Source organism: Hippopotamus amphibius, chromosome 12 (assembly GCF_030028045.1).
Source record: "Hippopotamus amphibius kiboko isolate mHipAmp2 chromosome 12, mHipAmp2.hap2, whole genome shotgun sequence".
Taxonomy (NCBI): Eukaryota; Metazoa; Chordata; class Mammalia; order Artiodactyla; family Hippopotamidae; genus Hippopotamus; species Hippopotamus amphibius.
In genome coordinates, this window is record NC_080197.1 from 97,800,933 (window position 1) to 97,915,007 (window position 114,075).

Below are 114,075 nucleotides of genomic sequence, written 5' to 3' on the forward strand. Positions count from 1 at the left end.
ATATTTGGAAGTTACTAAGACAGTGGATATTAAAAGAAAATAAGAAAAAAAAATTCTTTTGGTAAGTATGTAAGGTGATGAATTTTAACTAGACTTACTGTGCTTATTATTTCACAATGTATACCAACACTGAATTATTATGTTGTACACCTGAAACTAGTTTAATGTTAAATGTCGATTATACTTTATTTTTTAAAAATTTCCTTGGTCATACGTGGAAGATGCTAGGGAAACAACTAATTATTTTCAGAATTAGTAAATAAAGGAAAAGAATCAAAACCAAACAAACAAAAGCTCTGATAGTACATGTATCAAGACTTTCTGAGGGAAATAGTAAAGCACAAGAAAAGACTTATTCATAGGAGAACCATTTTGCATGTAGTAAAGGTAAGAGAATTTGGAGCCCTGAAGACATTACTTACAAGTTAGAAACCTATGATTATCTGTCAGTATAAATGAGGATATATAGAAATAACTCTCACCCAGCTATTGATCTGAACCCAGAATAATGCAGTCCCTGGTCTTCAGCCTTAACATTTCCCAAGAGAAATACTGAGCGAACATGGAAGGATCAATATACTAACAGGAATGAAGAATAAAAGGGAAAATTAGCCAGTTGCAGTTTGGTGATTTTTCATCTCCATCAACTCTGACATTACACATGAATTGAGAGACTGCATATAAATTGAGTGGCTTCCATTCAGTTTTTGCTCTCAACAGCCCAGTTACACCAGTTGTAGCCGCATAATTATTACTACTGTCCCTCTCTGCTTCTTAAGTATCTTGGTTTGAATAAATTACATAGTAATACCATCTTTGCTTTAGTTACTGATACAAATGCTGTCTTCATGAAGCCAAGATATTCAGGGAAACGTGCATCCACGGTCAGAGTGCAGTGAGCCAGGCCTGGGACGCTGGAGCCGCTCTGTGAGGTTACTCAGTATCCAGACAACAGAGGACATATACTTCACCTCTCTGTGCCTCAGCTTTCCCATTTTTAAAATGGACACAATATACTTCCTGACCGATGTCCAAAGGATTATATAGATTATATACGTAATATATGAGGGTGAGTCAAAAATTATCCGCACTCCAGGTATATTAAAACTTCTGGAAATTCTACAGCCTGAGTGCGGATAATTTTTGACTCACCCTCATACGTAGACCAGTGCCTGAAGCATAGCAAGAGATTTATAAGTATGAGGGTGAGTCAAATATTTCTGCACTCTGGCTGTAATATTCATTTTAATTAACTTTTAGAAAAGACAAATACATCAATTTTTGACATAATCTCCTTGCTTTTCAATACACTTTGTCCATCTATGAAGAAACTTTCGTATTCCCCCATTAAAAAATGTTTTAGGCTGAGCTGCGAGCCACGAATGCACTGCTGTCTTCACTTCTTCATCAGATGTGAATCTGGCTCTTTCTTGATGGCTAACACTTGTGCGACTTGTAACTTCCTTGAGCTTCTCTATCCATTCATACACACTTTTTCGCAACAAAACACTCTCTCCCTACTGCACGCAAAGTCTTTGATAAATAATGGCACCAGGTACACCCTCAGACCACAAAAAACAAACCACTGCACGCTGTTCTTCTTTCGTGCAAATCAAGAAGCATCCATTTTTGCTTGCACCGCAGTTACAAATGAACTGATGTGACAAGTTCACACCTGCACAGCAGTGACTGAGGAGAGAGTAGCCTTGACCAGAAAGTGCTAAGACAGTGTGGCCAACAGAGGTTTTAATAATAACCGGAGTGCAGATAATTTTGGACTCACCCACATATATGTTTATTTGGTACAGTGTTTAGCATAGTCCTGATTATTTCTTAAACACATGCTTAGTTGCATATATTTCTCATCAATAAATTTTATTATGATGATTATATTGAATTGAATTGATAGTAGGACTTAGATTGAATTAAATCATAGGGAGATTCATAGTGGAGTGCTTTATAAAGACTGGTGAGGTTCAAAATCAGACAGTAAGTGACTGAGAAATAAATGCAAAATGTTAAAATAGAGAGAAAAAAAGTGCACTTGAAAGAAATAAGAATGGAAAAGAGAGACTTTCATAGTGAGATATTTGGCAACTTCTGTCATGACGTTTTCTCCACTATACAGTGTATATCTGAGTGGTTAAATGAAAGCATCAAAGTATAGCTTTTCTGTCCTGCAGCAGTTCATCCATTATACTCAACACTGCCTCACGATGTGATGGACCAATGCAACAAAATAATCAGACTGTACTTCTCAGTGTTATCCAAGGAGTAGATACAAGATACAGGGAGTGAAGCTTAGACTACAAATGCAAAATTACAAATTTGGATGTTTTAGAGTCAAAACATATTTTGTCCATAGAATGAATAATAAATCATCAGAAAGCAAAAAAAAATTACATTTTAGAGATAACTGAAATGTCTTATTTGGGTCCTGGTCTAAAATCTTATTTTAGGATTTTAACAATTCCCAAACTCTAAAGCAAAGAAATGAAACTAAAGTTAATATTTTTTTTTAAATTTAGCTTGTGAGCTGATGGAAAACATCTGGCAATATAAAAACTAGCTATAATATATGCAATGAAAAATAAATGTAATTTAAAATGAACAATCCACAGTAAGATTAAAAATGTTTAATTCATTGTAAATTAATTTTTGGAGTTACTGAAGGAAAAATTAGACTGCAATTCAACAACTAAAATTTACAAAATAATTTCACTTGGTCACTATGTATAAATAGATTGGGGAGATCAGCTCACTGTAAAATAGGGGAAATGTATCCCTCGGATCTACAAGTAAAACCCACGGATGTTGGATGAGTCAAATACGCAAGAGTGTGTTCATCACTGGCTGATTTCGTCATTGAACTCTGAAGTTCAAATCTCTCTGCCATCTACATGTAGGGTTGACTAAATCCAGGAGTCAATAATGAGAAACCACACCACAGTGACAGCATTCATGCTTCTGGGACTGACAGGAGATCCTCAGCTGCAGGTTTTGCTTTTCATTTTTCTGTTTTCCACCTACATTTTGAGTACAACTGGAAACCTGACCATCATCACCCTCACCTTGGTGGATCCCCACCTTAACACTCCCATGTATTTTTTCCTCCAAAATTTCTCTTTCTTAGAACTCTTATTTACAACCGCCTGTATTCCAAGATTCCTATACAATATATCAACTGGAGACAAAACAATTACCTATAATGAGTGTTTCATTCAACTATTTTTCATAGATGTCTTTGGGGTATCTGAATTTTTCCTCTTGGCGACCATGTCATATGACCGCTATGTGGCCATCTGCAAACCCCTACACTACATGACCACCATGAGCAACAAACTGTGCAAAACACTGGTTCTCTGCTGCTGGGTGGCAGCACTGATGCTTATCCTCCCACCACTCAGCTTAGGTTTTCATCTGGAATTCTGTGATTCTAACGTCATCGATCACTTTGCCTGTGATGCATCTCCTCTCCTGAAGATCTCATGCTCAGACACGTGGTTAATTGAGCAGATGGTGATAGCCTGTGCTGTGCTGACCTTCATCATGACCCTTGTATGTGTAGTTCTCTCCTACTTATACATCGTAAGGACAATTCTAAAATTCCCTTCTGTTCAACAAAGAAAAAAAGCTTTTTCTACCTGTTCTTCCCACATGATTGTAGTTTCCATCACTTACGGTAGCTGCATCTTCATCTACATCAAACCATCTGTAAAAGAAGAGGTGAATATTAATAAAGGTGTGTCCGTGCTTATGTCTTCCATATCACCAATTCTGAATCCTTTTATATATACTCTGAGGAATAAGCAAGTTAAACAAGCCTTTAATGACTCACTCAAAAAACTTGTGTTTCTCTTAAGAAAGTAAACTGTACCTGTTGATAAATCAACCCAAAGATGCACATCTATCTTATTTTTCTCATAAAGCTGATAACTAATATTGTAATTTCTTAGCTTATAGACCAATCAGGTCCACTTCAGAGACATTTAATTATTAATTTTCCCTTCAATTTATATACTGCGGAACTAATTATTGAACATTGCTTTATGAGGAACAAAATATAATATTTTAATTCTTTAACTGGAACCTCATGATTAACTCATTCCTTTTACTTCTTTTGAATGATTTTCTCAGTTATTTTATAATATTGGTGTAGAGAAGTCATTCTTTTTTTAATTATAATTGACATGATGTTATATTATGTTCAACTGTACAACAGTGATTTGATATTTTTATGCATGGTGAAATGATCACCACAATAAGTCTAGCTACCATCCATCTGTTGATCCTCCAGATGTCAGTATATTAACAAGGGACGATTATGAGCCATGTTAAACCAATACAGTTGACAACTTAGATGAAGCAGAAAAGTTATTTGAAAGATAAAAATTACAAACCTGACACAAAAGAAATAGAAAATCTGCAGACCTTTCTTTCTCTTTTAGAAAGTGAATTAATACCTAAAAATCTTTTCACAAAGAAAACTCAGTGGTGAATACTATCAAAGGGAGAAAGAATCCAGTCTATGCAAATTCGTTCAGAACACAGAAAGAAATAATACTTTCTCACTCATTTTATGAAATCCATATAAAGCTGATACTACTACCAGGCAGATAAATTTCAGGAATAAAAGTGTAGATGAATGCCCCTCATGATCACAGATGCAAACATCCTGAACAATTTACTATCAAAGCACAATGATAATGGCCAAATAAAAATGGTCAAGAAACTTTAGTAGACACTTCATAAAGGAAATAACATGAATAACCACTAGGCGCATCGAAGGAAGCTCAATATCATTAGTCATTAGGAAATTCAAATTATAATTAAAATGAGTCACACACCCACTAGGATGGCTACAATTAGAATATAGGCGGACAGTACAAGTCACAACAGGAACATAGAGCAGCTGCAACTATCACAGTGCTGGTGGCACGTGGAGGTGATACAACCACTTAGGAAAACATTTTAGCAAGTTCATATAAAGTTAAACCCAGTTATCATATGTCTTAGCAATTGCTTTCCTAGTTATTCACCTGAGAAAAATGAAAATAGACATCCTCCAAAATGATATACATGAGTGTTTGTTGCAGCTTGATTCATATAGTTCAAAACTGTAAACATCCCAAATGTTCATCCAAAAATGCAGAAACATATTTTGGTATATTCAGACAGTGGAAAACCACTCAACTGCCAAAGGAATGCACTGCTAGAACAAATAAAGTGGAAAATTTCAAAAATATTACGCTGAGTGAAAGATGTCATCCATGCTATATTCCATAAATGTGACATTCTGGAACAGGAAAAACAAATCTGTAGTGCCAGAAAGCAGGTCAGTGATTGGATGAGACCAAAGTGCAGTGTCCTGTCTGAAAGCAACACGAAGGAATGTTTTGGGATGACAGAAATGTTATACATCTTGTGAGGTGGTGATTACTTGAATGGATGTATTTTTCAAAGTTTCTCAAACTCTACACTTAAAACGGATGCATTTGATTCTATATAAATTATATCTTAATAATATTGATTTAAAAAGCAAAGAAAATGAGTAAAATATCAACATGTACTTATAACGAAATATCTAAATGGCAATTAAACATATGAAAATGAGATATGACCACAGACACACATAAGGTACCCATACAGAGGCCAAATGAGATGTGGAGAAACTGGAATTCTTACACACTGTTCACAGGAGTGCAACTGGTACACAAACTTGGTAAAATATATTGCATGACTAGCAAATAAAATCTTAGGTATATTATCTCTAGAAATGAATGCAGATGTAAATGAAAATTATAACAAGACATTCTTCTCAGTGCAATTGCAAATAAGCAAGAGCTGGCAACTTCAGTGTACATTAACAGCAGCACAAAAATTTTGTCGTAATTATACACTGAGATGTTACACAGCATTGACAAAGAACAAACTATTGCTATATGCCACAACTTTCTGGATGTCACAAACACAAAAAATAATGCACCAAAGAAGACAGATACAACTACATAGAGTATTCATCCTTTTAGATGAAGTTCAGAAGCAAGCCAAAGTGATATATGATAACAGAACTTAGAATATCGGCTACTTTTGGCTGAATCTTGACTGATAGAGGGTAGAAGAGATTGCTAGTGGTTATAAGGTTGTATATATAAGGTTGTATACATAAGGTTGTATAAAGATTAGTTAACCAGTAAACTTCATTTTGTGTCGTCACTGTAATGTTATATACCAATATATTATTAACAGTGAAACAGAAATTTCCAGAAAAATAAAAAATAAGTGAATTCATCACCAGTATACCTACCCTGAAAGAGAAAATAATAAAATGCTATTTACAACTGAGGAAAATAATGATGTGTATTCTTAAAGATGCCATAGTAATAAAGAATACAAGATAAGAAAATAAATAGGAAAGTTAAACACACATTGGCTGCAATAAAAAAAAATACCTTGCAGGCTTTAAATATATAGCTATTTTTAAAACAACAAATATTTCTGGAAAATTCATATTTCCTAGCATAACTGCTAATAAGATTGATGGGGTTTTATTTTTTTTAGTAAACTTCCTGTATGCTAGAATAAAGAATAAAAAGAGTGGTATAATAAATTCATTGTTTCATTATCACTTCGGAATCTTTAAAAGTGGGCAAGTTAGACTCACATCTTTTAAGTCCTTGAAGGAATTAATCCAGTTTAGAAGATATCAATTCAGACTTTACCTTTTGAAGAAAAAAAATCCAAGTTCTAGCCAAACATCAACTACCCTCTACTTAAAAATAAAGGTGATGGATGTGCCGTTACCTTGACTGTGGTGATGGTTTCAGAGATGTATGCATAAGGAAAAACTCATCAGATTGTATACACTGAATATGCACATTTCTTGTGTATCAAATATACCTCCCAATAAAGCTGCTAAAAAAAAAGAATAAGCAGAATTAAACTTGGGGGATGAAGAATTTGTAAACTGCTTTATACTTTATTAAAATCACCAGGGCTAGAGAATTTCATTTCACATACTAACATTCTACAATTACTTTGTAAGTATTCCTCATCTGTGTATTGTAAGATCTATATATTGTAAGAATTTTTAACCATCTAAATTTGGGTTATCTCTTAGTTATGGAGTTTTATTACTAGAGTGTCTATACAGTCATTTGATCTTAGATGACCTGTGTTAGATGACATATCTAAGTACTTGGTACTGGAAAAATCTTAGGAGGTCAATTTTAAATTATAGGTTCAGAATGGCCTCGCTAATTTATTTAGTACCCTGATTTGGAGTAAATTCTAAGATGTTCACCATAGGTGCAGAAAACTATTCAAAAGAACTGACAATGGAAAATAAAACTGGAAAGGTGAGAGTTGTTCTGTCTTCAAGAGAACTGATCTTCTCTCTTGAGGGGTATAACCATATGTTTTGTTAACCATAGGCTCACTATTAAGCCAGTTTGGTTAAGAGAAAAAATTAGGAATGTGGTAGATATTAGGAAGAAATATATAGTCCCTACTCTTCATAGTCTCTCCAAGTAGAGGTTCATTCGAACACATGTAAAATATGTTGTTTAATTTAAACAATGAAACCAGTAAGATGGTAAGTCTGTTGTTTCAGAGGAGAAATCAAGGAATAAGCGTATAATCAAAAGACTGCTGTTCAGTTACTGAACAGTATCTAATAGATATTGAGCTGGTCAATACCCTATAGTGCCACTAAATTGTAATCTTGAGAGTATCTTCTCTACTGAACAGGAATCTAGCTGAGGTGTCAGTTCAGTGTCTGAACCTTAAGCAAGGAGTAAATAGCAAAGTCAAATACCTTTGTATTTTCCTGTATAATTAAATAATTTTTAGGCAAAAATATTTACAATGAGATTGTAGGAACTTCCCTGGCAGTCCAGTGGTTAAGAATTAGTGCTTCCACTGCAGGGGGCACCAGTTCCATCCCTGGTTGGGAACATGCCTCCTGCTGTGGCCAAAAAAAATAGATTGTAAAGACAGGCAGGCACTCTCCTGCTTTATTTCTAAGATTTGGACTTTTTTTTCAATAATTTATTTGTGCCATCCCCTGACTTCTCTCCTACCTATCCTTCCCCTGATAGGTGGATTTTGATCAAGGATGTGCTATAGCAGATTCTCTTATTCCCTTTCCTCTTTCACACTGTCCTTTCTACACACAGACTTCAGACTCTTGGAAGTCACTTAGCAAAAGGCTCTGTCCCAGGTGGTGGAGTAGATCTGGATTTCTAGCACTGTCCAGACAGCACTGTCATATCTAGCACTGTAGATATGACTAACTCAAGATTTTCTTATTGGGATATTCAAAGCCATGTTTCCATCCCTCCATAATAAAACCGGTATTTTAATCTCCATTTCCTTGCCTACTTCCTCTCTCTAGTTGACTCAGAACTCAAGCAAGGATGAAGGGTGGAATTTCTTCAGATCCCCAAATCCCAACAGTGTCAAAGAGAAAGCCAAGCACTTTGTGTTATGTAAGTGGTATTACACATTGGAAGCAAAATGTGACAATAAAATTCAAAATTCTTAAATGTAACTGGCTTTGCCTCAGGAATTCATCTTCTGATTGTATACACTAAGGAAATAAGGGATGTTTATATAAAATATTTAACATGTAATTTTATAATAGTTAAATATGAGAAACTTTACTGAATAATGCTTTATCCATAAAAAGTGTACAATGCAGAAAAATTAAGGTGCAAATATATATATTTTACTACATAAATATTTAAAGTCATTGACTTAGAAACTGAATGTATGTGCACAAATTTCATATATATATAATATACACATATAAATATTTCCCCATTGAAAACATAGACAAAAAGCAACTTTGTTGTGTTTTGTAACACTGTGTTATCTATGTGTTGAAGAGTATCCAGAAATATCTTTTTATCAGAAAGTTGCTGTTTTGCTCTTGAAAAGTGTCTAATAAGATTGTTGCATCCTATTGTCCCCAAGGACCTGACTCCCACTGCTGCCTCTGCTACGGATTTTGCAAAAATTCAGTGCATTTTAGATGCATTAGTCGTGTCTGAGCATTCATCCCGAAGGACTGTATTTATGCACACAGGGGGCTCCTGCACATCCAACACGAGCCTGAGATAATGCACATTCATCTGACTTCCCGGTGTGAAAATCTGTCTTTGCCGACAGAAATCAGAAATTATCATTTTCAAAATCTTCTACGAATCACCTTATTAAATGTCTTATTTCAGACATTTAAAATAATGATTTTTATTTCAGCTTTGAGACATAAGACATTGTTTCCTAGGTTTAAATTGGAATGGAATGTTTAATGAGAGTCTGTTGGCAGCTCAGAGAGCACTACCCACTGCAAAAAACTGCCTGCGAATGTATAGGTCTTCATGAGAGGGGCCTTTGTGTACAGATCTGAGTCCACGTATACTTTCAGTTTCATCTGGGGGACTGTGAGGATTACACAGTCAACTAAAGCCATGATTACCTCCCATGAGAGTAAGTATGTTCTTCTTTGGTAATTTCAGTTTTTTTCTTCATTCAACATGCTAGTTTCTTGGTCGCTGCAAAATATCAGCTTTCTCTGTTTAAAACTCAGATATGGCAGTAAGTTAATTTGGATATCTTCAAAAAGAAAATAGTTACCTCTAATGTTTTTTAGCATGAGAAGAATTAAATTTGAAGGAACTGGACTCACTGGAAATATTTATTACATGCATCATCAGCGATGGGTCAGTTATCTGTTCACAATTTTTATCCTTAGTATCTACAGCAGAACCGGCCTTATCATAGGTCCCCAATAAACATGTTTTGAATGAATTCATGAGTTCTCATAAGAACAGGAGGGCCAAACGGAAGTGACCTACCCTACAACATCACTCTTGTGAATCAATACATGTATATACCAATATGTAACTATAATATACTGAGAGTGCCAAATTCCCAGCAGTGTTGCCGTTAGGGATCGGATTAGAGGGAGCTAATTATAAAAGCAAATATTCCTTGAAATATATTGAATAGAAAATACAGCTGAATGAACGTGGATTCCCAGAACATTCACTTAACATCCTGGCTCACAGGAGATGAGCACTGGTGATTAGAAAGGGAGGAGAGTTTGGGGGTTGGGAACAATGCTCTGAGTTTGATGCCACAGTGAAGCACTGAGAGCTTTAGAATGTTCTCAGTTTGGTTCAGAGGGTCAATTCCTTTATGATACTGTCTCAAAGGGCCCCTGGTTACCAGCGAATTATTTCTTCCCTTGATCCTAGATTAGTGCCCCTTTTCTATAGAGATGCCTGTTAACCGTAGGCAATTTCCTAGCTATTGTGCTCTGATGCCATTATTTGTAACTGTCTTCATAGAAATAACATGCCTGATGCACCAGACCTGAGGAGAACACATCAGTAGGTTTCTTGTGGGATAGATGGCAAAAAATAAGTGAGATGCTTCATATAACTAATTAATCTTTCCATGGAAAATCCTTTTATTCCTCACAATGGAGGAAAAACAAATGATATAAACGCTTCATTTACAAAAGGAAACAGCTGCCCAAAGAATGACTCACGGTAGCTGAGAAAGAAGTGAGGAATACCTACTGCCTCGTGTCCAAAACTGCAGGTCGCTGGACTCTGCCCACAGTGCTTCTGTACAGAACACTGGACAGGTTATCAGAGGCACCAAACTCCACCCGCTTTACAAAGAACCCAGGAAAGAAACACAGTATCTCTTGTGATTAACGCCCTCATACATGAGCACAAGTATCAGAGCACGCTTCGGAGCAAAAAGAGGAGGAGGAAGAGGAAGAAAATGAAGAGAGAAGGAAGTAGGGGCAGCCGGCTCTAACTCACCACCTACCGGGCCTCTGCGCAGATTATCTCCATCAATACTCACAGTAATTCTGTGAACTAGATATTACGGGGGAAACTGAGGTTAAAAAAAAGGGGGAAATGAGAACACGGGGTCTTACTCCAGAGACTGTAGAAAGCCCAGGAAGTATACTTCCTCCTCCTACACATCAGCCCAGAGCAGAGCAGTAGTCAGTCATTCCTGCTTAACAGTAAAGGCCGTCTCAAAAGATCAGTTCAATTTTACCATTAGGCTCCTATAAAAATTTTAACAAGCTTCTTAGGTGTCATTCTAAAAACCTGCTAAATCATTTTAAGTTAAATACTTTATATTTGATGTTTAAGGCAAATATAATACTCATGTGTTTATTCAAGTATTTATTACCTGAAAACACTCCAGTAATCTAAATGCTTGCATATTTGAAATTCAAAATCCATGTATATGTTCCTTATCCTCCTCTTCTCTATCCTTACCTAAAGCCTAAATGAATTAACTTCCATGTAACTGAGAGATGGAGCAAGAGTTTTAAGGAAATACCTAGTAAGGAATAATGTTCAATTAATAACCTTTCAAACCATTTTTTCCACAACACACAGGGGAGAATTAATCATAGCTGGGCTTGAGAAAAACGATTCTCATTGTGTTGGTTTTAAAATATTGAACAGGGGAAGCGATGATATACGTTAAGCATATGTTAATATACTCTCACAGTATTTCAGCTATGAGGTAAAGATGCCATGGGTAAAATTGGTGTTGTGAGAAAGTACAGGGAACAAATTAAGAAGATAACAGAAATGGCAAGACCTAGTGATAAACTGAAAATGGGAGTAAAGAAAAAGGAAGAATTCAGAATGTCTTTATATGACTTAGGATTGACAGGGAAGGAAACAGAATAATGAGTGGCATGTTTAAAATCTTGTAATGGGCACATCTAGGGGACGCTCAAAAGGGAATAACAAGGAAACGTAATAAGAATGCTTAGTAGTAAATAGTGATGAGTGCTCACCATGTTCCAGATGCAGCTGTAGACACTGTATGTATCATGTACACTTACCAGCACAACCCTAAGAGGTACATAGTATTTTTAATCTCAATTTGCACTTGAGAAAAACCACGAGATAAAGAAGTGAAGCAAATTGGCTGAGGAAAAGTCTAACTTCAAACCCTTTAAATCTGATCTCCAGGTCCAAAATAAGTTGAATGTTGAAGTCAGAACACTGTACATTTGTGAATCATCTGTCTAAGTGAAGTCACCTTATTTCTGAGGATCTCCTAGAGAAAGAGCAGAGTGAAAGAAAGGATTGCCTGCAAAGAGATTGGAGGTCAATGAATAAACAGAAGTCACAGAAAAAGAAAAGGCACCATGATGGAGAATGCAAAAGAACAAAGTGGTAAGAAGAAACTGAGGAAAATGTGAGATAGTGGAAATTAAGCTGTCATGACTTTCATAAAGTAGCAGCTCTCTCTCTAACAGGTAGCAGAGAGTTTGGGTTCAATAAAGACTGAACTGTGTTTCAAGAATGAAACAAGAGATAGACTTGTATCCTTGTCTGGAGTAGTTTAATTAGTTCCAAAATCAGGTGAATTTATGTATAAATGGATAAAAGGACAAAAGAGACAATTATCATGTAGATGTAATGTAGGGGAAAATGTAGAAGTATCATTAAGAAATGGCCAAGTCTTGTTAAACCTGATATTGCTAAATGTCATCTATAATAATGTATGAGTGTATTTCAAGCTGAAACAAGGCTGACCAAAAACATTTTAAAAATCAGGGATATGGTTCTTCAGGTCTATAAACATACTCCTAACATTCCCTTACTTCTCTGTAATAAACTTTGAAGCAGACACATTACTACAAAATACTTACAGGGAGTGGACATATGTCCCTGTCAAATGTGTTTAGAAAGAAATAAAGGAATTCAGGTTAGAATTTTAATATCAAAAAACTGCTGTTAATGAGAACCATTTGATGGGAAAAGACAAGGAAAGCTCTCAAGATCTAGAGAATATGAAACCGTGGAAGCTAGTTAGAAGACATAACAGTTTTTACTGTCAAAGGAATCGAAAACAAAGTAATCCCCCAATGATATGATACTGGAATTCAGCTTGTAAGCTGGGGAGAAATTCTTTGTAGAACAAGGATCTCCTAGAAAGCATAAAAATATATAACATATTGTATTGTAACAGTAGGAAGAAAATAAAACCAAGGATAAACATTATATACATACACTAGAAATATGAGGAAAACCTCGAAGTGTTTGGACTGTAATACATTTCAATAAATTTTTAAGAAAATACATCAAGTAAAAATGTGTTAAACGTGCTTCCGAGAAGCTGGACTAGATAAGCTGAAACAGGACAAACTATGTGATAAGTATTCACTGCCAGTTTAGCAACTAACACACATGTAAACTTTAATGCTACGATTTTCGTAACAAAGACTATTGTCAGGGATTTTTTTTTTTTTTTGGTGGGGGGATACTTCTCTGCTAGAAGCATGTCTGAGTTAGGAATTTGGGGAGAGGCAGACTGTTACTCCAAAGCAGCTTATTGAAAGAGACATTTTTTTCCACCAATATTTATAAGATGATATGTTGAACTGACATCAATTACAGCTAAGCTGCAGGTTCATTAGAAGCAGCAGAATGAAATAAAGTGATTTATAAATGAATCCTTTGTGTGACACAAAGAGATGATGAAACACTGCCACGTGCTATGTGCTTGCTTCTCCACTAACCAACTGTATAGGAGTCACTCTCAGATTTACTCTCTTGAGGTTAGAAACCAGCCAGGACTCTGGAGTGCCTCATGCAAAGTCTTCCTTATTGTCTCAAGCAGATCAGGCAAGAGTCGACAATCAAGGATGAAAAACCAAACTGCAGTAACAACCTTCATCTTGCTGGGGCTAACGGATGACATTCCACTGAAAATTTTGCTTTTCATTTTTCTATTTCTGTCCTACATGGTGAGTGTATCTGGAAACCTAAGCATCATCACCCTCACTGGGACTGATTCTCACCCTAGAACTCCTATGTATCTTTTCCTCCAAAGTTTCTCCTTAGAAATTTCATTCACAACTGCTTGTCTTCCCAGATGCTTGTATAGCATGTCACCTGAGGCCAAGTCCATCACGTACAGTGCTTGTGCCAGTCAGCTGTTGTTTACAGACCTCTTTGCAGGGACAGAATGTTTCCCCCCGGCCACCACGGCCTAGGACCGCTACGTGGCCATCAGCAAACCCCTGCAACACACGACCATCATGTGCACTAGAGTCTGCAACACCTTCATCCCCCTCTGCTGGGGAGCAACCCGAATCATCATACTCCCACCCCTTAGCCTGGGCTCGGGGCTGGAACTCTGTGATTCGAATGTCATGGGTCACTTTTGCGGCGATGCTTCTCCTATCCTGAAGCTCTGCTGCTCAGACACGTGGTTGACAGAACAGATGGTTATCGTGTGTGCTGTGCTGACCTTCATCAACACCCTCATGTGTGTGGTCCTTTCCTCCATTTATATCCTCAGGACTGTTCTACGGTTCCCCTCTGCCCAGCAGAGGAAGAAGGCCTTCTCCACTGGTCCTTCCCACATGATTCTTGTTTCCATCACTTATGGCAGCTGCACCTTCATTTATGTCACCCCTTCAGCCAACGACGAGGTAGCCATTAATAAAGGGATTTCACTCCTTATTACTTCTGTCTCACCCATGTTGAACCCCTTTATTCACACACTGAGGAACAAGCAAGTGAAGCGAGCTTTCTTAACTCAATTAAAAAACACATTCCTCTCAAAGATGTAAAGGAAAAACGAGTCATTGAATCCAATTTAAAGGAAGGATGAATAGGCACAAAACCTGAAGCTTCTGATACTATATATCTCTATATAATTTATGTCATATTGACATTCTTGCTTTCTGTTTAAACTTGCTTACTGTGAACCCTGACTATTCCATCCTTTACTCTTCATTAAAACTAAGCTCTGAGGGCGTTTACTCTCACTATCGGGCAGAAATTGCTGTTTGCCAAACACGTCAGCTGTTATCCCTGGAAACACAGTAAACCACATTTTGTGCCATATTTCTATACTGTTAGGTGTGACTATGTAGCCCATATTATAGCTAACAGAATGGGTGTGGAAGTGATGTGCACCATTTCTAAGCCTGGCGTATAGAAACGCCCCATATGTGATCCACGCCTCCCCTTTTTCCTCACGCATCTGCCAGATGCTCATGTGTAAAATGACTGTGTAACCTTCACACTGATGATGAATAAGTCTGGTTTTCCATGTCAGCTACAGTCTTCACCCAAAGGATGGGCAGTCACCTGGAGCTTGGTGATGCTTCTCCTCTCGCCCACGTGCAGAGAGTGGTCACCAGATGTGACAGGTGAAGGATCACAGAACTATTCCTGCCCCGTAGTAAGGGGGCCACATTCACAGTTAGCTCTAGTTTGTCTGTGAGGGTGAAAGTATGATCCACCTAAACTATCCTTACAAGTACATGCTGTTAAATTTAATGGTATGGATAATTTAATTTAAATTTTAAATTAAATTTTAAAATTAATTTTAATTTAATTTAATTTAATTTAATTTATGGCTTAATGATTGGCTTCTTCCTCCTCAGACACACATACATTCAAATTTGGCCCAGCACAACCATATGAGGAAAAATAGTATTAAGAATACTGTATACAAAATAGCAAAGTTGCAACACTACCCATCCTATTTTTTATCTTCTGGTTCCATAAAAATTTCTTGAGAAGTACCTGTATTACCTCCTCTCATTTCAGTGTGAGGAGGCAATTATTTAATTAACATTCTAGCCTTTCAATGTTTGTCGATCACTTATGTTTAATAACCAGGGTTTACATTGTCCTTTCCCATTTTCAATGCATCCACTGTAGTGCAGACATTACAGAATATAACATGTCTATGCAGCACACTGCTTTCCTTGACCCGTTGTGCACATTGGTAATCACAGTACATTGAATTATGCTACTTTATCAGAAGAAATATATTGAAGATAACGCCAAGGGTTTGTGCAAATAGACATTAGTCCCTCAGCCAATCTCTTTTAGATTCCATAAGCATAACTGAGGGACTAAACTTATCCCCCTGGACAAAAATTTGCAGTCACAATCTTCCCAGCCTAGGATAAATTCAATAAATCTGAATGAGCATATTACGACGTGCATGTGGAACCAAACTGACTCTCTCATACCCTACAATTGATGTTTCACTATTAATTCTTTAACAAATCCTAATAACTCATCTGTTTTCATATTATTCTCCAAAAGCTCTCTGAACAACTTACTGATTTATTCGATTACCATTTCTGACCCCATCTTTTTACATATTACCTTTGACTAAACTCTCTTTCAGATAACTTTGAATTAACCTTTTTTCTCCATCACAGGTATTTTTTATCCCATGTGGTAACTGAGATAGTTGTTCAAGTACAGCCTCCTGAATATTCATTTAATTTTCTGAGGAAAAAATTGACAAACAATGCCCAAGACTGGGAACCTCAACTGACTCACAAGTGGGAGGGTAATCACAACGGCACGTGTTCTCCCCCAGGAACTAGGGGTCTGAACCCCACAACAAGGTCCTCAGTCTGGGGATCCTGCACCAGGAAGAGGAGCTCCCACAGTATCTGGCTTTGAAGGCCAGCAGGGCTTGTGTATGGCACAGCTGGAGGGCTGTAGGAAACAGAGACTCTGCTCTTAAAGGACACATGCAAATCTCACACACTCGGAGTCCCAGGGCACAGGCAGTAATAATTCGAAAGGACCCTGGGTCAGCCCCACTTGCTCCGATCTTGAGAGCTTCCAGAGAAGGAGAAGGAAGGCAACGGGGACTGCCCTGGGGACACACACACTGGCAGCAGATATTTTTGAAAGCTTGTTCTACCACGAGGACACGAGTGCTGGCGAACGCCAAACTGAAATTCTTCCTTTAGCCTATTAGTGCAGAGGGCTTACCCATCCATCAGCAGGTCCCCACCAGTTCTGGGACTTGCCAGGCTGAATAGCCAGATGCAAGAAGACACAACTGTGCCCTCCAGCAGTCCAGTACCAGCCCCAGGAATGCCTGGGCCCTATGGCCAGCCACCGTGTGACTCAACCACACCCACCAGTGGCCTGCTACCAGCTTCATGCCTCCAAGGCCCCTGCAGCCAGCTGATGCAGGACAAAATCCTGCCCCCCTGCAAGCTGGTACCAGTCCTAGTACCCACCAGGTCTGCAGCTAGATGCACCAGCCCCGGCCCCACAAAAGAGCAGGGCAACAAACACTGCATGAGGCAGGGCCTGGGAGGAAGCTTGGCTGGGGGTCTGCCCTGTCTACAAGCATGGCCACAGTGGTTGGTTCCCCCACAACAGAAGGGCCCAAACCACCCACCTAGGGGCACCCCTAGAGCATACTGCTCTGGTGACCAGAGGAGAGTGAGCTGCTGGACCTCATAGGACATTTCCGATATAAGGGTACTTCTCCAGGATCTAGAAACATAACCAACCTACCAAATACAAAGAAATAAACACAGAGAATTAAGAAAAATGAGGAGACAGAGGAATGTGTTCCAGAGAAAGGAACAAGACAAAACCCCAGAAAGAAACAAGCAGAGTGGAGACAAGCAATCTACCAGATAAAGAATTCAAGGTAATGATCGCAAAGATGCTCAACAAACTCAGGAAAAGAATGGATGATATCAGTGAGTAGTTTAACAGAGTTCAAAAATATAAAGAAGAACCAAACAAAGCTGAGTAATACAATAAATGAAATCTTAAAATACACGAGAGGTAATCAACAACACATGAGAAGATACAAAGGAACAAATCAGTGAACTGGAAGACAGAGTACAGGAAATAACCCATGATGAAAAGAAAAAAGAAAGAGTAATAATTTTTTTAAAAAAGGCCAGTGTCAGAGATTTCTGCCACAACATCATGAGTACTAACATTTGTATTATGGGGTCCAAAAGGAGAAGAGAAAGAGAAAGGGGCAGAAAGCTTATTTGCAGAAATAACAGCTGAAAAATCCCCTAACCTGGGAAAGGAAACAGACATCAAAGTCCAGGAAGTACAGGGAGTCTCAAACAGGATCAATCTGAGAGGTCCACACCAAGACACATTGTAATTAAAGTGGCAAAATTAAAGGTTAAAAAGAAATTCTTAAAAGGAATAAGAGAAAAGCAACTGCTTACAAACCAGGGAATCCCATAAGACCATAGCTGACTTTTAAGCACAAACTTTGCAGGCTACAGGGAATGGCATGATATATTCAAAACGGTGAAAGGAAAAAGCCTAAACAAAAATATTCTATGCAGAGATGAGATCAAGATGGCAAAGGAGGAGGACATGGAACTCATCTCCCCCACCAGACACATCAAAAATACATCTGCATGAGGAATGATTCTCACTGAGAGTTAACTGAAGACTGGCAGGAGTCATGTACAACCAACACTGCAAGTAAGATCCACAGGGAATAAGGTAGGAAGGGAAGAGAAGCAATCCCAAAAGTATTGGGAACAGAGCAGCTCAGGCCCAACCCTCAGGCCTTCTGCTCCAGCAACGTGGGATCGGACCCAATTCCCAATAGGCAGTGATGGCCCCTGAGAAGAAGAGAAGCCCTACCTCACACCTGGCTCTGGCCCTAGGCCCTCTTTCTCCAGCCCTACCCCCTACGAAATTAAGATGAGCTCATTAGGATGGGCTCTGTTCCAACATCACAGATGTTCTTATAAAACAGGTTTATTTGGATACAGAGATAGATGCAAATAATGAAAAGATTATATGAAGATGGATACCGGGAGGAAGAAGCAGCCCAGGTGACAATGGAGGCAGAAATTGGAGTTCTGAAATTGCAGTGTCAGAACACCAAGGATACTGACTGCACCAGACACTCGGAGAAAGGCATGGAAGAGATTCTTCCTTACCTTCCTCTTCCTCAGAAGGAACCAACTTACCAACATCTTGATTTTGGAATTCTAGCATCCAGAACAATGTTATTTCTGTTGTTTTACTCCACTATATGTTACATTGCTATGGAAGTCCTAGCAAAGTAGTAGAGCACCTAACAAATGAACTTCAAAATACATGTAGCAAAAACTGACATGACAAATGAAAAATGGACAAATCTACAATTACAGCTGAAAACTTAAATACTCCTTACTCAGTAATATATAGAAATACTAGACAGAAAACCACCAAGATTATAAAAGATACCAATAACCCATCAACCAACTGGGACTAATTGTCATTTCGAGAATACTCTATACAATAACTGAATACGTCAAAAAGTATCTGGGCAAGTCTGAGACAGATGCAGGAATTCATGAGACAGTAAAAAATAGAATACCTTAATTACATTTATAATCATGCACACATTTCAGGATGAACCCAGAACCAGATACCCATGATTCAAACAACAGCAAAAAGAAAAATAGTTTTAGCAAAGGCTTAACATTTTAAAGTGAGAGCTCAGCCAACACTACAGAAGACAAGATTGAGCTTGTAATTTGAGTCTCACAGGATTTACTGCCAGCTTCAAAAACATCACTCACATTTTCCAGGTGAATATAACAGAACCCAGAGTTTAAGCATTGGAACAGTCACAGTGTGAGGATACAATCCAAAATCACTGGATATACAAAGAATGGGTAAACTGGGACCCATTCCAAAAGACAATCATCTATTGGAATGCCAATCCGTAGGTGCCAAGTCCAAGATGACTCAGATATTGGTAGAATTTAGGATTTTAAATCAATCTACACGACTATGCAGATAACGGAAAGTTAAGGAAGATAATCAAAAGTGAAGATTTCTTTGAAGAGAAAGGGAAAACACATAGTATTAAAAAGAAAATGTTAGAAATGAAAAACACAATATGTTTCTGAAAAAAGTCACAATATGGGCTTAATTACTTGATAGAGATTGCAGAAGAAAAAGGTAATGATTTTGAAATTAGAACAGCAGCAATGGTGTAATCCTTATAAAAGAGAAATGGAGTTTGGAGAAAAGATGGCGGCGAAGTAGAGAGACGTGGAGTGTATCCCTCTCCACAGATGCATTGGGAATGCACGGAAGGACGCAGTCATTCCCACAGAGAACCAGCTGAACACCAGCAGAAGGCCTCGGATACCAGAAAGCACTGCGGGGAGCCCGACATAGCCGGTAGTGAGGCATCTACGAGGGCTCAGAGAGGGTGAAGCGGCGGAGCTGTGGCAGACGGGAGGGAGTGAGAAACATACGGAGGGTCCACAGCGCAGCTCAGCGTTCCCGGACCGAGACATCGATCCGCGGCTGAACAGAGGGTCCAGGAGTGGGAGCGTGGGAACCGGAGAGCAGGTTCAGGGTGAGAAACATTGTTGCCAGTAGGGTGACGGACCGAGAGGACAGGAGGGAGGAGGTCCGCGGAGAGGAATGCCCGTCCCTGAGAGCTGCCCGGCCATGATGGCGGCTGGAGGCTGCAGGCTCCCGGGCAGGGGGGAGGAGCCGCGCGCGTAGCCTCTCCCTCTCTTTCAGCGCCTCTGCAACAGGCAGCGGAGAGACGCCCTGCAGGCCACCTAAGGTGCTCAGGGATAACAAGCACCCTCAGGCGCTCGGGCAGGGCTCGATTAAAACTCCTTGCAACGCCAGCAGCAGGGAGGCTGCCAAGAGAAAAAAAAAAAAAACAACAGCATCAAAAAGAAAAAACCCCGAGAGAGGCCCAACTCTAAGACTTTCTGTTTACGCCTGAGCCACCAGTGCCCTCTGCAACAGGCACCTCCAAGCCTGACTGAAACAACAGTGCACCACTGCTCACTCACTCCCAGGAGAAGGAGCCACTATTGTACCCTCTCCCTCCCCACACACCGACGCTTACAGACGAACAATAAAGGAACCTCTGCTGGTCACAGAATAATGCAAAAAAAACCCAAGGCAAGGAGAAGGACACTTACAGCTGAGACGCTAAGGAAACAGAAATAGTAGTATCAATACCTATTGAACTGGTCCATTCTGGGATCAGTTCTGGATTTTTTTTTTTTTCTTTCTTTCTCTCTCTCTTTTTTTTTTTTTGATTTATTAAATACGATCTTAGCCCTAAGGGATCTACAAGTTTTACAACATAATTTTTTAATGATATTTTTTATTCTTTTTTTTTTTTTTTTTTGCCTTTTTATATACTTCTATATCTAGCTAAGTTTTTGGTAGTACGGACAAAATATCTCTCATACTTTCCTTTCATCCCTATCTTTTATACATTTCTATTCCTTTCTTTTTATTTGCATATTTCCAACCACATTATGCTCTTCTGTTCCCCTTTCTTCCAGCCTTTTTAAGTTTATTTTATCTTAACATACTTATAAGCAACACTATCGGTCTGCTCAGACTCCTTGCTCTATTCTCTAGATGACGCACTGCCTTGGTATTTAATATTAGGCTTTTGTCTTTATCTTAGTTCTTAGTACAGTTGTCTAATTACATTCTGAGAATCTCCATTCTCTCTGGCGGTACTCCAGCTCTTTTCTATGTTTGATCCTAGCTTACAAAATCTCCCTGGATTGATGTTTGTATGTGTAGGGTGTTATTTGTTGTTTGTTTGCTTTTGCTTTTGTCTCTGATTTGTTCTGTTTCAGTTGTCAATTTCTGTTGGGTTTCTCTTTGAATATCTGATAGCAGAATGGGGTTCTGTCAGGTCTTTCTAGAGCCTTATGTCCTAATGGATTCAGTAATTGTGTGTCCTATACATGTGTGTGTTTCCTAGACTTAATATTCGTTTAATCCAATACTTGGACATTAGTCTGAGGCTTGGACAGTCTTCTATAAACACCTCTATCACCAGGACAAGCAACCCCAAAAGTTTGGACAACCATGAGGAAACAAAGAAACACCATGCAGGCAAAGGAGCAGGAAAAAACCCACAAGACCAAATAAATGAGGAGGAAATAGGAAAAATGCCTGAAAAAGAATTTAGAGTAATGATAGTAAAAATGATACAAAATCTCGATAACAAAAAAAAGTACAAGAAACAGTTCATAAGAACTCAGAAAAACAAACAGCAATGGATAACAAAATAACTGAAATTAAAAATACTCTAGATGCTATAACCAGCAGAATGACTGAGGCAGAAGAACGAATAAGTGAGTTGGAAGATAGAATGGGGGAAATAACTGCCACAGAGCAGGAAAAAGAAAAAATAATAAAAAGATTAGAAGACAGTCTCAGAGACCTCAGTGATAACCTTAAACGTACCAACATTCGAATTATAGGCATCCCAGAAGAAGAAGAAAACAAGAAAGGGTCTGAGAAAATATTTGAAGAGGTTATAGTGGAAAACTTCCCCAACATGGGAAAGGAAATCATTAACCAAGTCCAAGAAGCACAGAGAGTCCCATACAGAATAAACACTAGGAGAAATACACCAAGACACATATTAATCAAACTAATGACAATTAAACACAAAGAAAAAATATTAAAAGCAGCAAGAGAAAAGCAACAAACAACATATAAGGGAAAACCCATCAGGATAACAGCTGACCTTTCTACAGAAACTCTGCAGGCCAGAAGGGAATGGCAGGATATACTGAAAGTCCTGAAAGAGAGAAACCTACAGCCAAGAATACTCTACCCAGCAAGAATCTCATGCAGATTTGAGGGAGAAATCAAAAGCTTTCCAGACAAGCAAAAGTTAAGAGAATTCAGCACCACCAAACCAGCCTTACAACAAGTGCTAAAGGAACTTCTCTACGTAGGAAACACAAGAAAAGGAAAACACCTACAAATACAAACCCAAAACATTTAAGAAAATGGTCATTGGAACACACATGTCAATAATCACTTTAAATGTAAATGGATTAAATGCTCCAACCAAAAGACACAGACTGGCTGAATGGATACAAAAACAAGACCCTTCTATATGCTGCCTACAAGAAACCCACTTCAGACCAAGGGATACATAGAGACTGAAAGGAAAGGGATGGAAAAAGATATTCCATGCAAATGGAAGTCAAAAGAAAGCTGGAGTAGCAATACTCATATCAGACAAATTAGACTTGAAAGTAAAGACTATTAAAAGAGACAAGCAAGGACACTACATAATGATCAAGGGATCCATTCAAGAAGAACATATCACAATGGTAAATATCTATGCCCCCAATATAGGAGCACCTCAATACATAAGGCAAATGCTCACAGCCCTAAAAGGGGACATCGACAGTAACACAATAATAGTGGGAGACTTGAACACCCCACTTACATCAATGGACAGATCATCCAAACAGAAAATAAATAAAGACACACAAGCTTTAAATGACACATTAGACCATCTCGACTTAATTGATATTTATAGGACATTCCATCCAAAAATGACAGACTACACTTTCTTCTCAAGTGCACACGGAACATTTTCCAGGATAGATCACATCTTGGCTCACAAATCAAACCTCAGCAAATTCAAGAAAATTGAAATCATATCAAGCATCTTCTCAGACCACAACGCCATGAGACTAGATATCAATTACAGGAAAAAAACTGCAAAAAATACAAACACATGGAGGCTAAACAATTCACTCTTAAACAACCAAGGAATCACTAAAGAAATCAAAGAGGAAATCAAAAAATATTTAGAAACAAGTGACAACGAAAACACAACAACCCAAAACCTATGGGATGCAGCAAAAGCAGTTCTAAGAGGGAAGTTTATAGCAATACAGTCCTACCTTAAGAAACAAGAAAATGATCGAATAAACAACCTAACCTTACACCTCAAACAACTAGAGAAAGAAGAACAAAGAAACCCCAAAGTGAGCAGAAGGAAAGAAATCATAAAGATCAGAGCAGAAATAAATGAAAAAGAAAGGAAAGAAACCATCAGGAAAATAAATAAAACTAAAAGCTGGTTCTTTGAGAAGATTAACAAAATTGATAAACCATTAGCCAGACTCATCAAGAAAAAAAGGGAGAAGATGCAAATCAAAAGAATTAGAAATGAACAAGGAGAAGTAACAACGGACACCTCAGAAATACAAAACATCATGAGAGACTACTACAAGCAACTATATGCCAATCAATTGGATAACCTAGAAGAAATGGATACATTCTTAGAAAAATACAATCTTCCAAGACTGAACCAGGAAGAAATAGAAACCATGAACAGAGCAATCACAAGTACGGAAATTGAGGCAGTGATCAAAAATCTCCCAACACACAAAAGCCCAGGACCAGATGGGTTCACGGGCGAATTCTATCAAACATTTCGAGAAGAGTTAACACCTATCCTTCTCAAACTCTTCCAAAATATTGCAGAAGGCGGAGCACTCCCAAACTCATTCTACGAGGCTACCATCACCCTGATACCAAAACCAGGCAAAGATGTCACAAAAAAAGAAAACTACAGACCAATATCACTGATGAATATAGATGCAAAAATCCTCAACAAAATACTAGCTAACAGACTCCAACAGCACATTAAAAAAAACATACACCATGATCAAGTGGGGTTTATCCCTGGGATGCAAGGATTCTTCAATATACGCAAATCAATCAATGTGATACATCATATCAACAAATTGAAGGATAAAAACCATATGATCATTTCAATAGATGCAGAAAAAGCTTTTGACAAAGTTCAACATCCATTTATGATAAAAGCTCTCCAGAAAATGGGCATAGAAGGAAATTACCTCAACATAATAAAAGCCATATATGAAAAACCAAAAGCCAACATCATTCTCAATGGGGAAAAACTGGAAGAATTCCCTCTAAGAACAGGAACAAGACAAGGGTGTCCACTCTCACCACTATTATTCAACATAGTTTTGGAAGTTTTAGCCACAGCAATCAGAGAAGAAAAAGAAATCAAAGGAATCCAAATTGGAAAAGAAGAAGTCAAATTGTCACTCTTTGCAGATGACATGATATTATATATAGAAAACCCTAAAGACTCTACCAGAAAACAGCTAGCACTAATGGATGAGTTTAGTAAAGTAGCAGGATACAAAATTAATGCACAGAGATCTCTTGCATTCCTATACATGAACAACGGAAGAGCAGAAAGAGAAATTAAGGAAACTCTCCCATTCACCATTGCAACAAAAAGAATAAAATACCTAGGAATAAACCTGCCTAAGGAGGCAAAAGATCTGTATGCAGAAAACTTTAAGACATTGATGAAAGAAATCAAAGACGACACAAACAGATGGAGGGACATACAATGTTCCTGGATTGGAAGAATCAACATCGTGAAAATGTCTGTACTACCCAAAGCAATTTACAGATTCAATGCAATCCCCATCAAATTACCAATGGCATTTTTCACAGAACTAGAGCAAGAAATCTTACGATTTGTATGGAAACGCAAAAGACCCCGAATAGCCAAAGCAATCTTGAGAAGGAAAAATGGAGTTGGTGGAATCAGGCTTCCTGACTTCAAACTATACTACAAGGCCATAGTGATCAAGACAGTATGGTACTGGCACAAAAATAGAAAGGACGATCAATGGAATAGAATAGAGAACTCAGAAATAAGCCCAAACACATATGGGCACCTTATCTTTGACAAAGGAGGCACGAGTATACAATGGAAAAAAGACAGCCTCTTCAATAAGTGGTGCTGGGAAAATTGGACAGCAACATGTAAAAGAATGAAATGAGAACACTTCCTAACACCATACACAAAAATAAACTCCAAATGGATTAAAGACCTACATGTAAGGCCAGACACTATCAAACTCCTAGAGGAAAACATAGGCAGAACACTCTATGACATCCATCAAAGCAACATCCTTTTTGACCCACCTCCTAGAATCATGGAAATAAAATCAAGAATAAATGAATGGGACCTCATGAGACTTAAAAGCTTTTGCACAGCAAAAGAAACCATAAACAAGACTAAAAGGCAGCCCTCAGAATGGGAAAAAATAATTGCCTATGAAACAACGGACAAAGGATTAACCTCCAAAATATACAAGCAGCTCATGAAGCTTAATACCAAAAAAGCAAATAACCCAATCCACAAATGGGCAGAAGACCTAAATAGACATTTCTCCAAAGAAGACATACAGATGGCCAACAAACACATGAAAAGATGCTCAACATCACTCATCATCAGAGAAATGCAAGTCAAAGCCACAATGAGGTATCACCTCATACCAATCAGAATGGCCATCATCACAAAGTCTGGAAACCACAAATGTTGGAGAGGGTGTGGAGAAAAGGGAACTCTCCTGCACTGTTGGTGGGACTGTAAGTTGGTACAGCCACTATGGAAAACAATTTGGAGGTTCCTTAAAAAACTACAAATAGAACTACCATATGATCCAGTAATCCCACTCCTGGGCATATACCCAAAGAAAACCATAATCCCAAAAGAAACTTGTAGCATAATGTTTATTGCAGCACTCTTTACAATAGCCAGGACATGGAAGCAACCTAAATGCCCATCAACAAATGAATGGATACAGAAGATGTGGCATATATATACAATGGAATATTACTCAGCTATAAAAAGGGATGAGATGGAGCTATATGTAATGAGGTGGATAGGACTACAATCTGTCATACAGAGTGAAGTAAGTCAGAAAGAGGACAAATATTGTATGCCAACTCACATATACGGAATCTAAAAATGGTACTGATGAACTCAGTGACAAGAACAAGGATGCAGATACAGAGAATGGACTGGAGGACTCGAGGTATGGGAGGGGGCAGGGGGTGAAGGGGAAACTGAGACGAAGCGAGAGAGTAGCACAGACATATATATACTACCAACTGTAAAATAGTCAGTGGGAAGTTGTATAACAAAGGGAGTCCAACTCGAGGATGGAAGATGCCTTAGAGGACTGGGGCAGGGAGGGTGGGGGGGACTCGAGGGGGGGAGTCAAGGAAGGGAGGGAATATGGGGATATGTGTATAAAAACAGATGATTGAACCTGGTGTACCCCCAAAAAAATAAAAAAATAAATAAATAAAATAAAATAAAATAAAATAAAATAAAATACATGTAAACATAAATGCAAAACTATATACTAAAATTTTCAATGTAATAGAATAAGATTATAATTAAATACAGAAATAAAAAGGCCCATGAAAAACAACCTCAATGTCCATGACAAATGAATGGATAAAGAAGATGTGGTCCATATATACAATGGAATATTACTCAGCCATAAAAAACAATGAAATAGTGCCATTTCAGCAACATGTATAGACCTAGAGATTATCCCACTAAGTGAAGTAAGTCAGAAAGAGAATGGAAAATACCATATGATATCACTTAGATGTGAAATCTAAAATATGACACAAATGAACTTATCGACAGAACAGAAACACTCCAACATAGAGAACAGGCTTGTGGTTGCCAAGGGGGACAGAGGTGGGGGATGGATGGAGTTGGAGTCTGGAGTTAGCAGATGCAAATAAAATGGATAAACAATAAGGTTCTACTATATACTACAGGGAAATATATTCAATATCCTGTGATAAACCATAATGGAAAAAATATACAAATGAATGTATGTGTATGTATAATTGAAGCACTTTGCTATGCACCAGAAATTAACATAACATTGTAAATCAACTATACTTCACTTTTAAAAAACCCATGAGATATAAAAACAAAAGAATTATACTGATCTGGAGGGTATTTCTGAAAAATATTAACAGTAAGCTATCACTTTGCCTTTTCTTTCTATAAAAGAGTTTTTCTCTATTACTATCTGAATAGTTATGCTGACACTAACCATTAAATATAAATTTTAGAGAAGTAATAAATTGGAAAAATGGTCTTTATCATCTTACAAATACCTAACATAACATTGAAATAAAAGAAAAACAGGAGATTGCCTTTTGCACTCTAATCTGATACTTATTATTGCATACCTGGCCTGTTTCTGATGCAAATGTTATTTACAGGTGCCTCTCTATGGACATTTTCCCCAGTCCTGTGTTCCCCGCTCGATCACCAAAGACTATTACACAAGAGATTCATTAGTAATGTTGAAGACAGGACCATTAAGTACATGTTTCTTTGTTTCCCTTAATTGAAAATTGGGTTATTTTTTAAAAGGGAAATTCTGTCCCGTTTAGAAATATGTCCTTCTGCCAGAAATATCAGAATATCAACTTTCCCAACAACAGAGAGAGATCCCTACTTAGCCATTTAAACTACTGTTAGCTCTGTATTTCCAGAGCAAACATTTGCTGGGCTCAGGGAGACAGGCTTTCTTGTTGAAGAAATCTTTGTCTTGTGGGGATGATGGAAGACTTAGTGAAAACTCCCAAACTGCAGAGCCCTCTGTAAGTATGAGTCTGTGTTCCTAAGAATGGGCAGAGTCCACCCACCTCTCTCCATCTTGAGACATTCCTGGATGACTTTTTTCATCCTTTGCAACTTTGGGGTTCAGTGAACATCTGTGGTTATGACAATCAGAGTATTTGTTTTTATCATTTTCTTTCTGTTTTCTGAACTCTAGAATGGTGTTTCCTCTGAGGAAAGTATCCATACCAAAATAACTGATGTGATTTGTCATTTTAATGTTTTATGAAGGGTTTCAACAACCACTTATGAAGTGTGGCTTCTCAATAGGAGTGGCAAGTATCAGACAGGCATTGATAAACTGTTTTCATGTATCAATACATGAAGTTCATGTACATGAAGTGGAATTTTAGAGGGACACTCCTATGTACTCTCTGCCATAAGCTCACCCTCATTTTACATAAACTGTGTATAAAATGTGAATTCTATCTCCACTGAGGGACTTACGTGCTTGTGTTTTATCAGGCAGTGACCCCATCCTCTAATAGTCTTTCACATTTTAATGGAAAGTTAATTTTTTAACATCTGTATCAATGTCGATGTCAATTAATTTCATGACAGGGTTATTAAGAAGGTAGAATATGAATTACTGAAGAAAATACTGGCATTTTTGGAAGCAAAGATTAGTCTCTTTCCTCAGTACACACAGGCTGACTGAGGTGCTTGGGGGTGACTCAGATATCTCAGCTGTGGTGAGGAGAACTGCGGGGAGGTATGGGGGCTGCAGATACCATTCATTTCTGTCCCACCACTGGAAATGCTGTGTTCACCCTTTATGACCTTTAACCTGGTGTTGAGGTGGGGAGGCTACCTTTTAGGTAAAACATTCCCTATTCTTCCCTGATTCTGCGTGTCTGTAAACTCTAGGCTAAACTGTGGGACTAGGCACAAAGTGGGAGCTGACATCCGCCTTTCCTAATAATTAGGAAGGGAATTTTGTAAAGCAACCAAAGAAACTCCAAGTACCCATTTAATTGCAGCCTCTAAGGCAAATGTCTTTTGGTTCAACAATGCAGGAAAATGACAAGGTATCCCGACAATGACTGAAGGATAGGAAATATTTGAGTTAGCTGCTATGTAAGTAATGAGGGATACCATCAAGCAAAATTTTTAAATGACTTTTTTTTTTAAATCTAGGACTAAATATGGCACATAGCCTTTTTTTGTACTTCCAGGAAGCAGAGAATCATTTTTATATTTTAAAGAGCTCATTTTTAAAATGAAGGAGAATGGACAACAGAGATTATATATGGCATCTACATTGTGTGTGCATTTTTTATATCACTTTTACTTCAGCTAAAACACAGAAGAATCTAATTGACCCTTTGTAGAAAAACATTGGGGACCCCCATGTGGGGTTATATACTTCTATTAAAGAATGTACCGTAAAAGAGAATGGAAATTTCACTCAACGATAAACAGATTACTTGTTCCAAGTCAGAAGAGTACATATAAAATTTATGAATTTTACAAGAAACATATTTATTGAGCTCTTGATAAACTTTGAATAGGGCTAGCTGCTGTAGAATCTCAATGAACCATACGTAGCTCAATTTCAATAAAATTATATTCACATATTTAGTGGTAACAGAGATATAAGCATAGTGGTCTAGAGGGTCAAAAAAGAGAAGATAACTTACACCATGAAATTTCAAGAAAGTTTTTCTCAGGAAGTGACACTAAGCCAAAACTTGAAAAACCTATCACTATTAGTATCAGTCTAGTGAAGGGAAGGACAGAGGTGGGAAGATGGTAACCAACGGAGTTGTACCAGGAAACAGCCTCCCCTCAAACCTGTAGTGATGTCGCTTTGGTTTCTGGAAAGTCAGTGCCCCCCTTTGGTGGAGACACTCTGAAGAGCTGTTTCACAGGTAACACTGCTTTCTAAGTCTGCACATTCTCATCACCTGAGGGTCCTATCAGTGGATCAAAATCTCCAAGCACGTTGTTGCTATAATTTTCAGCTTTTAGGTATAGACAGAATCCATGCAATTCAGGTAATGCTGATTAATATTAATCCATAATTTTAACTGTATACGTTAATTTCAAATGATATCCTACATACTTATAGATAGAATAAAATGGACATCTCCACAAAGATTCGGCTGAAGAAGCACAAACGACTGGAGAAGAGGATACATTATACCAGACAAATAATCCATGGGAAGACGTGCCCCAACATAGTGTCTGGCAGATGGAAAGTGCTCAGCAATCGCTGTTCGCTCTTTTGGTTTTCTTTCTTTGTCATTTCTATCGGGTAAATTTTTAATTATGAAATAACTTTGTACTCAGAGAAGAGTTGAAAAAATAGTGCAGACAGTTCCCACATCTTCTTCCCCCGGCCCTCCCTAATTACAGCACCCTGCATAATCACAGCGGGATTATTAACACTAAGGAATTAACACTGTATACAAACACTAACACCTAAAATACAGATTCAAGGACGGGTCTGGGTCAAGGCCAGGCCAGAGCAGGCGGCAAGGAAGCCACCGCGGCCGCCTCAGCAGGTCCCGAGGGCTCTCTGGCGCCCCCTGCCGGCTGGGCGGCGGCGGGGCCGCACTCTGGCTCTTGTCTGGGGATCCTGGAGTCCGCGGACTGAGCATGCGCACTGTGCCCCATGCCCTTGCTGAGGTAGGTTTGTGAGTCCCCAGAGGCTCTGGGAGGCGAGCGTTTGAGCATCTGGCTTGCAGGGTCTCAGAAGAGTGCAGGATTATTCGGGAAAAAAATTAAATACGATCAAAATAAATTAATTAAATTACACACAAATTTTATTCGGATTTTCCCAGTTTTCCCACTAATGTCATTTTCCTTTTGCAGGATCCAATTCAGGTTACTATTTGACAAGGAATTGTCATGTGTTCTTGGTCTCCTCCAAGCTGTGTCTCAGCCTGTCTCCCCTTGTCCTTGGTGACCTTAGAAGTATAAACAAATGAGATTAAATTCTTTAGGGTTTTGTTTGTTTTTTTCTTTTGTCTTTGTTTTGCTTGTAATCTTTTTAACCCAGGACTGCAGCAGGTAACTTGTTTATGTAGTACTTATCAAACACTGTGTTCTATCAGAGTGAAAATGGAGGGAAAGTCAGGTATTGATGTAGAAACTTCAAGATAAATAGAAAATCTAGAAAGCAATGGCTGTTATTTGGATGGCAATTCTGATCCCAAAAGGAAAATAAAATGAAATAGCTTCTTTGGTCATTGCAGTAAAAGCAAACATTCAACTGCACACATGACCTGTAGGCTCTCTATAAAATGTCAAACTCAGCCATTTATTTGCATTTAACAGGAACCCACACTTCAAGCAGCTTGTGAGTTCCTTCAAACCTGTGGTAGTGAAGAATTATCCGGAGCAAAAGGACATTATAATATCCACATGATCGTATCACACAGATGATCCTTTCTACTTCTATAGCTAAAAAAAATCAGAGAATAAAGGACAGAGTTTAGATTAATTGAAAAATAGAGATGTGAGAGCAGGCAAGGGGATATAAAAACATGGACGGTAGTACAAACTTATTTCAGAATCACATGATCTTGAGGAGACCTACAATGCACATCAAAAGAGCTGAGAATTCCAGAGGTTTGACAGGTCATTATCAAGTCAAAGACGGAAGTGACCATTTTATTGATTGGATTATTTACCCAGTAGCCATGGCCTCAATTTCATACAAGTTTTCTCCATTCAGTGTCACTTGAGTTTGTGAGGAATTTGAGAAGTACAAGTCACTGATGAGAAACCGTACATCATTACCTACATTCATACTCCTGGGACTGACAGATGATCCTCAAATGCAGGTTCTGATTTTTGTATTTCTGTTTGTCTCCTACACATTGAGTGTAGCTGGGAACCTGACCATCATTATACTCACTTTAGTAGATTTTCGCCTTAAGACTGCCATGTACTTTTTCCTCAAAAACTTCTCCTTTTTAGAAACCTTATTCACCACGGTCTGCATTCCCAGATTCTTATACAGCTTATCCACTGGGGACAAGACTATTTCCTACAATGCTTGTGTTAGTCAACTATTTTTTGTCTTCCTTTTTGGAACAACAGAATTTTTTCTCCTGGCCATCATGTCCTATGACCGCTACGTGGCCATCTGCAAACCCTTACATTATGCAACCATCATGAGCAGCAGAGTGTGTGGATGGCTTGTTCTCTGCTGTTGGATAGCAGGTTGGCTGGTCATATTTCCACCACTTTGCCTGGGCTTAAACCTGGAATTCTGCGACTATAGTATCATTGACCATTTTTTCTGTGATGCTTCTCCTGTGCTGAAGATCTCTTGTTCAGACACATGGTTCATAGAACAGATGGTGGTTGCCCTTGCTGTGCTGACCGAGGTCGGGACATTTCTGTGTGTAGTTATGTCCTATACGTACATCATCAAGACCATCATAAAGTTCCCTTCGGCCCAGCAAAAGATGAAGGCCTTTTCTACCTGCTCTTCTCACATGATTGTGGTTTCGATCAGCTATGGCAGTTGTATCTTTGTCTACGTCAAACCTTCAGCAAAGGATGAAGTGACAATTAATAAGTGTGTGTCAGTGCTTACTACGTCAGTTGCCCCCATGTTAAACCCATTTATTTATACCCTGAGGAACAAGCAAGTGAAGCAAGCTTTTACAGACTTAATCAAAAGAATTCCATTGATATCAAAGAAGAAAAGGCACGTTGACACTCACCATAAAATATAAATTTAAAAAGAGCAATAGACCTAAAGGTCACCATCTTCATTTTTTAACTCTTGTACCCTGGTGTATTGTTTATTCGTATTAACATGCTTACACCGCTGTTATTATTGAATTTCAAACCCAAAATCATCTTTTTAAGGCTCATTGAAATAAACAAGTTGAGTCATTTCAACTCTTGTTGACAATAAACTTTGTCCAAGATCACATCTCATATCAAGAGAACATGAAATTAGATTTCTGGGAAAAGAGCCTTACCTAAACTCTAACCTGGCTCCGGTCATCTTGATTGTTGAATTTCAATTCAATAGATTTCACTCTTAAGCCTGTTCCACCAGATTCACACAGCCTTTATTGGCAACCTCTGTACCTAATATCTCCAAAGGACAATTCCATAAACATGGAACTACTGTTATTCCTACGTTGCAATTAATGCCACTAACTCACTCATATGAGCAATCCAAATTCTTTAAGTTAAAAAGTAGAGCGAAGGGGGGGCGTGGCGCCCAGGGTTCGCGGGTGCTTGGAACGATCTTCAGCTGGCACAATTACAGGCCTCAAAACAGCAAAGGATGAACCGAGTTCTTGGAAAGGTGCTGTGTTTGCGGAATGACACCACTTTTAAGCAAGCCTTTTCCCTCTTGAGGTTCAGAACTTCAGGAGAGAATCCCATCTGTTCTGCAGGTGGCATTCTGCTGAGCACCAGTCGGCACTACAGGTCACAGCCCACACATGGCATTGGAAGATACAAGCGCCTAGTTAAAGCACAAGAGCCCAAGAAGAAGAGGGGAAAAGTGGAAATCACACCCATTAATTTGGGGACAGATTATGAATATGGAGTTTTAAACATTCACCTAACTGCATATGACATGGTCCTGGCAGAGAGTTATGCCCAATATGTTCACAACCTCTGTAACCATCTCTCCATTAAAGTCGAGGAAAGTTATGCGATGCCTACCAAAACCATGGAGGTGTTGCAGCTGCAGGACCAAGGCAGCAAAATGTTCCTGGACTCAGTTCTTACCACCCATGAGCGAGTGGTTCAGATCAGTGGTTTGAGTGCTACATTTGCACAGATTTTCTTGGAAATAATCCAAAGCAATCTTCCTGAAGGAGTCAACTTGTCAGTGAGGGAGCACACTGAAGAAGATTTCAAGGGAAGGTTCAAAGGTCGGCCAGAACTGGAAGAACTGTTAGCCAAGTTGAACTAGCTCATTGCAGACCCTTTCATGCCAGCACTGGTGATATTGAGTGGCAAGGGGAAGAGCTTCCTGGGTGGCCAAAGTTAAGCAAGAGACCCTGAGCCTCAATATCATTAGTACCCATCTCCACAGCCAGGAGTGCCTCCTCTCCTCTGTGGAGGAGTGCTTGCCAATGGTCACCACTTTCCTTTGAACCAGCCCTAGGTATCCTTCATCTAATAAAAATCTGCTGGTGATGGATGTGTGTGTATGTGAGAAGTCAGTCCATCCTGTGGAGTATCTTTAACTAAGGGATTCCATTTCTTTTTGCCTGGCGCTTTAGCACACAAGCAATGTTCCCTTTCAGTATTTCTCCAATTAGAGTGAACTCATCCTTTAAATCAACCTGGCATGGAGTCCCTTTAGTGAAGCAGACAATCATAACATAAGTAAACTCTCTGTGGATAGGAGGCATAGGGAGGGAGATTTTGTATATGAAAAAACCCTTCAGATAGGATCAGGGTCTGTCCATAAGTGAAAAAAAATTACCTTGTGGGGTAGTAAGTGACCTGTCATAAGTATGCAGATAGATGTTACATAACTGCAAATTAGGGTTGCCTAGAATGAGTTTAAGCGAAGAATTAAAGGCTGATCTTGGGCACGTGTCAGAAAACTACTACTTCTGAGCCAAATTCCATCAACTGCCTTTATTTGCTTTTTTAAAAATAATTTATTGAGGTGAAATTCACATGTCACAAAACTAACCATTTTAAAGTCAATAATTCAGTGGTATTTAATAGATTTGCAGCATTGTGCAACCTCTATACAGTTCTAAAACCCCATTGCCTGTTTTTGTAAATAAAGGTTTATTGGAAAAGAGCCCCGCTCATTTATTTAAAAAAAAAAAAATTCTTTAAGTTAAATTATTCTGCCAGCCTCCCATGACTTTTTTACACAATTTTTTATTGTGGCATATATAAATATATATATATGTATATCATAAAATTTGCCAGTTAACCTTTTTTAAATGTGCGGTTAATTGCATTATTTACAATCATAATATTATGCAACCATCACCAGTATTTTCAAAACTTTTTCATCACGCAGCAGAATATCCTATAAACATTAAGGAATAATCCCCACAAATATTATATATAATATATACACCACAAATAGCATAGATTATATACTAAATAATATTATACCATATTATATTATGTATCCATATATCCCACAGATATTTGCCTCATATACTTTTTGAAAGTTTCTTAATGATTGTTGCTGAGATGCATCTTGAAGTCATAAGAAGAGCCACAAGGGCTGGTCTGGCCATAGCACTGGCTGGTGGGGAAATGTCCATGGGACTCACCACAAGCAGTTCGGGCCCAGATGAGTCCCCCAGGCATCTCTAGTCAACAGCATCATCGCTGATAGGCTGAGGTCTACACGAAACTGAGATTTTTAGTCGTTGGTTTAATTTCTTTACTTGCTATAGGTCTGTTTTTTTTCTTCTGAGACAGTCTATGTAATATACATCTTTCAAGGAATTTCTCCATTTCCTCAAAGGTATCTAATTTGTTATTCACAGTATTCTCTTATAGCCCTTTTTATTTAAAAACATAGGGTTATAAAAAAGGACAGTAGCAATTCCCCCCACTGTCATTTGTGATTATAGTTATTTGCATTTTTTTCTTTGTCAATCTAGCTAAATGTTATCAGTCTTGTTGATATTCTTAAAGATTGAACTTTTGTTTTTATTCATTTCTCTACCTTTTTTATTCTCTATTTCATTTCTCTCTGTTCCAATCTTTATTGTTTTCCTATGCTCTCTATTATCTTCCTTCTGCTTGCTTTAGATTTAGTTTCCTTTTTCTAGTTCCTCAAGTTGTAAGGTTAGGCTCTTGATTTAAGATCTTTCTTCTTTATCAATGTATGTATTTACAGACCTAAATTTTCCTTGGAGCACTGCCTTTTTTGCCTCCTAGTAGTTTTGGTAGTTATGTTTTGGTTTATATTCATCTCTAAGTATTCTCTAATTTCCCTTGTGATTTTTTCTGTGACCCATTGGTTGTCTATTTTCTATTGTTTAAAATATTCACTTATTTGTGGATTTTTCGTTTCCCTTCCGTTATGAATTTCTAGCTTCATTCCATCACAGTCAGAGAAGATACTTTGTATGTTGTGACCTAAATTTATTGAAACTTGTTTTATGACCTCAGATGGAAGTGGAAAGGTTAATACCATTGTGAGTAGAGAGGCCACTACCACTGGGGCTGGAGATGCCACTGACACTGGGGGTGGGGAGGCTACTTCTGCTGGCTGAGATTCTGCAGTTAATTTTCAGCAATTTAGGAGGCAAGGATCTCCTTCAGAGCAAAATAAAACCTCTTAGGCCATACATGCAGTACTTGAGCTGGGAATTTGAATCCCCTAACTCATCCTTTCCTTCACTACTTTTCCAATGACTTTAGGAACAACCACCCAAAGTCATTATATCACTTAGTTTTCAAAAAATGTTCAAATTATCAAACACAGAGTCACTTATCTTCTTCTTTCTTATAAGTGGTTTATTAGGAGTAGCCAATGTAGATGTATTACATATCTCTACGAAGAGTTTATGCCGTAGACTATCAAGGCTCTCTTTATTATGGGAAATAGAGCTATTAGCATCTTTAAATCTAATCAGTTTAATTCCAGAAACCCCAGAACCAATTCACCAAACTCATCCTTAAATTTCTGTTTCTCTAGAATCATTCTTGGTAACAAAATTTGTATTAATCAGATCCAAAAAACTGTATATGACCATAACAAGTAGGAAATATAATACAGATGACATAGATATAGATATAGGTATAGATATAGGATGAGATTTATTATAGGAATTGAAACATGATTATGGAGTCTGAGAAGTCCAACAACTGGCCATCTGCAAAATGAACCAGGGAATTTTATGGTATAAGTTCCAGTTCAAGTTTGAAGGTTGTAAAACCTGGGGGCCAATCTTGTAAATCCTGCTCCAAGACCGAAGCCCCAAGAACCAAGAGTGCTAATGCCAAAGGTAGAATAAGATGATACCCCATCTGAAGCCAAGATCAAATTCAGCTTTCCTCTGCCTCTTTGTTCTATTCAGGCCTTCAGTAAATTGAAGGATGCCCAACCGACTTGTTGAAGGGGATCTTCTTTAGCCAGTCTACCAATCCAAATGCTAATCTCTTCCAGAAACACCCTCACAGACACACTCAGAAATAATATTTTACCAGCTCTATGGGCAGCCATTAGCCCAGTCAAGATGACACATGAAATGAACCATCACAGATTCTTTTTATGTTTGTTATAATATATTTGGTAGACATACCTTAAAATTACTAATATCTGTCTTACTTCCTTAGTCTTTCATGCAGTGCAAGTTTCCTAAGTTTTATAATTCATAGGCACAACTCCCAAGTAAGCATTAAACTGCACCCTGTTTTATTAATATGGTTGACTATTTATTAATTTAATATTTTATTTAATAGTCAAAATAAATACTAATTTATTAATAAATTGAGTCTTGAGAAACTGCTCACCTTGTGTTGGACTTTGTGTATTGAGACAATCTGTCCCTAGATTTACTGGCTGGCTGATGCCACAGCATACAATAAAATGAGTAATTTTTCAACAATTTCTTCAAGGATTTGCTGAATAAAATGTATTCTAATGTGGTGAATTTGATGGAATTTTATACCATTACACTGAATTTAAAGTCATGTTATTTTTTTTAATTTTTAAATTTTTATTTTACTTTATTTTTTGGCTTCATGGCTTGTGGGATCTTATTTCCCCAACCAGGGATTGAACCTGGGCCTCCACAGTGAAAGCGCCGAATCCTAAACGCTAGACCAACAGGGAACTCCCTAAAGTCAAGTTTTTAATAATAAAATTAATGTAATGGTTGGTCTTGTTCTTTCCCTTACAGATATTAAATAAACTCAGGGTTTTGTTTTGTATTTTTTTTTTTTTTTTGGTTTACTGACACTTCACCTTTCATTAAAATATGGTATATAAGTCCGTTTTACTGTATATAATTAGTGTCTTCTGATCATTCATCACAAGAACAAGTTTTATTTTGGGTTGTTAAATTCTCCTCCCAATAGGATCCCTTGTATGTATAAGCAGTTAAATGATTTTAAAAATTCCTTTTTAAAATATAAAATTAGCAGTGACATAGCTCCTTGCTTGGAGGATGTGCTAACTCTTCATGTGAGATATTCTTGAATTTTTTGCAATCCCATTACCAATTTTAACAAATGTTAAAAAAAAAAAATGTGTTACACTAGTATCATTTGTATCATTTCAACATAGATGGGAAAGTATTAGGGAGTTAATCTGGGGGAGATACAAATCAAATATATTGTAGTTTTCACTATCCAAGCTCTTAAGTGTTGTTCAAGTTTAAATAACATGAGAGGATGAGAATAAAGAGGTAGGAAATGAACAGACTCAGAGTGCACAACCTTATTTCTGCAATTGAATCACACCTTGAGTAATATTTTGTTTTCAATTTGTCACTGAAAAAGCTTTTCTAGACTGTGAGTACCTTCATAATGCATTAATCTAGCAGTCTAGACTAGCACTCTAGACTAGCACTTTTTTCTGCATTCTGGAAGAAAATACAGGAACTTCAATACCGTACATGAGATAAGTGCTTTAGAGTTTGAGACTTTAAAATATGTAAATTAGGTGAATTACTATGGAAATCAAAGGCAGATTTACCAATAATTTGGTTTATTTCCTTTTTAATTAGTCATTTAAAATAATTTTATAGCATAGAATTCTGTAATGTAAGGGCACAGAGTTTATTAAATACACCTTAGTTGCTGCCCCACTTTTCTGGTTAATTATGTAGGTTGAGTATGGAAATTGGTAATTTGAGAAAAAAAGGCTGTGAGAGCTGGTCACTAGAAAGGGAGACATCTTTACTCTAAGTCTATCATTTTCTTACACTATGTTCAAGAACTTTTTTTTTTTTTTTTTTTGGCCAGGTGATAGCATCCTAGAAAGATATCTTTCTATTAATTAATAAGGAAAAAAAATAGGAGCTACATAGATGCTGATTGCATAAGAGTAGATGTGAAAAAAATACATTTTTGTCACTTTGGAGTTAATAAATAACAAAGCCAATTTAGACACAAAGAATATCTAAGTTGCAATGAATCTTTCTAATTTGATTCTGAAATCACTGTGAAGCTCACACAATCTTCCAGACCAGTTCAGATTCTTTAAGGCAACTAAGGAAATTATAAAAAGAAGAAATAAATTATTTAAGGGGACAGTCATAAATTTTATGTTGGAAACAGAAAAAAACAATAACACAAAAAGGTGTTTTGGTATAGAGTAGATTTTTAAGACAGCTGAAAAAATATTTAGAAAGTCATCAATGGCAGTACAAGATTTCACAGACCAACATAAATACAAAGAAGAGAAAAAGAGCTTGGATTTTTTTCCTAACAAAACACTCTTCAAGAAAGAATCTTGATATAGGTCTTAAGAACAAAGCACCTTAGTTCTAAAATCTCTTTTGGAGATTGAAACCTACTCTTTCCTCTACGGTTGTAATAGCTTGCATGCTTCTGTACTCACAGAAAGATTTCACCCTCATATTTATATACTAAAATTTACTTTCTTCTTAATAAATATTAATTATTAATTCAATTGTAAATTCTTGGATAAATAGACATGTAAATTTTGTAGAGGAAATTTTAGCTTTATGTATAAGCTTGGACATAATGGTGTCTGAAATCTTTTACCTATAAGATACTATGATTAGGTTCTACCATTTGTAGCTCTGGTTTTCAATTTCCAAATGGACTACTGTATCATCATGAATTCTGAATGTTGTTTTTATCATTGCCATTCTTGAAGCAGATATCTATACATCTATTTACTTATGTACATAAACATAGGTAATTCTTGATTCTTAAACATTTTGTGTTCATGTGCCTTTTTTCAAAAAAAAAAACAAAGATAATCTATAAGGAGAAGTAAGGGGTGAATTGATCAGGATGGATACTAAATATAAGAAGGAATATCGATCAAGAGGAGGAAAAAAAAGGGGTAAAAACAAGAAAGTAAGTTTATGGACCATCCTTCAACATTGCCCTAATTCTTTGAGCGGAACATAATTTTTCTGACTAAGTCATTAAAGGCTTGTTTCACTTGTTTATTTCCCAGGGTATAGACAAATGGATTTAGCATAGGGGGGATGGAATTAGTTAGTATGGTCACACCTTATTAATGGCTATTTCATCTTTTGCTGAAGATTTGATATAGACAAACATACAACCGCCGTATGTAATGGAAACCACAATAAGAACAGGTGGAAAATGCCTTTCTCCTTTGCTGGGCAAAGGGGAATCTTAGAATTGTTTGGGTAATGCCTACATAGGACCAAACCACAAACATAAGAGTCATCCTGAGGATAAATGGAGAACAGATGATAACCATCTTCTCTACGAACCACGTATCTGAGCATGTGATCTTCAGGATAGGATTAGCATCACAGAGAAAGTGGTCAAGAACATTAGAGTCACAGAATTCCAGGCCCAGTCCCAAGCTAAGCGCTGGGAACATGATTGACAAGGTGGTCATCCAACAGCAGAAGATGAGTCTTCTGCAGACCCTGAGGTTCATGATGGTCATGTAATGCAGGGGGTTGCAAATGGCTACATAGCGATCATAGGACATGGTGGCCAAGAGAAAAAATTTTGTTACTCCAAAGGGGTCTGTAAAAAATAGTTGGCATACACAAGCATTATAGGTAATGATCCTGTCACCTGTTGATATACTGTACACGAATCTAGGAATGCAGGCAGAAGTGAAGGAGATTTCTAAGAAGGAAAAATTTTGGAGAAAAAAGTACATCTCAGTTTTAAGGTGGGAATCTACTAAAATGAGGATGATGATGGTCAGGTTTCCAGTTACACTCAACATGTAGATGAGAAGTAGAAATATAAAAATCAGAATCTGCAGCTGTGGGTCATCTGTCAGTCCCAGGAGAATGACTGTGGTTATTGCTGTTTGGTTTCTCATTCCTGGCCCCTGACTTCCTCCCAATCTGTGTGGAAAACTCATAGAGAAGAAACTCAGAAGGGGGAAAGAATATTCTTTCAGATGGATTTCTGGTTAGAAAAGCCAAGCAAAATGTGTTTCTCACTGTATGTTGTGCTCATAATGTTTGAAAACCAAGGTTTCAAACTAAATAACATATTAAAAGAGCAAGAATAGTTTTAAAATATTCACCAAGTGAAATACATTGCTCCATAAGAGCAGTTTTTTAATATTAAAATTCTAAACTGACGTTGCCTTATTGCTTTTTAAACGCATTTGACAGTGGCATATTTTCACTCCTTGCATGTGAATATTTTACTTCGATATCTTTCTTTCAAATTTTGCTAATGAGAAACAAAGGAATGTTAGAAGAATGTTTATAGAACCAAAGAGCTCCATCCTTGAATTTTTTGGTTTTGGTCAGCCTTATTTCAGCTTGAAATACACTCGTTATTTTATTATAACTGACTATGGCATTTAGCCACATCAGGTTTGACGAAGCTAAGCCATTTTTCAAACATTATCCCACTTTTCACTTTCTTTTAAATTCCATCTGCTTGATAATTGCCTCCACTTTCCTATTCCCCACTGATTATTCAACTCATCTGATGTTGCACCATTTAAACTATTCTGGGCAAGGTCACCACTGCCTCCTACTTGCTTCACTCATAAAGCACAATTCCATCTTCCTTTAATTAAAGCTTAATTCCTACGGTCCCACACAAGCCTAAATATCTTCCTATCCTTTTGTTTATTCTTCTCATTTTCTCTCATAACTTCTTTTCCTCTTATCATCCCAATGATTGTCAGTGCACCTAAAATCTTCCAGGCAAGGCTTTCTTTCACTCTGTTCTCTCTCTTTCTAGGATATTCTCATAAATAATATGACTTCAAATAGACCAATTATTCCCACATTTATATACATAAGGCAAATGCATTTACAATTTTCTGACTTCAACACTCAGCTTACATGGGGACATCTAGGTCAGACTTAGAGGGTACAAATTCAGATTTACCATTTTCTACCGGAGTGTTCTTGGGCAATTTGCTTGAACTCTCTATCTGCTTTTATCATGTCTAAAATTCAGGCAAAGAAAAGTATGTACATCTTAGGATGATACTGGTTAATTTAGATAATTGAGGTTAAATATCTACAACTTTATCTATAGCAGAGTAAACAATCATTATTATATTCTGTATTGAATATTCTTATTTTGTTATCTAATTATTTCTTCTTGAGGATAATCTAGATATGCATATTTCAACATTTTAAATGTAAAACTGACTATTTTGACTCCTTCCCTGTCAATCCTAAGTTTCTTAGAGTGGTATTCTATATTTTTTTTCTCTATCATTTTAGTTTATCACCCTTTCTTGTCATATCTGTATCCTTAATATCTTATTCATTTATCCCTTTTCCTCTCTCACTCACAACACTAACTTACTTAGGATGTCTTTATTTCATTAATGAAATATTGCAAAAGCATATTGACATACTCAACATGTATCTTTTGTTGCCCTCATCAAGTCTTTTAGAATCAATGCAATCAAAATTATTTTCAGAAAGCCCAGATATGATTAATATATCCCAATGTTTTGTTTCAGGACAAAAGTATTCATAAATGACCTTCTTTCCAACCTAGATCTTTCCTTGAACGTGTACCATCTCTCATTTAGACAGAGTTAAATTCAGCTTTAAGCAAGAGCTGTGAGGAAAGAACACAATCTTGGGCTTTGTATTTCAAGTGCATGAAGCCATAAGATTAATGAAATATTTTCAAGCAATATACATTTTATTCAGAGGGCAAACTGATGATTCAGAGCAAATGTTCTCATCCTCAGAGATATTATGAAATCTCTTCAGCAGAGAATGAGAGTTAGAGAATAATTTAGAGAGTTTAGTGGCTCTAAATGAGGCTGGGGGTGATGTGCCAACTCCAGTGATATGACATCGAAAGAAGGAAAGAAAGAAAATTGAAATAGATTTCTGGGTTCCTGTCCATTATAGATATCTAAGTAGAATGTCAATAGGAAATAATTATCTGCTTCTTAAACATAGACAAAAAGGTTTGGAAAACCTTAGAGCATTTTCCTGTTCTCAAGATTGATATAGAATTAGAAGAACGATTTGTTCATGCCTCGCAGTGACATGAAAGCAAAGAAGAATCTCAGATACCTCACAATTTTTCATCGTATGCCACAGGAGTATAAAAGTGCCTTGAAACTTACACAGAGAAAAACTGAACCAGAATAGAAAAACGGAGGAGGGGGAACAAGAGATGTCACAGAGTAATGCATACAAATAGGTGATTGAGAACCAGAAGAAATGATGGATGTCTCAGTAAATGCCGGCTCTCTACGGATGCAGGCATCCCTCTTATCTCCCATTGCACTGGAACTTTAAGTGCAATAGAATTAACATGAATTTGGATAGAGGGCAGAAACACAGATATACTGAGATAATTCACTATTAGGAATTATGGGATCACATAGGAAAGAAACAGAAATTAAGTTTAATTTTTAAATGCTTATTTCCCTTACCAAGAGTTTATAAATTGAGTTTTTGTAGCTCACACATTAACTTTAATCCTATCAATTAGCTCCTTTTGCCCTCATCATAAAATTTAAGCATATGAGAACCTTTCCAATATTTCCAGTAGCAAATCATACACTTTTACCTAAGATCTTGCCCTGTCCTCCTAATATAAGGATTCTGGCTGCTAACAAGAGATAATACATCCTAGTGGTAAATCGTTCAGTCTACAGAGTCAGGCTGCTGCTTTAGGTCTCCTGCTTCACGTTTTTCATCTGACTTATCAACTTCCAGGTTTTCACAAAATGCCATGCTTTAAATTCCCCATGGAAATTCTCGTCTGATGGTCCTTCTGTCCTTAATGATCCCTCTAGTTGCACTCTCTTTAATCTCCCCTTTCTCTTTTCTGATTTTTTGTTTGGGAATCATTTCTGACAGGAATCCATGTCTAATGCTTCAAGATGGGGTTAGCCTTTCCTCTAACTATTCCCACTCTGGCCCATGATTATCCTGTTGTAATTTTTATGACTAGATTTCCAGCCATGTTGGTAAATTTTGGACATTTTGTCCTCAACAGCATCTTATTTCCAAGAGCATAGTCAATGTTCCTCAAAAGTTCACAGAAATAATGAAAGAGTGAATTTCATATTTGCCTTATAGACGAGGAACAAGTTATATTTTTAACACTTTTATCTATTTACAGTATTTTTGTACAACATAACTTTAATAAATAAATAGTAAACTATCTTAAATGGCATTTTGGAAGAAGTTTCTTTTTTTTCCTTTCTATTATAGTTAATCAGAAAAATGTACCAATGTTAAACTACCTAAATGTTATGGAATCATGACCCCATATCTCTGTATTGTTTCCTGTGGACTAATGTCTACTAAAAAGTATACTTTCTGTGTTTTTACAGTTTCTACAATCAGACTGCCTGGGGGCTTATTCTACCTTGTCCATTTTAGTCTCAGTTTCTTTAATAACATCTAGTTCATGGAATTACTTTGAGCACTAATTCTGTGATCCACACAGAGTTTTTGGCAGACAGCAAGTTAAAGCCTCGACATCTAATACTTTCTCTTTCATATATTCCTCTTTCTGCTCATATGCTTTTATTAGACCCCAGAATTAGTGTAAAAACTTATGCTAATGTATCTGGGTACTAAGCAATGGCCACTGCGGCAAGTGGATTTTCTTTCCTACATTCTCCATGAAGCAGTTAAATTTTGGTGTCTCCAAGGATCTGCAATGTCCTGTGAACAAGTAAGTAAATCCAGAGTTCAGGGACATTGCAATTCTGCATATGAGGCACTGGGTGTTCCACAGTTAATTTCTTCATTAATAACATGGGAAGGTATTGCCATTGGTAAATAAAAAGCCCATGTCTCTGACTTTCCTCCCTGTTGAGGTAGAAAAGGATTTCCCACAGAGAAAATCATTAGTTACATGAATGGTTTTCACTTACCTGCTATTAATTACGCCAACCAAAAAACTAAATGTGTGTCTCCCTGGTGTTTTGTTAATTTAGGTCATTTTTTTGCCATCAAGACAGTCACAACTGACAGCATTGATATTCGATAGATAGTAAAATACCTACGGTTTATAGGTGCCATCACAAGAAAGGAGCACTAATCCAAGCTCAGGAGAAATAATTATCTGGTATTCAGGCACTCTTTAGATAGATTTCCATAGAAAGTAACACTTCTGAAACAAAATCTAGAAAATTCTTAAGCCCTTGGGATTTCACTGTGGCATCCTAACTCAAAGCAGCATCCAGGTTCTAAAACTCCTCTCCCATTCTAATCGTCACTCATCACATCCACAGTTATCTTCTGTGATATCCAGATATTAATGAATGTTTATGAAGTTTTTTAATTTAGGTATATTTCCTATTTAATGTAGTTCCGTGAATATTTGCATTTCTTAGCTCAGCAATCACTAATGACAACACTGCAAATAATCTGGTATTCTAACAAAGGATAATATAGTTATATCATGGTATAAATAAGTATTGATTAGTGAGAGTGACACTATAGAGCACATTACTTCTGACTGTCACTCCAATTTCTATATTCCAGTGAGTAACACATTAATTTATTCAAGATTATATGATTAGTACTAATCTACTACCAAAGATGAAAAGAGTAAACAGGAACAGGCTCATGTCTCGACTGACGCATGTAATAAATATTTCCAGTGATGGTACTGATGAACCCAGTGACAGGGCAAGAATAAAGATGTAGATGCAGAGAACGGACTTGAGGACACGGATGGGGGGCAAAGGGGAAGCTGGGACGAAGTGAGAGAGTAGCATTGACATATATATACTACCAAATGTAAAATAGTGGGAAGCTGCTGCATAACACAGGGAGAACAACTCAAGGATGGGTGATGACTTAGAAGAGTGGGATAGGGAGGGTGGGAGGGAGTCACGGGAGGGAGGGGATATGGGGATATATGTATAAATACAGCTGATTCACTTGTTGTACAGCAAAAACTGGCACAACAGTGTAAAGCAATTACATGCCAATAAAAAGCTTAAATAAATAAATATATCCAATGAGTCTAATCCCTTCACATTTCACTTTTCTAGAACAAATAACATCGACATGACTCTTTTCTTTTCTTGAGATATCCACATTGATTATTGCCTTCTTATCTTTAAACATAAATCTGATATTTTACGCAGATGAAGTAAATAGAACAGTGAATGAAGAAAGAAACTGAAATTACCAAAAAACCCAAAACATACTTACTCTTATAGAAGACAATCATAGCTTCAGTTGAATATGAAATTCTGACAGTCCCAAGATAAACTGAACATATAATTGAAGTCAGTATATTCATAAACGCCTCTCTCATGGAACCATATGTGGTCTCACAACATTTTGGAGAACAAATGAGCTACCAGAATTTTCAACAGCTTTTCCCTACATAGACGCTCTTCGGAGATCCTAATCCACTTTAAATCTAGAAAAAAATTTCTTATATTTCAGTCCTGAAATAAAAACATTTATTTTAAATTTCTGAGAAATGTCAGGTGATTTTTAGAAGACTTTGAAATAGAGAATTTCTGATTTTTCTGGGCATAGATAGATTTTTACACGATAAAATTAAGTAACCGTTTTATTCTCCCAGTCTCTTATGGATGTGCAGAAGTCCTCTGTGTGAATAAATAAAGGGCCCTTTGTGACCAAAGTTCAAACATGACTAATGAATCTAATGTGAACTGAATCTTGGCAAAACCTAACAGAGGCGTCAGTGGGAAACACATCCTTGGAGAAAATAAGATGCAACAACCTTACTGGACATATTCCAAGAGCATAACAATTGCCTGATGAAAAGACATAACTCTGGCTACTCTTCCACTCTTAGATAACAGAGTACAAACAAAAGATAAAAATTGTTTCCAGTGAGAAAAATATATAAATATACATGAAAGTAATATACATACTCAGTTACCAGTCCAAAATGTGAATATTTTTCACGTTAACAAATATAGATTTGCATCATAATTTTTTTCTACTATTCTATGCTATAGGGAAAAGATAGGGAGTAAAGAGGCTAGAAGTATTGCACAAATGAAATATTGAGAAAAACATTTTCAAATCTTGGAATTAAAGCAGAGCTGCATGCCCTCACAATGTCATTGTTTAACAAATTCACCAAAGAAGTATTTAATTACACAGGAAAATACACTTGCATTTGACTTTGTTTTTCAAAATTTGCTTAGTGTCCACATCAGATTACATGTTAACTTGTAGATTTTTGTTCCAAGAAAAGATGGTACAAAGATTACACTGTTATAGCTCTATATGATTTAACCAGTTCAGTATTCATTAGAAAACTTATTCCAGGAGTCTTTGGAGTAAAAAGTCTTTATCCTATGATAAAGATTCTTTGAAACAGCTTTACCATTCTACTGGTTCCATTGTTCAGTTGCCTATAATCTTTTGCTTGTGTTCATTTAGTAACTGTATAAGAGTCATGCTTCTTAACTTTTTGAAAAGTACACGTTAATAGGCTGCACCTCTGCATGCATAGAGCATCCAGAGTAGACAATATCTATTTTTTTTATAATAGTTACCAGATACTTTCACTTAACTAAATGGGGTTAAGCATTAAACCTATGGCCAACAATGGGTGTGGCTATCACATTCAAGGCAGAATATGTTTCCTCTAAGAGAGAACTGCTTTCACCTTCCCAATTTTATTTTATGAGTAGCATACCGTTTGAATATCTTCCTGGGACCTATATTGAGCATTTTAGAATTTACTTCAAATCAGAATATTTGCCTGGACTTATGTCTGAGATTCTGTGACTATAATGTCATTGACCATTTTGTCTGTGATGCTCTCCTGTGCTGAAGAGCCCTTGTTCAGACACACAGTTTATAGAACCGATGGTTATTGCCTTTGCTGTATTGACCGACATTGTGACACTTCTGCGCATAGCATCCTATTTGTACACCATCAAGACCATCATAAAGTTCCCTTCTGTCCAGCAAAATATGAAGGCCTTTGCTACCTGCTCTTCTCATATAATGTGGTTTCTACACCTACAGTTGTACCTTCATCTGTATCAAAGATTCAGCAAAGGATAAAGTGGCAATTAATAAGTATACGTCACTGTGTACTACTTCTGTTGCCCCCATGTTATTTATACCCTGAGGGACAAGCAAGTGAAACATGCTTTTATAGACATCATCAAAAGAATTTCACTGATCTCAAAGAAGTAAAGGAATGTTGAAACCAAGAATTCAGCCTATCAGGATAAAGCAGGAGAACTTAAGTGTTTCATCTTACATTCTTCATTCTTTTATCTCTTCCTTGTTCCCAGTGTATTCTTGCTATAATACCTATCACATTCTTATTAATGAATCAAGAATCCAAAATTACCATTCACTTCTTTTTTCTCATTGCAAATAAACATTCTCCAAAGTGACATTTCTCCAAAGTGAGGCCCTGCCTAAACTCAGACCAGTCTCAGAGGAGTGTAAAAAGTATTATACATTAAGCAAAAACAAACAAAAACTTGAATTATTGAATTAACATGAAAATGTGATAACCACATAGCTGCTTGCAATTGAAATATCCAGATGACAATGGGGGAAAAAAGGATACATATTAGTATTATTCTTAATCAGAAGCAAGATAATTCTTAAAAGTTAAGAAAACCATGCAGATGCAGAGAATGAACTGGAGGACGCGGGGTTGGGGGGGCGGGGGGCGAAGGGGAAGCTGGGACGAAGTGAGAGAGTAGCATAGACATGTATATACTACCAACCGTAAAATAGATAGTTAGTGGGAAGTTGCTGTATAACAAAGGGAGATCAACTCGATGATGGGTGATTCCTTAGAGGGCCAGGACGGGGAGAGTGGTGGGGAGTCGCAGGAGGGAGGGAATATGGGGATATGTGTATAAACACAGCTGATTCACTTTGGTGTAACTCATAAGCTGGTACAAGAGTGTAAAGCAATTATATTCCAATAAAGAGCTTAAAAAAATTAAGAAAACCAGGATAACTTGGTGCAAAAATAAGTATATATTAACACTGCAAAGGAAAACATAAAAGTTTCGAAAACTGGCGACAACTACCTTGGAAAAGTAAACTTTAAAGTCCCCAAATTCATAATTTAGATTCATTAGATTCCCTCCTAAGTGAAAGAGCACAATCTCTACATGAATTGATAACCTAGATGTCAGTGATCTAATAAACTCTGTTGAGACAATAAAGCCATCTTTAGGATGGCAAATCAGGTCAAGTATGAAATATATAATAAAATTTAAGTCCTTAATGTAGCTAAATTAAGCCAACAGGAGTGAGAAAATCTCAGCTAAATGAAAATAATAGACAACACATCAACAAAATTAAACCAGCAAAATATATAGAAGCTTCTGGTTATAGAAGAGGAACCCATTAGCAAACTGCAAAGATTTTCATGAAAAAAAAAAATAGCTTGAAGATTAAAGAATAAAACATGTAACCTTCACAGATATTTCTGAAAGAAAACATTTTTTTAATATTTGGTTATTTTTTTCTTTACCATCTTTCACATATCTCCCCCTAGACCTCAGTGGTGCAGACTGGAATATTTTTGATTTTTATATCTTTCATTTTGAGACCTAAACTCATGGTGTCACCTCTTACAAAGCTTCTCTTCCTTGCATGCCCCTCCAGACCACTTATGTACTCTAGTGCTGTGTCTGGAACCCCTCATATATGCCCCCGTCACATTCCGCAGTTAGCTATTATGAAATAACAAATCTCCCCCAAAATCAGTGGCTAAAAACACAGGTTTCTGGGTAAGCTGAGTGTCTCATCTGATCTGGGGAGAGAGCCACTGATCTTGCTTGGGGCTGTTCATAGGATTGTCATTATGCATGACTGGGTCTTGCTGTCAAATTTAGTAGTTTAAAGACTAAGATAACTGAGCTCTCTTCCAGATGGTGCTTTATCCTCTAGACAATGTTTATTCACAAGGTCAGATCAGGAGGCTCCAAGGAAGAGAATGGAAGCATGCAAGGTCACTTTCTTCTTACTATATAGACTGCATTATAACCGTATACCCCTGAGTCTCACTCCATGTTTGGTTTGAGTGCTTGCAGTTCACAAACTGTCTTTATGGTATATGCACAATAAACTTTCACTAATTACCACTTCAGTGGTTCATAGGTTTTATTCTGTTATTTCTGAACTTTTGACAATCTTGACTTCTAAGTCACCCAGCTTTATTTCACCCAAAATTATGCAGTTAACCAAATGTTGCAAATTTACAAAATAAAAAAGTCTCCCTACTGGGATGATGGGGCATAAAATTATTGTATTTGGATACCTTGACTCTTCTCTTAACACTTAACACTGAAGGCAATCTTAAAATCTAAATGCAATCAACTAGTAATATGCAAACAAAGTAAAATTCAAATCTCTGTCCTCCTACATTTCTAACTCTGCCTGTTCTCCTTGAGAAGCATCTCACTCAAATGCATTTAAGGTTGCCTCCTCAGCTTCTGCATAGTATTTAGAATTCATTGCAACACAAGATTTTATTTCCTTGGGTCTTTCCCTATTCTTTCAGCCTTGTTTTTATTTTTCTAATTTGTACATACTTGATAGACCCAAGGGCTGAGGAGACAAATATCTCAGCACCCTATAACCTGCTGCCTCCCACAAAAAGATTATGAGATCTTACATGATAGCTCAGCAACATCTTCAATGGATCCAGTCTCCTCCTAACCTCATCTTCTGCCTGCCTTCACAAGAGATTCAGGCTTCCTGTGTGTGATGTGGTTGCAGAACATTCAACTACATGTCAAATACAAGATAAAAGAAGTAGGAAAGTCAAGTTCCCTCATTTAATTAAAAGTCTATCAATTGTGTCTAAAAAGGTACTCCCTCACTTCGCCAGTGATTTTTGCCTTTGAGATGGAACTGTGAAACATAGTCACCTCTATCCATGTAAGAGTATATAGCAAGCTTACTAAAGGGTCTGATTCCACTTTTTGATGTTTGACTGTTGAAAGCTTGAATTGCACTTCTCTATCCTCTACTTCTTCCCATATCTGGGTAAACTGACAAGAAAGCTCAGGTGCTCCCTTCTTTGACACTGGCAGGAAGGCTGAAGGTAACTTCACCCATCTCTACCTTTCCACAACTATAAAAACCTCAAGTCAGTCTTCTTTCCCCGCTCTTTCAAGCTATTTTCAGAGCAACTTGGAAAACCTTCTCTGGTCTCCCCAGAGAACTTTACTATGTGAATAATAAACTTTACACACCCTCTTCCTGTGTGCATGGTGTCATCCATCTCCACATCCAAACCAGATTTTGAGTAGAGGTCCATCCTGTCTCTGTGAGGGGTGGAAGATGGAGACAAAACTACCACTTGGCTAGATGCTATGGGAAATTCAAAATGATTGTTCCATGGTTCCTGTCTCCAAGAAATTGTCAAGTCATATTTCAAGGTGTAGTAACTTCAATAGAGGTTCAGAGATACAAACATTTTATGGCCATAGGCTCAGCAGTAATTCTTTATTATGTCTGTAACTAACTTTTTGGCCCCAGCTGAGGGTCACTCATGTCTAATTTAAAAGGTGAGCTTCCTGAAAAACCAGTCTCTCACCTATTTCTCTCTACGACCCTCAAAGTTCCCAGACACTTTATAAAGATGAATGAAACTTTCAGCTATATGCCAAAAGAGGCCCCCTTATATTAGGCCCTCAGAAAGTCACATCCTTGTTATTATAGTCAAGTTGCCAAGAAGCAGGTTTTCAGTATCTCACTGAAAAATCCCATATTTGGCAATGTAGGAAACGAGGGTGATTCCTTTTGGTATCCTTAGCTAAATTATTTGTGGCTTATTCTGAGCTCATTTGTCTTTTCTCAGGCATGCCATGCTGATCTTGGAAGGCTATTTCAGTATGGGGACATCCTCAGGAGATTTCAAATAATAACAGGTTGTAGGGAACTGACCGTCTTGCACAATTGAGTCAGCATTGTGAATGCTAGCTGTCTACACTGTAGGCTAATAGAGGGCTTTAAAATGTGTAACCAGCAGCCTCATTAATCTTTCTCTGTACTCTTAACTGCATGTTAGAAAATCAGGAAACATCCCAGAGCAGGGTTCTCTCCCTCTCACAAACACAATTGTTTTATGAAAATAGAGAAGAAAGCTGAGCCTAATTTTGTTTTCTTTGGGGTCTCTTTACTAAATCACTGGCTTTTTGCCTCCTGAAATTAGTTTATGGCTAAATACTCTCCTGTCCTCCAGTAGATCTTCATTTTGAAGTTACCGAATGTCAGAACTGAATGGCTCTTTAGTTCTGACCTAACTCTCCTTGCTCATAGTCGAAATACGAGTAGGAGAGAGGGAAAAAAACTTGCCAAATGATATGTTGATTAGAGCAGAAGGAAAGCTGGGATGTTCCAACCCTGCCTGCTCTGATGTGTATGACTTGGGTCTCCAAAACAGAATAAGCTACTTACAGATAGGGACCAAAAATGTATATCTGTATTAGTTTCTTTTTTTTAATATAAATTTATTTATTTATTTATTTTATTGGCTGTGTTGGATTTTCGTTGCTGCACACGGGCTTTCTCTAGTTGAGGTGAGTGGGGACTGCTCTTCGTTCTGGTGCATGGGCTTCTCATTGCGGTGGCCTCTCTTGTTGCAGAGCACAGGCTCTAGGCGCATGGGCTTCAGTAGTTGTGGCACATGAGCTCAATAGTTGTGGCTCACGGGCTCTAGAGCGCAGGCTCAATTGTTGTGGCGCACGGGCTTAGTTGCTCCACAGCATGTGGTATCTTCCTGGGGCAGGGATCAAACCCGTGTCCCCTGCATTGGCAGGTGGATTCTTACCCACTGCGCCACCTAGGAAGTCCAGTATTGGTTTCTTAAGGCTGCCATAACAAAGTACTAAAAATTGGGTAGCTTAAAACAACAGACATTCAGTGTTTCACAATTCTGGAAGCCAAAAGCCTGAAATCAAGGTCTCAGTGGAGCCATGCTCTCTCTGACAGCTCTAGGGAAAAACCCTGAACCCTCCTTGCCTCTTTTATTTTCTGGTATTTGCCAGTAATCCTTGGCATTCCCTGGCTCATGGATGCATCCCTCTAATCATTGCCTGTCATCATATGCACATCTCCTCCCTGTCTGCCATTACTCCATCTCCCCTCTATGCCTGCCAGTGTGTATGTCCAAATTTCCCCTTCTTATAAGGGCACCAATTATTCTGAATTAGAGCTCATCATAATATTCAACATATCATTTTAGGGAACCACAATTCAATTCCTAACAGTGTACCCAAAGGCCTCTCAAAATTCATGTCTTTCCCTTAGTGACAAGGCCTGGGAAAGATGTAGAGAGGCCTGAGTAGACCTCTCTAAATGGGCAAAACATTCAGTTGCTTTTGTGAAAATTGTCAAGATGAATCTAAAATTTATATGGAAATTGTGGATGCCAGGAATGCATAGGACGATTTTGAAGAAGACTAGCAAAGCTAGGAGAATTACCAAGTAAATTATCAAGATTTAGTATGAAAGCACGGTAATAAAGTAACATTGGCATGAAAATGAACAAACAGATTAGTAGAGGAAGAGCCTAGAAATAGTTCCATGCACGTATGGTAAAATGATGTATGACAAAGCAATACAGTAGAGCAATATTTTCAAAAAAGCTGAGGTATCAGAAGCATTGTTTTTGATTTTTAACCTGGTTATTTTGGTTATTTAATCCTGGTAAACTTGTGGGAATCCATCTGTGTGTGATATGTAAACTTTTAAATATGTATATTATAATTCACTACAAATGTTTAAATTAAAATAATGTATAACAAAAAACATACACTAAGATCATACTTAGTGAAAAGAAACTCAATGCTTTCTACCTAAGATAAAAAATAAGAAAAATATAGCCATAGAAAAATTTCATAAAAACCAAAATTAAAGACCTAGAGATTGTTTTTTAAAAACTGGAACTATCTTTACTGGCAAATAACAAGAAAGCTACTAGAAATAAGGATAGCAAGGGCACAACAAAAAGGGTCAATAAACAAAATCAACTGTATTTCTACATACTGGCAACAGGCAATCTGAAAGTACATTTTTAAGAATTCAAAATAGTGTAAAATGTCTTAGAGATGAATTTAGCAAAAGATGTCTAAGACTGGTGCATTGAAAATACAAAACACTGTTGAGAGAAGGCAAACCTAAGTACGTGGAGATATAGAGCATATCCTTGGACTGAAAGACTGTATGTTTATCTACAGACCCATGCAGCCTCATTCAGACTCCAAGCAGGATATTTGTAGAAATTGATGAGGTGATACTAAAATTCATATGGAAATTCAAAAGACCTAGTATAGTCAAAAGAGTTTTAAACACGATTAACATGTTTGGAGGATTTATACTACCCGACTTTGCAAAAGCTACAGCAATTTCATAGAAAGTGGACCTTCCAGAATAGCTGTATGAGGAAATCAGAAAAACTCTCATAGAAAAGGCAACAATAAAACCGGACAAAAATTGGCATACTTTTGACTAGCTGATGCTTTGCCACATGGATGTCTCTGCAGCATTCATTATAATGAAAACACCACACACGAAGATAATTTGAAAATTTTACTCACACGAGGGACTCTTGGGGAGAGCAGGAATGAAATAAGCAGGTCCAGGAATTGTCCTGGACTTCACTTAACATGTAACAGCACCACATCTACCCAGAACAGGAACTTGCAGCCTAGTTCCCTTTTCAGTGAATTTCATCTTTAATGATAGTTTTCCCCTGTCCTCTAATTTCAATTATTTCTAATGAGAAATCTCAGATCATTACTTTTTCATTTTATTGAAGTATAGTTGATTTACAATGTTGTGTTAATTTCTGCTATACAGCAAAGCGCTTCATATATATGTATGTGTGTATATACATTCTTTTTCATATTCATTTCCAGTATGGTTTATCACAGGATACTGAATATAGTTCCCTGTGCTAAACAGTAGGACCTTGTTGTTTATCCATCCTCTGTATAATAGTTTGCATCTGCTAACCCCAAACTCCCAATCCTTCCCCTCCTACCTACCCTCCCCTTGGCAACTACAAGTCTATTCTCTATGTCTGTGAGTCTGTTTCTTTTTCATAGACATGTTCATTTCTGTCTTATTTTAGATTCCACATATAAGTGATATCACATGGTATTTGTCTTTTTCTGACTTACTTCACTTAGTATGATAATCTCTAGTTGCATCCATGTTGCTGCAAATGGCATTATTTCATTCTTCTTTATGGCTGAGTAATATTCCATTGTATATACGTACCACATCTTCTTTATCCATTCATGGGTCAATTGGACATTTAGGTTGTTTCCATGTTTTGGCTATTGTGAATAGTTCTTCTGTGAACCTAGGGGCTCATGTGTCTTTTCAAATTAGGCTTTTGTCTGGATATATGCCCAGGAGTGTGATTGCTGGATCATATGGCAACTCTATTTTGTTTTTTGAGGAACTTCCATGCTGATTTCCACAGTGGCTGAACCAACTTACATCCTGTTAACAGTGTAGGAGGGTTCCCTTTTCTCCACAGCCCTTCTAGCATCTATTGCTAGACTTTTCATTGATGGCCATTCTAAGTGGTATGAGGTGGTAGCTCATCATAGTTTTGATTTGCTTTACTGAGATCATTCTTAAATCTGTCCCAATACATGCTTTATTGAGATTTTCCTAACACGTGTTCTGAGGAATTTAACTATTATGATCCTCAATGTGATTGCCTTTGTTTTTATCCTTGGTGAGTATCGACCTTTTTTGTTATCATCCAATGTGTACTTTTTCAGCCATTTTTAAAATTTCCTCCAGTATTTTTCTGTCTCCTTTGCCTAGCCCCTTCATCTTCAACTCAAATTATGCATATGTTAGATCACTTGATATTCTCCTCCAGGTTTTAAATCTACCTGTAGGAGTAGATTTTCAGTATCTTTGCCTCTAGGCTTCAATTTATCTAACTTTATATCTTACCTAAAGTCTTTTGTTTTACATTATCTGTAATGTTATTAATATCATCTAGTAAATTTCTGCTTTCTGGTATTGTATTTCACTTCTAGAAGTTAACCTGTTGGTTTCCGTGTATTTCTGAAGAAGAAATATCTCTTCTAGATTTATCAGCTAGAGTATAAAAATATTTTTACTAAAATAATAACACAGAATCTTTTCAAAAAATTATAACATGGAAGAATATTTAATTCTACTTTATTGTTTAAATAGTTATATACAAGTATTCATTTTAATAATAGTAAAATATAAAGTTATAAATTTATACAATGAGCTTGCTTGTTTTAACCTGACTTCATAGTAACAAAATAGGATGTAATCATATTTAATAAAAATTGAGATATAAATTCATCCACAATATGTTTTAGATTTACACTGAACTTTACAATTTATTTAGCCAATTAAGCAAGGTATGATTTTTGTTGACATATTTGTAAATGTTGCATATAACATATTTAGATAAAGTTGCTGACATAATCTGAAAAGACATTTTTTAAAGTGTTAACATTAATTATGTCTGGATTTGGATATCATACACATTATGTTTTATCAATTAATTTTTGAAACAATTGTATTAACTCATGGAATAAGTAAGCACAAGAGAAAATGAGGGCTCTTTGATCTACAAAGTGATTTGTATGATATAAATACAAATATAAATTATTTAGAATCATGTATTATCTCATTCTTGTTGTCTGTGCTCCAATCTCTAAGCTGTTCCATCATCTTTCCTCTGAGGATACTCCTCAGAGCTGCATGTTTTAGGCTTTTTGCCATCATTATGACACAGAAGATTCCATAGTGACTTTATTGCACCTGGTCTCTAAGGACCCCTTTCGTTATGCTGTAAATGTGCTAAATAAAACAAATCCCAACATTGTTAATGTATAAACCTCTCTTTCCCCAGGGAAGTCAGAATATAAAGACCTTCAAAATCTAAGAGAATTCTTAATAATTCTCAACTCTTGGAACTGCTTTTTATTTTCAGGTAGGGGCAGAAAAAGAAAATACTCCTCAGGTTTATAATAGCTGCAGTCCTTTGTGAGGAAAATTTCATAATTTTTGGTGATAAATGATAGAAAAACCTATGCATTACCAAAGAGCATATAAATAGAGTGAAATTATGAGCAAGAGAGAACAGAAAGGCACAGATTTTAGCCTTAAGAACCAATGTTGCTCAACAACCATCTGAAGTTATGATTGATTGGTGCAAAAAAGTAAGTACAATAAAGTTTTTATTTTCAGTGCCCTTTGTAAGAAACAGTCATAAATTACTATGTAAGAAATCCATTATGTGTGTCCTTATCAAGTCAGAACTGTTACTGTAAACTTTGATATTTTGTAATGAAACCAAAAGTTATATGTTATAGGTCATTTGTAAAATTTGTTATCCTTCAATAAATAAAATCATGGACAAGTTGATTTTTATGCATTAGTCTGTGTAGTATAGTCTGAGAGATATCAAGACAATGAATTCCTACCTTATCCTCAATCATAACTTAACATAAACAAAAAATACACAAGCACATTGACACATACACACAAATAAGATCACTCCCATGTAAAATAAGGTCATACATTCTGATGATTTATCATCTTATTTGACACCCCTCAGGCCTTTCGTTAACAATATTGATTCACTAGAATGTTAAAATAAATAGAAATTAATCAGTCACATCCTAGGTCAATTACTTTCTCAATCCCTGATTTGTAACATCTAGGAGAAACTGAGCCTCATGGGATGAACTGTATTAATGATCAGAAAAGATACTGTTACTTTGAGAACACTGACAACTGACTGGAATGTGAAAGGCTCAGTTCAGTATCACAGCGATGCCCTAAGTGCCCACGACTAGGAGAAGGGGAAGGAAGTTGAGCTGTCAAAGTGTTCAGAGCATCTCAGGTTCACCTGCTGTGGTTGTACCCTAGGTAGCCCCTAATTTGGAGGAAGCTATCAGCTTTCAAGCAAAGAATAAACCAAAATCACTTCCTTCTCTATGATAGGAGCTGCAAACCCTGAAGCTTACTTGGGAACAGTATACATTTGGGGGGAGAGTTGAACCTGCCCTCCACATCATCAGGAAGAGTATATTTTAAATAAAGACAATTTAAAAAAAAAGCAAAATCACATAAAATAATTCCGTTCTGCAGGGGGGACTTCCTAACTGTTTGTGACATAGGGAAATTCCAAGCACTTGGAGGTTTCAGTTTTCACTAAATGAAATCTGAAAACAATTGAAGCTGGTGTCTTTGTCATTAATTAGCTATTCCTAATCTTTGTTCATAAAAGTATTAGGAACAAAGATGAAACTATCTGATTGAAAGATGAGGCAAGAATGAAAATACAGTTACTACTTATATCCACAATTAAAATACTACTCATAGACAAGATGTTCACTTCAAGACAGTCAAGTCAGTTTGCTTGGCATTTATGGCCAGTGTTGTGTTCTCCTTTTGGCTTCATTACACTCTTTTCAAGTACCTCTGAATTTTTGCTGCAGACTGGGCAGATGGTCAGAATCCATGATGAGAAACCACACAATAACAACATTCATCCTGCTGGGACTGACTCATGACCCACAAATGAAAGTTCTGATTTTCATCTTTCTTTTTTTTACCTACATGTTGAGTGTAGCTGGGAACCTGACCATCGTCTTTCTCACCTTCATAGATGGCCATCTCAGGACAGCCATGTATCTTTTTCTCCAAAATTTCGCTTTCTTAGAAATCTCATTCACAACCGCTTGTATTCCCAGACTTTTGTACAACATATCAACTGGTGACAAAGTCATTACCTATGTTGCGTGTGCTGTGCAAATATTTTTTACCTACCTTTTTGGGATAACAGAATTTTTTCTTCTAGCCACTATGTCCTTCGACCGCTACGTGGCCATCTGCAAACCCCTGCATTACGTGAGCATCATGAACAGCAGAGTCTGCCATAGGCTTATCATCAGCTGTTGGATGATTAGTTTGTTAATCATCATCCCCCCACTTAGCCTGGGCCTCCATCTGGAATTCTGTGACTCCAACATCATTGATCATTTTTTCTGTGATGCCACCCCTCTGCTAAAGATATCATGCTCAGACACATGGCTCATTGAGAGAATGACCCTTGTGTGTGTTGTTCTGTCCTACATGTATATCATCATGACAATTCTAAGGTTCTCCTCTGCTCAGCAAAGGAAAAAAGCCTTTTCGACCTGTTCTTCCCACATGATTGTGGTTTCCATCACCTATGGCAGCTGCATCTTCATCTATATCAAACCTTCAGCCAAGAAAGAGATGGCTCTTAATAAAGGAGTTTCCCTCCTCATTTCTTCTATTTCACCCATGTTGAACCCATTTATTTATACTCTGAGAAACAAGCAAGTGAAGAAAGCCTTGAATGACTTGATCAAAAAGATTGCCTTCTTCTTAAAGAAGTAAGACAAAAGTACTAGATTGATTATAGTGAAAGCATGAATATTCCCTCAACTTTTCCGGTGAAGTTCTCATCCTGTTAAGTCTTCATAATCTCCTTCCCAGTTATGTTTACATTTTGCAACTTCTTTAACTTTACTGATTGGATACTATAACAATTTGACTTCTCTATTCCAAACTTATTTAACAATTCCATCCACATGAATATGTTTATAATAAAATTGGGGTGAAAAGTTGTAAATAAAGTGCAATGCAGTAATAAAAAGCACAAGTTTTTGTAAAAATATGTTATAATTCCAGACCTAAGAAAAATATGGTAGATTAAAATACTGTAAAAGTACTAACAATGCAAATACCTGGAAACTTGCTGGTACAACTTAATAACTATTATTTTCAGTGTTTAGTTTATCTGACAGCAAATAAAACAAATCCCTGGGTGACAGAGATAAAAAGTATATTCAAAACAGAACAGCTTAAGCTTGACACTAAGTGTGGCATAGATTAGAGAAGAGTGACTAAAGATACCTTAAAATGTATCCAAACAAAATGAATTTAAATAACACATAGAGAAGGAATATAAGATCTCAATACTCACATGATGAAAAAATTGAGAAATAGCACAATAAAATGAAAGTAAGATTACCAAATTGATACACAGTCAGTGGAATGGAGAATTATAACACAGTCTACCCAAACACAAATTCAGGTAACTTTGAGTATTTCTGTCCATCAACTTAAAAAAAAGAAGAGAAACAGATTTTCTAATGTAATTTAAGACCTGATTGTAGAAGCACACAAACGAAGTTTTTAAATTTTATAAATTAGATATAAATATTTAAATGTAAATATTTAAAATAAATCCTTTAACATTAACTACACAATGCCAATAACAATTAAAAATTGAGACAAATTACAGCATATCTAGCAAGCAATAACATGATAAATATCTGTATGTAAAGCACACGTACTTATAAAATCTGTATGTACAAAGCACATTGGTGTACATAAATTTGTAGTTGAGAGGAATTTATGTACTTACTAATCTCTGATAGTAACATTTAAAAGTATATTAAAAATAAAGTGACTCACACTCATTTGAAATTATGGGAGAAACTACACAATAAAACAAAGTAGAGCGAACAATGAAAGTTTTAGATAAAAAGCAAAAGCAACGAACTGTAAAACTTAAAGTAAAAAATTCAGAGACTGATTTCTGTAAACTCAGGGGAAAATAATATTACATATACAAATATGGTGAAAATGACAGAAAGCAGCATATTTAAGATTAAGAATTAGAATGAGATATAAATATCAATACATAAGAGATTCAAATAGATATAAATGATGCTGCATTCAATTTTATGACAAATTTTACATAAAAAATTGAAAGCAATAAAAAATTCTTGGTAAAATACAAAGAAAAAGAAATTACAAATTTGAATATAGCAATATCCATATAATTTATCAGAAAAGTGAATAAATTTCTGGCTGCAAAATGTAAAAAGGATAATTTCTTTTTTTAGAAACCCTCACTAACTTTAAAAATATCCTAAATAATTTCAGCCTAAATGATTCCATTCCAAACCATAGAAAAAGAAAATATAACTTCATTTAAGTGTATAAATAGAAATTTTCTTCATAAAATATATGTAAGTACAAGTTAGAAACATATTAAAAGAAAAAAATAGAGTAGGACTAACTAAAGTTTAATCTACTAAGAAAAGCTATATCTCAGTAAAGTCTATCCACATACTTCATCATATCAATTTTTAAAGAGGCATCATAATAATAGATAAGTACAGCCCTAAAAACCTTTCATAAAATTTAACAGTCATGAAAAAGATCACAAGTAAAATGGAACTTGATTAAAAACAATAAAAATTATTCATAAGAAATAAACATTATTTTAAAGAATAAAATACTGATAGACTATAAATATAAATCAATAATCAAATATGGATGTCTAGTTTCTTTATTATTATTCAGTGTTGTTTTGGATGATCTTGAAAAGTCATAGGATAAGAAAATAAAATCATTATATTTGCTACACAGAAGACACAGAAATATAACTTTTAGCAATTTGAATATGCATGTTTTAAGCATCATTAACCTGATTATAAAATGTGTTTATAATGTATGACCGCTTAGCATTTACATCATAACATATTTGGCAGTATTTTTTTTCAGTGAATCAGTAGAATAAATCATGTCTATGGATTAATGTTGTTTTAATTTCACATAAAGAAGTACATAGTCTTCCACTAACATTATTGAAAGAGGCATAAATGCAAAAAACTAATAGGCAAATAATAGAATTTAGAAGATAATTTAAATTGGATAAGAACATATTTGTAAAAATCAGTGGTCTAGTTTATATAGCGGTAAATACCTGAAAAGCAAAATAAGAAACTAATTTCAATCAAAACAATAACAAGAGGATGTGATTAAAAGTAAAGTATGGTTTTCTAAATGAAGAAAGAGACACAATCAATTTAAAGATATAAAATCATGAATATATATACAGTTATCTTATTCTTGGATGCAAAGCAATACACCAAAAGGATAATAATTCACCCAAAACTAACATATAGAAATTTAATGCAATTCTCATTAAAATTTCGTTATGCTTTTAATCACATAAAACTATTTCTAGATGCACTTGAAAGACTAAAATTCACAAACTTCCCACAAATGTACAAATAGGATCCATTGAAATAAACTTAAAATATGTATTGGCCTAGGAATTATTAATGCACAGAACAAAGAATACTGAAATAGATTTGTATAAATAAGCTAATGCGTTCAAGGACAAAAATGGAATTTAAGTTCAGTGTGAAAAGAATTAAATATTTAATGAATGTTGTAACTACAACTTATTCTTCTGTAAGTAAATATGTTAGAACTATTTTTCATAACATACACAATGGATTAAATGACCTAAATATTACATATTGATCTGTAGATTGATAGATTGGTAGATGGATGATATATACACACATATACAGTTTGCATATGACTTTCCTGTAAGAAAATATGTGATGCCATGTTTAAGACATTTCTCAATGAAAGAAAAAAAAAGAACATTTAAATAAAGGAAAGAGATGTTATACTTTTGAATATATGGAATTTAAAACACTTCCTGTACACAATGTTGTATGTCAATTCACCTAATAAAGCTGGGGGATAAAAGAAAAGTATCTTTTCTGCTGAGAAGAAATATAGTAAACAAATACATAGAAAAAATTGTTTATCCTTCACCATAATCAAAGAAATGCAAGAGAAAAAACTTTAAAATAGCATTTTATATCTGCAACAGCAAAATTATAGCTTTTTATTGCAATAACTGTCAATGTTGAAATTATGTATTTATATTTGATGGCACTGTAAATTAATACAATACTTTTGGAAAGGAATATGGCAATAAAGAACAATAGCCATAAATATAGTTAAAAAATAAAAAGTAAAAATGAAACATTTTATAAATCAAAATACACCATACACTAAGTTAAAAAAAAAAGCATGTGCTACATTAATATCTAAATTATAAAAAGAGCTCTTACATATAGAAACAGGATATACAAATAAAGAATAAGAATAGGTATTTGCTTATGAGCAAATCAAATTTAGAGGCAAATATATAAAGCTATGAAAATTTAGTCAAACTTATTTAACTCCTATCCAAAATTAAGTGTTATTTAGATACTGGAGATGCTGAAAAGAGCCCTTACCCTCTTGCTTATTAGAACCCTTGGGAAATGGCTACACTCACAGTGTCTTTTGAAATGTAAATTGCTATGAAAATGCAATTGTAATGATAATTGTAAGTAAAATGTACATTGTAATGTAATTGTAAATGAAATATAAATTACAATATGGCATTACTATATTTTTTTAAACTTCTACAAGGAAACAAACTAATCCATAGTGACAGACAACTTAGTGACTGCCTGAGGAGTGAGGAAGAGAAGGGTACAGGGGATAAAAAGATGCACAAGGACACTTGTGGGTGATGGACATGTTCACTCTTTTTACCGTGTATGTAAGTCAAAATTTAAAAATTGTACACTTCAAATATGCGCAGCTTATTGTACGTTGATTTTCCTTCAATAAAGCTGTTAAGAAAAATAAGAAAATGAACAAAATAACCTGATACTTGCTGTCATCTTATCCCCAAGGATACCAAGCAGAAGCATTTTTTGTTAGCTATTTTGCTTTTGCCAAATAAAATTACTCCAAAGATTCATTAGTGACTTTTGAGTGTAAATCACCAGGGATCTTTCTTTTTTTAATTCATTTATTTGCAGGAAGAACAAACTAAAAAACAAACAGGAAAAAAAAAAAAGCGAGGTTGGTATCATTCAAACCTTTGTCTCTGTCCAAAGATACCGAAATACCAACTCTCAAAAAATGGGAAAATCTCTGGCACTTGACTGCCATTAGGATCATTTTTTTTTTCACCTTTTAAATGTTTATCTATGCACAAAAATATTTCTTAAGCTTTTACTGAGAAAGTCAGTCCAGTTTTTTGGAGACAGCAATCTCAGAGAGCTTTCTACATGTTCAAAAATCCTGTGAAGGTGAAAAATGATGCATCAGCAAAGGTGATCAGAACTTCATAAGAAAACCTTCTCCAAACCTACCATTTTCAACTAAGTGGCTTTAGGAATTACTATTTTAATCCACTTAAGGAAGTTATGATTGACTGACAGAAAAGTAAATGTGACAAGTTTTGCAGCATTAGTAATAATTTCCTTTAACTTTGGTCATATTTTTCTCTGAGGAAAAATAAAATTCACCTGCCTGCATTAAACTCAGATCTGTAAGCTATAATTTCTGTATTTTATAAAGCCTTCAAAATATATATGAAATGTCTTATTAGAAATAGGTGGATACATAAATGAATATCATATAATGTACATGCAGAAATGACATCGGCTGTAGCATCAACCTCAAACTGGAAGATATACATGCGCCATGTGGGGGGGTGTGTGTGTGTCTGCGTATGTGTGCACGCGCGTGTGTACTTCTCCCTTCATCACTGCAAAAGATGAGCTGCAGTAACATCACTCATTAGAAATCCCTCCTTTCAAATATTTATTGAAAGATAGATGAACCAAAATCAGTTTGTTACATGTCAGTGTCAGTTAGTTTGTTCTTTTTTTAATTTTCATTTTTTTACAGTAGCTCTTTGTTGGTTGTCCATTTTAAATATAGCAGTGTGTACATGTCAATCCCAAACTCCCAATCTATTCCTCCCCCCCCACTTCATTCCTCCCTGGTTACCATAAGTTCATTCTCTAAGTCTATGAATTATGTCTTACAATACTGCATAATATCTTGTAAGAAACAAAGTACAGTTTTTGAACATTAAGTAATGTCCACAGCACCTTGAGTCGAGTGAGGTTACATAGTGATCCATATGCAGCCTGAGAGGTAAGGAGAAAGGATGGAAAAAAGTAGGTAGGTGGCAACAGTCATTCTCTACTACTTCTGAATTTAACCTAATATACTTGTTGTGTGTGTCCCCAAATTCTCTGGGAGGATCTTTGTTTTGAGGCAAACTATGAGCCTAGGTCAGCAATTCATCCCCATACTGGTGACTGCCAACCCGTGGGTTTAATGTTATGAACTGGGCAAACCATTAGATACAGCTCTTCTCCTACCTCGGTATGGTGAAAATACAATTTAAAAACAATGAAGAGAAACTCTTCACAGACACAGAAATTGTGGTTTCAAAGGGAAATTTTTTCACTCATTGATGTAGGATTACAAGCTTTGAGACACTCATTCAAAATTGAAAAATTTCAGTGACCCCACTGCAGTAATTAAGTCTTGATGCCTGAGAAAATAACTATGCAGCAGCTTTTGGCATAAACTCAGCATCAAAACCCCCATAATCTCTGGAATTAACATTGCAGTGATAGGTAACAGTGAGGATGGAAACACAGTATCAGTGAAAACATAATTACTTACTTGAAAACCAGGAAAGGAAGAGAAGGCTGTTATAACTTTTGCCACAATGGCAAAGTTCACTTCATAGTATGTCTTAATTAATAAAAATAGCCCTTCTTTAAAAAGGGAAAGCAAAATAACCACAAAATTTCTAGCAATAGACTTGGATATACAAAAAAAAATGAATACAAATATTCAGTATCAGAATTTAGGTCCAAATACGAAGAAATACGTTTGTCTGTGAGTGCTTGGTAAATCTAGGATATATAAACGTATTAAGAAATAAATATTTTTAGACATTGACAATACATGTGGAACTATGTGAGTTGCTGTTGCTATCAGGGTGAGAAAGACATGATCCCAGCAAACATATCCTGTAGCTAAGTACTAACATAGTGGTGTTCTGTTGTTTATAGGAGCACAAAAGTGGGTGTATAGGGTACAGTATTTATCAGAATTGCACAAAACTTTTCAGAGGAAGTTTTATTCAACTGAAAATCAATTATTAGGTTTACTCAGTTAAATTGTGAGATACAGGACAACGTATACAAGACAAGTACTTACAATAATAACTGGCACAGACTGCATGGTTAATAAATGGAACCTGCTAGCACACAGGAAAGGGGAGGAGAGTGACAAACCATGTGGATAATCGTGACTTCTGTTTTAGTGACACTGCAATCGACAACCATTTATGTTTGGTGGTAGGTTCAGTATATAAGTGGATATGCTTGTGGCTCAAGTCAATGTGTCGTCAGAAAAAAAGTCCATTAGAAGAAACAGAAACTTAGTATTCATTAAGTGAAAGATGTTATATAAAATTGTAGGAATTGTGGAGAAAACGGGGAGAGGTGTATGGTCAGAAGCGAAGACGATCGGGCTTCCTAGGTGGCACAGTGGTTGAGAATCCTCCTGCCAATGTCCCCCTGCCAATGCAGGGGACACAGGTTCGATCCCTGCTCTAGGAAGATGCCACATGCCGCGGAGCAACTAAGCCCATGCGCCACAGTTATTGAGCCTGCACTTTAGAGCCCGTGAGCCACAACTATTGAGTCCATGTGCTGCAACTACTGAAGCCCACGAGCGTAGAGCCCGTGCGCCACAGCAAGAAAAGCTTTGGCAATGAGGAGCCTGCACACCACAACGAAGAGTAGCCCGCGCACCACAACGAAGAGTAGCCCCCACTCACCACAACTAAAAAGAAAGCCCGCACACAGCAAAAAAGGCCCAACACAGCCAATAATATAAATTAACTAATTAATTTAAAAAAAGTGAAGAGGATCTAATCGACTCAAGCAATCAAAACAGAAAAACAGATAACATAGAAAAATCGTATGTGTAATTTTAAAGTTCCTTTATCAAAGCATTTCTTTTAAATATACAATAAAATTGTGTTTAAAATACTGTATTCTGCACAACAGTTTGCATGTTGATACCACTGTTCATAGGAGAAAACACACTTATCCACAACAGAAAAACCAACAAACAAAAAGAAAATTCTTATTATACAGATGGAGCAGAGATTCCACATTTTGGTCAAGACTCTTTAGAGTGAAAACAAATTACACATTATGTGTTAGCGTTTAGACAAGGATCGAAATGTTAACCAAGAGAATAATTTAATGATGTGTTGTTTTTCTCACGTAGTCCTGAATATGGGAGATTTTGGAGAGCCAAATGACATTTTGCTACCTGTCAAAGCACACTACATTAGCAACAAATCCAATCATATGCATATTATAATTTAAAATATAATATGAAAATATAGTGAAGATGAGCTGATTAAATTAGATTTCCTAGCATTCATATACTCTAAATAATAATCTCTGAATTACTGGGCATGCAGATTGGACAGAAGTCATCAGTGATGAATAACTATACAGTAACAGCCTTTATTCTGCTGGGACTGACAGACGACCCTGAGCTACAGGTTCTGAGTTTTATCTTTCTTTTTCTCACCTACATGCTGAGTGTGACTGGGAACCTGACCATCATCACACTCACATTTCTGGATTCCCACCTCAAAACACCCATGTACTATTTTTTACAAAATTTCTTTTTCTTAGAGATCTCATTCACAACAGCCTGTATTCCCACATATTTGTATAACATCGCAACAGGTGACAATGTCATTACCGACAACGCCTGTGCCAGCCAAGCATTTTTTACTGACCTCTTTGCAGTAACCGAATGTTTCCTGCTGGCCGCCATGTCCTATGACCGCTACGTGGCCATCTGCAAACCCCTGCATCACGTGACCACCATGAGCAGCAGGGTCTGCCAGACACTTGTGTTTTGCTCTTGGTTGGCTGGATTGTTGGTCATAACCTCCCCACTCAGTCTGGGGCTAAATCTGAAATTCTATGACTCAAACGTCATTGATCATTTTCTCTGTGATGCTTTTCCCCTCCTGAAGATATCATGTTCAGACACATGGTTCACAGGACAAACTGTTTTAATCTGTGCTGTGCTGACCCTCATGTTGACTCTTATGTGTGTAATTCTATCCTATGCTTACATTATGAAGGCAATTTTAGGATTTCCATCTGCCCAGCAAAGAAAAAAGGCCTTTCCCACCTGTTCTTCCCACATGATCGTGGTGTCCATCACATATGGCAGGTGCATGTTCATCTACACGAATCCTGCAGCCAAGGAAGAAGTGACTGTTAATAAAGTGGTTTCACTGCCCATTTCTTCCATGTCACCTACGTTAAATCCATTTATTTATACACTGAGAAATAAGCAAGTGAAGAAAGCCTTCAATGACTCAATCAAAAGAATTGCAGCATTATTAAAAAAGTAAAATATAATAGCAGTCAATAAAGTTAACATAAAAAATGAATAGCTGCTAAACCTTTCTATTGAACCTAATAATTTTCTCTCTCTTTTAACAGTCTATATTTCAGTTATATTTCTCTGCTTCTCTTTGGATTTACTTACATTGCACCTTAATCAACTCAAATATTTCCTTTGATTTTTTTCTCAACTTCTTGAAGAAATGTCTCGCTAAACTAAATTAAAGCATATTTCACATAAATTCATTTGTAGATAAGTATAACCCCATATAATTAAATTTCATAGTATAATAAAAATTCATTACTATTCCATAAAACTGGCAGCATAATACTACTGATTACTGTACTCAAATATGTGAAAAATTCCAGAAAAATTCAAGTAAGAACTGAAATTGTATGATAAAATATTGAATAGTATGAATGAGGGATGATGTAAAAGTACAAGGAACAATTGAGAAAGACAGTAATAACATTTCTAATACTCTAGGAAAACACATTAAAAAATGTTGAATAAAATCTCACAAATAGTTTTTTGAATATAGATAAGAGAGAAGGTTAAAATGTGGGCAATTACAATGTATTAAAGATACAAAGTAAAGAGAAATGAAGATAAATAATCTCATTTATGACTCATGGATTCCCAGGAAAACAAAAAATTGAGGCAGTGGGGACTTCCCCAGCAGTCCAGTAGTTAAGACTTCACCTTCCAATGCAGGGGTTGCAGGTTTGCTCCCTGGTTGGGGAGCTAAGATCCCACATGCCTCATGGCCAAAAAACCAAAAACATCAAACAGAGGCAATATTGTAACAAACTCATTAACGAATTTAAAAATGGTCCACGTCAAAAAAAAATCTTTAAAAACAAAACAAACAACAAAAAAAATGGAGGGTGGAAAGGGGCAAGATGTTGGATTATGGGTTAGAGGCTGGGACTTCAAACACCACCTGGAGATAGGAGGTGAGATGTCAGGATCAAAATGGTGAAAGCACATGAAACTGACAAGACAGCATAAAGTCAAGACTTCAAAAATGTGATTTAAGAGAAAAAAATTGACCACTCATACAAAAAGACAACAATTTTCTCTAAGAAATTATTCTGTCTCTTCTTGAGTCATGAGCTACAAATGAAGACATGGAGATCATTGTGATGGTCCTCTTTCTATCTGAGAGACACTTTACAGTCCAAATTCTATAAAAAAAATCTATGAATACTGTATATAAAGAATTAAATAGTGCATCCAAATGAAGTCTTTGGAAGTTAAGAAATACATATGCAATGAGAAAGAGATACTTTATAACAATTCATGGAAAATATATAAAAGCTATCTTCAGAAGAAATCAAAGAATTCTTCATCCATAAATATATTCATTATTATACAAAACAAATGGAACAAAAATAAGCAACTTCTTCTTGCTCATTATAAAATTTTTAAACCTGTGACATTAATCCAAAGTATGTAGAAAATAGATTTTACTAAGGATGGAAACTTAATAAAATTTAAATAATAAATAAATCTAAAAGTTGATTCTTTTAAAAATTTCAAGAAAATTGATAAATTTCTCACAAATATGAATGTATACAAACAGAGAGCAAAATGTGTAAGGTTACAAATCTTAAAGAAAACATAAATACTAATGCAATACAAATTAGAATAACTTTACGGTTGTACTACAGCAATTCCACAATAACAAAAAAAATATCTGAAGACCCAGAGCTAATGAACAAAGTTTTAGCAAAGAGGAATTTTAAAAATTAACTCCGGATGTGGAAAACAAGTATATCAATCTCCATAAAACATTTAAGAAAGCAAATAAATTTATGTTTAAAGAGATAAAAGAACCAGATTACTTTAAAACTAACATGGTAAGACACTAGACAATCTCATTATGATTTCAATTATACGAACACTAAATAACTCTTCCTACTGAATTTTACAAAAGTGTCTTAATATTTGACAAAAATCTGATTACAACGTTATAAGATAAACTATTAAACAAATTCACTGATGAACATAGGTAGACTATTTCAAATAAAACCAAAAAACACAGTCAAAAATAATACTATGTTCAAGGTTTATTTCAATAATACAAGAGTAGAGATAGATGATAGATAACAGATAAATAGATGCTAGATAGACAAATGTATATAGAAATAGAAATGTATAAATACATATGTACTAATATATATGAAATATAGCCCAATTTTGTTATAATAACAAAATAAAGAAGGAATATTGTACCTGGGTTTTGATTAATTGATCAAATCATCATTGCATAAAAATCAATAAACTCTCCTAATATATGTAAAGTAAAATGAGAATATGATGATTTACTAAAATAAGATAAAAATTTCTAAAGAAATAAAATTTTATTGTGCCCTGAACTCATCTTAATTAAACTCAAGAAACAACTGAAAAACAAAGAGAAACAAGTGAGGATGCTCACTTTCATCACTTCCATTGCCATCTTGAAAATGCCATAAGATAAATAATAAATTAGTTGGGATTATCAGAATGAAGTTATGAAACTACTGTAGTTAGAAAATATGAAAACCATACTTTTTCAAGTTTTTACATCTTTGAGAAGTGAATATACCTTACAAAGACTGCCATCTTAATATTGTGCATATTTTAATCACTAACTTTTTCATAAAAATTCATAAAATAGAGTAAAATAAAAGTACATAAAATAATGACATAAATTCAATGAAATCTAAAAGGAAATGCAGACTTAATAAGAACATTTAGTAACTTAGATGAAGAAAGGATAAATGCACACGAAAGTCAGTGGACAATAATTTTTTTTGACAATATTTACAGCAGCATAAGCCCCTACATCAAAGCAATCAATATGACTGGGCAAAGAATAGATCCTATAACAGAGGTGCTACAAAGTGTAACAAAGTGCTACAAAATAAAATATTAATTTTCCCACTCTATATATAAACTTAATATAATTCCAACTAGAATCAGCTTTTAAAATTTTTTTCCTTGCACAAATTGTCTCTAAGTTAATATGGAAGAATTAAATCTCGTGAATGTACAACACATAAATGAAAAATAAACATTAGTGAATAGAAACTTACTTTATATAATATCAAAACATAGATCAATGAAATCAAATTGATGTGGTATTTGGCATTAAAAAAATAAAATGTTCAGTAGAACGTTTGAGATCATGAAAGTATACACTAATAAATAGACTATTTTCACATAAAGTTTTATTTTGCTTATTATATAAAAGTAGGATGTTTTCAGTTCATTAAGAAAATCATTGTTTATTTAATAATTGCTTCAGTCACAAAAATATCTCAAATGAAAAAGTTTTATTTTTTATTCACGCAAACAGGTTACATTCTAAATGGTTTAAAAATTTAAGTATAAGAATAAACCAGTAAAAACAAGACAGAACAATAGTAACTGTTTCAGATAATGAATGCTACCGAGGTTCTGTGTGGTGGCTATTTCTCAATGTATATTTATAAGAAACTATCAGATTTTACACTTTATACATATATGTATATGTTCATTTGTACCCCAGTAAAAGTGAAAAAATATTTTTTAGAAAAATGAAAAAAAGAATACATACTGTATGATTCCATTCATATATATTCTGGAAAATGCCAATTACTCTATAAAGACAGAGAACAGATGAGTGACTGTGAGCAGCAGCAGCAGTAAGGGATGGGTAGGAGGGAAGGAGTGAAGAGAAGCACAGGAAACTTTGGAAAATGATGGAGACGCATGACTGGTGATACTGTCTTGGGAGAACACATATGTCATAACACCAAATTGTACACTTTAGTGCAGTTCATTGTATGTCAATTATATCTCAATAATGTAGTTAAAAAGTAAAGAGAAAAAAATACTTGACAGACTTGACTATATAAAATTATAAACTATATGACAAAAATCAGTATTGACGGGCTTCCTAGGCGGCGCAGTGGTTAAGAATCTGCCTGCCAATAAAGGAGACACGGGTTGGATCCCTGCTCCAGGAAGATCCCACATGCTGCGGAGCAACTAAGCTCGTGCACCACAACTATTGAGCCTGCACTTTAGAGCCCGTGAGCCACAACTACTGGGCCTATGTGCTGCAACTACTGAAGCCCACGCACCTAGAGCCTGTGCTCTACAACAAGAGAAGCCACGGCAATGAGGAGCCAGTGCACCACAACGACAAGTAGCCCCACTCACCACAACTAAAAGAAGGCCCGCACACAGCAAAAAAGACCCAATACAGCCAATAAAATAAGTAAATAAATATCAATTAATTTTTTTAAAAAATCAGTATTGACACTTTTAAAGGCTTAAAATCTTAAAGTACGAATATATTTAAAAGAATGACATGAAAAAGTATAAAAATAAAAATAATTTACCCACATCTAATTATAGTGGCAAACATTTGATATAAACTATTCTTATGATTTCTATATTATATAAATTTTCTAAAAGTGAAATGGTATTTTTAATTGAGAAATTTAACTTCTACAAATTATTGTCATACATTATAAAATATTTGTATGAACATACTTTTCATAGAATAATTGATAACTTTGGAATATAAAAATAATTCTACACTTAATTCAGGCATTGGTTTAAAACTGGCCAAAATGGTCATAAAGCCAATGTTATTATTTTGGAAAAAAACATTATTTTGGAAAAAACAAGTTGATACAATGGGATAAATTAAGATATGTTTAAATATATAAAATTGTCTTATTATTGTCATGAAATACATAACAAAATTTACCATTTTGACCTTTTTTTAATAAATTTATGTATTTATTTATGTATTTATTTATTTTTGGCTGCATTGGGTCTTCATTGCTGCATGCGGGCTTTCTCTAATTGCGGCAAGTGAGGCCTACTCTTCTTTGCGGTGCATGAGCTTCTCCTTGCAGTGGCTTCTCTCGTTGCGGAGCACAGGCTCTAGATGTGTGAGCTTCAGTAGTTGTGGCACGTGGGCTCGGTTGTTGTGGCACACGGGCCTAATTGCTCCGCAGCATGGGGATCTCCCTGGGGCAGGGATCGAACCTGTGTCCCCTGCATTGGCAGGCGGATTCTTAACTACTGCGCCACCAGGTAAGTCCCCATTTTGACCATTTTTAAGTGTAAAATTCACTGGCATTAAATACATTCATATTGTTCTAAAACCATAAAAGCATGTTTTGTAACCAATTACAAGATATGGTGGCAAATTTCTATGTATTCATGAATAACGTTTATAACATAGTCTGTGCATTCCGAGAAAGAAATATCTGGAAGGACAAAGTCTATGATGTATGCAGTAGCCTTGTGTATTTTATACACTTTTCCTTTTTCTTATCTGATTGAAACTGTTCAAAAATAACAAAACTTCAAATATCTAAGGATTTTATTCATATAATAAACAATTACAATCTTCAAGATGCCTTACTAGATGTGAAAGTTTTTATTTAATGATCTATGTAATTGAAATGACAGTTGTCCTCTTGACCTGTGTCGAACGCTGCTGTAGCATCCTCCTGTCTCCAAGGATACAGTCCCCACTGAAGCCTGTGTTACTTGCGATTTGGCTGAACTTCATTACTCAGAAAATTAAGTACTGACTCTTGATTGTAGGTCAGCAAGGACCTTTTGCTTTTTTCACTTAATGGTATTTTCTGCAAATTAAAAAAAAAAAAAAGGTCACATTTGGCACTGACTGTAAAAGCATTTCTTTCTGTCCTGCTGATTTAAAATTCATCTCCTCCAGCGCTGGAGAGAGTTCCTCAGCTCTTACTGTAATCTGTTTTTGTTTCAATGATGGAGATAGTAAGAAAATATTTGGAGATTTATAAAAATAGCTTTAAGCCCATCACAAGCCAAGTCCTTGCAGTTTGTTGGAGATGATAAGCAAAGGGAGCTCTATGCATTCCCAGACATGTCAATGAATATGAAGACATAAACACCTTTATTAAAATATGACTTTTAACATTGTAATCTTATTTTGCTATGTTTAAACAATGACCAGAAGCTCTGATTTACTAACAGAAGAGTAAGTATGATAAAGTTTGTCTCTTTGATTATAATTCCCTTTGTAAGAACCCGGTTATATTTTCCTCTGGAAACAAAAATGAATTTCAGTAATAACTTATATTTTTAACATATTTAAGATCTGTTTTTGAGATGCTGACTTTGAGAATGATTTTTCCCTTGTGTAGGTAAATGTCATTCTCTGGGAGGTTTTTATTCATATGATATGTGAAAAAAATCTGTAACAATGTAAGAAATATTCAGGATAACTTTGGATAGATATTCAACCTCAAATAAAAAACAGTCTTCCTGTATATAAAAGCATATAAGCATCCCTTTCATTTCTCTTCCTATTCCCCTCAAAGATAACATAATACCTGAAATGACACATTTTATTACAGATCTATGTGTTCATATTGAAAATTTGTTTGAAAGATAGAATAATCAGAAATTGGATGCTTACACTTTGTCAATCTGTTTACTAACTTCTATTATAAAATAAGTTGCAATTCCTTGTAGAAAAAAAAGACATATATCAAGCATTGAATAATGATCAAATTTTGAAGGGCTGAGTAAGATTTCACAGTGATGCACATTATATCCAAGAGATTAGGATAAAAGGTGAAAGGAAGGTAGGTGGACTGCAAATACATATGTATGTATGTCCCCTCTACATCTCAATTGGATATAAATGCTTGATAGTTATTGAATGGGAGACTAAACTCCCCAAGAAGATTTTAACTTTTAAGTAAGCCATAATCCTTAGTTAGTGGTTTTTCTCTAGATTGGACATACTGGAGCTGGGTAAGTCATCACAAACAATCCTGCCCAACCTCAGTAAGAAGACAGTGCAATATATTAAATGATAAAGTAAATGTACTTGTAAAACAAATGAACCAGGCAAACAAGGGGGAACTATTTTCTATTAATTGATGTCAGAAAACCTCAAGACATGAAATACTACTTGTATATTAGAAATATTTGAGTCCCTACTGGTGAAGCATCAATGAAGATAATTCCTTGACTGGAAGATGCAGGAGGGAAGAGAAGGCAGTCATCACATGTATCAGCAGTAAAGGGAACACACATATTCAGTAAAGTAAATTGCAGGAAAAAACACATGGATTGTGTAGCAGGGGATGGTAGGCGAGCATCAGGGCTGAGATTGTTTGTAAGAATTAAGCACACTTAACCTAAAAACAAATCAGTAAACAAAATTTTCTTTCGGAAAAAGACCTCAAATTTTGCAAAAGAGTCTACAGGGTGAGCCCAAGTTATCTTAGTACTGTTTTAAAAAGATTAAAAGTGTCAAGAAAAGATATGAAATCAAGGATGTTATTTTCTGATTTCATTTCTGAATAGGGAAAAAATCTTGAGAGCCAAAAGACATTATTGCTACCCATTAAAGTATAATTCCTTGGCATCTGCCTAGTTGTAATGGAAAATCTTCAACATGTGGTAGACATAAAATGAAAGTGTATATATACTTATTTGTATATAACATTATATAGAATGAAATATAAAAGATAAAATACATTAAATTTTAAATCAGTTAAAATAGTCTATAATCTATAAGCAGATTTCTCTGAATATCACATACAGATGAAAGGGAAGGAAGAAGTCAGTGATGGGAAACCGTACAGTAACAACATTCGTTCTTCTGGGACTGACAGATGACCCTGAGCTGCAGGTTCTGATTTTCATCTTTCTATTTCTCACCTACACGCTGAGTGTGACTGGGAACCTGACCATCATCACACTCACCTTTGTGGACTCCCACCTTAAGACACCTATGTACTTTTTCTTAAAAAATTTCTCCTTCTTGGAGATCTCATTCACATCTTCTTGTATCCCCAGATACCTGTATAGCATCGCAACAGGTGACAAGGTCATTACCTATAATGCATGTGTCATTCAAGTGTTTTTTACTGACCTCTGTGGAGTAACAGAATTTTTTCTGCTGGCCGCCATGTCCTATGACCGCTACGTGGCCATCTGCAAACCCCTGCATTATGTGACCACCATGAGCAACAGAGCCTGCAGGGTTCTCATCATCTGTTGTTGGATGGCTGGTTTGTGTGTATTAATCCCACCACTTAGCCTGGGTTTAAATCTAAAATTCTGTGACTCTAACAGGATTGATCACTATGGCTGTGATGCATTTCCCTTAGTGAAAATCTCGTGCTCAGACACACGGTTCATGGAACAGACGGTTATAATATGTGCTGTGCTGACCCTGAATATGACTCTTACTTGTGTAGTTCTGTCATATACTTACATCGTCAAGACAATTTTTAGGTTCCCTTCTGCTCAGCAAAGGAAAAAGGCCTTTTCGACCTGTTCCTCCCACATGACTGTGGTGTCCATCACCTATGGCACATGCATATTCATCTACATGAATCCTACGGCAAAGGAAGATGTGACCATTAAAAAAGTGGCCTCACTGCTCATTTTTTCTGTTTCACCTACGTTGAACCCTTTTATTTATACCTTGCGAAACAATCAAGTTAAGAAAGCCTTTAAGGGCTCAATCAAAAGAATTGCCTTGCTCTCATCTAAGTGAAAGAAAATAATATTTTTAAAACATCTTTTCAAAAATAAGGATAAGAAGCAGACATTTTGGAAACATAATCTTGTTTTTTTTTTTATAATATATATGTGTCACATTAATTTTTCTCAGCATCTGTTTAACCTAGCTTTCATTGAGCCCCACTCAAGCCATTGTGTATCTTCATTTTCAGATCAGTATCTGTTGGTTTTGCATGTCAACTTCTAAAATAAATCATTTGAAAAGATTATTTTAGTATATAATAAAAGTCATTACTCTGGAAAACATAGGGCAAAAATTTGTGTAGCTCTTCTCGAATATATACAATAATGATATGAAAGATACGTAATAAGAATAATTTTATGTAAAACATCTAAAATGAATGGATAATCACATAATTTAAAATAAGTGAGAAAGAATAATAGCACTTCCAATATTGAGAAAATAGAGGAAAATACATATCACAACAATAGACACACATAAATAGTGGATAAAATTTAATAAACATCCCTTTGAATCTATAGCTGAAATCATGGCAAAGTTGTAAATAGAACATATCAGAAACAACATTTTAACTAAAAGTAGAGCAATAATCTATAAAGCACATGGGTAACCAGGAGAGTATAGACAGGGTTACAGGAACATGGGACTGCACTATGGATCACAGAGACTTAGGTTTGAAGTCTCAGGATGAGCATAGTAAGAGCACTTGTGACACAGTAGATGCACGTTCAGTGAAAATTTCGATTAGAAAACCATGCTCATTTTTACAAAAAGATTACATTTTTTTTCCTGGAAAGCACTGTCTGCTGCTTACAGAGCTGTGAATCTAGGGAAAAACATTCCCCAGTGTATTTGATACCTGTGCCAACATCTAACACAAATTAAGCTCTTATGGTCCAAATCTGTCATAATAATCTAAACTATTAGATACAACAAGTTGAAAAATCCACATAAGTGTAATTCCTTGGACATTACAGTATTTACACCAAATTAACTAACTTCTATCTGGGAAGCAATGAAATACAGACATGTCATCACAAATCAAATTATTTGGAACACTGAAAAAGTTACAGTCAGTAAGAATTCTGTTATCTGAAATGTATTCATTAATTACAAAAATGGAAGCTAGCCCAAAAGAAAGGAATTTATACTCATCCTAACAAATTTGAAAAAATGAAAAATTAACAAAAGTAAATGGAAAATGTAACTTACTATTTAAAAATAGTAAAAAATGAAATCAAATAACCTAAAGAAACTCAAAAGCCATTTCTTTGAAAAGTTCAACAGCATAGCTAAAACCCACCCCAACGAATGTGAAGATTAAAAAAACAGAAATGCTCATTATTTTATGGAAGATCTTGGACATGTAATAATATATGAAAATAAAGTAATCTGAATCAGAGAGAATAAATAAAACTACTGCATTGGATTGATTGCAAAGTCTAATTCACATTTTGCCTTTCTGAAATGGAGCTATGTCATACAATGAATGATATCAACCGTTGTTCACAGTTTAATTAGAAACGTTCTTTTTGATAGTGATACACGGTAAAATCATCCTAAAATTGATGAAATTTGATATATTTTTCTTAATTCTCAGCACATGCTTACATATTCAGAAAACTCAAGAAACTCTAATAGGAAACTAGTGGAATTAATAAGGGAATTTGGTGCTCTAGATTTTAAAAAACTGGAAGTTATTTAAAAATCAGTAGACAGTCACAGCAATAAGCGATGGGAAGTCAATGAGAAAATATTATTTCAGTCATAACAGTCATAAATATGTAATACCAAGAGAATAAATTTGACATAAAAGTACAGTATACATATAAAGAAAGTATAAAATCTCTTAAAAGAGTGTAAATTATAATTCAAACAAAAGAAAGGCAATCAATATTTTTGGTTGGAAAATTTTAATAGGAGAATGCATATGTGTATAAGTACAGATTACTTATGTATTGTATAAATACTCATTTATCTATTTATTTGTTTAAAGTCACTAAGCAAGTAGAGTATTAAAGGAAGAGAAAATTTAATGCAGGTTATCTGAAGCAGAAACTAAGTGATGCAACCAGAAAGCAGAATGGGTAGAATGAGACAAAAAAATATCAAAATGAAACATTGATCATCCAATCCTATGAAATGTGAGGGTTTGCGCATGTATATATTTGGGTGTAAATAAAGAAACTTTTCTTACAAATACACTCCCATCTATAAAATGACAGATTATCAAATATCTGTTGCCAAGCAAAAGAAATGAAGTCACTGTTTATTTTGTTAACACTAGTTTAGTAAACATAAACAAAAAAAGCAAAAAAGAAAAACCCTTTGAATGTGTAAATCTTGTACATTATACAATAGAAAATTATTCAGCCATAAAAAGAAGGAAGTCATGTCACTTGCAACAACATGGCTGGACTTTGAGTGTATTATGTTAAGCGAAATAAGTCAGACAGAGAAAGACAAACACTGTATAATCTCATTTATATGTGGAATTAAAACAAAAATGAAACAAATTAAAAAAACAACCTTGGAGTAAAAGAGATCATATCTGTGGTTACTAGAATGGGGAGGGCATTGGTGATAGGGGCAGGGATGTGGAGGGATGAGATGAAGGTGGTCCAAAGGTACATATACCAGTTCTAAGATAAATAAGTATTGGGGATGTAAAGTAGAACATGATGTTAACACTGCTGTAAGGTATATATGAAAGTTCTTAAGAGAGTTTATAAATTCTGAGTTCTCATCATAAGGAAAAAAACTGTATCTATATGGGATGGATGTTAATTAAACACTGTGGTAATCTTCAAAATATATGTAAGTAAAGTCATTATGCTGAACACCTTAAACTTGACATACAGTGTTGTATGTCAATTGTATCTCAATAAAACTAGAAAAAATATATAAAAACCCCATAATAAAAATGAAACTAAAAAGAAGGGCACTGTAAACTCAAAACAAGCAGAGTGAGAAGTATTTTAAAAGATTAGAGTCGAAATAAAATAGAAAATAAAAAATATTTGAGAAAAATCAAGGAAAGGTGGTTATTGGAAAATATTTACAAAATTGGAAAATATTTAGTTACATTGAACAAAATAAAAAAGAGAGAAGGCTCAAATTACTAAAAACAAGAAGAAAAAGAGGGGCATTACTAAACATCATAATAATAAAAAGAACTATAAGGAAATACTAAGAACAACCATAAACCTGTTAGGTAACCTAGATAAAATGGACAAATCCCTAGAAAGACACAAACCATGAAACTTGACTCGAGAAGAAATAGAGAATCTTATTAGACTTACATCAGAGATATTGAATTAGTAATCAAAAAACTTCCTGTAAAGCAAACTCAAGACCTAGATATTTTCAATGGTGAATTTTATCAAATGTTTAAAGAATAATTAGCATCAGTCTTTCACAAACTCCTGGAGAAAATAGAAAAGAAAAACTTGCCAATTTATTTTATGGGGCTGGTGTTACCATAATCCCAAAACCTGGCATAACACATGGTAAGTAAAGAAAATTACAGACTTTAGGAATACATATTCCTTGTGAATACAGACATGAATATCCTCTACAAAATACTTAAAAACCAAATCAAGTATAAAGAAAAAGATCATACAATGTGTGTGATGAAGAAAGTCTGCTTTGACCTCTTCTATTTAACATTGTACTGAAGGATTTTATAAAGGCAATTAGAGAAAGAAAAAAAAAGAAATCAAAGAAAAAAGACAGAAAAGGAAGAAGCTAAACTATTTCTATTTGTAAGTGACATGATCATGTATATAGCAAATCCACAAAATCTATAAAACTATTTGAACTAAGTTCAACAAGTTTGCACCATACAAGATCAATAAAATAAATTAATTGCATTACTATACACTAGTAATACACAATTTGAAAATGAAATTAAGAAAACAATAGAAAATCCTAAAGAAGCCACCAGAAAACTACTTGAGCTAAGCAATGAATTTGGTAAAGTTGCAAGATACAAAATTAATGCACAGAAATCTCTTGCATTTGTATACACCAACAATGAAAGATCAGAAAGAGAAATTAAGGAAACAATCCCGTTCACCATTGCAACAAAAAGAATAAAATACCTAGGAATAAACCTAACTAAAGAGGTAAAAGACCTGTACTCAGAAAACTATTAGACACTAATGAAAGAAATCAAAGACAACACAAACAGATGGAGAGATATATCGTGTTCTTGGATTGGAAGAATCAACATTGTGAAAATGACTATACTACCCCAAACAATTTACAGATTCAATGTAATCCCTATCAAATTATCAACGGCATTTTTCACAGAACTGGAACAAGAAATTTTACAATTTGTACGGAAACACAAAAGACCCCAAATAGCCAAAGCAATCTTGAGAAGGAAAGACGGAGTTGGTGGAATCAGGCTTCCTGACTTCAAACTATACTACAAGGCTACAGTGATCAAGACAATATGGTCCTGGTACAAAAACAGAAATATATATGCATGGAACAGGATAGAAAGCCCAGAGGTAAACTATAGTCAACTAATATATGACAAAGGAGGCAAGGATATACAATGGAGAAAAGGCAGCCTCCTCAATAAGTGGTGCTGGGAAAACTGGACAGCTACATGTAAAAGAGTGAAATTAGAACAGTCCTTAACACCATACACAGCTCCAAATGGATTAAAGACCTAAATGTAAGGCCAGACACTATAAAACTCCTAGAGGAAAACATAGGAAGAACACTTTCGACATAAATCATGGCAAGATCTTTTTTGATCCACCCCCTAGAGTAATGGAAATAAAAACAAAAATAAATAAGTGGGACCTAATGAAACTTCAAAGCTTCTGCACAGCAAAGGAAACTGTAAGCAAGACGAAAAGACAATCCTCAGAATGGGAGAAAATATTTACAAACGAATCAACAGACAAAGGATTAATCTCCAAAATATATAAACAGTTCATCTAGCTCAATATCAAAAAAACAAAGAATCTAATCCAAAAATGGGCAGAAGACCTAAATAGTCATTTCTCCAAAGAAGACATACAGATGGCCAAGAGGCACATGAAAAGCTGCTCCACATCACTCATTATTAGAGAAATGAAAATCAAAACTACAATGAGGTATCACCTCACACCAGTTAGAAGGGGCATCATCAGCAAATCTACAGACAGTAAATGCTGGAGAGGGTGTGGAGAAAAGGGAATGCTCTTGCACTGTTGGTGGGAATGTAAATTGATACAGCCACAATGGAGAACAGTATGGAGGTTCCTTGCAAAACTAAAAATAAAGTTACCATATGACCCAGCAATCCCACTACTGGGCATACACTCAGAGAACACCATAATGCAAAATGATACATGTACTCCACTGTTCATTGCAGCACTATTTACAATAGCCAGGACATGGAAGCAACCTAAATGTCCATCAACAGATGAATGGATAAAGAAGATGTGGTACATATATACAATGGAATATTACTCAGCCATAAAAAGTAACAAAATTGGGTCATTTGTAGAGACATGGATGGACCTAGAGACTGTCATACAGAGTGAAGTGAGAAAAACAAATATCATATGTTAACACATATATGCAGAATATAGAAAAATGGTACAAATCCACTGGTTTGCAAGGCAAAAATAGAGACACAGATGTAGAGAACAAACATATGGACACCAAGTGGGGAAAGCGGGGAGGGTTGGGGGAAACGAACTGGGTGATTGAGATTGCCATATATACATTACTAATAAGAAAAAAAAACACCAAATTGTACGCTCTAAATATATGCAGTTTATTGTCTGTTCAAAAAAAAAAACAATTTGATATATATCAACATTTAAAAGATTAAAATACTCATGAATAAATTCAACAAAATAAGTATAAGATTATAAAACCATTCTAAGACTAGTTACAAAGCATTTTGAAAGAAATAAAAGGAAGCCTCAAAGTGAAAAGATACTTCATATTCGTGGACTGGAAGACTTAAAGTTGTTAAGATGCCAATACTTCCGAAATGAATCTACAGATTCACTGCAATCCCCATCAAAATGTCAGCTGCCTACTTCACAGTAAGTGGCATACTGATACTACAATTCCTGCAGAAATAAAAGAGACCCAAAATAAGACCAACAATCTTGGAAAATAAAAAACTAGAGGACTCCCACTTCTTGACTTCAAATCTTTCTATAAATTGACAGTAATCAAAGCATTATCCTACATAAGGATAGATATTTTAGGTCAAGATTAAAGTTGAGGATCCAGGAGTGAACCCTTACATTTATGGTCAACAGATTTCCAACAAGAGTGGTAAGAAAATCCAATGAGGAAAGAATAGCTTTTCAACAAATGGTGCTGAGGCAACTCTGTAACCAAGCACAAAATTATGAAAACAGACCCCTACCTCACAAAATATACAAAAGTTAACTCAAATTGGATCAAAGGTTTAATGTAAGTGCTAAAAATATAAAACTCTTAGAAAAACGCATTTCTACATGTCCTTCCCACATGACTGTGATTTCCATCACCTATGGAAGTCTCCGCAGATTGATGTCTTTCCCACATGCAAAATTTATGACGAGGTCTGGGAAAAAAGTATGTTGGCAGATCTCTATGAATGGGCAAAAACATTCAAGTGCTTTTGTGGAAATTGTTAGGATGAATCTAAAATTTATATGTAAATCATATAGGCCAAGAAAACGAGACAATTTTGAAGAAGACTAGCAAACCTAGGAGAATTATCCTGTAAATTATCAAAACTAATAAAGGCATGCTAAAAATGTGGCATTTGGTGAAGAATAAACAAATAGGTCAGCAGAAAGAATAAAGAATCAAGAAATACTTCTTTATATGTATGGTAAAATGATGTATGACAAAGCAGTATGGATAGAGCAATATTTTCAAAAATGCTTTTGATTTTTATCCTGGTTATTTTGGTTGTTGATTTTTATCCTGGTTATTTTGGTTGTTTATTCCTGGTAAACTTGTGAAATTTCATCCTGATATTTGTGTGTGATATATAAACTTTTAATATGCATATTATATTTCAATACAAATATTTAAATTAATATAGTGTAGAATGAAAAACATACAGCTAAGATTATACTTAATGGTTAAAAAAAAGTTTTCTACCTATGATCAGAAATAAGGAAAAAATAACCACTGAAAAAATTCAAAAATACCAAAATTATAGGTATAGGGATTATTGTAAAGTGAAAATATCTTTATTGGCAATAACATGTTTGTTATATAGACAAGAATACCAAAAAAGCTCCTAGAACTAAGAGAGCACAGCAAGGGAACAGCATAAAAAGTTAATCAACAAAAATTAATTGTATTTCTACATACTAGGAACAAGCAATCTGAAAATAAAATTCTAAAAATTTAAAGTAGCCTAAAATGTCTTTGGAATGAATTTAACAAAAGGTCTTTGAGACTGCTACATCGATAAAACAAAACATTATTGAGAAAAGTCAAACCTAAGGAAATGGAGATACAGACCATGTCCTTGGATTAAAAGACTGCTTATTTATCTAAAGACACAATGTAGTCTCGTTCAAACTGCAAGCAGGATTTTCCTAGAAATTGGTGAGGTGATACTAAAATTCATATGGAAACTCAAAGGACCTAGTATAGTCAAAATAATTTTAAACATGATTAAGATATTTGGAGGATTTACACTACCTGATTAGTATGAGCTACAGTAATTTCATAGAAGTTGGAACTTCCATAATGGCTGTGTGAGATCAGCAAAAATTCTCCCAGAAAAAAAGCGAGAATAAAAATAGACCAAAATCAGGAGATTTTTCTAGCTGATGCTTTTTAAAATATTCGATTTCTTGCTATATGGGTATCTCTGCAGGGTTCCTTATAACATGAAAACTTGCTATGGCAAAGAAAGGGCTCTGGAAAAAGAGAGGAAAAAAGAGAGAGAGAGACACAATAAAATGTTAAAAAATTAAGGAATCTGAGTGAAGGTTATATGGGAGTTATTTGCACATATTCTTGTAACTTTTCTTGTAAGTCTAAAATGATTTCAATAATTTAAAGTTTGTAAAATATGAAAGGAATATACTCCCATTAAATGTAAAGATTGTGAGGCTGGATTGAGAGACAAGACTCAACCATGTGCTATTTAAAGGAGACATTATTTAGAAAGAGATAGAAAGTAAAATATGGATAAAAAGATATACCATGCAAACGCCAAACAAAAGAAAGCTAGTTGAGCTATATAATGTGAGATAGGGTAGACTTTAAAGAAATATCACAAGCAGTATAGAGATTTTTTTATAATACATAACATTCAACTCAAAAAGATTACATAAAATGTTTATTTTTTGCAGTTAACATCAAAATATCTGAATTAAAAATTGACAGATCCAAAAAATAGAAAACTCCAGAATTATAAAGTTTGAACAAGATTTATAGGTGATGAAACATACATCTATACTGAATCCAGTAGAGATTAGGAAACTTTAACAACACTACAACCTGCTTTTATGGTTGACATTTACAGAACACCCTACCAGTAAGTGCATAATACACATTCTTTTCAAGTTGCACAGAGAACATTCATGAAAGAGAATATATGTTGGACCATTTGTCTTAACAAATATCTGAGTACTGGAGTAACTTAGATTACATTATATAACCAAAATGGAATTGAACTAGAAATTAAAATTTCAATAAAAGATAAGTAGAAGACCATAAAATCTTTTTTTTTTTTTTTTGAAATTCAAATGGTTTATCTTGTTTCACCATAAGGGTAAAGACCGTAAAACTGAAGGCTACATTTCAATCCACATTAGATTTTAACAGTATCCAAAATTTCATATAGGAGAATGGTTTATTATAAAAGACTGTACATAAAATTTAGACAACAGGTTATATACAAAATTAAGAGAACAGTCCACTTGAAAGAATGAAGAAGGTACCTGATCACTAGTGATACTGAAATCATGTTTAAAATTAACAAAGGCAAAATGCGTATGCAACAGTCACATTGATTTGGTAGCAATAGTCTTTAATTTTCAGAAATAAATGTTTTGCACTAGTCTTACCATTTACTATGCTGTTGTAAGTCTGTAATGCCCAGTACATAACTGTAATTTGGAATCCAAACAAATCCTCAATACACAGAAACCCACAATCGAGTGCTCTACTTTAATATCCTAGGCAACAAAGAATTATACACACGGTAAGAAGAGAAACGTCCCTCTAACCCTCCCTTAAGAGGAGACACACAAAGTGCACGTGTTGCATTTCAATTATGTCAAAAGACAATACAAATCTGTTGGTCAGGTATATCCCTGTTCAATAATTAATACATGGCGCACCTTTTTTCCCCAATTATTTTATTTTTAAAATCTTTTTATGTTGCTAGTGCCAGGAATGGGTTAAACAGTGAGTATTCAAAAATCAACTGTATCCACTTCTACCAAAAAAAAAATATGTAAAAGATAATTATCATTTCCTTTCATTGAACCAGTATATAACAGTCCACTGGAAAACCAAAGGACTGATAGAGCAATCCTTAAGAATTTTACCTACAACATGTGCACTCTGACACATTTTCTTAGCTTTGAAAAAGTTACTTTAGAAAAGGAATTCAGCAGACTGACTTGTAAATAACTACCTCAGGATTTTAAATTCTGCAAAAATCAGCCACTGCTGTTGGGATAGGTTGAGATAAGGCTAAAATTTTTTTTCCAAGTTAATATATTGAGAAAATAGAACCATAATTCTGCAATAAATCAGTATCTTTTATTTATTACTATTTTTTTAAAGCAAAGCAGTGAAGGAAAGGACAAAAACCTTTGGTTCACTTATGTATTTATGAATGGAAAAAATTTATAATGCAAGTTCACTCATTAAAAAACTTAGGTATGAACTACAACATTACAGGTAACCCTTTTTTTGTTTTTGTTTCACATGGAGACCTTAGAGACTCAATTCGTTTCAAGAGACCTAAGTACCAGTGCTCCAAGGAGGTATCACACAAATTGGAAGCATCTTGGATTTTTTCAGTATATTTGAATACATAACTCTGTATGCATGCTTTCAACACACAGTATATTTCAAGAATGAGAGAGTCTAAACACAAAGTATGACCAGCACCAGCATTTCAGTTTTCTGATTTTCACATTAGTCTGACAGAGCGTTAGTAACCATGCGGCACTGAAACAGGTAATGGCACGATCTGAATCATGATCTGTTAAATATTACACCCCATACCCCCGAAGAGTTAGGCTGGTCATGAAGTTAACATTGTGTAAGTACATCTATAAGCACAATCAGTGACGGCCAGCCTCTTGTAGAGACTGCCGTTAGCAGTACACCAACTGCCTCAGAGATGTATGCTTACAGGCAGACATTCAATTATACCAATAAAACAGCATGTCCTGAAAATATGGGCACATTTCTAAACATTTTAAGACAATTCTGTTAACCATAATAGTCCCACAGTATGACTGAGTGATAATAAGAACCTACTTTCAAAGCAAAAATTTAATCAGTATAGTGCATGATTGATTCCACATAGTTCCCAGGAAACAGACCAGTCACTCGATTGCAGACTCCTTCATACCAGCCGTCGTCGTTCTTCTTTATTACATAGATGATTGCACCCTCCATAAATGACAGCTCATCATCCTTGTCTTTTGTATAATCATATATTGCCACAACTTTCTCAATATAATTCTTGGGGGCCCAAGCAGGATCCCCGTCTGCATAGGGATCGTTGTACTGAACCACTGCAGCCTCCTCATCTTCATCATCCACCGGTGGCGGCGGCGGCGGAGGCGGCGAGTCATCAAACATGGGGATGTCATCTGGTGGAGGGGATGGTGGTGGAGTCGGACTGTCAGCAATTGAATTCTGAGCATAAAGTGGGCCTCCTTTAACATGAGGCTGAGCAGAAAACTGAGCCGTCACAGAGGGAGCCCGTCTGTATCCACCAGAAGATGTCGAGGAAGTGGTAGAGTTGTGTCGAGAAATCTGCCTGGTCATTGTGCCATACTGGGAACCAGGAGCTGAGCCCGGGGCTGCTGGTCCAATAGTGGGTGGTGAGGGTGTAGGCACGGCAATGGGAATGCCAATACTGCTGCCGCCACTGTTCTCTCGGCTGCCACTTCCTCCGCTGCTTCCACTGTGTGTCCTCGGTCTCTGATTTAGAGAAGCTGTCCTGCCTGGACTATGCTGACTTCCAAGCCTAGTAGGACTTGTCATGTAGTCATTAGGAACTGTTGGAGGTTTAACAGGTTCCAGGGTTTTGTAAGGAGTATTTCGTCCCAGCGTTCCCTGGCCTGCCATGGGAGGACTCGGTGGCTTCTGAGTAGGAGGATTTGTTCTCGACAGTGTGCCAGTTCTCGCAGGCTGGTTGTTTCCATGCTTGACACCATGGCCCACATCATCCAGCACTGTATAGTCAATAGGCTTCCGAATATACCTCACAGGGCGCTCCGTGTTTGCAGGCGCTATGATTTTGTGAGTTCTTGATGTGTTCTTATTTGTTGTCAAAATACCAATCTCTCTTCGAGCCACTTTCTCTTTATGGATGCCCACAGTCTGTGAGATATGATTGATGGAAGACTCCATTCTCCGAAGCTGAGAGGCTTGGATGTGCAGCAATTGGAGTACATTGTTAGCCAATGCATTTATTTGATAAGCAACACTAGCTAGGGATTGGGTTGTGTAGGCTTTGGTCTCTTCTAAAGCTTTTCTCTTGTCTGTAGCCTGTATGTAGTTGTTCTCACAGTAGTCCGCCACCCGGGTCAGGTTCTGGTAACTCTCTATCAGCGCCTTCTTGCTGGACGGGATCTCCTCCTCTAGTAACATCTGCAGCTCTGCCATTTTCCACCCCTCTGCATCGCTTCCTCTCGCGTTGAAGAGATAGAGGCAGCAGGGTCCGCGGAGGCTCCGTGCGCCTCACAGCCCGGATACGAACCGCCTGCCCACCCTCCCGCCTGGTATTGTACCATGAAATCTTTGAAATTGTGTAGCCACTTACTCATAACTTATGGATCAGAGAACAAAGGGGGATATAGGAAATATATTGAACTACATGAAAATTCCACATTTGGAAGAAAATTACAGTTTTAAACACATATATTTTTAAAAAGAAAATATTAAAATACAAATACTTAACCTCCACCAATAATTATATTGGGGACTACCAATATGACAGTTACCACAATTGTCCTCCTGATGTCTGATATTTAATTACAACATGAACTCCCTTGCAATTTAAGTCAGATGTCAAGACAGATAATACTCCACACATAAAGATAATTTGAAAGCTTTACTCACACAGGGGACTTCTGAGGAGAGCAGGATGGGTTTGAACAGGTCCGGGTTGAATTGAGTGAGGCATAAGAAGTGGGTTGGGGCCAGATAGTGTCTATGGCTGGGGCTGGGGAAAGTACCTGTGAGTGGCCTTGAGACTGGCAAGTTTGGTGTTCCCTTTGGGAATAGCACTTTGCAACATGAAACAAAATTCTAAAGATGATGCATACTTAGTGAAACCCATTTGGAATAATTTATGATAAATTTTCATGACGTTTTCTAAATTATTCTTTTTGTGGAAATTTGATAATTGTTAAAAATCAGGAATAAATTTATAGTAATTAGTAAAATAGAGAATAAGCCCATACAATGAATACCTTAGAGAAACTTTAGTGAAGAGTAAAAAAGTATTCAAAACCAAGATTGTTTTAAAAAGTAATGAAAGAACTGTCACTGTTTGCAGATGACATGACACTATATCTAGAAAATCCTGAAGATGCTACCAGAAAACACTAGAGCTCATCAATGAATTTGGTAATGTTGCAGGATACAAAATTATATTCAGAAATCTCTTGCATTCCTATACACTAACAATGAAAGATCAGAAATAGGGATTAAAAACAATACCATTTAGCATTGCATCAAAAAGAATAAAATACCAAGAAATAAACCTAGTTAAAGAGGTCTTATAGAAAACTATAAGACACTGATGAAAGAAATAAAAGACAACACAAACAGATGGAAAGATATACCATGTTCTTATATTGGGAGAATCATTATTGTGAAAATGACTATACTACCCAAAGCAATCTACAAATTCAATGCACTCTCTGTCAAATTAGCAATGGCACCTTTCACAGAATTAGAACAAAAATTTTACAAAATTTAAGAAAACATAAAAGACCATTTCTTGAAAAGAACAACAGTGTTGGAAGAACAAGGCTCACAGACTTCAGGCTGCAGTACAAAGCTACAGACATCAAAACAGTATGATACTGGCACAAAAACAGAAATATAGATCCATGGAACAGGTTAGAAAGCCCAGAGATAAAACCACATAGCTATGGTCACCTAATCTATGACAAAGGGGCAAGAATATACAATGGAGAAAAGACAGTCTCTTCATTAAGTCATGCTGGGAAAACTGGACAGCTACATGTAGAAGAATGAAATTAGAACACTCTCTAACACCATACACAAAAATAAACTCACAATGGATTAAAGACCTACGTGCAAGGCTGGATACTACAAAACTCTTAGAGGAAAACATCAGCAAAATACTCTTGGAGATCAATTGCAGCAGTAGATTTTTTGATCCGCCTCCTAGAGTGATGAAAACAAAAATAAACCTAAACTTAAAAGCTTTTGCACAGTAAAAAAAACCATAAACAAGACAAAGAGACAATCCTCAGAATGAAAGGAAATATTTGCAAAGGAAGCAACTGACAAGGGATTGATCTCCAAAATATACAAACAGCTCATGTAGCTCAATATCAAAAACAACAAACAACTGAATCAAAAAATGGGCAGAAGACCTAAACAGACACTTCTCCAAAGAAGACATACAGATGGCCAACAAACACATGAAAATATGCTCAATATCACTAATTAGTAGAGAAATAAAAATCAAAACTACAATGAGATATCACTTCACACCAATAAGAATGGCCATCATCAAAAAAATCTACAAACAATCAATGCTGGAGAGGGTGTGGAGAAAATGGAACCCTCTTGCACTGTTGGTGGCAATGTAAATTGGTACAGCCCCTATGGAGAACAGTTTAGAAGTTCCTTAAAGAACTAAAATTAGAACTACCATACTACCCAGCAATCCCACTCCTGGGCATACAGCCTGAGAAAACCGCAATTCAAAACAGATACATGGACCACAATGTTCACTGCAGCACTCCTTACAATAGCCAGGACATGGAAGCAACCTAAATGTCCATCAACAGATGAATGGATAAAGAAGATGTGGTACATATATACAATGGAATATTACTCAGCCATAAAAAGGAATGAGGGACTTCCCTGATGGTACAGTGGTTAATAATCCACCTGCCAATGCAGGGGACATGGATTTGATTCCTAGTCCAGGAAGGTCCTACATGCCATGGAGCAACTAAGCCTATGTGCCACAACTACTGAGCCCAAGTGGCACAACTACTGAAGCTCAAAGGCCTAGAGCCCGAGCTCCACAACAAGAGAAGCCACCACAATGAGAAGCTTGTAACAAAGAGTAACCTCTGCTCGCCACAACTAGAGAGAGCCCACGCACAGCAACAAAGACCCAACACAGCCAATTAATAAATAAATAAATTACTAAAAAGGAACAAAACTGGGTCTTTCGTAGAGACATGGACGGATTTAGAGACTGTCATGCAGAGTGAAGTAAGCCAGAAGGAGAACAAATATCATATATTGATGCATATATGTGGAATCTAGAAAATGGTACAGATGAACCTCTTTGCAAAGCAGAAATAGAGACACAGATGTAGAGAATAAATGTACAGACACCAAGGGGGGAAGGTGGGGTGGGATGAATTGGGAGATTGGGATTGGCACATATTTACTACTATGTATAAAATAGATAACTAACGAGAACCTGCTGTATAGCACAGGGAACTCTACTCAATGCTCTGTGGTGACCTAAATGGGAAGGAAATATAAAAAAGGGGATATTTGTGTACATATAGCTGACTCACTTTGCTGTACAGCAGAGATTAAATGCTGTAAAGCAACTATACCCCCATAAAATTTAATGAATAAGTAAATAAATAAATGGGAAAAAATTTTAAAGTGATGAAGCATTCATAAAATGAACACTAAACACAGAATTTTTTATGCTGTAGCTTGTCTCCATTATTGAAACGATACTTAGTTCTGTGTTTTTAAATCTAAAAAATAGCAGTTTATGATTCACTTTTATAAATGCTCTCATTTTAAGTCTGCTTAATAAATGTAGACAGGAATACATAAAAATAATATATCTAGATGTACATATACAAATATCAACAATAGCTAACTCTTTATCATGTATGATTTTACATGTATTTTTCTTTTGGTTATTTGATTTATTTTTATAATTAAAGTTAAGTATTCATAAAAATTAATAAATAAGGAATATTGTTCCCTATAATTTAAAAGGGTCTATGATGAAGTTTATGTTTATTTTTGTCTCTGAGAATACAGTCCCCACTGTTCCTTCAGGAGCATTTTTTTCCCCCAAAGTTAATTACACACTACATTCCTTAGTGACTTTTGAACCAGTCACCAAGCACATGTGTTTATTCACTTAGCTATGGTACATTAAAAAAATAATGGCATTTCAAAGGAATCACATCACCAAATTCTCTAAAAACCAAAGGGAAGTCCTGTACACTCTAGCCTTTTTACTTAAAGAGAGTACAAGAAAACATTGTTAGATTTAAAGTGAGACTAAAATCCTGAGAAAATCTCTAAATGCTTTAGAGATAGATAACTCAGCAAATCTCTGCCTGTGAATGTGAGTGTGGGTTCCTAAAAATGAGTGAATGGCAGTGTAGCTACCTATTTCCACTGACACATTCCTGGTCAGCTTTCATCACCCTGAGGAATCTGGGGATGAAATGACTGTCTGAAGCTATGATTACCAGAAGAGCATGTATATTCATCTTGGTCACTTTTCCTCAACTTATAAGAATGATAGAATGATGCTTGCCTCCAGGAACTAAGATGATTTGATATTTTATGAAAAGATCTTTTTGAAAAGTTAAGGTAAGTAATTTTTTTATTAATGAAATATATTAAAATCATGTTGGCCTGCTTATGCACTAGTAAAATTATGCTATCTCAATGTAACATGATTTTTAACATCTAGAGCAACCTTTCTCAGTATCCCATGCACACCTGAAAAAACAGACACATACATTATAGATGTGTGTGTGTGTGTGCGCGCGCACGTGCGCCCACACAGACATAGGCATACACTTTCCTCAATATAATGATATATTTGTTCATGTTCCAATTGTTTCATACTCTACTCACTTGTAAATTTAGCAACAATAATCCTCTCTCAAGTAGAGCTCATGCTCCTACACTTCACTATAAATTAGTTTCTTAAACTTGGTGTTTTTGTTTCCAGGCAAGATAATGATCAAATGGATGCAGAATAAAAATGACTCTGAGACAAAGAGCTGTTCTACACGCTGTGCCCAGAGAGGGGGGCTCAGTGTGAGCTGAGAAGAGATGAACTGAGAGGAGGTAACCAGGCAGCAGGTACACTGCATTCCTATAACTTCATGTGACCTATGATGATTGGTGCCTTTGTGGTCTTTAAATACCAACTCTCAAGAATTAACGTAGTTCCTTTTCTTTAACATGGTGTTTTAAATATTAGGTGCTGAACACTGGAACCTGGGCACAAAGCAGGGGCTGATCCCTGCCTTCAACTCAGTGGGAAAACAAACAAACAAACAAAAAAGAACAAGTGAAACTATTTATAAGGCCTCAAAGGAATGCATTTCAATTAAGCAATGTAGAAAAATGGCAGTCCTTGAGATACTGGTTGCAGACTGGAAATATTTGAGTAGCTTCAAGTGTAAGGGATTTAGGTCCAAATAGGAAACAGTAATGAAAACAGAATTCAAGTCCCTGATTTGAGTTTTTAATATCTCAAATGTGGCGCATTGAGAAGATACAAGTGACATCAAAAAAGTGAACACTCTGAATAGTAAATTAGACAGAAAGAAGAAAGCAGTTATCACTGTGGTCATCAGTAGGCGCTTTCAGCATTGACAGGTCACTGCATAGTGTAATTCCAGAAGGATTAGCAATGACTCCTCTACCAAAGCAAAGCTATATCAATAGCTCCCATATTCAATCAAAGATATGAGAAATGTCTGTTAAAGACATTTAAGAGGGAGTGCCAATTGCATGGAATGAGAAAGCTAAAACTGTGTTTGCAGTCAGTAGCTTAAACATGAGATTCATATGTTCTAGAATAAACTTTTTTGAGTATTTGATTATAAGTCTGGAATTCCACTAATCGCATGATATGATAAGAATGAATCATAGTCCTGAATCTCAACAAACTTATTTCTTCCTGCTGAATGCTAAGATAATAATAAGCAGAGTGTCCCAAGGGGTACAAAAGAGAGGCACTTAACCCAGGCAAAGATAATTCAAGATAACTTCTCAAATGAAGTGACCCTTACATGACTGAAATATATGTCAGTTTGCTGTTGGAGACAGTGGCTGGAGGGAATCTAACCCAACATACCACTGCACTGAGATGTACAAAGAAATCATTTTGGTTTATGCCAGGTAAGTGCTCTTCCCAGTGGACTGATTACAAAAAGTTGTTGCACATATGATCTTTTATATGAAATATTACAATTAGCAACATGAGTAGTCTACTGTTAGGGATCAAATATTCACATAAACCTTTCTATGTATTATTACTGCATGCCATAGTTTTGACTTTTAGAAGGATGGCCGCGAATTGATTAATTTCCATTCAAACTCATCCTTGAATCTGGTTATACACATTGCAAACAAGGGTTTCTCCAAGTGTAATTTGAATTCAAAGTAACAGTGATATACTCACAAGATAAGGTAGAGAATGAAATACAAATGATTGAAGGAGACAGCGTTCCAGACAAAGGATCCATGTGAGGCATATAACATAAAGTTCAATATTTAGCTCTTTTTTTAAGAAATACATCAGAATGCTCTGGAATAGGCTGGGAAAATATTTGAACAATTTGGAAAGGTGCCTATTGACATTTGGCTATGTGCCTGGAATACAGGACATGATTATAATTAGAGATAGAGACTTCGCAATCAGAAACATGTAGAGGCTAATTGATACCATGGGAGTTTGACAAATGAGGATAGTAAGCAAAGAAGTGCTTACTTCTTTAAAGATCCCTAAAAATATCAATGCTATAGAGAAGACAGCAGAATAAATTCCTGGGAATGAGAAACGAAAGAAGAAAAACAAAATTTGCCATGGAAGTTATCTATGTGACTAAAACATTGTGCACAGTGTTTACACCCAAGAATATTTATAGCAACATTGTTTATAAAAATTCAAATCAGAAGCACAGATAACCTTCAATAGAGATGTAATCATAGATCAGGGTGTATTCATAATGTAATCCTTAGATTTCAGAAAAGAACCACCTCTACAAGTAAAAACGTAAATGTACTTTTAGAACACAATGTTAAGAAAAGCTAGATAGAAAAGAATATATTCAGTACACTTCCATTTAGATGCAGCTTAAAATGGATAAAATATATTCCAAGCATGCAGATAGTACTAGAAAACTATAAAAAACAGAATGTTATTATCACAAAATTGAAATCATTTTTAGCTCTAGGAGGCAGAGAGAAGATGGTAATTAGGGAAAGCCACAGAAGAAATTCTGTGGTGCAGGTTATATCCTATTCCCGTTTCTTCAATAAATATTATTTAAACTGCCACCAATTTTTATGTGCTCTTCTCTGTTATTTTTACTAGTAAAAATATTTTATAAGTAAAAAATGCTCAAACCAGACCCACAGTGGATATTATTGGTAGTTTGTTAAACACATATTTATACCTTACAATAGGACAGTATTATAAGAAAGAAGAGAAGGACGCCAAGCTGAAGATGTAAGTCAACAGAAAGGTCAAGCATTAGGTTGACCTGTCCTTGTTAAAATGCAAAAATGGTAAATATATCAGTTCAACCTAACAAATGGAGTATTTAGACAGAACACTGTTACAGATGACGTTTTTGAAAGCAGCCTTACTAAAATGTTGGTGCACAAAGCAGATGAGAACTGGCAGGGATTTATTGAGCTCTTATATTATGGAGAAAATCTTGGTGAATGAGTAGAAGCAAAGCAGTGAGTTAAAGGTGAGAGAGCCTTGGAGAACACATTTGTTATTTTAAATCCGATTTGAACCTCAATAACCTAGATATTAAGGCAGTTGGCAGGATTTCAACTCTATCAAAACGTAAAAGTAATGGTAAGCAATAGTAGTTATACTATTCTGGTTTGTATAGCTTCATGGCTGCACAACTTTTTCTCTGTTTCAGAATCACCTAGAGAGATAAAGAACTCAAATGTCAACACTCGTTAAAGAAGGATAACGCCTGGGTCTTTGAATTTTTACCAACTTCCCAGGTGGTATATTACTATGTCAGTGAATCAAAACACTGTGCTTTACTGCAAAATAAACAAGAGTGGAAATCAGGTTCATCTTAAATTTAGATATTGGTAGTAGATAGGAACAGGGAGTGGGTGTTTATAAGAACCTCTTTTCGTTTTTACTAAAAAATCTCTTTAGACATAGAAGTGCCAAGTTTTACCAAGTTCTATTACGAAGGCACACAGAGCCAAGATGATCAAGTTCTGTACATTCATTTAATAAAAAGCCAGAACCTCAAGCATTGATGTGAACACTGGTGGTAATTTTTTTTCTTTTCATTTAACTTGAGAGTATTTAAGAATTATTGGAATAAAAAGGATATCATACTACCAGTGAAATCACCTACACCAACAGCCTCTTCTACTCCCGTAGCTAAAATTGAATTAAACACGTGTATTCACAATGTAAAATAAATTGAACAAAAGAATTTGAGAAAGTGGAAAGAACTATAAAAATAAGATCTCTAGTTCAGTAAGAGCAATTGTGAGAAAACATTCCCTCAACCAACTATGGACTACACATCAGTTAGAACTGAGGATAGCCATCTGTTCACAATTCATTGTTAAGTCCAAATGAAAATCTATAAGAACTGCATTGTGAAGATTTTTTTGCTAGTTTCCATTGATAACATGATTTTGGTACCATTTTTTCAATATTAATCTCAATTTTATAAACAGATTGGGCTGAAGTCAGGAGCCTAGGATGAGAAACCAGACAAGACTAATGACATTTATCCTGCTGGGACTGACCGATGACCCACAACTTCAAGTTCTGGTATTTATCTTTCTGCTTGTCACTTATATGTTGAGTGTAACTGGCAATCTGACAATCATCTCCCTCACCTTAGTGAATTCTCAACTTAAATCAGCCATGTACTTTTTCCTCCAAAATTTCTCCTTCTTAGAGATCTCATTCACTACAGTCTGTATTCCCAGATTCCTTTATAGCATGTCTACTGGAGACAAAACCATTACTTATAATGCTTGTGTTAGTCAACTGTTTTTTGTCATCTTCTTTGGAGCAACAGAATTTTTTCTCCTGGCGGTCATGTCCTATGACCGCTACATGGCCATCTGCAAACAGTTGCATTATGTCACCATCATGAGCAGCAGAGCCTGCGGAAGGTTTGTCCTCAGCTGTTGGGCTGGAGGTTTGTTAATCATAATCCCTCCACTTAACTTAGGCTTAAATCTGGAGTTCTGTGACTCAAATGTCATTGATCATTTTCTCTGTGATGCATCTCCTATCCTCAAGATCTCTTGCTCAGACACATGGTTCATAGAACAGATGGTGATAGCCTGTGCTGTGATGACCTTCATCATGACCCTTGTGTGTGTAGTTCTTTCCTACATATACATCATCAAGACAATCCTAAAATTTCCCTCTGCCCAGCAAAGGAAGAAGGCTTTTTCCACCTGTTCCTCCCACATGATTGTGGTATCCATCAGCTATGGCAGCTGCATCTTCATTTACATTAAACCCTCAGCAAAAGAAGAAGTGGCTATTAATAAGGGTGTGTCAGTGCTCACCACTTCCATTGCCCCCATGCTAAACCCCTTTATATACACCCTGAGGAACAAGCAAGTGAAACAAGCATTCAGTGACTCAATCAAGAAGATTGTATTTTTCTCAAAGAAATAAGAAAATATTGAAATTGTGGATTCAAGTTATCAGGACAGTATAGTGTCGTGTTTAGCGTAGGAACAGAGCAAATCAGCAAGCTATTTTTGATGCACAATAAATACAGAAATAGAAAGTAAGCTTTATAATCCATAAGAGCAATGTGACAAAATTAATATTTGGTGAGCCTAACAATAAAAAATTTGAACTTGTACTTTATGCCTTTTCTCTTTTTTAAGTAATTGATCTTCACTGTATTTACAAAAATATGAGTATGCAACAAATTGTAGGTAAATGCTAGTACTTCACCATAAATAGTTCTGCAAACACTGAGTTAGTAGGCCTTAAGTTTCTAAATGATTTCGTGTCTTTGTGGTCATCATAGCAGTCAGACGGTCTAAAAACCTTTTGGTCTTGCAGCTAAAACAGATCCTAACTAGTTCATTTTTCCCCCTGTTGCAAAACAAATGTGCAGGGTACCATCTCTCATTAAAGAGATTGTCTAGGAGAACAAGTGGAATCTCACCTTCAAAGCAATGTCACCTATTCAACCAACAACTCAACTGCAGAATTACGTGAGAGATGATGGTGATGATGGTGATGATGGTGATGGTGATGCTGAGAGCAACAAAGAGAGAGAAAGAGATTGTCATCCACATAACTATCAGGACTATTCTCCAAATGTTAGTATAAACAGATTTTCTATTATAAAACTTTAAAAAATCTTAACACAAAAAGAAAAATTATGTTACTGTGTATGGTGACAGATGTTAACTACACTTATTGTGGTGATCATTTCACATTATATAGAAACGTCAAATCATCATGCTGTACACCTGAAACTAATATAATGTTTTATGTCAATCACACCTCCATAAAAAGGGATTAGCAGATACAAACTACTATATATAAAACAGACATACAGCAAAGTCCTACTGTAAGCATAGGGAACTATATTCAATATCTTGCAATAAACTAAAATGGAAAAGAATATGAAAAAGAACATATATATAATATGTATGCATAGCTGAATGAGTTTACTGTACACCTGAAACTAACACTGCATTGTAAATTGACTATACTTCATTAAAAAATTTAAATATTTTCTAAAAATCAAAAAATGTAGTCCATGCAAAAATAAATATACTTTATTATCAAAGAGGAAGACTAACATTACAGAACTGGAGGTAACGTCTTGAATGGGAATTTATACTAAAAAGGGAAATTTTTCTTAAAAAAAAAAAAAAACCCTTTGGAAAAAGCTGGCCAAGCACTGAAACACATATTGAAACACCAGTTATAAAGGTAGCTTTATTTTGCACACAGACAAGAACAAATGCCAATAAAACTCAACTAGAAAAAAAAGTATGGAAAATTCAAGTTATATATTTACCAGAGATCAGTAGCATAAATGAGGAAAAAAAAATTATGCACCTTCATATGAGTTTTCACGGAAAAACCTTCACATGCTTAGATATTAAATTTTTCACGACCTGCCCTATTTCTTTCCCTTGTCCTCTGTGTCTACACATGTAGAATACATTTGTCTCTCTAATATATTATTTCTAGATCCTTGTTAATTCTTGAAATATTTTCTTCATGTTTTAGCTTGTCCTTTAGATAAATCCTGTTCATCCTTCAGATCTCAGCATAATGTCACTGCCAGGGGAAATCTTTCCTTGGCTCCTTCCCAAATCACCCTTTTTTTTCCCCATTTTCTCACACCTTTCATCCCACTTCCTCACAGCCTGGTTTTTTTTTTTTTAGCCTTCTGTATTCCTCTCTATAAAAGAAAAGCCCCTTTTGCCTAACCCTTGAGATGCTTGCCGCTCTTATGGTCAAAATATTCTCCCTATTGCAATAGCTCCCCTATGGCAGGATACCCTCCCCGTCTCCAGCAATAATCTTTTTGAATAAAGTCTCTCCTTGCTAAGTCTGGATTTGTTTTGCTCTGTATATGGCAATATACAATAGCAGGGATACTTGCTGAGTTAACCGCTCCTTTAACTCTATTAAAAAGTAGGCGTAATTGTCCTTCCAAATAATACTACTGAGGCTTTATGGTATGAATTAATAACAAATATCCTTTCCTTTGGTTTCTGAAAAAAAGAATAATAGAACCTAGTCATAGAGGATTTGATACATTAGCTTTAATGGCAGTGAGTAGAACTTTATCAGAGGCATTCACTCTGCCCCCAGAAACCAAACTGCTCCTCCTGCTTTCAGCAGCACAAAGGAAGGTCAGACTGTATCCTCACCTCCGCACCTGCTTTGTTCTGTGTACCTAACAGGATTTTCACTTAGCACTTTGCATATACGATCATGAAATACAATCATACAGTTATGAAAATTAAATCACAACCAGCAAAATCAGAGTGATTGATTTTGATTTCAATCCTAATCTTACCAGTTTCTGGTTGCAGGATATTAAGCAATTTGCACAAATATAGTAACTTGATTTTTTGGTCTGCAAGAAGTGTTAACAATTGTAGCTGCAGCTTAGAGCTGTAAAGATATGACATAATGCATATAAGGAGCTTTGAAAAGTTTCTGGCACATGGCAGAACTTAGCAGATATCATTATTATTATTATTAATCATCCCTAAATTGGGCAATATTGTGCCAAAGTGTTCTCGTATCAGCAGCTCATCTAACCCAGAACTGGATTAACTTGTAGCCTGGTTCTCTTTTCTGTGAACCTCATCTTTAAAGATAATTTTTTCCCCTGTCTTCTTACTTGCATCATTTCTGTTGAATGTGTGATTTTTTTTTTTTTTTGGTGTTTTTTTGCCTTTTGGGGGGTTTTAAATTTTTTTTTGACCATGTCCCTGTGGGATCTTAGTTCCCTGACCAGGGAGGGAACCTGCGCCCCCTGCAGTGGAAGCCCAGAGTCTTAACCACTGGATATCCAGGGAAGTCCCTGTGATCCTTCTTACATCTTCCCCTATAGTTGCTTTTGTGGATTTTTCATATCACTTGTTCTGTGGAATTTAACTATTATGATCCTTGGTGTGATTTCCTTTGTTTTCATTCTTCTTGGTGATTACTGACCTTTTTCATTGTCATTAAATGTGTACATTTTCATAAATTTTTAATTTCTTCCAGTATTTTTTGTCTCTCCTGCCCAGCCCCTACATTGTCTCTTCCTTCTCAACTCCAGTTACACATATGTTAGATCACTTGATATTGTCCTACAGATTCTAAATCTACTTCTGTCTTCAGTACCTTTCCCTCTCTGCTTCAGTTTACCTAACTTTTATTGTTATAACTAAGATTTCTGTTATTCTGCATTATCTGTAATGCTATAAATGTCATTCAGTAAATGTCTTATCTCAGGTATTGTATTTCATTTCTCAAAGCTAACCATTTGATTTGTGTGTATTTCTGAAGAAATTCTCTTCTAGAATCTTTAGCTAAAGTACAAAAAATACCTTTACTGAAATAATAATATAGAATCTTCAAAAATTATGACAATGAAATCTTTTTTTTATTTTTTTTGACAATGAAATCTTAAAAAATTGTATGTAAGCTTATTATATTAAATATATAGTTATATACATATGTTGTTTAATAATAGTGAAAATATGAAGTTATATATTTATAAAATGTGCTCATTTGTTTTAATCTAATATAGTAACAAAATACGATGTAATTAAATTTAATTAAAATTGAGATATTAAATAGGTCCCTAAAAATATTTACATTTATCTTTACAATTTATTCAGCGTTATGCAAGCTTTGATGTTTGTACACATTTTTAAAAATATTGCATATATTTAGATAAAGTTGCTGATGTATAATCTAAAGAGATCTTTTTCAAAATGTTAACATTAGTTATTTCTGGATTATGAGATCATGTACATCTTATGTGATTAATTTTTTAAATATTTTTATTCATATAAAAGGTAAATTCAAGAGAAAATCAGGGCTCTTTGATCTTCAGAGCAATTTGGATGATAAAAATATCAATATAAATTATTTACAGTAGTGCATTTTCTCTTTTTTTTTTGCCTGTGCTCCAATTTCCAAGCTGTTCCTCTTCTTTCTTCTGAGGCTACTACTCCTCAGAGCTGCATGTTTTTGGCTTTTTGCCAGTGCTGTGACACAAAAGATTCCATAATGATTTTGGTCAAACTTGGATCTCTAAGGACCCTTCTGTTAACTCATTAAGCTGCAATTTTGCTAAATGAAACAAACACCAACCTTGTTAATGTACAAATCTCTCTCTGCCCAGGAAGTCAGAATATCAAGAGAAAATAATTCTTAGGTTTGCGATAGCTACTGTTGAGGAAAATTTTATAATATTTGGTGATGAATAATAGAAAGAACTATGCATTCCAGACTGCATATTAATACAGAGTGAAATTATGAGCAATAGAGAACAGAAAGACACAAATAAATTTTAGCCTTAAGAACTAATGTTGCTAAACAACTACTTGAAGTTATGACTGACTGGCAAAAAGGTAAGTACAGCAATTTTTAAAATTTTCAGTGTCCTTTGTAAGAAATGGACATAAATTTCTGTGTAAAAAAATGCATTGTATCCATCTTTATCAAATCAGAGCTATTAGTGTAAATTCTGACATTCTGTAATGGAACTAAAAATTACATACGTCATTTTAAAAATAATTAATTTTGAATAGATAAAAATCATGGGACAGGTTGATTTTGATGCATTAGTGTAGTACAGTTTGAGAGATATTAAGACAGTAAATGCCTACCTCATCCTCAATCATAACTTAACAAACAAAAAATATACTTACACATTGACACATACACACAAATAAGATCATCACTCCTGTGTAAACAAGGTCCACAGTCTGATTGATGATTGATTTATCATCTCATTTTGCATCCCTCCCTTCATTACAAAATTACTGATTCTCTAGAAGGTTAAAATAAACAGGAATGAATCAGTGGTATCCTAAGGTCAATTACATTCTCAATTCTTAATTTGTAACATCTAGGAGAAACTGAGTTTCATGAACAAAATTTATTAATTTTGAAAAAGAACCCGTTACTCCTAGAACACTGAAAACTGCTGGGAAAGGCTGAGTTCAGTATCACAGCGATACCCCAAGTGCCCACAACTAGGAGAAGGACAGTAAGTTGAGCTGTGGCGTGTTTTTCACAGCATCCCAGATTCATTTGCCTTTGTTTGGACCCTAAGTAGCCCCTTATTTGAGGAAAGCTTTCAGTCCTCAAGCAAAGAATAAAATGAAAACCATTTCCTTCTCTCTAGTAGTGTCTGCAAACCCTGAAGCTTACTTGGGGACACTGTAAGGTTTTTTGTGAGAGTTGAGCCTGCTCACTAAAATGTATATTTACATAAAATAATTCCATTCTGCAAGTGGAATTTCCCAATAGTTTGGTGACATAGAGAAATTCAAGCCCTGGACGCACTAAATGAAGGCTGAAAACAGTTAAAGTTCATGTCTTTGTAATTGGTGAAAGTTGAGGAATAACCTTTGGGAAATTATCTCAGTATCACAAAGTATTTGACCACTAGCTTCCATAACTCATGGTTACACAGACCAAGCCAAAAGTATTGTGAACAAAGATAAAACTATCTGATTGGAAGATGAGGCAAGAATGAAATACAGTTACTACTTATATCCACAATTAAAATACTACTCATAGACAAGATGTTCACTTCAAGACAGTCAAGTCAGTTTGCTTGGCATTTATAGCCAGTGCTGAGTATTGATTTTGGCTTCATTACACTCTTTTCAAATGCCTGAATTTTTCCTGCAGACTGCAGAAAGCAGGAATCCATAATGAAAAACCACACAATAACAACATTCATCCTGCTGGGACTGACTGATGACCCACAAATGAAAGTTCTGATTTTCATCTTTCTTTTTTTTACCTACATGTTGAGTGTAGCTGGGAATCTGACCATCATCTTCCTCACCTTCATAGATGGCCATCTCAGGACAGCCATGTATCTTTTTCTCCAAAATTTTGCTTTCTTAGAAATCTCATTCACAACCACTTGTATTCCCAGACTTTTGTACAACGTATCAACTGGTGACAAAGTCATTACCTATGCTGCGTGTGCTGTGCAAATATTTTTTACCTACCTTTTTGGGATAACAGAATTTTTTCTTCTAGCCACTATGTCCTTTGACCGCTACGTGGCCATCTGCAAACCCCTGCATTACGCGACCATCATGAACAGCAGAGTCTGCCATAGGCTTATCATCAGCTGTTGGATGATTAGTTTCTTAATCATCATCCCCCCACTTAGCCTGGGCCTCCATCTGGAATTCTGTGACTCCAACATCATTGATCATTTTTTCTGTGATGCCACCCCTCTGCTAAAGATATCATGCTCAGACACATGGTTCATTGAGAGAATGATTTTAGTGTGTTGTGTGTTGACTTTTATTGTGACCCTTGTGTGTGTTGTTCTGTCCTACATGTATATCATCCTGACAATTCTAAGGTTCTCCTCTGCTCAGCAAAGGAAAAAAGCCTTTTCGACCTGTTCTTCCCACATGATTGTGGTTTCCATCACCTATGGCAGCTGCATCTTCATCTATATCAAACCTTCAGCCAAGAAAGAGATGGCTCTTAATAAAGGAGTTTTCCTCCTCTTTTCTTCTATTTCACCCATGTTGAACCCATTTATTTATACTCTGAGAAACAAGCAAGTGAAGAAAGCCTTGAATGACTTGATCAAAAAGATTGCCTTCTTCTTAAAGAAGTAAGACAAAAGTACTAGATTGATCATCATGAAAGCATGAATATTCCCTCAACTTTTCTGGTAAAATTCAAATCATATTAGCGTTTCAACAATTTCTTTTCCACTTTTGTTAACATTTTGCAACTTCTTTAACTTTACTGATTGGATACTATTACAATTTGACTCCTCTATTCCAAATCTATTTAACAATTCCATCCACATGGATATATTATAAGAAAATTTGGATTAAAAGTTATATATAAGATATAATGCAGTAATAAAAAACACAACTTTTTCCAAGAATATAATTCCGGAACCAGGAAATATGGTAGATTAAAACACTGTTAAATTACTAGCAATGCAAACACCTGGAAAACTGTAAATACAATTCAATAACTATCATTTTCTTTGTTTAATTTATCTTATAGCAAAAAGATATTGAAAACAGAATAGCATAAGCCTATGATCTGACACTAAGTGTGGCACAGACTGAAGAAGAGTGAATAAAGATATTTAAAAATGTATCCAAGCAGAATGAATTTAAATACCACATGGAGGTAGAATATGAGATCTCAATAGTTACATGATGAAAAAAATTAGAAATAGCACAATAACATGAGACATGAACATTACCATAATGATACACATTCAGCGGAATGGAGAATTAAAACACAATCTACCCAACCACAAATTCAGATAAGTTTGATTAATTTTGCCATCAGCTTAAAAAAAAAGAAAAGAGAAACAGATTCTGTGATGTAACTTAAACTGTGACTGTAGAAGCACACAAGTAGAGTTTTTAAAGTCCACAAATCAGATATGAAATTAAAATTCTTTAAACTGAAAATAAATCCTTTAAAATTAAGTACACAGTGCCAATTAGCAATCAAGTAAAATATGAGACTGAAATTACAGCATACCTAGCAAACAATAACATGCCAAAAATCCATATATAAAACACACATATTTATAAAATTTATATATATAAAGCACATTTGTATATATAAAGTTGTACTTGAGAGTAATTTATGTACTTACACATCTCTGATATTAAAATATTTTTAAGTAGATTAAGAATAACGGGACTGATATGCAACTTAATTGGAAGAACTACACAATGAAACAAGCAGAGTGAACAATGAAAGTTTAAGACAAAAAGCAAAAGCAATTAATAGTAAAATTTATGGTGAATAATTCAGAGAATCATTCTCTCTAAAACTCAGGAAAAAATAATCTTACACATCCAAATATGCGGAAAAAAGACAGAAAGCTACATATGCAAGATTAAGAATTAGAAACAAGCTATAAATATCAGTACATAAGAAATTCAAATAGATACAAATACATGCTGCATTCAATTTTACAACAAAAGACAGAAAAATTGAAAGAAAAAATTCTTGGTAAAATATGAAAAAAGAAATTACAAATTTGAATATAACAATACCCATATAATTTATTGGGAAATTGAATAAATTTCTTGAGTAAAATGGAAAGAGGATGAAATTGTTTTAAAAAAATTCTCACTAACTTTAAAAATATCCTAAATAATTTCAGCCTAAATTAAACCATTCCAAACCATAGAAAAAGAAAATATCATAATTTCATTTAAATGTATAAATAAAAATTTTCTATATAAAATATATGTAAACATTTTAGGAACATATTAAAAGAAAAAAATAGATTATGACCAGTTAGAGTTTAATCTACTAATAAAAGAGAAGCTGTACCTCAGTAAAATCTATCCATATATTTTATATCAATTTTAAAGGTACACATCATAAGAACAGATAAATGATGAAAAGCATTTAATAAAATTGAATAGTTATGAAAAAAATCCCTAGTAAAATATGAATATGTTAAAATAAATAAATAAATAAAACTATTCATAAAAAATAAAAATTATTCTAAAGAATATAATATCAATAGATTATAAATATAAATCAAGAACCAAATATGAATGCCTAGTCTCCTCCTTGTTGCTCAACATTGTTTTCGATGATCTTGAAAAGTCATAAGATAAGAAAGTAAAAGAGTCATTATAAATACTAGACAGAAGATATAAAAATATGTTAGAAAACTGAATATACATATTTTGAGTATCGTTAACTCTGAATACAAAATGTTCCCATAGTGTATGACAGCTTAGCATAATATATAATTGGCAGCATTTTTTTCCTGTGTAGCAGTAAAAGAAGTCATGACTCTGGATGAATGTTTTAATTTCATATAAAGAGGAACATACTCTTTTGTTAACATTGAAAAAGGCATAGATGCAAGAAACTAATAGAAAAATAATAAAATTTAGAAAAGAATTTATGTTGGATAAGTAAAGAATATATTTTTAAAAATTAGTAGTCTATTTTTATGTAGCAATAAATACCTGAAAAGCAAAATAAGAAGAAAATTTCAATCATCATAATAACAAAAGGGATATCATTAAGAAGTAAAGCAATGAAGAAAGAGTTACAGTTGATTTAAAGATATAAAATAATGAAAATCTTGAAAAAATATAATTTAAAATGTTATGTTATTCTTGGATGCAAAGCAATATATCAAAAATACAATAATTCACACCAAATTGACATATTGAATTTAATGCAATTCTCATTAAAATTCTAACAGTTATCCTATTAATCACATAAAATTATTTCTAGATTAACCTGGAAGAATAAAACTCACAAATACATCATGAATGTACAAATAAGATTCATCGAAATAAATTTAAAATACATATTGGCCTAGGAATAATTAATACACAGAACAAAAAATATAGAAATAGATTTGTGTAAATAAGCTAATATATTCAATTACAAAGATAGAATTTAATTTCAGTGTTAAAAGAATGTTGTGACTACACCTTATTCTTCTGTAAGTAAATATGTCAGACCTATTTTTCACAACATACACGATGGATTAAATGACCTAAATATTATCTATTGATCTATCAACAGACTGATAGATTAGTAGATGAATCATATATACACACATGTACAGTGTGTGTGTGAATTTCCTATAAGAAGTGTGCAATTCTATTTCTCAACAGAAGAAAAAAAAGAGCATTAAAATAGATAAAAGAGATGTTATACTTTTGAATATATGTAATTTAAAACACTTCTTGCACACAATGTTACATGTCCATTTAGCTCAATCAAGCTGGGAAAAAAAGGAAAAATATCTTTTCTACCAAGAGGAAGTACAGTTAGTAAACAAATACATAGAAAAATTGTTCATCCTTGAGAGTAATCAGAGAAATGCAAGAGAACCTTTAAAATAGCATTTTAGGACTTCCTAGGTGGCACAGTCCCCTTGCCAGTGCAGGGGACAGGGGTTCGAGCCCTGCTCCAGGAAGATCCCACGTGCCCCAGAGCAACTAAGCCCATGCGCCACAACTACTGAGCCTGCGCTCTAGAGCCCGTGAGCCACAACTACTGAGCCTGTGTGCTGCAACTACTGAAGGCCACGCACCTAGAGCCTGTGCTCCACAACAAGAGAAGCCATTGCAATGAGGAGCCTGAGCACCACAATGAAGAGTAGCCCCCACCCGCCACAACTAAAGAAAGCCTATGTGCAGCAACGAAGAGCCAATGCAGCCAATAAATTAATTAATTAAATTTAATTTTAAAAATTAAAAATAATAAAATAATAAAATAAAATAGCATTTTATATCTACTAAAATAGCAAAATTATAGATTTTTATTATAATAACTGTCAATGTTGAAGTGAAATTACGTATTCATACTTGATGGCACTGTAAATTAATACTTTTGGAAAGGAATATGGCAATAAAGTACAACAGCCATAAATATAGTTTTTAAAAAAAGTAAAAATAAAACATTTTATGTCAAATTACACCATTTGCAAAGTAAAAATAAAGCACGTGCTAGATTAATATCTAAATTATAAAAAGAGCTCTTACATACAGGAAAAGGATATACAAATAATTCAAAAGGAAAAAGAATAATAGAAATAGGTAATTTGCCTAAGAACAAATCAAATTTAGCAGCAAATATACAAATCTATGAAAATTTAATCAAACTCATTTACAGACCAATCCAAAATTAAGTGATATTAAAATACTGGGGATGTTGAAAAATAGCTCTTATCCTTCTTGCTTATTAGAACCCTTGGGAAATGGCTACTCTCACAATGTCTGTTGAAATGTAAATTGTCAAAATTTATTTTGTAAAATAATAAAACATTTCAGTTAAAAACTGTCCTGCCAAGTTAGAGTAACCCCATTTCACCTACATCATTCTTTTTACAACTAACAAAAGTAACATGCATAGGAAACCTCTTAAAGATGAAAAGAAAATAGGCTTCACAGGGACCTTGGGATTTGAGGAACAGGGCAGTGAGTTCCCTCAGGTTACTTAATGCCTCCCTTATGTCCTAGTCAGGGCACTGCAGATGCCTCCAATCAAGAACCTTTAACAGGCATGGGTTTTTGGGTTTTTTTTTTTTTTTTTTTTTAATTTTCAAGACAAGCCTTATCCGCCTAGCCAAAGGACCAAGTGAAGGGAGGCAAAACAACAGAAACCCTACTTGGCAATATTCACCCTACTCCAGGGCAAGACCAACAAATCTCCACACACAGTCTTGGTTTCAGAGGGACCAAGGGGAAGCCTCTACTGTCATCCAGAATGAAAGAGACTGAACAAGGCAGTGCTAGCTGACCTCCCATCCTACCCCATCCCAGCTCTATGAAAGTAAGTGATAAGCTTCAATTCTCCCCTCCAGTGATTTTTGAAGAGGCTAAACAGGAAGTTAACCTTTTATCCTCTGCCGGGCAAATCAGATGGTCCTCCAATTCCCTACCAGAGTAGTTTCACTGATGTCCAGTTCAAGATTAATGTCCACCCACACCCAGCAGCGATGAGACTTTTACAAGGTGGTACAAGGAGGAACTTCATCTAGACTTCATCTACCCGCCCTCCCCATTAAAACATCAGTAAGACCAAACGTGGAGTTGAGCCTCCACTCTGTCCTGCATGAAAGAGCTTGAACAAGGCTGTGCAATTTGGAGCCTGTAAAAGCCCACTTTCTCCCCACTACTGGTGTCAGTGAGGTTGGTATTGGCAGGGCTTAATGTGAAGCTGAGCACGAATATCCACCCAGAAGCCCTCATGCTACACCTCAATAGGGGAACTACCTGCTTTAAAAAAAAAAAAGATTAAAATGGATCCACAGTAACACTGAGATGAATCAGATGTGGAATTATCTGAGAAGGATTTTTTTTTAAGTCATCATAAAAATGTTTCAAAAAGCCACTACAAAATCTCTGGAAACAGACTCAAAAAATAAAAAAATCTCACCAAAGAAATAGAGATTATAAAAAAAGAGTCAAATAGAAATTATAGTATTATAAATAAATAAATAGCCTAAGTAAAATCTTGCTGGATGAGCTTAATACTAAGGTGGAGATCATAAAGAAGAGAATCAAAGAACTTGAGGACAAACTGTTTTAATAATAGTAAAAATGGAAGACATGAATCCTACTTTAATAGTAATTATATAAAATATGAATAGAATAAATTCTCCAATCAAAAGCAGAGACAGACAGAAAGCATTATAAAATGATCTAACTCTATAGTGTCTACAAGACACATACTTTAGATTTAAAACACAAGTAGGTTTTAAGTAAAAGGATCAAAAAATGTTACCAACCAAAAGAGAGCTGGAGTGACCACGTCAATATCAGACAAAAGAGATTATAGGACAAAATTGTTACTAGAGGCACACAAGAGTATTTTATACTCTTATCAGAAAGATAATTATAATCACATATTCAAATAGCAACAAAACTCCAAAATACATTGAAAACCTGACAAAAGTGAAGGAAGAAATGGATAATTCAAAAATAATAGTGAGAACCTTCAGTACTCCACTTCCAATAGTGGTTAGAACAACTAGGCAGAAGATTATCAAGTAAATAAAAGAAATGAGCAATACTATAAACCAACTAAACCTAACAGGCCTCTATAGAACCTCCACCAAACACCATAAAAATACACATTCTTCTCAAATGCACATGAAAATTCACTAGGTCAGACCATGTACTAGCCCATATAACAAGAATCACCACATTGAAAAGGATTTAAATCACACGAATTATGTTCTTCAACCATAATATATAATATAATAACAATATATAATATATATAAACTTATAATAAATTTATAAATGAATAACTGAAGAAGATTTGGGAAGTTTACAATTATATGAAAAGTAAATAATACATTCTTATATAGCCAATGGATTAAAGAATACATCACCTAAGAAATGGGAAAATACTTTGAGATGAATTAAAGCAAAAAAACAACATATCAAAACTTAACAGGATGCAGCTCAAGCAGAGATCACAGAGAAATTTGTAGCATAAACATCTATATTAAAAAATAATAAACATGTTAAATCAATAACCTGACCTCCCACTTTAAGAAACATGAAAAAGAGCAAATTAAAACCAAACCAAACCAAACAAATGGAAAATAATAATAAATAGGGCAAAAATTAATATACCCACTCCAGTTTCTTATTAGTGTTAATATGATATATCATTCTCCATCCCTCTACTTTTAATATACCAGTCTATGTATAAAACTGGTTTCTTAGAGATAGCATATAAAAACATAGGAAGAACAAGACAGAAAGAGTGGAACAAGAAATTTTTTAAGTTTCTCACAGAGGTCTTATTTTTTAATTCACTTTGACAATCTGTCTTTTAATTGATATATTAGACCATTATCCTTTAAACTTATTCAGATCACTTTAAGCTTTCAAAGGTCCATAGGGCAAAGAAAAGTAGCTCTTAAAACTCAAGTATTTGGCGATTGTTTTTCCTTTCATCCCACCCTTAATTCACAGTAAAGAAAGTTCTATGGCCTGTCACCCCTCCTGGGAGTTCCTGACCCTTCTTTGTTTTCATTTTTTCCTACAGTAATATATAATAAAATTATTAAAAAGTTAAGACAAAAAACTCAGGAGCAAACAAGAAGTTATTTTCTTCAAAGCAGTATAAGTAAAACAGTCACCATAAATATCTTAATCATTCCCCAGGCTCACCGCCTTTGAATCTTTCCTGGTCTTGTACAGCTTACCTCAGTGATGCTGCTCATTAGTTCCTCTGCCCATATACACAGTTTTAAATGTTCTAAAACACTGTTGAATAACTAAAAAGCCTCCCTAAGCAAAGACTGTCTGTCTCAAAATGGGGTTGGGGAGGGGAGGATCCCCAGCTTCTGGTGGCCTGTGGAATTCTGTGACTAGTGGCACCATGATTCTAATGCCTCCCTCCATCTTCAATATGACTTTTTTCCCTATCTTTTTGTGCAGCCTTCTCTTCTTATAAGGACACCAGTCTTTGGACTTAGGGCCTCCTCAAAATTCTTAGCTTAATTACATCTGGAAAGACCCTTTTCCAAAGAAGGTCACAATTGCAGGTTCTGTGATTAGAACTTGGTCATGCCTTTTTCAGGGACACTATTGAACCCACTGCAATGGACAACTGATATATAACAAGGGTGACAAGACAATTCATGAGGAAAAGAATAGTCTTTCAATAAATGGTGCAAAGCAATCAGATATCCATACGCAAAATAATGAAATTAGTCATCTTTCTCATGCCATAGACAAAAACCTACTCAAAATGAGTCATAGGACTAAATAGAACTAAATAAAGTAAATAGATTAAACCTCTAAAACTCTTTAAAAAAAAAAGAAAGAAAGAAAAAGAAAAAAGAAAAAAAAAAACCATAGGAGTAAATCTTTGAGATCTTGGGTTAGACAATGGTTTCTTAGACATGACACCAAAAGTACAAGTGGTAAAAGATAAGCACAAATCAATTTGACTTCATCCAAATTAATTTTTCTTTTTTCCCTCAAAGGGCAACATTCAAAAATTGGAAAACCCACACAATGGGAGAAAATATTCAAAAATGAGATAGCTGATAAGACACTTAGATCCAGAATACATAAAAAACTCCTACAACTCAACAAAAGGAGAAGAACCCAATTTTAAAATGGGCAAAAGATCTACAGCTGCCACACCCAAGAAAATAAGTAAATGTCAAATAAGCACATGAAAGCACATGCAATATCATATGTCATTGGGGAATTGTAAATCAAAACAAGGAGATACCACTAAACACCTAGGCTTTATTAGAGCTAGATAAACTGCATAAGTCCATCAACATTGGTATAGTGTTCAGACGTGAAGAGGAATGAACTATTGAGACACACAAAAACAGGGATAAATCTTAAACTCATGCTCAGCGAAAGAAGCCAGGCAAAAAAACCAAAAAACAAACAATATTGCATTACTGTATTTACTTAAACTTCTACAAGAAAACAAACTAATCCATAGTGACAGACAGCTTATCAGTGGCTGCCTGAGGAGTGAGGAAGAGGAGGGCACAGGGGATAACAGATGCGCAAGGACTCTTGGGGCTGCTGGACGTGTTCACTCTTTTTATCACGTAAAGGTTTGCAAAGGAGTGTGAGTATGTCAGAACTCAGAAATTGTACACGTTAGGATACGTGTACGTGTATGGCTGTCTCTTTGCTGTGCCACTGAAACTATCACAGCTTTGTTACTTGGCTATACTCCAATATAAAAGAAAAAGTTTAAAAAAAACTGTACACTTTCAATACATGCATATTGATTTCCCTTCAATAAAACTGTTAAGAAAAATAAGAAAAATGACAAAACAACCTGATATATGTTGTCCTCTTGTCCCCAAGGACACTGGAGCCAAAGCAGTCTTCTTTGACTCCAAAGATTCATTAGTGACTTTTGAGTAAATCACCAAGGACTTTTTTTTCATTCATTTATTTGCAGGGAGAGCAAACTGGAAAAAAAAAAAAAGGCAAGGTTGGTATTGTTCATACCTTTGTCTCTGTCCAAAGACACTGAAATACCAAGGCTTTCAAAAGAGGAGAGCATTTCTGGCATTCTACTGCCATTAGGGTCATTTTTTTTCACCTTTTAACTATTAAAATATACAGCAAAATCTTTCTTAGGCCTATCCTGAGAAAGGCAGTCCAATTTACTGGGGGAAGCAATCTCAGACAGCTTTCTACATGGCCAGAAATCCTCTGAGGGTGAACATGGATGCACGAGCAAAAGTGAACAGAAGTTCACGGCCACTTTTTCATTAAAATTACCATTTTTAACCAAGTGGCTTCAAGAATAATTATTTTAAACAACTTAAGGAAGTTAGGCTTCACGGGCAGAAAAGTAAGTATGATAAGTTTTGCAACATTAGTAATATTTCTCTTTGTTTAACTTTGGTCATATTTTTCTCTGAGGGGAAAAAAATCTCACCTGCCTGCATTAAATTCAGATATATAAGCTATAATTTATATATTTTATAAGGTCTTCAAAAGTATATGTGAGATGTCAATAGTAAACAGGTGGAAATATAAGAATCCTAGTAAATATCCA

The 114,075-nt window shown here is 35.4% G+C and overlaps 9 protein-coding genes and 2 pseudogenes across 12 annotated transcripts; 9 read left to right on the forward strand and 2 right to left on the reverse strand.

Annotated features, from left to right (window-relative positions):
- The first annotated feature begins 2,931 nt into the window (after window positions 1-2,931).
- Window positions 2,932-3,870, forward strand: LOC130833367 (olfactory receptor 6C68-like). Its single transcript, XM_057702950.1, has one exon. It carries the CDS (start codon window positions 2,932-2,934, stop codon window positions 3,868-3,870), a length of 939 nt encoding a protein of 312 aa, XP_057558933.1.
- A 9,835-nt stretch (window positions 3,871-13,705) lies between these two features.
- LOC130832685 (olfactory receptor 6C2-like) lies at window positions 13,706-14,638 on the forward strand (annotated as a pseudogene).
- A 17,218-nt stretch (window positions 14,639-31,856) lies between these two features.
- LOC130834115 (olfactory receptor 6C2-like) lies at window positions 31,857-32,825 on the forward strand. Its single transcript, XM_057704187.1, has one exon. The coding sequence runs from the start codon at window positions 31,857-31,859 to the stop codon at window positions 32,823-32,825; it is 969 nt and encodes a 322-aa protein (XP_057560170.1).
- A 482-nt stretch (window positions 32,826-33,307) lies between these two features.
- LOC130833384 (39S ribosomal protein L48, mitochondrial) lies at window positions 33,308-34,179 on the forward strand. The gene has a single exon (XM_057702988.1). The coding sequence runs from the start codon at window positions 33,392-33,394 to the stop codon at window positions 34,028-34,030; it is 639 nt and encodes a 212-aa protein (XP_057558971.1). The 5' UTR covers window positions 33,308-33,391; the 3' UTR covers window positions 34,031-34,179.
- A 5,959-nt stretch (window positions 34,180-40,138) lies between these two features.
- On the reverse strand, window positions 40,139-41,068 carry LOC130834116 (olfactory receptor 6C2-like; annotated as a pseudogene).
- A 17,617-nt stretch (window positions 41,069-58,685) lies between these two features.
- Window positions 58,686-59,588, forward strand: LOC130833546 (olfactory receptor 6C2-like). Its single transcript, XM_057703286.1, has one exon. The coding sequence runs from the start codon at window positions 58,686-58,688 to the stop codon at window positions 59,586-59,588; it is 903 nt and encodes a 300-aa protein (XP_057559269.1).
- A 7,813-nt stretch (window positions 59,589-67,401) lies between these two features.
- Window positions 67,402-68,337, forward strand: LOC130833847 (olfactory receptor 6C2-like). The gene has a single exon (XM_057703917.1). The coding sequence runs from the start codon at window positions 67,402-67,404 to the stop codon at window positions 68,335-68,337; it is 936 nt and encodes a 311-aa protein (XP_057559900.1).
- Window positions 68,338-75,951: 7,614 nt separating this feature from the next.
- On the forward strand, window positions 75,952-76,887 carry LOC130833535 (olfactory receptor 6C68-like). The gene has a single exon (XM_057703262.1). It carries the CDS (start codon window positions 75,952-75,954, stop codon window positions 76,885-76,887), a length of 936 nt encoding a protein of 311 aa, XP_057559245.1.
- A 9,596-nt stretch (window positions 76,888-86,483) lies between these two features.
- On the reverse strand, window positions 86,484-88,810 carry LOC130833677 (abl interactor 1-like). Of its 4 annotated transcripts, XM_057703550.1 has the most exons (3): window positions 88,597-88,810; window positions 88,146-88,428; window positions 86,484-88,013 (listed from the first exon to the last, which is right to left on the reverse strand). In XM_057703550.1, the coding sequence occupies exons 1-3, from the start codon at window positions 88,711-88,713 to the stop codon at window positions 87,370-87,372; spliced, it is 1,044 nt and encodes a 347-aa protein (XP_057559533.1). In that variant the 5' UTR covers window positions 88,714-88,810; the 3' UTR covers window positions 86,484-87,369. The 4 variants fall into 4 exon arrangements, with proteins under 4 accessions (XP_057559533.1, XP_057559532.1, XP_057559531.1 ...); XM_057703549.1 differs by having other exon boundaries at window positions 86,484-88,018; window positions 88,157-88,810; XM_057703548.1 differs by having other exon boundaries at window positions 88,146-88,810.
- An 8,217-nt stretch (window positions 88,811-97,027) lies between these two features.
- Window positions 97,028-97,966, forward strand: LOC130833147 (olfactory receptor 6C2-like). The gene has a single exon (XM_057702489.1). The coding sequence runs from the start codon at window positions 97,028-97,030 to the stop codon at window positions 97,964-97,966; it is 939 nt and encodes a 312-aa protein (XP_057558472.1).
- Window positions 97,967-103,722: 5,756 nt separating this feature from the next.
- LOC130833389 (olfactory receptor 6C2-like) lies at window positions 103,723-104,658 on the forward strand. Its single transcript, XM_057703004.1, has one exon. It carries the CDS (start codon window positions 103,723-103,725, stop codon window positions 104,656-104,658), a length of 936 nt encoding a protein of 311 aa, XP_057558987.1.
- The last annotated feature ends 9,417 nt before the right edge of the window (window positions 104,659-114,075 follow it).

Bases quoted from the DNA above. Each gene is read 5' to 3' on its own strand.
- LOC130833367 (XM_057702950.1), top strand. From the start codon at position 2,932: ATGAGAAACCACACCACAGTGACAGCATTCATGCTTCTGGGACTGACA.
- LOC130834115 (XM_057704187.1), top strand. From the start codon at position 31,857: ATGAGAAACCGTACATCATTACCTACATTCATACTCCTGGGACTGACA.
- LOC130833384 (XM_057702988.1), top strand. From the start codon at position 33,392: ATGAACCGAGTTCTTGGAAAGGTGCTGTGTTTGCGGAATGACACCACT.
- LOC130833546 (XM_057703286.1), top strand. From the start codon at position 58,686: ATGAGAAACCACACAATAACAACATTCATCCTGCTGGGACTGACTCAT.
- LOC130833847 (XM_057703917.1), top strand. From the start codon at position 67,402: ATGAATAACTATACAGTAACAGCCTTTATTCTGCTGGGACTGACAGAC.
- LOC130833535 (XM_057703262.1), top strand. From the start codon at position 75,952: ATGGGAAACCGTACAGTAACAACATTCGTTCTTCTGGGACTGACAGAT.
- LOC130833677 (XM_057703547.1), bottom strand. From the start codon at position 88,713: ATGGCAGAGCTGCAGATGTTACTAGAGGAGGAGATCCCGTCCAGCAAG.
- LOC130833147 (XM_057702489.1), top strand. From the start codon at position 97,028: ATGAGAAACCAGACAAGACTAATGACATTTATCCTGCTGGGACTGACC.
- LOC130833389 (XM_057703004.1), top strand. From the start codon at position 103,723: ATGAAAAACCACACAATAACAACATTCATCCTGCTGGGACTGACTGAT.